Here is a 144,179-nt window from a genome sequence, read left to right as displayed (position 1 = left end):
TAGATGATTTGTGGGTCCTTGTGACCGATTTTTGGTTTGGGGGGAGGGGGTTGGTTGTAACATTTTGTAACTATATTGTAAAGACTAGTTAGATTCCAAGTAATAAGCTTACATAGGGTATTTATTTGATATGTAGTGGGTGTTAGGGTGTTCGGGGATCACGACTAGCCAAGAAATAAATAAACAATGTGTTTGGCAAAAATTTAGTGTCCCGGGTAATGTCCGGTTGTTTGGTTAAATACCGGTTCGTTAAGTGTTAAATTGCACCGTTTTGCGTCTTTCTTGTACCCTTTTGCACCCCTTTCAATTCCCGACACTTAGGGAAATATTCTGGACGATAGAACGTAAATTCTGCATAATATTTATATGTTTAAAAGCTGGTCATAGCTGAATTTAATAAAATTCTGCACTTAAAGTGCGTTTCGGGTGCTTTTTAGTGTGTATTATAGCTTTCGAAGCGTCTAAATGTTAACCCTTGTATGTACTCTTGGGTTTTAATGCATTCTTGTCGTTGGACCTATACCTAGGCCTCAGTTCTAATGTCTGACTGCTTTCTGCAGAGTTGTTGACATATTGTGTTTTACCGGTGAGTTTACTAGTATTTTTGACGCAACGCTCTCGTAATGCAGAAAGCATTATTTTGTAGTATAAAACGTGCATGAATTCACTTGTGTAGTATGCTATCAGATAATGCTGACATTAAAGCACGTAATTATAGTCATTAAATAATAATTAAGGTGTACGGAAATTACCGATTTGGTGTCAGTTGTCACAAAAAGACCAGATGCAAAACCTGTAGGAAATACCACCTCGGGAAATGCAGATTTGAATCTCAGCCTCTACCCTGTGGAATCTGCAAGTCCAAGGAGCATAAGACCTTGGATTGCAAGAAGTTGGGAGACGCAACCTGCTATGGTTGCAATGAAAAAGGGCACATCAAAACAAATTGCCCAAATAAAACCAAAAAGCCTGGAGAGGCTAAGAAGGCCAAAGCTGGAAACTCTCAAATGAATGCTCAAGAGGCCGTTCAGGATGATAATGCCACAACAGGTACTTTCTTTATCAATAACGCTCATGATAGAGTATTACTAAATTCAGGTTCAGATAAGTCTTTCGTAGACAATGGATCTTGTAAATCTTTAAATCTGCCTGTTCAAACTCTAAGCGTTAAGTATAAAGTAGGATTGGCCAATGGTACCTCAGAGACTGATTCAGCAATATTAGATGATTGTTTTATATCTATTAGGAACCATTCTCTTCCATTGTCCTTGTTTCCATTGAAATAGAGGGACTCGATATAGTAATAGGAATGGATTGGTCATCTTGTAACCAAGCCCATATTGTGGGTGATAAGAAGCAAGAAGTTATCAAGACTCATCATGGTGAGCCTTTGGCAATTCAAGGAGACATATGGTATGGATTGCCTATGTATCTGCTGAATTTGGTATTTAATATCAAAGCTTCGAGTATGGAAAACTCTGAAAAGACAAATATCAGTCGCGATGCTAGAAAGGCGACAAATGTTAATGGTGCATCAAATGTGAATCTCAATGTTAATGGAATTAACCTCCAAAACTATAATTAACACAGCCATTAGAAAGGCTGGGAGAAAAGCCATGAAAAGGATTAAGAAGCTGAATGTTGTTTGCTCTAAAACACATGCCACTGCTCATGAGAAGAGCTTCATTCATACTTCAAATGCGAAGAATAAACCCAACAAAGGAATATATGACAAGGAGCCCATTATTTTTGGATGTACTTAAAAGTACTTCGTCTCTGGGAAGTCAAGAGACTTCAATAGTAAAAAGGGGCCATCGATTGCAGGAAATTATTGGATGAAGTAGAAACCATTAGGTATATCAGTGGTTACGCTGAAAAGAACACTGTAAGGTATGCATCACAGCCATTCGATGGTAATACCCTTAATTAGTGAGGACATTAATGAAGTCCACAAGAAAGATTCTCTTATACACTATGGGATGGACCAAGTGTTAAGGACCTTATTAGAAAGACCTATTATTCGCATCGAAATGGAAAAAGATGGAATAAGAATTTTCTGACTCTCACCATAAAAGTTCAAAACTGTCGACAGTATGTCGCAAATTTTAATTCATTGGCTGAGATAGTACCCTATTCCAATTACCTAAAACCTAAGCTTAGTGCAATAATTATTGGTGGTTAGTATCGGCAATAAGAGGGCACATTAAGGTTTCAAAGCATGCTCATTATAAATCCATTATGGATCTACCTCGGTTCCTCATGTTTTATAGATTAAGAAATAACCAGTCAAGGCTGAGACTGTTCTAAAAATTTGTCAAAGATTTAGTAGCTAAGTTTAAAAGGATTAAGAATGGAGGCGTTTAACCCTTCTGATAAATGATTAGAGGCAGTGCACATTAATAATGATACGAGATAAATCCCTTATTGTGATTTTATTGCTAAGAATTACGTTTGGTTTCAGGTGCTGCTAAATCTCTCATAAGACCATAAGTTTAGCAAACTTTTAGAAACTCTCCCGTAAGAACCCCAGATATTAAGTGTAAGGTAAAACTTACAGGTGAAATCGTAAGAACCATTTCTTCTGTTCCTATCAGAAATTTCCAATTATGAGAATTCTAGAAGTATCCTCTCTCTAGAAGATGTGTGGCAGCACATAGTTGATATCTCTTCGATCTCTATCGATTGCAAATACCAGACAGTATGATAAAAGCGCCATATGAGGATTTGTTTATCTTAATATGTCCCATAGATTGCTTTTATGCCTAATCAGTAAGTATGGAGGTTTAATGCATGGGACCACAAAGATATCCCGATGGTCATATGGTACTAAAGACAACTAATGGTATTCAAAGAAGATATCCATAATGGGATTGTCCAAGTAAATGTTCCCGATTAAGGAATCTGTGGACTTGTAACATAAACGTGTCACTTATTTGACACAAGAAATGATGGATGAACTGGAGCCTGAGATTTGAAAAATCTCTGTAACCTCCTTGTATCTTGATCATCTTCTCCTAAGATTACCCTGTTTACCTCTTGTGAGGCAAGTAGAGTTAAGATTTAGATCCCATTTAGGGCTGTATAAGTATGAAATCTCTAAGACGGCTAGTACCATCTTTGGAAGAATCGAATCCCTGATTAAGTAAGTCTTAAAATAAAGGATTCATATAGCCTAACTCATTATTCTGAGAATTCGGTATAGTTAATTAAGAAAGACGGTTCATTTTGCTTATGCATTGATTACCGCAACCCTAATTAGGCAACAATTGAGAATTTGCCATCAGCTACCCAGGATCATCGATTTGTTCGACTAATGGCAAGGATTAGCTATTCCTTAAGATTAGTTTTAAGCAATGGTTGGAATAACCATCTCACCTTAAGATAAGCTTTTCTATAATAGTTGATATAAGTATCAAGGCTGCTCCTTTGGAGACCTTGTATAGATGGAATGTTAAACATCTATTAGTAGACAGAAGATTCGCAAGTCCAATCATCAGGATCTGAAAGTTGCCTTGGAAACAACGAATAAGATCAGACAAATCCATAATCATCTGTAAGTTGCCATTATTTGGCAGAAAATCAAGGATTAATGAATGTAGCAACCCTCCTAAGATCTTGTTATGGAATATGGTTCAACAAAAGATATCACCCTGGAAGGGTGTGCCAATTTGTTAATTATCAGGCGAGTTAAGCTCTGAATATATAGAATCATTCGAAGGAATCGAATGTACCAAAAATCAAATAGCTTATGAGCTAAAATTCATTTAAGGAGCTTGGTGGAACTCGCAATGTGACCCACACTAATGGTTTAAGGATATGTTTCCCTGATAGCTCAAGAAGCATTATCGCCTAATGACATACAGAATAATGAAGATTTTTGGTTTGATGAGAAACCCGAATCAATTAAAGATCGGCAAGTTAAGAAGCCCCAAAAGGATACATGTACCTATTATAGAGGTCAACTTGTGTAGGATCGGATTCGGACCCAATTGAGTCTATCAGAAGAACTTTTCCTGATTTGAATGGCGGAAACAGACAAAACAGGTTTAATTCAGCGAAAATTCACTTTCAACTGTTGATTCTATTGATTTCAATGACGTTTACAATCGACTCAACACTTCGGCAGCACTTCGTGGCAACCGGAATGACAATCACCTATGCAACTATGTGATTTCGCTCATCATGACACTCATATATATACACGTTCTGATTTCGCTCCAACGTGACTCAGACAATACGAGCGGAATCACCAATGATGATTACGAGCGAAATCATGACCTAGACAATTTTAGTCGGAATCAGTTTTAATAAGGTTTCGCTCCAAATGACAATATGTCATTTGGAGCGGAATCACTTTCAAATACATATTCTTGGATTCCGTGCCATGAACTAGCCTATTCTATGCAAGACTCGATACAAGACGTAGACGACAGACGGATGCACCAACAAACTCCCCCTCGGATGTTGACGGAGTCTTCAGTGTCGAGTCTTCGCATCTTCAGTCTTTGTTCGTCTCCGAAGTATTTGACGCTGTAAGCATCCTCAATCTCTATCTTTCTCAATCTCTATTGCAATTCTTCCCTCAGATGTTGACATCTTCAATCTTCATCAGTAAAATCAATCTCAGGATCAGAAACTGGCTCTTTGCAACTCAGACTCCCCCTCTCAATCAGCTGGGATCGCAGTCTGGCAATCACCAATTCAGAATCTTTTCCTAGCTCTTATCCTGCAAAACTCTACCCAACACATAAGTTTCTTCAAAGATTTAAAATTTTAAACTTTAGAAACTTTTGCAAGAATCTTCAGTAATGATTTATACTCTGAAAACCAATTGTAATCGTAACTTTTCACATACTCTCTCCCAGACCTATTCTTCATGTTTAGCACGTGGAATTTCGAAAATCAGCTTTCAACACCAGTTGTCGAAAATCTTTTTGGATTTTACAAAATTTATGCTAAAACACACTAAAATCTTTTTGTGACTTTTGAAAGAAGGTAAATGAAATAAAGAAACTATTTACAGACAATATTTTTGTGAGTTCGTGCAAGAGGATCATATCAGTTTTTGAGACAGATCACTAACATCGTTAAGCTTGATTTCATTTTAAGTTCTAAACAATTCACCTAGATTGTCAGTATACTGGTCCTCTTAAATTTTCACACAAAGTTCAACTGTTCCGAGATATGCAATTAATGTCTTAAGAACTTAAACTTATTCACGTGTCCCACCACTTGTATATACTCCCGTATCCAGATCTCAATATTCAGTCTTACAGGTGAGTATACCACAGAAGATATCTGTAAAGGGGTTAAATGCGAGGGCCGTGAGAGCTCAGGTCGATACTTCCGTATACGCAGAGAGATGACGGCTTCGACTTTTCGGTGTGTCCCCTTTAGTGGATCTTTTGTTTCAACAGCAGTGATTATCAATTTTATTGTTTCATCAACTTGCTGAGGGCGAGGCTTATGCAAGCATTTTGCAGAAAGTATTATTCGGGGACTAGGTCAGTATTTCCATACAGCAGAAGTCCCGGAAATGTTGGTCCGGTTTTGACTCCGAAACGATTGCGTAACGACACATTCGACGTGCGGAATCCGTGAACGTGCGTGACCGAACACACGAGATGTACAATTTAACGTGATTCTTATTGATCAGTTTGACAGATACAAGCTCCGGGAATCATGATTGAGAACTCTCTCTCTCTAGTTTCTCTCTCTAAGCACCAAGCTCCAAGTTCTCAAATGGCCAAAAGTCCTAAATCTAAACCCTAAGGCTCCTATTTATAGGCCAAGGCTTATAAGAGATTCCCTCTTATTTACAATAATGCCACCTTGCCTTTTCTCTACTAATTACAACATAAAGCCTAGAATTAAACAGTTTTCAGCTACGGACTGGATTGACGGAGGCGATAGACATAAATGCACTAACAGACTCCCCCTTGGATGTTGCCGCAGTCAATCCCGTAGTCAAACTCGTAGCGACTTGTCTTTCTCTCTCTCTCTCTGAGTCTTCTTGAAGATTTGATGGTTTCAGCAACCATAGACTCCTTCTTTCTCAAACAGAATCCTCGTGGATCTGTCTTCGGGCTTCCGTTGCTCCCCCTCTCGCTTAGACTCTTTTTCTTCAGGCTCCCCCTTTCGTCAAGCTTCCGTGCTTTTGGGATCGACACCTGGATTCCCGAATACAAGCTCCTACAGGATAGATATCTGGCTCTTTGAATCCATGCTTCCTCTTGCGTTGAGCTCGTCTTCAGACTCCCCCTTAGACTCAGCTGTCGGGATCGTAGTCTGGCTTTCACAGGTTCACAAGTTCAGAATCAATTCCTGGCTTTATTCTGCATCTACTCAGGATTCGAAACCTGTCTAACCTGCACATCCTATACCTCAACATAAGTTTCACAAATTTTATAACACTTAGTTTTAAGAAACTTACTGGTAGAAATCATTCATTCATCAATCTGTATAGTTACATCAAGTTCAAGTAAATGACCTTGATTAACTAATCATACAATCTTTCAAATCATTTATATAACATTCAAAGTTTACAACACTTCCCAAACCTGTTCATCATGTTTAGCACTCGAATTTTGAGAATCAACTCTTCAACATCAGTTGTCTAAAATCTTTTTATATTTTCAAAAAAAATTATGCTAAAACACTCCAAAAATCTTTTTGGATTTTTGTTTTTGAAGGAAATGTAATAAAGAAATATATACAATCTAGGTGTATATTGTCTGTATATATTTTTGTGAGTTTGTGTAAGAGGATCATATCAGTTTATGAGACAAATCACAAGCACCGTTAAGCTTTAATCATTTTAAGATCTAAACAATTCCGGTAGATTGACGATATAGTTGTCCTCTTAAGCTCAATCTAAAAACTTTCGAAATGCTTACCGATACGTTAAGGTATATTAATTTTGCACTAAATTCTTATGGACCCCACGATCTCAGCATATCCCCTCATCATGCAATACACTAACTCAAGTAATGCCTTTAAACTTTTATCAACTGTGATATGTGCAAAAACAAAGCAGAATGTTTAAACATTAACAATCAGGTCGATACTTCCGTATACGCAGAGAAAGTCCAATGTTTAAACAAAATAAGAAAATAAAACAAATTGAAGTTGTTTAGGCTTTAACCACCAGGTCGATACTCCCGTATACGCAGAGGTGATCCAAAGCTTAAACGAAACACCAAAGAAAATAAAGTAGAACGTTTAGGCAATAACATCCAGGTCGATACTCACGTATACGCAGAGGATGTCCAATGCTTAAACAAAATAAAGAAATAAAAAAAGTTTAAATCTTTGCAAAATGAAATGCACAATCACAGCGACTTTTTCAGCAAGTTGTGAAAGTTCACAAACTTAACCGGTTTTATGTCCTAAGACAATCAGCGATTACTGAGTAGGTACACAATCACGAAGGACAAAACTAAGTACTATGCTTTCAACCATGTTTCCCACTAGAACTAGGCTTTTTCATTTAGTTTGTATCGTTATCGCAAATCTACTAGTCTAGCTGAGCCTATCGTCACATCAGTAGTGAGATCGTTTATCACATTTGACATTTCATTTCTTTAGCATGCTGTGATAGTCCACTGATGTACTATCATTTCCTCTTTTCTCAACAAAACTCATTTTTGATTTTTCAATGTTTTTGGCATTTTCTGGTTTTATCATGTTTTTGTATTTTTCAAATTTTCAAAATTTCTAAAAATTTTCTTACTCCCCCTAAAATCAAAATATATTTCAATTTTGATTTTCCGGGAAAATTTGAAAACAATAGACTGTACAATAACATGACAAACTGATGAGAATTGCCTCAATTCGCCATCCACTTGGCATAAACAATCAGAACTCCCCCTGACGACAAACTATTTTCCCATTATGATCTCAAAAACACTTAAGTTTGTTTTAATCAAAATGGTTTTTCCAGAAAATTAGTTTTGTTTGTCTTTTCACAAATTCGGGGTTCTTTCATCACATTGTTTTCCTTTAAACACTTGTCGGAAAGAGAAATCAAGTACAAATTAATGTCCTTGATTAGTCTTTTGTAATTCGAAATATCACAGTTACCAACCTGTGAATTTCTCAAGAAAGATGTCGATTCCTACTCCACACTTACCAACCTGGGAGTTCCAGCAAGTCAGGTTTTTCATTTAAACAGATTCACCCAAGCCTGACCAGCCTTGGGTTTGACAGTTTTTACCTCAACAGATGGCTCATCTGACTTTAATGAATCAGATTCATTGCCAAAACGTGACTCCTTTGTTTCCGAAGAAACAAATTCCTTGCCAGAAGATGGCTCTTTTGTTTTCTCAGAAACAAATTCATTGCCATTTTCTATTGGAACCCAATGTTTACAACTTTTAAGATTTCCAAATTTGTCAACTTGTGACATGCATAATCTTGCACAATCTTTGTTATATTTGAAAACTGTGATAAAGGCTTTATCTGAAAAATTAACTTTCTTTGATTTTTCATTGGTTTGATTAGTTAATTTTTCTTTCTTTAACACCCCTTTTGTCCTCAGATTTGCATCTGATGAATTCGTTTTGCTTGCTTTTGCAGTTGAGGAAAGCAATTCATCAGAACTTTTTCTTGGATTACCAGTTGTATCCGAGGACAAAATCCTTTCCAGATACTCTCTTGCCTTCTTCCTTTTCTTCCTCAGTTTGTCTTTCTGCCCTTGTGAAAGCTTTACTTTCTGTTCGTGAACTTTAGGTTCTTGAACTTTCTGTGCTTTGGGCTTGACATTGACTGGTTTCTTTGCCAATTTCTGAGAAACAGCCCTTGATCTTTCCTTTGATCTCACTGGGCAATCTCTTGCAATATGGCCTTTGATTTGACATTCATAGCACCTTCTTGTTTCGAATCTTTGACTTTGGCAATTAACGGCAATGTGTCCTTTATAGCCACAAGTGTAACACACTCTGTTATCATATCTTTCCTCACTTTCATACCACACACTTAGATCATAACATTGAGTTGCCTTATGGTACTCATGTTTCTTCTTGTATCCTTGATTTGGCATTTGAGCACTGTGGTCAAACATGCACCACTGATTAACAACTTTTTGTGAGTTTTGATTTTTAAGTTTTTGTGATTTTTCATAATGATTGGATGACTGATCTGATGAGCTTTTATTTTCATTTTTAAAATTTTTCAAATTTTTAACTTTTTGTTTATGTTCTACACTCTTCTTAACAGGTTTTTGCTTTGAGCATTCACCTATTTCAGTAGATTGCAAAACAGTATTTTTAAATTTTTCTTTTAATTCCAAAAATATTTTTCTTTTTTCTTCTTTTTGTTTTTCATCATCAGATTTATCATCACAATCTTCAATTTTGAATTTGTCAAAATTTGTGACACTGTCACTTATTGGAACTGAATTGATTGGTTTTGGACATAAATGATCAAACTTTGCTGAAGTGGTCACAAAACCTTTCAATTTCTTTTCAAAATCATCAATTTTATTTCTAGCATTCTCAACTTCTTTTTCAAGTTGAGAAATTTTCTCAAGATGAGAATTTATTGCCTTTTCATTTTCAATTTTCTTCTCTTCAAAAACTGATTTTTCATTTTCTAACATTTTTATTTGATTTTGAAAATCTGTTTCTTTTTCTTTTAACACTTTATTTTCTAATTTTATCCAAGAAGCATCATTATTTTCAATTTTAATCTTTTCAAAATCTTTTTCAATTTTCAAATTTTCATTTTCTAAAAATGTTATCTTATTTTGAAATTCCTTTTCTTTTTCTTTTAAAATTTTGTTTTCCAATGTCAAACTCTCCACATCCTTCAAGAGTTTGACATTGTCTGCTTCGAATTTTTCGCATTTTGAGCATACAAGTTCACATTTTGAAGTTTCATCCTTCTATTTTTCTTTTTTATCAGTTTCTACTTTTTCTATTTCTCCACCCCACCACAATCTTTGATTTGCTTCTTCTTGTTCAGCAAATTGTTGGATGAAAAGATCAACAATAAAGGAATCTAGATCAACTGCAATGTTTCCATTTGGATCAAGGTAACATTTTCTATCAGCATCCCATCTCATCGCCTGCTTAGCTTCTTTGAATGTATGAGAGATTCTGATCAACCTGGTTTGAGCTTTCATTTTTCTGTTGATGAATTTTTCTTCTTCTGTTCTGGTGTCTTTGAAAGGAACAATTTTTTTCCATGATTTTATATCCTTGAATCACCTGCAAGCAAACAATCAAACAATCAGTTTAAAAATATCAATCAACTAAATTGGACGGGAGGTTGATCGATCGGACAGTATGCTGGTTGAACGGACGGGATACTATTCGATCGGTTGGTGTTTTGTCTAGAATAGAGTGAGTTGTCCGATCGGTCGGGAACGTTATTCGATCAGCTGACGCTTCGATCAGGTGAGTCAACAAAAGTCAACTTTTTGTTCGATCGGTTGGGATAGCCGATCGGTTAGGCTAGCCGTATGAAAACACTTCACAACAATTAACTTGAATCGGTTGTCAATTCAAAATTGTTCAATCCGTTAGGCTAGCCGAACAGTTAGGTAGCGTTCGTTTCATGGAATGGAATGGAATGGAATTAGGAAGTTTTTCTTTGTAAAATTGATCTCGGTTGGGGGAGAGAGGAATTTGAAATCCCATGAATTTCTTTAATCAATGAAATTTGTGACTATTTCAACATTCCATTCCATTCCTTCATTAGAGTGAAGGATTTCTAAGGAATGTTGAAATAGTCACAAATTTCATTGATTAAAGAAATTCATGGGATTTCAAATTCCTCCCTCCCCCAACCAAGATCAATTTTACAAAGAAAAACTTCCTAATTCCATTCCATTCCATTCCATGAAACGAACGCTACCTTAGGGTATTGAGTAGATTCACAAAACGACAAGCTGTTCGATCGGCTTACACTTCTACCAAAAGCACTAAAAGACAAATCTTGACCGATCGGTTGGCCAATTGTATTATCACACACAATTATTTAATGATCACAAACAATTTACCTTCTCAATACACTAAGATGACAACAGTGAACTGAAATAAAATGTGATTGGGCCGGTTATATCAAGAAGTGATTTTAACTTGACCAAATATCAAAAGTAGCCGACATATTTTTATCATTCAATTGTGATTGGACCGATTCACTATAGTGAACAATTACTTATGACTTTTTATTTAATGAGCCGACAAATTCAGATAACAAAATTCTCCTATTCAGCCTTTAATTGACAATGCATGAAATCTGATTTGGCCTTATTTATCTTCAATATGATTGGGCCGTGTAGATGAATCACATCATGGGTTGCTGACAATTGACATTAATCAAAATATTATATGGCCGGCACTCTTATGACTTGTTTGTATCCTATAGGACCTTTAATCTTTTGATCAGAATACTATTAAAGTGGCCGACACAATTTATTCAAAACTCATTTCTATAGGGCCACTACAATGATTTTCACGTGGTGTTGAATCAAGATGGCCTCCTATTTGACCGAATATATCACATAAACTGATGAGCCAATGAACAATAATCTTGATATTACATGTAAAGGTTTTCGTGAATTTAACAATGCACCATCAAAGTCACAGATATCACATGGAATTTATTAAAATTTTCAACAACCTTTACACACAAAAACTTTTAATTGGACCTTTTGATTTTGTGGAAAGAAAAGATTCACATGCACAACAGATTATTGACTGACAAAAACTGAGCACGTTGACATAAATGATAAGTATTGTTAACCGATTGGATGGATATGACGGTTGATCGGACAGGGATGCTGGCCGTTCGGCTAGGGTGCTAGCCGATCGGCTAGGTCAACAGGTCAATGACGTAAGTGAATGTCAGTGATGCAGAGAAACGGACAGGTTGTCCGATCGGTCAGGGTCAACAAAGTCAAATCTTTAAATGAATGGCAGTGCAATGAATCGGTTAGCCAAGCCGATTGAGTGGGTAGTTCGATCGAACAGAAATTGCTAGCCGATCGAGTAGGTAGTTCGATCGAACAGATCTGATGAACTGGTGACGAACAGTTTCAGCAATGTCGAACACAAAAACGCAGATTTCTCTCAAACGGCTTGGAATTTTGACCTGAAAATTTGTAGGATTGTAGATCAGCTAATTTCGCACAACATATCAAAAAATCAGCTAATTTGGACCGTAAAAACCCTGTCAAATTTGCAAAATTCATAGAAAAACGTGAAGAACAAGAAAAATAAGAGAAATTTGACAAATCTGGATGTTTTTGGCTCTAAATCTGATCAAATCTTGTACGAATCTGTGCGTTTTATCTTCGCAACCGAGCACCTGCTCTGATACCACTTGTTAGTCCGGTTTTGACTCTGAAACGATTACGTAACGACACGTTCGACGTGCGGAATCCGTGAACGTGCATGACCGAACACACGAGATGTACAATTTAATGTGATTCTTATTGATCAGTTTGACAGATACAAGCTCTGGGAATCACGATTGAGAACTCTCTCTCTAGTTTCTCTCTCTAAGCACCAAGCTCCAAGTTCTCAAATGGCCAAAAGTCAAAAATCTAAACCCTAAGACTCCTATTTATAGGCCAAGGCTTATAAGAGATTCTCTCTTATTTACAATAATGCCACCTTGCCTTTTCTCTACTAATTACAACATAAAGCCTAGAATTAAACAGTTTTCAGCTACGGACTGGATTGACGGAGGCGATAGACATAAATGCACTAACAGGAATAATACCCCAGATATCACTGAGCATAAAGACCTAGTATCTCAGAATAAGGGACCTTTAAACAAGATTTCGGGGGTTACCCATATATCTAAAAAGTTGTTCCCCACGAGATAAGCAAGTTTTAAATTTAGGTTTATATCTCGTCACAATCTACTAAATGTGCAAAAACCTACTGGCATATCATTAGTGAGATTATTTATCACATTTTTTACTTTCCATTTCTTTAGCGTGTTGTGACAGTCCACTGATGTACTATCATTTCCTCTTTTTCACAACAAAACTCATTTTTCATTTTAGCATGTTTTTGGCTTTTTCAATTTTCTAATGTTTTTGGATTTTCTGAAAATCTACTCCCCCTAAAATGCAAACACATTAAAGAAAAATTGAAAACAAACTGTACAGAAACATGACAACCGATATCAAATCGCATCAATTCGCCATTCACTTGGCATAAACAACCAGAACTCCCCCTATCAACAAACTATTTTCCCATTTAGATTTCAAAACACTTAAGTTTGTTTTAATCAAAATGGTTTTTCCAGAAAATAAGTTTAGTTGATTTTATCACTTGTAGGGATACCATTAGTAAGTTCGGAGATGTGGCTCATCATCTTGTCTTTCAACCACTTGTAGGAAAATGCAAGTACAAATTAATGTCCTTGATTTACCATATTCAAGTATGCACAATCAAATCTCCTACCACTTGTAAAACAAGCACAAACAAACCTCTTTACCGTTTGTATGATTGACACTACCGTAGTAAATTCCTCAAGAAAGATGCCGATACCTGCTCCTCGCTTACCAACCTGGGAGCTCCGACAAGTCAGGTTTTTCTAATCAAAGAAAATATCCACCCAAGCCTCACCAGCCTTGGGTGTCACCAAGTCATCAACACTCGGTTTCTTACCTCCTTTTTTCTTCTTGTAGAATTCTTTAACCCCTTTGACTTTTTGGTCAACCATCTTACCAAAGATATGCTTTACCTTGGGGTTAAAGGCCTTCTCCACATCAAAAACCTGATTATCATTATAAAATTGGTTAGAAATTTTAACCTTACCAATTTTCTTTTTATAATTTTCATCCCGAAGTGATGGAAAATTCTCATCATCCACAATCGGCACTGACTTCTCAGTTTTCAACATAGCTTCACATTTTGAAACAACATGTGGCTCAATTGACTTTATGGAGTCAGTTTCATCGCCAGAAGATAGCTCCTCTGATTTTGACCTATCAGAATCATCGCTAGTGCTATCAACACTCCTTTTAACAACCCATTTCTGGTTGTCAGATTTAGCTTTCTTCTTATAAAAACTGTTTGAACATTCACCAATTTCAAATTTTGAATTTTTAAACAATTTAGTTCTGTCAATTGGTGGTTCAAACTCAACAACTTTTTCTTTTAGTTTACGATATACTCCCTATTTTGATTGTATTGCCTTTAAACACTCCCTGGCAATATGTCCAACTTTGTTGCATTGGAAACAAGTTGTCGTATCCTTCTTCTGCACAGTCATCTTCTTCATTTCATCTTGCTTCTTTGCAAGGAACTCACTGTTTGACTGCCTCCAGAATTCTTTCTTTTCTTCTTCCTCTGAGCTAGTTCCTAAAACAAATGTCATCTTTGATTTAAAATCTCGAACATATTTTTCATTTTTCTGTTGGAATAAAACCCAATCCTTTCTTTTTGAAATTACAGTTATGTTTTGGTTTCTTTTGAAAACCTGAACCATAACTATAACCTTTTTTCTTGTTCAACCTTTGTTGAACTCTTGAGATGTAAGGTTTAGGTTTACCATTGAGATTTAAATCTTTTATTTCAGAAATATTAATTTCTGTAAGTTTGAAAACCTTTTTAATCAATTCAGTTTTGACACCTCTTATTGGAAATTCCTCATCAGAATATAATTTGTCAGAATTATTCAAAGTGTAAGCAACTTTGAACGGTTCATCATCCAAATTAGATTTTGATAACAGGAATTCTTTGTCAGAAACTATTTTGCCCTGTTTTTCTGTTTGACTCGGAATGCTGGTCTCAGACTTTGACTCTGAACTAGACTCCGACTTTGACTCCTCTGTCTCATCATTATCTAACACATGATCCACAACTTTCTTCATCAATTGAGACTGTTGATCAGTGTCAGACGATGTATAAACGACATCAATGTTTTCTAGCAAATTGACTGATGATTCCGACTCCCACTGCAAATTTGTTGCCTTTTTGACTCTTTCATCATTTGGATTTCTAGCCAAATATCCTTTTTGACACCTTGTTTCTTACCAGAATTCTTCTTATCAGTCTTTTTCTTTATGTCACTCTTCTTTTCAACTTTCTTCTCAGGAGCCTTCTCTGGAATCTTTCCTTCAGAAACTTTTTCATCATTCTTTTCTTCTGAAACTTTCTTTTCTTCAGTTACTTCATTGTCCTCGAATGCCTTTAAGCTTTCAGCCGTCGGATAAATCCCGTCAATGACATAAGACGAACATGAGTAACTTTTCAACAAACGATTTACTCTTTCAGTTTCAATCCTTTGAAGTTCCAGTTTCTGTTCAAGAGCATCACACTTCTCGATATAATTGTTCACAACTTTTTGCTTGACCATGAACGCTCCTTGAAGTGTCTTCATCGTTGTTGCTTGCTCTTCGCTTGTGTCATTATACATGTTCATTGCTTTGTTCAATACATCATATACTCTTTCAATCTGTTCAAGTTGTTAAGCATTTCACTGTTTTTCTTTTTCATAATCACACAAGTTTCACAGTTCACTTTCATTTCTCTAGCATCAACTTTTTCATCAACTATGAACTTTGGAAATTCTTTTACTTTTCTTCTCACTACCGATACATCTTCATCATCACTGCTGACCGGTGTCTATATCTTTTTCTTTTTCTGCTTTACTTTTTCATCCTCGCTATCACTTTCTGCCAACATCTTCAAATGATCTCTCATTTGTTTAGCATAATACTCAGTTCCATCATCATCACTATCTTCTTCAATTCTTGCCACAAAAGCTGTGTGAGCTGTAGCGTGATCAGGAACATAATCATCCCATGTGAAATTTTCCTAGCTAAGCCCTTCAGGCATTCTCTCATCATCTTGATCTATTATCAAGGCACTACCATCAGTTTTTTTTTTAAAGAATCTTGATTAACCGCACAAGCTCTCTTTCCAGAGTCTTCAATCACATTTCTTCCATGTGCAGTTTGAGCTTGATGTTGATGTTGTTGAGATGATTGTTGAGCAAGTTGATGGTAGATGGCTTTTCGGTAGTAATCATTGTTGTTGTTGAAAGGATTCTGAGCTCCACTTGCTTCGCGGTTGGTACACTCCCTCTTGAAGTGACCTTTCTCCCTGCAACGAAAACAAGTGACTTTAGATTTATCAAAACCCAAAGTAGAAACATTAGCCTCACGAAGTTCATCTCTCCCCATCATCTGCTTGAATTTCTCAGCTCTTCTTAACACACTGGCCAAACACCATTTTATGTCCATCAGCTCCATCTCTTCAGCATCTATCTGGTTGTAATCCTCCTTTGTTAGCATTGGATTCCCAATACGACCTGCAACAAAACTACTGTAAGATTCCAAAACCATTCCTAACAAAGGCATGTGATTTTTAGCAACTTCCTCAGAATAATCTTGATCATTCTCAAGATTTAATACTATGTTGCACTGAAGTTTTCTTCCATTCTTTGTTGCAGAAATGTTTGGATCGAATGATGGAAATGATGAGAAACTTGTACTGCTGCTTGATCCTTTAGAAGAGCTTCCTGATGAACCTTTAGCATTGAAAGCAGTTTCAACTTTTGGAGATAAGTTGGTTGTTTTCTCATTCAACCCTGCTTTGTAGTACAACCCGATATCTTGTTCACCATCGAAATCTTTCATTCGAACAATCTTTCTTTGCTCCATCTCTTGAGCCTCCAATTTCTCAATAAATTTGCTCAAAGTTAACGTACTAAATCCCTTTTTGTTCCTGAGCATCATCAAATATGTTCCCCAAGTCTCATGAGGTAATGCATCTGCAAGCTTCTCTATTAGTTCTTCATTGTCTTTGCTGATACCGACTCTCCTCATATTCACCAACAGATTGCAGTATCTTTCGATAATCTGCTTTGTGCTCTCATTCTTCAAACCTCTAAATAAATCAAACTCTTACTTTAAAAGTGACTTCTTGTTTTTGATCATTTCCTGGCTACCAACAAACTTTGATCTAAGAGCTTTCTAGATAGAATAAGAACTTCCGTTATGCTGCAATAATACCATAATATCCTCTTTTACAGCTTGTTGTAGCAGACTTAACATCATTTTCTCATTTTTGTATTTCCTTTTGTCATCTGCACTCATATCCTTGATCGCAGCTTCCTCTTCATCGTCATTTAACGGTCTCACATACTTTGTCTCAACACACTCCCAAGCGTCTAGGTAATTAGTTATACCCAGTTTTTAAAACGACCTTCCCAACCCTTATATTCTTCAATGTTCATGAGTTTGGGCGGTTTCTGCATAGTACCCGTTTCGTTTTCCAACATTGTGTTCTGCACCAAACTAATTGGGGTAACCGGAATAGCAAATGCGTTATAGAATTCTTCGTCCATTTTCAGATTTCAAAAATTTTCACAACAGTCCTTTTGAGCGAAATCAGCAATTTAAGTCGGATCACTGTTTGGAGCGGAATCACCAGATAACCAGAAGAGGAATCACCAGGCAATCAGGAGCGAAACCACTAGATAACCAGAAGCGGAATCACCAGATAACCAGAAGCGGAATCACCAGGCAATCAGGAACGAAATCACAATTGATCAGGAGCAGAATCACAAGTGATCAGGAGTGGAATCAATCACTATCCTGGAGCGGAATCAAAATTCTGAGCGAAATCAAATCACAATTTCGAGCGAAATCACTGTGACGTCATCATTTCTCGAACTCGTTTCAAGCGAAATCACAATTTTGTCAATTTTTACTTCGAATTAGCTGCTGAAACTTTCACGGCTTTGTTATCTTATAATTCCGAGCACATTGTGCAAAAATCAGATCAATTCGACAATTTTTCCTTGGTCAATTTGTAAAAGACAGTTTAGAAGGTGTAGAAAAACAGGAATTTCGGCTGAATTGGCAAGAGCTCTTCCGCCTTAGCTCTGATACCACTTGTAGGATCGGATTCGGACCCAATTGAGTCTATCAGAAGAACTTTTCCTGATTTGAACGGCGGAAACAGACAAAACAGGTTCAATTCAGCGAATATTCACTTTCAACTGTTGATTCTATTGATTTGAATGACGTTTACAATCTACTCAACACTTCGGCAGCACTTCGTGGCAACCGGAATGACAATCACCTATGCAACTATGTGATTTCGCTCATAATGACACTCATATATATACACGTTCTGATTTCGCTCCAACGTGACTCAGACAATACGAGCTGAATCATCAATGATGATTACGAGCAAAATCATGACCTAGACAATTTCAGGCGGAATAAGTTTTAATAAGGTTTCGCTCCAAATGACAATATGTCATTTGGAGTGGAATCACTTTCAAATACATATTCTTGGATTCCGTGCCCTGAACTAGCCTATTCTATGCAAGACTCGATACAAGACGTAGACGACAGACGGATGCACCAACAACTTGGGAGCTTGGAGAAGCTCCACATATGCTATAGAAATTAAGTCCATTATGCGACAAAAAGAACTTCCAGCATTTTAGGAAATCTCGATGTCGATATTTATTTTAAGGGGGTGAGGATGTAACACCTCGTAAAATAACGTCCAATGATGTATTGACACGTGTAATAAAACCTAATAAAGTCAAACATTGAAATTTAAGGGACTAATTTTTCGAAAAATCAAAATCTTTGATTATGAAAGGACTGGAAGTGTTAACATACCTACAATAAGTTTCTTACGATGTTTATATTCGCAAATGTGCCACCTGATGATTAAGTATAGCCGTTTGCGTAATTAATTGAAAGTTTGCGCAATAAAGGGTTAAAAGCATCAACATGTTAATCCGTACCTCTGAGTGACCTTTTAACAAACCGGGAGCTTCATAATATTTAATTATACTCTCGGGAATGCCAAATAATGGCCGTCTAAGGTTTTTATGCCTATAAGTAAAGTTACGCGTGGCTTTGCAAGTTAGAGGGGCTAAAAGTGTCAATGTGTTTAATTATACCTCTGAATGACCTTTTAGCAAACCCGAAGCATCGTAATGTTTAATAATACATTCAAGAATGTCTAATATGGAATAGATGAGGCTTCAATGCTATTAAATGATGAGATGCGCAAGTTTGCGCAATAGAGGGACCTAAAGCGTCAACTTTTGAATCTACGCCTTTCGGTGATCATCTAAGCGAACGAGAGCATAGTAATATTTAAGTATATGCTTGGGAATGATCAATATGAGCCATTGAAGGCTTGGATATCATTAAACGGCATTTCGCGCTACTTTGCGCCATTAAGGGACTAATTGTGTCAAACTGCAAAAGTATGTCAATTCGTAGGATATCGGACCTTCTGGAATATGGTCATGAGTTAAACATACACTATTTATTATTTATATAGCTTAGATATAGGCTTGGAGGTGTTTGGTGCGCAAAAATAAACTTTTATGTCATGCAGGGACTAAAAGTGTCAAAAAGTGCACAAGTTTGCACTTTCGCGCATATCTCGCATTCTGAATATCCCCGGACACCCAAAAATTTATGTAAGCACTAAAATATTTTATTTTAGTGTTTGGATTGATAAAATCCCATTCGTCGCGTAAATTGGATCCTTTTTTGCGTCTGTTCGTGTTTCGTCGTAATTAGACAAACAACGTGACCGTACGACCAAACGAACCGACATCCGGCATATCTTTGAGCATGTTTCATATTCCTCATGTTTAGGCTTCATTGTAGAGACTTTAATATAGCTTAACGGGCCTTAAACGTGTCAAACGTGACCTTAAAAGCTAACATGGACCAAATCTGCCATTTCTGAAACTTGGTTTGCTGATCAGACCTTCAGGCAGGGTGCGTAAGACCTCTTAGGATCTTACGCGGGGCGCGTGAACCTGCCAGACCAGCAAAAATGTTGTTTACAGCTTGTTCTAGCTGGTTCCAGGGTTTGCAAGTGGTTTTAACAAGTCTATGGGCTTGTTTAAGGGTGCCCATAGTATTCTAAATCAGGGGGTGCACTTGTACGACTTAGATTTAATCATGGTTTACGAGAAACGATCCTAACGGTTCTAAAAAACCTATAAATACCCCACTTGATTTTGCTCTCATTCACGCCTTGATCTAAATTGTTCTAAGTTGGGGCCGTTGTGCTTCATACCTGAACATCCAAGATCAATTCCTTCCTTGCTTGGACCCTTTGTAAGTGTCCTTCGTGCTTAGTTTAATTATTTAGTGTTTTAAACCAAAAAGTCAAGCGTTTTCGATAAACGCTTTGACTTTTAAACGGTTGAGCCATGGTTCGCAACGAACGTGGCTACGTGACCGTAATTAGGTAGGTGATTAACCCTCAAAAGGGCGCCTCCTAATTACCACGTTTACTTAGTTTAATTGTCGGGTCAAATAAAAGTCAAACGGGTTAGTTTTAAATAAAATACATAACTATTAATATAAAAATCATAAAATCAGTTTTCTCACTTTAATAACTTGGTAAATATTAGTTGAACATGTCTAAGCATGTTCAATCCGACAATTCTAAGTATAGGCTCGGTTCGGAACCGAAAGTCGCGAAAGTTGACTTTTTGACTTTCAGTTCTAACCCGATTTAGCTTAGTTTAGATATGCCTTAGGATTCCATTAGGACCATATTATAGGTTAGTATAACCCTCCGAGGTTATACAACTTGGTTCCATATAAATCCTAGTTCATGCATGTTTCCGTTAAATGCCTAAATGTTGACCGTTATGCCCTTTAGACCCTAAAACATGAATTTTGAAAATGTGAGAGGACAATAATCTTTATTATTGATTTATAAACTTGTCCCTAAAATTTGACATCAGTTTGAGGTCTAGATTAGAAGTTATGCTCAATAACGTAAATGGAAAACTTTTTGTTAATTAAACGACATAATTAGCATATATCTTATCTAAACCCAATTTTTGAAACCAAACTTTTTACCTACTGATATAAAATAATATTTTGGGATTTTTAGAGATTTTTATTTATTTTTAGGCTGAGCATAACATAGGGTTCTAGCTTAAATTCGGTAATTATCGGTTTTGCCCTTTTGGCCTATAAAATAAGTTTTACATAATATTTTGATACCAAACTTTTTGCTACTGATTTTATATTATAAATAAGATATTTTAAACTTTATAAACTGATCAAAAACTCATATTTCCTATTTAAACCCGAAAATCGCTTAAAACCGACTTTTACGCGTATGAGTTAAAACTATTTTTGGCATATGAAACTTAATACCTACTGATGTTTTAAGTAAATTTATATATTTTAATAGTAAAGAAAAGTTTTAAACTAAGAATTCTGATTTTGGCCTTTAAAGCTTATGTGAAATTACCAAAATGCCCTTTGGTGCAAAATTTGGTTATAATTAATAAATTTCACATATATATATAATACCCTACTATTATAACTTATTAAATTAAGTATAATTACTGATTAAATCAGACCTGTAACTCAGAATAATATTTAATCCCTTTTATAACCTTTAAAATGACCAAAATACCCCTACGGGGCATAAATTGATCTTAAACTCGTTTTGGGCATAATGGAAGGTATCTTACTGATATCACAACATATTTAAGGCATATTAACTTAGGAAACTTATTCATGACTCTTTTGGTTACCCGTTACGCACTTTTCGCGTTCGGATCAGCTTATTTAGCTAGTTTGCATAAATTAGCCGAAACGGGACAAACCTTATCATTTTTATCTCAAAATCCAGAATGTGTTTAGTTTACCCTTATTACACAAGTATGCAAGCTTGTCGGGTCTAAATCACATTCTAAATACGGTCTTCGCTTAATCATGCGTCTTGAACCGTATCCTCCTTTAAAAACTAACCGGTCTAAGCTTAGGCTTAATTAAAGACCCATTAGGAATCTAATAGGTTATTAAAAACTTTTGCTCCAGATTTAGGAGCCCAGTAAAAGCTATCTGTACTTGCTTGTTGGTATACGGATGGGATAAATTGTATAAATTTGCTCAGGTAAAAACTTTTAACTTATTTTCCCTATACGGGCTTGGGGTACGGTATATTCAAATACCGCTTGGTCGGGCATTGAATCTTTAATTGTATGAAGGTTAAATCATTGAAATGACCTGTTTAAATTGTTTTGTTTGCTTAAAGCCTTTGGGGGGGGGGGTTAATGACCATGTCCCGGATATCCTCGGCGTCATTTTACGAAATGGCCACGACCTAAGCATGCGGGTGTAGGCGTACACCCGTTGTGCATAAATAAATATTAAGGTATAACCGCCGGTTTTGGGTTAAACCGTTGCGGGATTATATCAAGTGGTGTGTCTATTGATCCTTAACCCGGTGTAGACCCGGGCTACTGGACGCATAAGAAACATGTAAATCTTTTACAAGTATTATATTCAAATAATTATCCCAAGTTATAAAAAGTTTTGTGCCATTTGCACTCAAATCAATTTTCTAAAACATTTTCAAAATGAGTCAGTTAAATTGTATTTACCAGTGAAAACTGACGTATTTTCCCAAAAAGACTAAGTGCAGGTACTACGCGTAATAGGCTGGTCTCTCCTAGCATCAAATAGAAGTCTCGCAAGCTTAGATGCCTGAAGTCTGTTGAAAAAGTTTTCTCTTTATTTTGATCCGCCTGTGGATCCTTTACATTCCGTTTGTAATACCTTGATATTACATTATATCGGATTGTAACATATTTATCTTTTGCTTCCGCTGTGCATTTAAATTGTGTTGTTTAACTATGATGATATCAACTACGTCACGATACTCCCCCACCGGGCCCACCGGTGATACGTGGAAATATCGGGGTGTGACATCATGCAACGTAATTAGCCGATTATCATCATGTAATCATCTAGCAGGTATTTGGGCCTCACACGAATTTACTTTGCAACTTCATGTCTCAAATAAACAATTAACAGTCCAACACGTAATTCCTATAGTGTGCGGCCCATTAGTTCAGGCCCAATGAAGTGTATGGCCGCAGTCGGGTGTACGGCCCAATACATGAATAATTTCAGGCGGCCCAATACCTAAATAGTTTTCATGCAGCCCAATACACAAACAGTTACAACTTCGATTATTATGAATCTTGATCATTCAATATAATTCTAATAAATCATCATTCAATAGTTTTATCACATGAATCCTAATTTAACCAGGCAGCCACTAATTCTTTCATAATCATCAGTTTCCTTTATCAAGAAATTAACCCCATAAACCCATCCAAATCCGAGTTGATCTATTGGGCCAAGACACCATCGAATTATTAACATTGTGCACCCAAACTTATCGATTAACAATTGTTAGCATCAAGTACACTAGTCATTCAATCTAATCAATTAATTATCATAACATATTCATCACAACCGCACTACCATGCATTCCTAACCATTTACATCATTCATATTGTCGCATAGAATTCATGCTCATAGACACAATCAATATTCATATCATCACATATAACCGAGAGTGACTCATGGTAATCAATATGGGTATACACGAACTAACCGAGAGATTGTAGAGAGTGTGCGAGCGATGTATAATGTGCCCCCACAGAGAAGAAGACTTCGGCCGGAGAGGGGCTGCTGTCGATCCAAGGGGAGGAGGAAAGGAGTGTTAGGGTTTGTTACTTTTCCAAAAACCACGTAAACCTCTACCCGCCCTTCATGTATACGGATAACACATGTACTGGGCTTCGGGCCTGACCTAACGTGTGGGCCGAGATGAAAGGGGCCCGTTGGCCAGGAGGTGTGTGTGTGTCTCAAATAAGTTCGCGGCCCAGTTTAGTTAGTAACAGATTCCTAAAATAACTAACCGACCCATATAAACATTTAACGATTTCATGTATAATTAACCAACATACACACATAAACATTTAGTGGTGCACGAGTGTAACCAAATAAGCCTCGTATGGTCGCAATATGTAGGCAATTAAACGTAAAGACACATGCCAAAGGTTGTGGAATTTAAGTAGTGCTAACCTTAAATAGTCGGGTTGTCACATCATTCCCAACTTGAAAGGAAATTCGTCCCGAAATTTGATAAGTAAATCCAGAGAGGTGAAGTGATACATCAAAATTACTGCGGGTTTTCCTCAGGTGCCACATCATCCCTAACTTGAAGTGGAATTTCGTCCTAAAATTCACCAGTTGCACCAGAATTTGATTGGTCAGTAGGGAAGAGTTGAGGATATTTGAGCTTCATTTGATCCTCACGCTCCCACGTGAACTCTGGTCCACGTCTTGAGTTCCAACGAACCCTCACGACCGAGATTCGACTATTCTTACGAACCTTGACATCCCGATCCATAATTTTGATAGGTTCTTCGACAAACAGCAACTTGTCGTCAATCTTGAGCTCTTGAAACGGCACCACCAGTGTTTCATCAGACAAACACTTCTTCAGTTGGGAAACATGGAATACATCGTGAACATTACCCAACTCAGCATGTAGCTCGAGCTTGTAAGCCACCTTACCGATTCGCTCCAGAATTTTGAATGGCCCAATATAACGCGGATTAAGCTTGTCGCGCTTCCCAAAGCATACTACACCCTTCCACGGCGAGACTTTCAACATAACATGATCGCCCACGGCGAACTCCAAAGGTTTCCTACGCTTGTCAGCGTGGCTTTTCTGACGGTCGCGCGCTGCCGCCATACGGTTTCTGCTCTGGACAATCTACTCTGAAGTTTCAAGTACAAGTTCCGGACCTGTGATCTGGCTGTCACCTATCTCAGCCCAACAGAGAGGGGAGCGACATTTTCGCCCATACAATGCTCCGAACAGAGCTGCCTGAATACTGGTATGGTAGCTGTTGTTGTATGAGAACTCTATCAGTGGCAAATGTTTCTCCCATCCCTTTCTAAAATCAATCACACATGCCCGCAGCATGTCTTCAAGCGTTTGGATGGTTCGCTCGCTTTAACTATCCATCTGTGGGTGATAAGCAGTACTCATATCGAGACGTGAACCGAATGACTTATGCATCGACTGCCATAAATCGGATATGAAGCACGAATCTCAATCTGAGATAATAGAGGTTGGCACCCCGTGCCTAGAAACCACTTCCCTAAGATAAACAACTACAAGTTGTGAGAACTTATCCGTTTCCTTGATTGCTAGAAAATGTGCTGACTTCGTGAGACAGTCAACGATCACCTAAATGGTATCGTTTCCGCCTTGAGTCCTTGGTAAACCGGTGACGAAATCCATAGCAATCTGCTCCCATTTCCACATGGGTATCTCTGATTGTTGAAGCAAGCCTGAGGGTTTCTGGTACTCCACCTTGACTTTAGCACAAGTCAAACACTTACTCACATATGTCTCTATGTGAGCTTTCATCTTCGGCCACCAATACATGACTTTGAGATCCTGATACATTCTATCTGAACCCGGGTGAACTGAATACCGAGACTTATGCGCTTCGTCCATCACAAGCTCTCTAAGATTACCATACAAAGGAACCCATACCCGTTCCATAAAATAATGAATGCCGTTAGATCTCTCCACAAGTCGTTTTTCCATGCCCCGCAAGTATTCAGCTTCAAGATTTTCTTCTTTCAATGCTTCGGTCTGAGCGGAACGAATTTGATCAGGTAAGTTAGAGTGGATAGTGAGCTGCAGAGCTCGAACACGCTTAGGCTTCATCTCCTTTCGACTAAGGGCATCACCTATGACGTTAGCTTTGCCTGGTTGATATTTGATGGCACAGTCGTAGTTGTTCAGAAGTTCTACCCAATGGTGCTGCCGCATGTTCAACTCTTTCTAATCGAAAATATGTTGGAGGCTCATGTGATCGGTATAGATTGTGCATTTGGTACCATACAGATAATGCCTCTAGATCTTTAGCGCGAAAATCACGGCCCCTAACTCCAATTCGTGAGTCGTGTAGTTATTCTCATGAACCTTCAGCTGTCGAGAAGCGTAAACCATTACCTTCTGGCGTTGCATTAGCACGCAACCGAGACCCTGAATAGAAGCATCACAATATACCACAAAATCCTCGGTACCTTCAGGTAAAGACAAGATCGGTGCACTGCAGAGTTTCTGTTTCAAGAGTTGGATAGCGTCTTCTTGCTTCGTTCCCCAAGAGTAAACAACGCCCTTCTGTGTCAATGAGGTAAGAGGTTGAGCGATCCTTGAGAAATCTTTAATAAACCGGCGATAGTACCCAGCGAGACCAAGAAATTGTCGCACCTCCGAAGGATTCTTCGGTGCCGCCCAATTTCTAATAGCATCAATCTTAGCAGGATCCACGTGTATCCCCTTTTCGTTAACAATGTGGCCAAGAAAGTGTACTTCTCGAATCCATAAATCACACTTAGAGAACTTCGCATAGAGTTGCTCCTTCCTCAGGAGCTCCAAGATAAGACGTAAGTGTCGCTCATGGTCTTCCTTACTCTTGGAGTAGATCAAGATGTCGTCGATGAACACAATAACAAAATCGTCGAGATACGGTTCATGAGATCCATGAAAACCGCTAGTGCGTTAGTTAGCCCAAATGGCATAACCAAAAACTCATAGTGGCCATACCGCGTTCGAAAAGCCGTTCTTGGAACATCCTCCTCTCAGACTCGCACCTGATGGTAGCCCGATCTTAAGTCGATCTTTGAGTAGAAACTTGACCCTTGCAACTGGTCAAACAGATCGTCCATACATGGTAAAGGATAACGGTTCTTGACGGTCACCTTGTTGAGTTCACGGTAATCTATACACATTTGAAAGGACCCGTCTTTCTTTTTCACAAAAAGAACAGGGCCTCCCTAGGGCGAAGAACTGGGTCAGATAAAACCTCTATCCAACGGTTCTTTGAGTTGATTTGACAGTTCTTGCAACTCTCCTGGTGCAAGACGATAAAGAGCACGAGCAATCAGAGCTGCTCCTGGTGTAAGGTCAATATGAAATTCCACCTGACGGTGTGATGGTAAACCAGGAAGCTCTTCAGGAAACACATCAGAAAACTCACGAACAACTGGAAGGTCTTCGATCCTTTTCTCCTTCGGTTGAGAATCGGTAACAAGAGCTAGAATAGCAGGGTAGCCCTTTCGCAGGCACTTCTGGGCTAAGATCAAAACCCTTAATTGGTATATTTGCAAAATCTATGTAGAGGAATCGACAGACCAACGTATCCCAGAAGCTGTAATTTTTTTGACACGTTGGTTCCATAAAACAAACATGTTTGTAAAGTTTAAGGTGCGAGTATATCACTTGTGACCGTTACATGTGGTGTATACTCTTAAGACCTTTTATGGGCTACCTAAACTGGTCAGCTGTTAGGAAAGTGGTTCGGTTAATAGTATAAACAGTTGGTTATTAATGTGGATAAATTAAGTATGTTCCAGATAATAATGTTTTTCCAAATAAAAAAGTGCTAAGCTGCAAACTCTTAAGTTGAGCATATTGGTGCTAAGTGTCCTGGTGCAAGAATATATTGATAGGGCATGTTTGCACGAAGAAGCCACTCCATACCAAAGTTTAGTTAACATTCAATGGAATTAGCTAATATACGCTATCATTTTATCCGTGACATAAATTCACCCTTAGAATTACTAACAAGTGTTGTGTTTTCCGTTGCATCGCGAATTTGGTTTTGGTTATGGCTCAAAGCCGAACCGCCCGTACATAGCCCTAAACTCACCAACATAAGTGATATGTTTCCCGCCGCATCGCACGGGTAAAGGACTAGTGTGTGTGTGTGTATATATATATATATACTACTTTAATAAGCATATAGGAAGGGCAAGAATGGTCATTTTCCATTATACAACCATTTTAAGCACATTATACAACCTTTAAAGCATAAAGGTGTTAAAAAATCCTTTAACACGCGGTGTAGATGGTATGGATCCTAACCGGATCTCTTTGACCCGTTTTCCCTCTTATGGATCCAATATAAAGTTTCTTTCCATCCTTTCTAAACCCTAAATTCATTTCATCCACAGCCGCTCCTCCTTTCTCTCTCTGGCGATTTTCAATTTAGGGTTTCACGAGATCTATGGTATGAGCAAGATCTCACCAGATCCCCAATGGTGTGGTCTGTAAAAGTGGTCGAGACAAGATCTACGCTTCAAGATCAGTCGATTCAACCCGAGGTAAACCCGAGGTTTCTCCAGCCGATTCTATGGTTTCTTTATCAGTCGCTTCAAGATCTACGCTTCCTCAGTGATGAATCTCTTTAGATCCGACACCAGATCGACTGGTTTGACCGCTCGGTACCTTTCTTTTTACCATATCTTTTTTTTGTTATTTGAATTGGATCTGTGTAATATTTCAGATTACCTGGTGGTTGTGGGTGGAAGATGGTGGCGATGACACAGATCTACCGTTTGGTGGCCAGATCTACCGTTTGAAGTTGAAGGTACTGGCTGTGGTATGTTTCTTTTCTTTCGTTCTCATTCATTGAAACTTGATTATGTGTGAGCTAATGAAGCTATTTCCTGTTCTTGTAGTTGGTGGAGGAAACAGGCACAGATCCAGAGTTTTCTGTACCAGTTGTTGAAAGGTGTGGCTCATTGTCATGGCCATGGTGTGCTTCACCGAGATCTAAAGCCGCAGAACTTGTTGGTTGATAAGGAAAAGGGGATTTTGAAGATTGCGGATCTTGGGTTGGGTCGGGCGTTTACAGTTCCGCTTAAAAGCTATACTCATGAGGTTATCATCTTTTTCCTTTTGTTGTTACTTATTAACAGTGATGTTGATAGTTTAAATTTTGGAATCTGATTGGTGTTTTGGTTTGGTTTGTAGATTGTTACGCTTTGGTATAGGGCTCCGGAGGTTCTATTGGGACCGGCTCATTACTCGACTGGAGTTGATATGCGGTCTGTCGGTTGTATTTTCGGTATGTAATTCCAAATCCATGTCTCTTTGCTTTTGTTATTGATTATATTGGTTATGATCTGTGTTTTATTATGAGTAATCAACCGATTTAATAATTCATTAACTTAGAAGATATAATTTTGACTGTTAATGAAATATTATGGTTACACTTGAAGATTTGTGGAAATTGTATGAGTTTGGAGGGACATTTATTGCTGTTTGATTGATTATTTTCTTGATGATTTTACTTCAGGAACAGTAAAAAGGTATAAGAAATGAGTACGCTAGATGTTGCGAGAACGGAACTTGCTCTAGCTGTTTTGTATTTGAACAAAGCTGAAGCCCAAGACAAGATATGCAGAGCAATACAATATGGTTCAAAGTTTGTAAGTAATGGTGAGCCAGGCACTGCCCAAAATGTTGACAAGTCAACTAGCTTGGCTACGAAAGTTTTCCGTCTTTTTAAGGTATCGTTTTTGTCAAAATAATCAAATTCTATGCATATAATGAATCTGATTTTTGTAAAAATTATCAAATTTTATGCAGTTTGTCAATGATTTGCATGCTCTTATCAGTCCAACTGCTTCAGGAATTCCGCTTCCACTTGTTTTACTGGGGAAGGTAATTGTTTCTTCGATTAGTAAGTCAATTTTAGTTTTTCATTTTGACATTTTCTGATCAACAATGCTTTGTTTCAGTCGAAAAATGCTTTGTCAACTTTCTTGTTCCTTGACCAAATTGTTTGGCTCCATAGATCAGGCATCTACAAGGTGTGTGCATCATTTCTACCTGCATTTCACTAAATCACCTACAGTACGTAAAATGGTTTAACGCTTTGTATGTGTATCTTGAACATGTTTGTTTTGTTAGAACAAAGAGCGTGCAGAAATAATTGGCTGGGTATCGCTCTTCTGCTGGATGGGCTGTTCATTATGCACTACTTTAGTTGAGGTACATAATCGATGGCTCTTGTGTTCAACATGTACACACTGTCGTTTATTGTCTTTTCTAATGGTTGATTATGTGATTTGTGTTGTTCAGATAGGAGAGCTTGGAAGGCTTTCAAAATCGGTAAAGAAATTGGATAAGGAGCTCAAGGGTACCGATACATACAAGGTTTGTGTGCATCATCAACCCCTCATGTTACAGGAGCTTTTGGATTAACCACCTCACTCATATCTTGTTATCAGGTACTTTCTATTCCCACTGTGTTATTCTTTTTCTTCGTTAATCACTTAGATTCAGCAAGGAGGATAGTGTAATGATATTTTATTTGGTTTTTGCAGCTGCTTCCCCAGCACCCAAGTCTAAAACACCTTGAAGCAAATGATGCCGGTTGCTACACAATCTAGCTTTCGATGTCGTTAAATAAGCATCCAGATATATTGAAGTGCCGGCGGCTCGGACGCAAGTACGAAGTGCCTGGACTTTCACTGGATGAACTGAAAGAAAAAACCGAGAACTTTGGATCAAAAGCATTGATCGGTGAAGGTTCATATGGAAGAGTTTATTTCGCAAATTTAAATGATGGTAAAAGTGTGGCTGTCAAAAGGCTTGATGTTTCTACCAAGGCTGAATCAGATAACGAGTTTTTGACTCAGGTAAGTCAATGTTTTTGGAAGTAAATAACCATCGAGGTTATACATTTTTTATTTCTTTATAATGTTTGTTTTCCTGTTTAAGGTTGCGATGGTCTCAACATTGAAGCACGAGAATCTTGTTGAGCTATGTGGTTATTGTGTGGAAGGAAATACACGTGTCTTGGCTTATGAATTCGCAACCATTGGATCTCTACATGACATATTGCACAAGAACGTTTGTTTTATACTTCGATTTTCATGTTTAACTAGATTTCGTGGCTGCAACACCATGTTTATAATATCATTACATGCAATACGTTAATGACTTTAACGTGTGGTCTCCACTTGTGATGTGACACGTTTTTTACTTTGTTTAACACATTACGTTAGTGTCAAGTCAAAAGCCTGTTAAGAGTCGTACCCTTGTTTGAAAAGCTAGCTGATCTTAAGGCTGCACATGCTGTCATGGCTCGCCTTTTTTCCACAAGTATTTGGACTCTTAAAAAATATGTGTTTTTTAAGTATTTGAAAACTCTTAAAAAATATGTTTTTTTTAAAAGAATTTTAAACTCAGAAAATTGTAAGTATTTGGACGTTGGCTTTATTATTTGGACGATGTGTTGAAAAGAGCTGGTTTTTTAGAGGAAGGGGTGACTCAGGTTTTGATGCGAGTTCAGAGCGTAGTGAGAGCACCGCTAGAGATATTTTGATACTCTTTTACAAGTTGGATTTGGCAACGCGAGTACAGGTTTTCACATGCTTTATTCATTGTATATGTGGCAGTTAGGGTGGGTCAGCAGTTTGGGTAATGGGTCAAATTTACAGGTTGTGTATCGGGTCTCTCTCTCTCTCTTTGAATGATGAAAATCATACCTCTATTGATACGGAAACACAACTAACACAAAAAGATGGTAGCCAGGAGTTACCAGATTGGGCGATCAATATAACGAGCATGTTATGAGTTCCAGTTCGTGCCATTAATGATGTATTAGAAAGAGGAACATCTGTAGGTTTTTATTTATTGATGACATATTTGACGTTATGCATTTTGTGTTAACATTTAAAAACTATGATTACTGAAGGTAATCTTTTTTTTTTTTTTTTTCTTACCTTCAATACTACTCATCTGCAAAGAAATTGATTTTTTTTCTTTATTATACAGAGCAAGCTAAAGCGATGAATCCCAATTCTATGATTACTGAACACCACCAAACAGATTTAAAAACATATTTTCCAACACTTGGATTTATACATTTAGAAAACACACCCGGACCCGTTTCAACCGGAACCGACCCGGACCCGCTTCATTATACAATGAATATTTTAGAGGTTTATGCATTTAGGGATTACACTTTAAGTGACTTTCAAGTTCAACTCATTTGATCATTTCCCTTTTAACTATTATTTTAGTTTATCTGAGTGAATTCAGATTCAACAAACATAGTGAGTGTCCACAATTGTTTCCTATTGGAATTTGTACTTTTATGATGGGTGACCAATTTGAATGGTATCACTTAGACATAATGTTGGCCATTTGAAAACAAAAACCAAACTGTCTTTAAAGCATACAAACAACTTGATTTGTAAAGGGGTGTCATCAAGGTTGATTAATTGGCAACTAAAAACAACAATTTGTTTCATATCACAAATTATATTAGTCATTTATCTATATAACTATACTACTATATAATACATATAGAAGGGTAAGGTCTTTTCTTTAAAAAAAAAAAAAAAACTCTCCCATTTAAGAGTTTTACAACTCTTAAAGCTAGAGATAAAATACACAAATATTTAATATTACATGTAATTATATATGTTGCAAACAAACTAGGTTACGATGCAACCTTTTATTTATTAACATTCAATGTTCTTTTTCTTATAGACGATTAGTAAATATCCAACCGTGAAATCAAATCAGAATCAACCCAGACCGTTGGTAAGGGTTATGTTTGGTTTGGTATTAGATTTCATAAGTTTGGTTTTGTTTTATAAAAAAAACCGTTTTCAATTGTTGGACCTAAAAACCGAAAAAAAAAAACGGACCCCATAAGCATCCTAATAAAATATATCACAAGAGAGATTGACAAACCAACAGAAAACGAGTACCGCATTGTACGAATAAGATTACTAACTTAAGTACTATACAATATATCACGAGAGGACTTATAAACTAACGGTAAATGAGCATCCTATTGTAAATTGCCACTCCCGCCGCATCTCGCAGATGTCAGTGTTTTCTTTTTTTAAATGTTATTTACATAGTTACCCCCCCCCCCCCCCGGTCGAAAACGTCAAGCTTCGCCACTGCCGAAGGCCTCATTGTAACTGATGATATGATTCATCATTCAAAACCGTTGATTTACCCACATCTTTAAAACCCCTCATAACATAACTAGAATCACACATTTTTTTTTGTTTTCTCTTGAAGCTAGTAACCGGCCGTTACACAATAACCACCAAACGCCATCACGAAACCACCAATCACTACACACCGCTGATTCTCCGTCGCTGTAGAAGGCGGCAACCGACCCTCACGTTCTGCTACACTGCCACCATCGTCGCCGCATGCCATATCAGAAACTACATCCCCGTACATAACCCTAAACTCACCAACCTAAGTGATATGTTTCCCGCCGCATCGCGCGCGTAAACGACTAGTATGTATGTATGTATGTATATATATATACACACACACACACACATAGAGTAGGGTTCCTAAGGAAAGTGTGTTTTTCCTAGAAAGTCTAGGAAGCGATCTTGTCCATCCGATTGGTGTGTTTAAGGGTTGAGATTAAATCAATGGCAATCTTGTAATAATTAACTATATTTAATAGATTGCTTTAAATGAGTAGGGACTGTCACACCCCCAAATAACCACCTAGGGCATGTCCCTATTGGAGGTGCAACGATCCAACAAAGAGCCACCAATCATATCAAACACCAATTATAATGTATTGATACCCAATTGAAAGAAATGTATCGTTTGAAAAGTTAAACCAAAACCAAAGTATTGAGCGGAAGCATAAATGTATAAGTGTGTAAATGTATCGAAACCAAATCAATGTAATTGTTTATCATGACCACAACCACTCCAGCAGCATCAGACGGCAAGCTCCCAAGTTCCTTCAATAATTACCTACAAGTGTGTCAGACTACGCTGGTGAGTTCAAGGTTTTGTTAACAAGTTATGTTACCATATGTATGTTAATGCGATTTAACGCTGCGATACAATGTTGCTCATGCTAGATACCCTAGGGAATGTGCCCATATGTATCCGGGGAGTGGGTACCCCTTAACGACAGATTGCTATGTTGCCTTCGTTAGATACCCTAGGGAGAGTGCCCATATGTATCCGAGGAGTGTGCCTCTAACAACCATAGCCATACCCAGATAATTAGTTCACGCCCGTCCTTACGGCCCGGTGTGAGGTTTCCCACCTAATAGCGCTATCAACTAATTACCCCCATTGCCCTCCAGGCAATAACCAAAACCGATTAAGTTGTTTACCCAATGTTTCCCTTCCAAATGTTTACCAGTTGTCCCAAACCACCGGGACGCATGCTTGAGAAAATGCAATGAACTCACCTTTGGTTTGCTCGGTTGGACTAAAAGATCGTGTTACAGTTGATTAACCAAGTCCTATCGTGGTTAAAAGAGTCAGTCAATTTTATGAATTCACCATTCACGTAACGAGTTACACATAATATTCAAGCTAAAGTTAATCAAGCACGTTTCATCACGTATGTCGTAGTAAGCATCTGAGTTATAATACATTCACGTCAACAGTTCACAAAACAATTTCCATGAAATTTATGCATATATCACCAGACCCAATTACTTGCCACGATTTCATGTTGCCTAATATTAGTAGTTTACGTTTATTGCATGCAATTCGCCCAATAGTCCAGCCGGCCCAACACACCCCTATATGTTGGTACGGCCCAACAGAAACATCCAAGATCAGCGCATCAATGGTGTTTCCCAGCCTACACATACCCCAACCGAGTTGTTTGATCCACGAGGCCCTTAGGCTGTTTGTTTATCGTATTAAGTATCCTTAACTGAGTTCATTGATGTGTGCGGCCCAACTGGATTCCAGGCCCAGATAACATGTGCAATCGATCAAGACTTCCAGCCCAGATTAGCATATATATTTTACCCACTATGCGGCCCCAAGTATTCAACATATTATCCTTAAATATTCAACATGGTTTAACTAGGAATCAAGGAAATAATTGGACAGTTTCATGATTTAACTAATTCCCTTTATGGGTCTCGGCCCACTATCATGCACAGCAAATAACAAGATTGCACAATGAACAATATGAATAATCATCACAAAGAATTACTAGCATAACAGTTTATCCACTCATCTTCCACAACAATGATCCTAGGTCGCACATATACTTACTAATCTGTTGATCATGCGAACACATAGACAAGGATAAGCCATGAATATCCTAGCACCCTGAAACAATTGGCAGCCCACTGCTCAACGTGCATAACATACAATTACTGTCCAACCCAGACCTGCGGCCCACTTACACCAGCCCAACATGTTAACTGACCATTAGCGACCCAATTAACCTCCCAGCCCACACGTATGTTCACGTGACCTGAATAGCATGTTGATCATTCCCTATCCCTATTCTTTTAAGTCACATTATTATACAGTACAAGCATCAAGCCATCAAACAGAAATCAATGTTACATGATTCGGTTACAATCAGCACATATATGAACGAAAGTTTGCATGCATTACATTGACCACTACACATAATAATTACTAACTAGTTACAAGATCGCACACATCGGTAACTAGAACAATTAACAGGAAAAGAATCTACTAACCCGAACAAAGACTGATGTTCTCGAACTATGGAATCACCAAGATGAGAAGGGGGGTTCTGTTGCCGATCGTAGATTTGAGAAAGAGATAGGGTAGGGTTTGTTATGGTTTTAAACTAATTAGAGTTTGATTACGAGTACAATACATACGCATGAATCCCTACGGATAGGGTGTTGGGCCGATTATCTTTCTTAAACAACCAGTTGGGCCTACATCTCTAAGCTTGGGCCGAAGGTTTGTATTAGCAATTTAAGCACTAATCATATTCATATATGTGACACAAGTTTAGGGCTATCATAATTAAATCACATGGCCGAACACCAGTTTACTTCGGGTTGGGCTTAGGAGTTCCATTTGGGCCGATAGGGTGAGTTATTTGCAAAGTATAGTTATCAGGCCCAACATGTACGCGACCCAACCATTTCAAATAAATTATCTAATCGGGTCATCAAACGTTTAAGTTTAATGAGTTTAAGATCACTAGATTACACGTCACTAACCTTCCTCGAAAGTTCGGGTTGTCACATCATCCCCAACTTGAAGGAAATTTCGTCCCGAAATTGGCAAGCGCCAAGTGTGAGAGAAACGAAGTGGGAAATCAGGATTGTTGCAGGTTCTGCTCAGTTGTGACATCATCCCCAACTTGAAAAGGAATCTCGTCCCGAGATTCACCAGTTTTGCTTGACTCTGCCTTGTCTTTGGGAAATAGGTGGGGGTACTTTAGCTTCATCTGGTCCTCACGCTCCCACGTGAACTCTGGTCCACGCCTTGTGTTCCAACGAACTCGAACAAGAGGCATTGCATCAACCAATAGGCACCGGGTAGTACAAAGGCCAGCGAGAGGTTTACCATAATTAAGGTAACTGTCGTAGAGTCAAAGATGTGACTCTTGTGGTGCAAGGGTAAAAAGAGGTAAGGTGACGACTCAGTACAAGAAATATCCTTTAAACGATAAAATAAGAAACCCATTCAAATTAAACCATATAAGTCACTACATCGAATATTCGCAAAAGTTTTAATCACCATGATTGTTTATACGAAAACAACTGAAAGAAAAATAACTAGATAAACGATTGAAAGACGAGTCAGTCGTCCACGTCACCATCCCCGAGGTCACTACCATCATCATCGTCTCCGTCATTATCCGAGACCTCCTCTGGCTCTTCTTCCTCCTCTTCCGACTCTTCCTCCTCCTCTTCGGGCTCTTCATCAGACTCTTCCGCCTCTGGTTCGGGAGGTGCCGGGACTGGGGCTGGCTCGGGTTCAGGTGCGAAGCGGGCTTCCTCCAACTGATGGACCCTCCAATCCATCATACCTATCCTTTCGGCATGCGAGTTAAGCCTTTCATGATCCACTCGAGCGTCTCTCAGTATCAGACCTTGTACCTCACGCCCTTTTAGGGCTTCTGCCTTCAAGTCAGTAGTTCTCCTATTAAGTTCCTGTATCTGCTTCTCTTGAGCTTCCACTCGCCCTCCTAGGGTATCAACCTTTCTTAGCAATTTCTGATTTTGCTCCATTAAGACTTGGTTTTGTCCTATTAGAATCTGGTTATAATCTCGGAGGGCCTTACTCACAGCCGACTCGGCCTGAGCGCTGAGGGAGTTAACTGGTAGTGCATGCGTAGGTCGGGAGGACGACTCCCCGCCCTGTGCGAGTCTTTTCCTATAAGCAGCACGCGTCTCCATCTGACGCGGGGGTGAGTGAGTAGCAGCGGGTGCCTTCCCTGGCGCCCGGGATTGGTCGAAAGATGCGGACGGTGCAGACATGCCTGTCGAGTTGATGACGTAACGCAAGTTAAACGAAAGAATGCACACTCACAACGTACCAAAAGAGGGTATTAACGCAGAAAGGAAAAAAATGACAGAAAGAGTAAGCACACAAGGTTTCAATCAACAGTTGCTACGTCCGTTTCCTCGTCCACTCATGTTTCTATATATGGAAATGAACTAATTTAGGAGTCGAAAACGAGGGAAGTGTTCAGGATTATCACATTAAGAACGATTAACTACCATATTCATACACAAACAGGGAAGAACCCCTCTTACACTCGTTAAGCCTCATTGGGATTTGCATGCACCACGCGTTATTATTATGTGTGCACCCATGATAATAAGGCGGTTTGCATGCTCCTCTCGATGCTTCTTAACTTATGTTTGAAGTTTCTCCCACCCCAATCAACACAAAATATGCACTACCAACAAGATTTGGATTTACTAGATGCAAGCGTTATGTTACACTATCAATGTGTCATGATGTCTACCATGTCGTATCGTGTATGCTATAAATATAGTTACGTTTACTAGGCATATAATGTGTAAACTAATGAGGAACGAACCTTGCAATCTGAAGCTGAGTGTCATGGTCATCGTTTGGATCAATTCGGTTATAGTCTGGTTTTATGAAAACATTTTAAAACCGAGTTCTCTATAACCAGTGGCTCTGATACCAAACTGTCACACCCCCAAATAACCACCTAGGGCATGTCCCTATTGGAGGTGCAACGATCCAACAAAGAGCCACCAATCATATCAAACACCAATTATAATGTATTGAAATACCCAATTGAAAGAAATGTATCGTTTGAAAAGTTAAACCAAAACCAAAGTATTGAGCGGAAGCATAAATGTATAAGTGTGTAAATGTATCGAAACCAAATCAATGTAATTGTTTATCATGACCACAACCACTCCAGCAGCATCAGACGGCAAGCTCCAAAGTTCCTTCAATAATTACCTACAAGCATGTAAACAAGTGTGTCAGACTACGCTGGTGAGTTCAAGGTTTTGTTAACAAGTTATGTTACCATATGTATGTTAATGCGATTTAACGCTGCGATACAATGTTGCTCATGCTAGATACCCTAGGGAATGTGCCCATATGTATCCGGGGAGTGGGTACCCCTTAACGACAGATTGCTATGTTGCCTTCGTTAGATACCCTAGGGAGAGTGCCCATATGTATCCGAGGAGTGTGCCTCTAACAACCATAGCCATACCCAGATAATTAGTTCACGCCCGTCCTTACGGCCCGATGTGAGGTTTCCCACCTAATAGCGCTATCAACTAATTACCCCCATTGCCCTCCAGGCAATAACCAAAACCGATTAAGTTGTTTACCCAATGTTTCCCTTCCAAATGTTTACCAGTTGTCCCAAACCACCGGGACGCATGCTTGAGAAAATGCAATGAACTCACCTTTGGTTTGCTCGGTTGGACTAAAAGATCGTGTTACAGTTGATTAACCAAGTCCTATCGTGGTTAAAAGAGTCAGTCAATTTTATGAATTCACCATTCACGTAACGAGTTACACATAATATTCAAGCTAAAGTTAATCAAGCACGTTTCATCACGTATGTCGTAGTAAGCATCTGAGTTATAATACATTCACGTCAACAGTTCACAAAACAATTTCCATGAAATTTATGCATATATCACCAGACCCAATTACTTGCCACGATTTCATGTTGCCTAATATTAGTAGTTTACGTTTATTGCATGCAATTCGCCCAATAGTCCAGCCGGCCCAACACACCCCTATATGTTGGTACGGCCCAACAGAAACATCCAAGATCAGCGCATCAATGGTGTTTCCCAGCCTACACATACCCCAACCGAGTTGTTTGATCCACGAGGCCCTTAGGCTGTTTGTTTATCGTATTAAGTATCCTTAACTGAGTTCATTGATGTGTGTGGCCCAACTGGATTCCAGGCCCAGATAACATGTGCAATCGATCAAGACTTCCAGCCCAGATTAGCATATATATTTTACCCACTATGCGGCCCCAAGTATTCAACATATTATCCTTAAATATTCAACATGGTTTAACTAGGAATCAAGGAAATAATTGGACAGTTTCATGATTTAACTAATTCCCTTTATGGGTCTCGGCCCACTATCATGCACAGCAAATAACAAGATTGCACAATGAACAATATGAATAATCATCACAAAGAATTACTAGCATAACAGTTTATCCACTCATCTTCCACAACAATGATCCTAGGTCGCACATATACTTACTAATCTGTTGATCATGCGAACACATAGACAAGGATAAGCCATGAATATCCTAGCACCCTGAAACAATTGGCAGCCCACTGCTCAACGTGCATAACATACAATTACTGTCCAACCCAGACCTGCGGCCCACTTACACCAGCCCAACATGTTAACTGACCATTAGCGACCCAATTAACCTCCCAGCCCACACGTATGTTCACGTGACCTGAATAGCATGTTGATCATTCCCTATCCCTATTCTTTTAAGTCACATTATTATACAGTACAAGCATCAAGCCATCAAACAGAAATCAATGTTACATGATTCGGTTACAATCAGCACATATATGAACGAAAGTTTGCATGCATTACATTGACCACTACACATAATAATTACTAACTACTTACAAGATCGCACACATCGGTAACTAGAACAATTAACAGGAAAAGAATCTACTAACCCGAACAAAGACTGATGTTCTCGAACTATGGAATCACCAAGATGAGAAGGGGGGGTTCTGTTGCCGATCGTAGATTTGAGAAAGAGATAGGGTAGGGTTTGTTATGGTTTTAAACTAATCAGAGTTTGATTACGAGTACAATACATACGCATGAATCCCTACGGATAGGGTGTTGGGCCGATTATCTTTCTTAAACAACCAGTTGGGCCTACATCTCTAAGCTTGGGCCGAAGGTTTGTATTAGCAATTTAAGCACTAATCATATTCATATATGTGACACAAGTTTAGGGCTATCATAATTAAATCACATGGCCGAACACCAGTTTACTTCGGGTTGGGCTTAGGAGTTCCATTTGGGCCGATAGGGTGAGTTATTTGCAAAGTATAGTTATCAGGCCCAACATGTACGCGACCCAACCATTTCAAATAAATTATCTAATCGGGTCATCAAACGTTTAAGTTTAATGAGTTTAAGATCACTAGATTACACGTCACTAACCTTCCTCGAAAGTTCGGGTTGTCACAGGGACAATTTCGTCCTTATGTGTGTTTTAAACCAATCAAAAATAACCGTCAGAGATATCACATCTCCTTAATACACGCCAATTTCCCTCTCTCTCTCTTTCTCTCTCTAAACTCAAATTCGGAAACCCCCAAAATCATACCAAAAATACCTAAAATCATGGATGAAGATAAGAGATTTTCCTTGTTCCATATACGTAAGATCAAGCTTTCATTGTACTTCGTGTTTTACAAAGCAATTACGGGTGATTCTAGTTTGCAATTGACGGTACTTTGCTGGTTGCAGGGAAGAGATTCAAAAAGCAGGAAACTTTGGAAAGGATAGATACCAGCGGAACAGTTACCGGAAGCCGATCGAAAGCTGGGGCGAAATCTGCTGATGTAAAACACATTTGTATGAATCTGCTTGCTGTTAAAACACACCTGTATGAATCTGAATTGCTGTTAAAACACAGCTGTATGAATCTGAATTGCTGTTAAAACACAGCTGTATGAATCTGAATGATAAAACACATTTGTATGAATCTGCTTGCTGTTAAAACACAGCTGTATGAATCTGAATAATAAAACACATTTGTATGAATCTACTTGCTGTTAAAACACAGTTGTATGAATCTGAATGCTAAAACACCACTGTATGAATCTGCTTGCTGTTAAAACACAACTGTATGAATCTGCTTGCTGTTAAAACACACCTGTATGAATCTGAATGCTAAAACACAACTGTATGAATCTGCTTGCTGTTAAAACACAACTGTATGAATCTGAATGCTAAAACACAACTATATGCATCTGCTTGCTGTTAAAATACAACTGTTTGAATCTGAATGCTAAAACACAACTGTATGAATCTGCTTGCTGTTAAAACACAGCTGTATGAATCTTAATGCTAAAACATAACTGTATGAATCTGCTTGCTGTTAAAACACAACTGTATGAATCTGAATAATAAAACACAGCTGTATGAATCTGCTTGCTGTTAAAACACATCACCAAGAACAAACTGTTAAAACACAGTACCAAGAACATGCTGTGATATTACGTGAGATCAGAAATCGAAAACAAAAAATTTCGAAATTTATGTATAGTTAGTTATTGAAGATAATTTCCTAAAATAAAAATAGATTGTGAAAGTACATAAACGCCCTTTTAGATAAAATCCTTCAATGCCACATGTCGCGTTCTTATTGTTTCCTAGACTATCTTGGAAAAACACACTTTCCACCCAACTCCTACTCTATATATATATATATATATATATATATATATATATATATAGGATTAGGTTCAAGAGTGAACACTAGTGTAGCTTGCGAACTGAGTGAACTAATCCTGGACATACACGTGTGTAGATCAATGGCCAGGATTTGATGTTGAAATACACTAGTGTATTTTACGATTTGATTATGAGATCCTGACCATACACTCAATGGCCAGGATTTGTTCACTCAGTTCGCAAATATACTAGTGTTCACTCTAAAACCTCACCCTCAATATATATATATATATATATATATATATATATATATATATATGGCTTGTTTTAAAAGAGAACCACCACGAGTTGTGAGAACCGTGAGAACTTTTTGCTCCTGCACGAGTTGGGCCAAATTATTTTTACACAAATGTAGATGAAAACATTATAAACACATCTGTAAAAAAAGTAAAAAAAAAATTGTTGAGTCGGTAGTTTTGACTAATACAAGTTTTTTTTACGCGCTGATGTAATTTTTGTACGAAGATAAATATTTTTTTACGCCTCATGTAAATGTGGGTATGCGGCATTTTTTTAATTGCTTTTACTAAAACAAATGATTTTTTATGACTTTTGAGAAAAAAAAATTCAGAAAAACCTTTTGAATGACCTAGTTCTCACGATTCTCACAACTCAAGGTCCATCCCTATATATATACATACGTTCATACATAGAGCAACTTTTGTTTAATATAATATATATTTAGTGCATAATAAATATTGTTATACATAGAATTGTGAATTGTGGTACGATTAATTTAATGCTATATGTTTTTTTTTCCAAATTAATGTATGTAATGCATGATCACCTCTCCTATCCATAATTTTTGGGATCATGTTAACTACGTGATGTTATTCATTTAGTATGCATGTTAAACTATCGTAATACTAAACGCTTAATATTTATGCAATCCTCTATAAATAACAACAAAAGATAACGATCTTAAACAGGTTAAAATGAGGATGCCGATGAAAAGTTCACTTTCATTACATTTTTTGTGTATAAAATTGATTATGATCGTTGCCATCATCACTTCTGGTGTCTATCTTAATTCTCTTTGTAGTTTTTCTAAAAGAAATTTCAATATTTTCTACATCTTTTTGTTGAAATTTTTAATATTTTCTACATCACTTTACTTTGTATGTTTGATAGTGAATTGTGATATTAATTAGTGTTGGTTTCTAATTTGCAGTGATGACAAAAAGCAGTAGTATTGGTGAACACTCAATTGCCCCTCCAAAATGTACCAAACATGATTGGAAAAGTACGAAATTCAGCGGGGATTGCGATGTACGTTACCTTCAAAAGAATTAAAATGTTTTTATACCTGTAGAGATGAAGGTGCAAAAACAGGAAGATGTACGGCTTACTCATGGTGTATGTGTATCTGCGAATATTAACATATTAACGGGTTAAACAATATTAGATATTTTAAAATACAAGTTTTACATGTGGTATAATATGAGATTATATTCTTATCTAGATGTGAACCAACTACCACAAATCATAAGTTGTTATATAATCTTGGATAATTACTATGCATGATAACAAACATTATATATTTTTGTGGGGCTCTTGGCATATAAATAAATAGACAGCTGCAACCAAACTACTTGCTTCTCATTTATGCTCTATTCCCCATTCATCACCACCTTCTTTTTCTCAACAAAATTCTGAGAATCTTTCTTTAAATTCACTCATTTATTTTGCATATTCTATATCCTTACAATTTCAAAGGAGTTATACAGTAATTTATTATTATATTTAAAATGTTTTTAAAATCATAAATCTATACATTAGTTATAATAAGATTTTAATAAAAATGGTTTTATCTTTTTCCAAATGAATTTTGAAATTCACACTAGCTCGGTTTATTATGATTTGTGTTCGATTCCTGCTAGCTAGACAATTTTTTTCCATTTTTTATGTTTTTGTCTGATGTAATGTTTGAGCTTAAATAAATAATTCGTTCTATATAATTATATTATATCCATATATTAATCCTTCTATATTTCTTTTATTATTCCTTATATTCCATTTAATCTATTTATACTTATATTTTAAGTTGTAATTACAAATATCATTTTTTTACGTTTTTATAGTTTTTTGCGCAACTTTCATTGAAAATGAAGTAGTATACGCAATAGAGTATATTTTTTATATTGTAAGATATTGCCAATGTTAGCATTGTACCAGTACCGTGACGAACGAAACTGATTCCTTACCAAGAATATCGATACCACGTGGATTTCGACTAAACAATATTGATGTTCTTGTCGGTACTATTAGAACCGTTACTGGTACATAGATTGCGATGTGCTTATTTTTATTTATTTAAGTATATGTCTCATTGATAGTGAAGTTTTATTCACAACAAAGTGTTTTTGGGATCGTAAGTTATAGCGAGTGTGGGTATGGTACAGAAACCGTGACCAACCAAACTAATACTGTCTCAACAATATCGGTATCACGGCGATTCCACTCGAACAACATCAGTATCGGTATCAATACAATGTGAGTTGTTAGTAATATTCGTTTTTACAATTTTCATCAATGTAAAACACGTATCGTCATCCTTTGGGTATATAATGACTCTTTCTATTGCTATACTGAGTGGGTACCGTATCAGTATCGTAAGGAATTAAACCGATATAGACTGAATTCCCGCTGCAACGTGCGGGGACTCTTCCTAGTTTGTTACAATAAATTCATATTCTTGAAGTGCGACAATAACCCATCAAGCATGAGGGAAAATGAAGCTCAGAAGCTCAATTTCATGGTCATTTTCTCACTTCTACTGATTTTCTGTAAGTTTTACCAAATACCCGTCTTAATTTGTCACTCTATTTGCTTGATTTCATGGTTTTTCTCGGTTGGGTATTTATAAAACCTAAAAAGTTTGGATCTTTTCTTCAGGGTTTAGCTATTTGTTGATTCTGTGTGTTGGATTGATGGGTTTAAAACTGGGTTTCTTTGTTTATGTAACATGGGTTTGAGAATGTGATTTATATTGTTTTTGTAGGAGAATGTGTTTGAGTTGTTAATGATGTTTGGTAGTTGATTGGATGCTTTAAGATTTAAGGGGTTTGCTTAGATTTGTTTGTTGTTGAAGCTTATTTGATTTTAGGGTTTTGAGTGCATTTTTGACTTTTTTATAGTCAAACCTAGTGAGTGTCAACTACAGAGTTTAAGAATGAAACTTGTTACAAATGTAACATATCGAAATGTTACAGAATCCCAATTATGTATGTCAGTTGAATGCACAAAAAAAATCAATAATGAAGTCACTGGAAAAAAAAAGATGTTGCCTTTTGGAATGCGGCCGGAGTGTTCGTAAACCGTTGAAACTTACCAAATTGCCATGCCGAAGTAAGTCGGCTGCTTAGAGATTTATGTGATTAGGGTTTTATTAGTTTTTCGTGCCTTGGCGGTTTACTGGTGGTTTGGAACATGGAACTGAAACTGTCGGTTAATCTTTTTATTTTATCTATTTTTTTTTTGGAATATTTAGTTATGCATACGTGTGCGCATATAATGTATATATGTGTGGGCGCTCGGGGGCGAAAGTGAAATGACACTAATTTTAACGTTATTTTACTAATTTCGTGAAAATAACGTTAAAAAAAGAGGGGGATGGTTAATCATGTATCATGTGGTGGCGTTGATAGCCGAAAGACAAGAGAGTACATGCACTAATCGTCCTTTGTCTTAATTGCTGAGTGCTATGTGCCTTATGTCCAAGGCTTGATGCAAAACTACTATCGAGCCAGGGATGTCATTGGAAGTAGCCTCTCTCTTCCTAACGGGTAGAGGTAAGGTTGTCTACATCTTACCCTCCTTAGACCCTACCTTAGCTTTGCTATTGGTGGGATTTACTGAGTATGATGATGATGAGTTATGCATATGTATATTATATAAATGAATCGTAGTTAGTTATTTGACCTACAATATTTGTCCAAACCGACCGAACTGGACCATGAACATCCCTAGCTAAAGAAGCAATTTGTTTCAAATTTTTGACATACAATCACTTGCACTTATTGAATCTATTTGTTTTCTTGGGTTGTAACCTACTATTCACATGGTTTAGGTGGGCTAACACTTGTTGGGAATTTGGAATAATGTTGTCAAGTACAAATCCTTATTCATTGTTCTAGTTTTGATGGTTGATTATCATAATTATATACTTGATTCCATTAAACATAAAAAAATACCAACCGAATTTGCAGACGTTGGTAATCCAGTTGCAACTATATGTATATATTGTATGTTGTAGACCCAGGTCGTTGTTTTAGTTTAGATGCTATGATGATCCGCTTACAAAGTCCACATAGAGATAATATGGGTTGTGATCGCAGCCCATGTAAATGCAACATGCTATGGTTGATGTCCTAACCGAAGTGGTGAATATGTAGCGCGAGGCGTTCCGAAGCGTTTTGGTTCCAAAAACTTTAAGCGAAACTTCAAGCGTGAAGCGAGAGCTTCACGTATACGAAGCGCTCAAAATAAAAAAAATATTGTACACATCAATATGACCTATTCTACTTGTTAATCAATAATAAACACAAAAACATGAATAAAAAACACACTTAACACATAAATAACATAGTTAAAACATAAATTAAAGTCGAAACACACTTAAAACATAAACCAAAAAATAGTCTTTAATCAATAATCATCATAATCAAGTAAAGATAGCGGCTGATTATTAGGGTAAAGAAGTTGGGCCTCATTTAAAGACTATTGGGCCTAAAAACGCTTCACATGTTGTGTCACAAATCATGGTCGCCTCAAAACGCTTCACGTGTTGTGTCACAAATCTCACTTTAGGCATCATTGAGTATGTCATACGACTCAATTTGCCAACTCCCTCGAGTTACAAGTCATCTTCAGGACATGGATTTTCTGTTATGCCACAATCCGTCTTCGATATGCCATTTTTGGGCTCCACGATGTAATACTCGTATCACTTATGAAAGGCTATCTCACGCACTATCATTAACACACTTCACCCCTACAACTCTTGCATCAAAAAGCGATTCTTCTACCAGGGTATTCAACCCTTACCAAGAACGCTACCGCATCAATCAAGATCTAAACCTTACTTTCATTTAGTTGAGCATACCTTCCATATCTTTAAGACTCGTGTTTAACACTTATTACCTAACGTTCCTAAGTAACAATCTGTTCTTGAGATTTGTGTTCCTTGTGATATTACTAACGTATATCACTTAAACCTATGAAATAAACCCTACATACCATCCTACTCGAGTGGTTTCCTCCTAATTTCGTGAAGAAATTCTCAAAAGTAGGGGAGATTGTAACATCCGCCAAAATGGACCCGTTTTGAAAATTCGGTACCAAACTGAAACGTAATAATAAGAATTTGACCCTAGTTAGATTTTGTATGAAACTTAGGTCATAAGATAGAGAAAAACAAGCTCGACTTAATAGTATTTTCGTAATTCTATAAAACGTTTTTTCGAGCTATACCAGAAAAATGAGTTAAGCAGCAAAATTAATTTAATTATATATATAAAACACATATAATAATAAAACCATTTTGTTTAAAAAACCAAACGATAACGCCCATCGTTTGAAAACCTCGTTCAAACGACAACAAAAACTCCTTCTAAACGATGCACGTTGTCCACCTTGTTAGTATTATAATTTACCCCAATCAAGTCTATACCCTGATACACACTCTAAAACGTCCAAGTACACCTTATAACTTCCTAATTAGCATCTAATTCAAATCTCCATTAAAATCAAGAAGATGCCCAATTTCTATATCATAAAATTTGTTTATTATAACACTTCCCATTAATCCTAAACGACCGCTCCACTTCTAAAACACAAACCCTAACTCTTAAATCGTTCAATACTCTTTGTGATTCATGAGTTCAAGGTAGAACATATCCTAGGGCTTGGAACTTCATCTTTTTATATCTCGTTCAATTCTTATCAAACGAGGTATTTCTTGTGTCTATTTCACTCAATTTTTTTTGAGATCTACAAAACCCCTCTATCAATTTTCGTGATAGAAAGCATCCAAAATCCAAATTAAATTCCTTGTATTTTAGTGTTCTTGAATCTTGAATTTCTAGGTTTTTGATTTTAATTTTGTGTTTTGCGCAATTGGAAGTTGTTCACTATTCATAAACATATTAGATTAGATCTCCTAATTTTTGAGAATTTTTTGTTATCTTTTGAATTTATTTCATGTTTTAATCATGTTATAATTTATAAAAATAATATAAAAAATATGGAAATCATGAAAATAAAAGTTTATAAATATTAACCTGATTTTTTAGAGAAATATACTAGTTATTAAATGTTTATAATAATTTTCATGTATCTCCATTTAAGTATTCGTAATAAAAAAGACTAATTAATTTATTGAACTAATAATAATTGATAAGTTACTTTTACAAAAATTATTTGCAAAGGTATATAGTCGAGAAAACTCCTAACCTTCCAAGAGGTGACGATCTCCGATCTCATCCAGGTCTTTTGGGATCTACGAAACCATGGTGAAACAAGACGTACCTTGTGAATAATATAATTAAATAATTGATAAATATATTTCTCATAGAAAAATCATCAAAACATATGAATTAAATTATATAGTTATTTACATGTTGGTTGTTGGTATTTTTCGTTATTATATATATTTAGGGCACACTCTTATCTCGAAGTTCTCTTTCTCGTGTTGTATTTTTCGCAGATCAAAGCTAACACAAACAGTGAGTAGATCTAAAGGTGAACAAGTTTGATGAGATAAGGATGAGGACATATAGGACGTGCCATAATTGATTAAACGAGATTTATTTATATTTTTATGCCGTTGGACTTTGTTTGAAGTTGTATGGATTATTTGGATTATGTGACATCTTTTATTTTTGATAAAAATAATATTTAAAGATTTAATATGTGTCATGAGCTATGGACAATTATAATGCCACGATTGATAATTCGTCACAGGTCGGCGTGTGATGATCAGCACTCCACCGTCATAATACCATGGAAGGCCTCCTTCTTGTTATCATTGCCACCTTCAAACTCTACCATGCTCAACAGGTCTCTGATTGAAAAAGCCACAAACGAGCCAGTTTTGCACCAAGAAGCCACTTGCTACCAAACACAACAGGAATGAAGCAACTCGAAAGAAGGTGTTCCGTTGACTCCTCCACTTGATCATAAAACAAACACCTTTGGTTCTCCACAACAATGTTACACTTAGGCAAAGCATCACTGGTAGGAATCCGGTTGAACTCGGCCCTCCACATACACTTTTTTAAAACCTGCTTACACCACTTCAAATGGTACTATTTTACACACATGATATCATTAAACCAAAGACCTGTTAGCTAAAAAAAATATCTATCTTTCTTTTCTTGTTTATCCTTAAAAGAATCATTTTTAAGTTTCTCATTTTACCCGTAATCGTATTCGATCACTACACAACAACCGTTTAAAAACACATCTATTAAACATTCATAATATTTTCTTTTTTTCTAGTGAAGAAAATTGTGACAACCCTCACCAAACCAGGTATCCGTACGAATTAATTACTATTTAATTTCTGCTTAATTACTGTGCTTGCTTACAATTATGGATAAACTGCTACTTGAATACTGATACATGTACTTACTTGCATCATACTTTATCAACTGTCACTCCTTTATTTACATACAGAACTCTAGTGACAACCTTGACGCACAAAAGCACAGTAGCACAATGAACGAATAACCCATTAAACATGCTGATATAACCAGCATCAGGTAGACACTGCCTCTAAGGCCTGTATGAGCCAGAGATAGTTTACTACACTAGTAGAGAGTGTAGGGAAATGAGGGTTGTAGAACTGCGTCACTAGGTGATAGCTATAGTGACCGGATGTGCCTAAAACGTACTTTAAGTATAAAATCCTGCACTTTATCACAAAAATTCAGTTTTTAATATAACTAGTAAAGCGCAAAAACGCGGAAAACTAATACTAGACCCTTTCCAAAGTGTCGGGAACTCTTTGTGTCACTAAAAATAATAATAAAGACACTTTAAAGCTTTAATAAGCACTTTAACGGATCAGTATCCAACCGAACAACCGGACTTAATCCAGGACATAAAAATATTGACATCAACATTATTTCTCTTTTTCTGAGCCAGTTAGGGCCCCCGAATACCCTAACACCCGCTATAACTTACAACACACTAGTAACTAAATTAACCTCCTAACTAACTAATACTAACCTATTTAGTTGAAAAGCAACCATGGGACCCCCATAACCGAACTCGGTTACAATGAGGGGACACCCCACTAAATGTTTGAATAATATAATCTTGGATGCCTACAATTTAGTTGACACTAAATCCTTTGGACAAAAATGTTGAATGGATTATAAAAAGAACTCATGGTTCCCTAAACACTTCACACACCACACTTAAACAAAATTGTTCTATCTCTCCTTTTCTTGACTTACGGCCGAACACCAAGTCCCATTCACCACCATTTTTCAATTTAAACCTTACCATTCCAAGTGCACTCAAGTGTGAAGGTTCGCATACGAGGGAGCCCGGTGCTTGCGGATTGCCAAGGACCTCTCTACGGTGCCTTTAACCACCTATTTTTCGACTAGTTTCTTTCCTAGCCTCGAGCTAGTAGTAAGTGACTCTAAACACCGTATTGTTCTATTCTAAAGTGGTTAATAAAAGATTTAACGGGCAAAAATCATAAACACTAGAGATCATGTTTAAAGTCTACAAAAAAAAAAAAAAAACAAAGTGGTTAATAAGTAAATAATAGTGAAAACTTATAAATCTAGTTTTATTATGATTATTTATGGTTGTTGATTGCTAGTTTGGGAATGGATCGTTATCAAACCCCGCTAGATCATGTTCACAAAACAAGAACTAGCCTTATGTTTAGTCGTAAAGTTTCTAGATGACGAACCCTTTCCAACATAAACATGAACTTGTGTAAAAACAATATTTCTTATGAAATGGAGTTCTAAACTAGTAGATCTACGGATCTACAAGTGGTATTTTCAAAGGACCAAGTGTCAAAAGAAATCATACTTTTAAAGCCGGATCTTTCCTAAACAAAGGTGATTTTTGCGAACACACAAGTGTGTAGACACTTGTGTAACAAAAAGTTTTAACAACAAAAATTATTTTTGAAATTTTGACTAGAAGATGTACAAACGCATTTTCTGTGAAAATAAGATTTTCAAGAAACCGATTTTATTTATAAAAGTAGAAAGATCTATTAAAAATAATGGGAAGTTACTACACACTTTTATACAACCCACAAGTTCATGTGTTAGTGATATTTTTGAACTAGTTTAATGTTGAAATATTGTTTGTTAATGTTGGGAACATTGTTGATGTGAATTTTAAAAGAAAATGATACGCTTGAAAGCGTGGCCACCTCCAGTTATAGGGGAAACTCTGGCGAAATTTTTCAAAAAATCTAACACTTGGAAATATTTTTATCACAAGTGTTATAAATATATTTTTAACTTGTTTTCAAAAATGTAAATTTCGCCATGATTTTTATTACAAAATTTCTAAGTGTCGGAGGTGGGATTTTCACAAAATAAAACTTGATAAATATATATTTAGTATATATTTTTCATAACAACACTTGTGGGATTTTATGATTATTTTGTGAACTATCTAAATATTATTTTTAGGGTAAAAATAATATTACTAAATGCTAACGACTCCAAAATAATACGAACGCCTTCACAATAAATATTAAGTTACAACGGTATTATTAATACCACCCGATCTTTAACCGTAACTTACGCATTTTCGGAAAAATACTAGTGAACGCGTATTTTGAAAAAGGTATTATTTTGGGAAAATTATATGTAATAAAATATAATATTTGTGGGAAAAATATTTATATTTTGGAGAAAGAATTAAAATATATTTTAAGCAAGACTTGATAATATATTAAGAAAATTCACAAACGCACATGTATTAAAGCCCCCATCCTTGGGAAGGAATATATTTACCAAATAATTACTAAGTCTACATACGAAATAGTTGTCTAACTATTTCCCAAAGGCATTAAACCTTAAGCTAAGGCACGGCCGTCCGTCTAATAGAAGTTAGTACGTGTAGGTCGTCGCACAACAGATTGAACAGGAGATTTTCTTGTTAGAGACGCACCACTGTGAGTTCATGTCCCCCTTTTCCTCTAACTGATTTCAGTTTTACAACTTCGGGGGTGAAATACATGTTACATACTGTTTACAAACGCTTTTATACATGGTATGATTAGCTAAGGAATCTACTGCTAGATCACGTGAATGGATAGGCTATTACTGTAAGACCATTAATCCTTGTATAAGGACCGAGAGGCATGAGTGATAAAATCTATCGGGTGTTGCGAGCCCCACACATGAGCCAGCGTGTGGCTGCATGTGGTGACTATGCCGTTCCGCCGGAAGGACCGGTATGAAATACGCGTTACAGGTTTGAGTGCTTCCTAGGCCATTTCACTTATTAATGTATTAGCTACACATTAATTGATCTCTTTTTCCTTATTTGCTATATACCAAGATTTTTATACATACAAAGGTTTTACTTACTCACTACACATGAACTCACTCAACATTATTGTTGATTTTTCCAACTTACATGTATTTCTGGGAACTAAGGATTCTGGCACGGTATGCTACGTTTTCCCGCTGCATAAGAGTTATGAGGTCATCCAAATTTAGGGGATGTGACTTTTACCTGGACGAGTCACAGTCCTTAAACTGTGTTTATTTCATGTTGGTGTTTGTGTCTACTAAACAATGTTTTTATGTTATCAGGTTGTAGTTTCCGTTGCATGAGTCAACGCCTTAAGACAATGTTATGTTACTTTTGTTTTAAAACTTAAATCAATGGATGATCTGCATGGTTTTACTTTCATATAGCTTTGTTATGATTAAGCTATGGTATTAAGAAGTCACACCAAAATAAACCACGCTTCCGCAAAGCCAGGGTGTGACAGCTTGGTATCAGAGCTCTGATCATAGCGAACTAGGATTCTTTCTCGAGTCTAGACTATGATCACTAGGGCTCTCACGAAAACATTTTTACCCTGCATACCACTTAAGTCCAGATCCAAAACATTTTTACAAACAAATGTTGAGCACATTTTATTTATAAGTTATAGGCTCAGTCTGGGAGGCTGAGGCTCGGTCTGGGAGGCCGAGGTAGTTGTCTAGTGGGACTAGGGAGTCAGTCTGAGAGGCTGGGAGAATTGGCTAGTGGGACTAGGAAGAGCAGTCTGGGAGGCTGGGAGGCTAGTGGGACTAGGAAGAGCAGTCTGGGAGGCTGGGAGGCTAGTGGGACAAGTTCAGTCTGGGAGGCTGGGAGGCTAGTGGGACTAGGAGAACTATTTGATTGCTTAATTGGTGACTAATATGTTTATCTGACTATATGACTGATTATTTGTGCCTATATGTGTTTGTGTTACAAACGTCATGCCTTCATCATGTACTAGAAAGATGGACACTACGAATCCCATGGCCATAGTATCAGACGACATAGTTTCATCGGAGCACGAGGTGTACATTTCCGATACTGCTGGCACAGACGATGATGACTTTCAGCCCTTTGCGCTGCCTGATGTCGTAGCAGAGCCTACTGATGACCATCTTGTTGGGAATTTGCCACTCGCGGTGATCCCTGCTCCTGTGCCCTTGCCGCTTATGCCATTGTTGATATGCCCCCCCGACGTGGCCTCTGACAACGATAACGATCTATTAGAGGAGGACCCATTTGAGGGCGAGGCCCTCTTGCTGATGGGGATAGCCTGCTGCTTGCTGACGCTCCTGCAAGAAGGGGCTCATTCCCGTTCACCTGTCCCAGACCCATTTGAGTCTGTGGCGTCCGCATCTTTGCATACACAGGGAGTGCAACATCACTCACATGACGCCGACCTTGATATGGCGTCATCAGCTGCACCAGTTCCCGCGCGCAGCTTTGAGTTTGATCACGATATTGAGAATGATCCCGTTTTTCCACCTGGTTTTGATCCAGACCATGACATGGAGTTCATACACTTAGACCAGCCCTTGGAGGATCCTGTAGTCCCTATCGACCCTATGTTTGTTGATCCAGCTGATTTTGAGATGGAGTTTGTTGATCTGGAGCCGGTTGTGGCCCCTGAGCCAGGCGTTGCTCCCGACCCCGCATTGGAGCATGACCCTGTTCATGCCGACGCACCTGCTGTTGCTCCTTGATTGATCATCTGCTTGGACGAGAGAAAATTGGGGTAACTGTGCAAGACAATTCATTATTACGGGGGCCCACGTAATAGCGGCTTGTAGTGCACAGAAATCCTGGTGGACTCTGCGGGTCAGGCTAATGAAAACCAATGTAGCAGGAAATAACTAAAACACGAATGACCAAGGCGATGTAGCCTCGAGTTCATTCTATTACAAGCAATAAGCCAAATTGGCAAGCCTATGTGAAGGCTCAGAAATTTATTTCCCCACCCATACATTGAGTATATTTACGTGTAAAATTGGGTGATTACATGATGGCTTATGGTGCTATGTATCTCATAGACAATTGAAATGTTGTCTAGCCCGCTTCATACCACTTCGACAGAAGAGAATGCCACCCAGACGTGTCTCAGACACCAGTACACTGCCAAGGACAGAAGCCGAGCTGCAAGAACGCATCTCACCGGCAAATGCACGACATGAAGCCCTCCGCTCTAAGCACAACGATGGCATTACTGGAAATAACCCTCCAACTGGTTGCACCTATAAGCAGTTCCTGAACTACAAGCCTTTGAACTTTGATGGAACAGGAGGTGCTGTTGCATTTGTTCGTTGGTCCAACAAGATTGACTCCATTCTAAGAATAAGTAACGGTTCACCCCAACATAGTGTTCCCTATACATCGGGGTTATTACTAGATGACACACTCTCATGATGGAACCTTCAGGTTCAGACCCTTGGCACAGATGCTGCTTATGCACTGAGCTGGGACGAGCTCAAAGGAATGATGGAGAAGAAATAGAATTCTAGGGCTGGAATCCAGAAGCTTGAGGTGGAGTTTTGGAATTGAAAATGGACGGACCAGAGATTCCTGAATACGTCCAGCAAACTCACGACTTGTCTAGGGTCGTCCCCTACTTAGTCAAACCGGAGTTCAAAAGGATTGAACGATTCATTTGGGGACTTGCACCCCAGATCAGGGGCATGGTTACTACCTCGAAGCCCTCAACCATTAAAGAGGCTATCGATATGGGTGATTATTTATAACATGAGATGATATTGTTGTATACTTACGTACACTCTACTTACTATGACCTGACCAACGTGAACCATCTTTTAGAAGATGCCACCAAGACATGAGACGCGTATGCCTACCAACGAGGCAGAACTTCAAGGAATCATTGCTGCCGCCATAGCGCAGTATGCAGTCTCAAACGGAGGAACGAGCGGGAGCCATTCAAGTAACAACGGCAACAACAACCCGACTCATAGGTGCACGTACAAGCAGTTCCTAGACTGCAAGCCTGTGAACTTCGACGGCACCGGAGGTGCTATTGCTTTTGTAAGATGGGCCGAAAAGACGGAGTCTGTTCTCCGACTGAGCAAGTGCGCTCCAGACCAGCAAGTTACCTACATTTCTAGGCTATTCTTGGACGGAGCCCTGTCTTGGTGAACTTACAAATGCAAACTCTTGGTGAAGCCGCTGCTTACGCATTAACCTGGGCTGAGTTAAAGGAGTTGATGAGAAAGAAGTATTGTTCTCGTGCTGAGATACAAAGGTTGCAGACTGAGTTTTGGCATTTGAGGATGGACGGTCCCAAAATCGCGGAGTACGTTCAGAGATTCCACGACCTACCTCATGTGGTACCTTATATGGTAACACCGGAATTCAAGCGAAGTGAGCGCTTCATTTGGGGTTTAGCTCCTCAAATCATAAGTATGGTGACCTCTTCAAAGGAAGAAGGAGACTCACGTAGAGTCGTCCGGGGGTAATAAAAGAAAATTCTCGAACTTCAAACAAGACACAAGCAGTGATGGCAGAAAAGGAGAACCAAGCGCACCGGTTCAAGCTACAACCGGTGGCGGAAAGAAAGGAAAAGGGTATATGGGTACCCATCCCAAGTGCAACACCTGCCAGCGTCACCACTCAGGCCGATGTGGTTTAAAAGTATGTGAAGCATGTGGGAAAACTGGTCACTCGAAGGATTCTTGTTGGGCTACTGTTGGCCGGGGAGGCCAAGGAGGATTTGGAAATAGAAACAATAACCGGGGTGGAAATGGAAATCGCCCATAAGGAAACAATGGAGGAAATGGGAATCGAGGCAACAATGTGAATCAAGCTGGAAATGGTGGAGGAAACGGACAAAGACCCGGTTGCTTTAACTGTGGTGACATTGGGCACTATAAGAGGAACTGCCCAGAATTGAACCAAGCCCATGGAAGAGTGTTTAATATCGAAGCAAGGGAAGCGCGCTAGGATCCCAATGTCGTTACTGGTACATTCCCTGTAAACCAACGCTTTGCATCCGTTTTATTTGATACTGGTGCCGATTATAGCTTCGTATCGTTAGAGTTTAAGAATATGCTTGGGTTAGCCGCTAGTAAGTTAGATATTCCCTACTCAATCGAATTGGCTAATGGAAAGTTAGTAGAAGCCAATGAAGTGGTCAGAGGTTGTGTAATCGAATTAGGAGAGCGTGAGTTTGCTTTAGAACTACTACCAGTCCAACTGGGAAGCTTCGACGTGGTAGTAGGGATGGATTGGTTATCGAGCAACAAGGCTGAGATTGTCTATCACGAAAAAGTCGTTCGCATCCCAACCGAAGATGGTGAAACAATTGTGGTTCATGGAGAGAAGCGAGATACGCCTTTGAGAATTATCAGCTGACTGAAAGCGCGAAAGTGTTTACAAAAGGGATGTGCTGCCTTCCTGGCACACATTGTAGATAAGAAAGCTGCTGAACCAAAAATCTAAGACATCCCTGTCATGAGGGAGTATCCGGAAGTCTTCCCAGAAGACTTGCCAGGATTGCCGCCCCAGAGGCAAGTGGAGTTCCGCATCGACTTAGTTCCAGGCGTCGCGCCCGTGGCTAAGGCACCATACCGATTTGCCCCGTCAGAGATGCAGGAATTGTCGACACAACTTGAAGAGTTGTTAGACAAGGGATTCATCAGACCAAGCTTCTCACCTTGGGGAGCTCCGGTCCTGTTTGTCAAAAAGAAGGACGGTAGTTTCCGTATGTGCATTGACTACCGGGAGTTAAATAAGTTGACGATCAAGAATATATACCCTCTGCCAAGGATCGATGATTTATTCGATCAGCTGTAAGGTTCAAGCTTTTACTCGAAGATCGATCTGCGATCGGGTTACCATCAGTTAAGGATACAAGAGGAAAGTATCCCGAAGACAGCCTTCAGAACTCGTTATGGACACTACGAGTTCCTAGTTATGCCGTTTGGGTTGCCAAACGCGCTGCAGTTTTCATGGATCTAATGAACAGAGTTTGCAAGCCATATCTCGATAAGTTCGTGATTGTGTTTATCGACGACATTTTGATTTATTCAAAGACAAAGGCTGAGCACGAACAGCATCTAAGAGCAATTCTGGAACTGCTGAAAAAGGAACAGTTGTATGCCAAGTTCTCTAAGTGCGAGTTTTGGCTACGTGAAGTCCAATTCCTTGGACATGTAGTGAATGGGGATGGAATTCATGTGGACCCCACCAAGATCGAAGCGATCAAGAATTGGGAAACCCCAAAGACGCCAACCGAGATTCGACAATTCTTGGGTTTGGCTGGCTGCTATCGAAGGTTCATTGAGGATTTTTCAAGATCGCTCAACCATTGACGCTCCTCACACAAAAGGATAAGAAGTTTGATTGGGGAATCAAACAGGAGGAAGCGTTTCAGTTGTTAAAGGATAAGCTCTGCAATGCGCCAATCTTAGCACTACCGGAAGGTACTGACGATTTTGTGGTATACTGTGACGCCTCGCGCCAAGGATTGGGTTGCATGTTGATGCAACGCCAGAAAGTTATAGCTTACGCATCGCGCCAATTGAAGGTACATGAAAAGAACTACACCACACATGATTTGGAACTCGGCGCAGTGGTATTTGCTTTAAAGATCGGGAGACACTACCTATATGGTACGAAATGTACAATTTTTACAGATCATAAGAGCCTACAACACATATTCGACCAGAAGAAGTTGAATACGAGACAAAGACGATGGGTCGAATTGTTGAACGATTACGACTGCGAGATCAAGTACCATCCAGGGAAGGCGAATGTGGTCGCCGATGCCCTAAGTCGAAAAGAAAGGATCAAGCCCATAAGGGTTAGGGCTTTGGAAATGATTATCCAAACAGACCTTTCCTTGCGCATTCGCGCCGCGCAGAAAGAAGCTCTTAAGGAAAGAAACATTGAAGCAGAATATCTCCGTGGGATGGAGAAGCAATTAGAACCAAACGGGGAAGGAACGCTATGTTTTATGAAAAGGACTTGGGTTCCTCTGTTTGGTGGATTGAGGAAAGTTATTTTTGATGAGGCACACAAATCACGATACTCTATCCATCCAGGAGCGGATAAGATGTACCAAGACCTTAAAGATTATTACTGGTGGCCTAGAATGAAAGGCGACGTTGCTGTTTACGTGAGCAAGTGTTTAACGTGTGCTAAAGTTAAAGCTGAATACCAGAAGCCTTCAGGACTTCTGCAACAACCTGAAATTCCCAAATGGAAGTGGGAACAAATTTCAATGGATTTTATTACAAAGTTGCCTAGAACGCCAAGAGGTCATGACACTATTTGGGTAATAGTGGACCGATTAACGAAGTCTGCACACTTCTTACCTATCAGGGAGAAGGATAATACGAGCAAGTTGGCTAAAATTTACATGAGAGAAATCGTTACGCGCCATGGAGTACCTCTCTCGATCATCTCTGATAGAGACGGAAGGTTCGTATCAAGGATTTGGCAATCCTTCCAAGAAGCTTTTGGCTCACAATTGAATCTGAGCACTGCATTTCACCCACAGACCGACGGACAAAGCGAACGAACGATACAAACATTGGAAGATATGCTGAGAGCATGTGTGATGGATTTGGGCGGTAGCTGGGATAAACATTTACCATTGGTCGAATTTTCATACAACAATAGCTTCCACACCAGTATTGGTGCCACGCCATTTGAAGCTCTATATGGCCGCAAGTGCAGATCACCGCTTTGTTGGTCTGATGCAGGTGACAGACAATTGGTTGGTCCTGATGTGGTACAGGAAACCACAGACAAAATTGCACAGATCCGGGATCGCATCAAGGCGGCTCGTGATCGTCAGAAATGTTATGCGGATCGAAGAAGGAAACCTCTAGAATTTGAGGTAGGTGATATGGTTTTGTTGAAAGTATCACCCTGGAAGGGTGTGGCACGCTTCGGGGAGCGTGGAAAGTTGAATCCGCGGTATATTGGTCCGTTCAGAATTTTGGAAAGAATTGGGTTAGTAGCGTACAACTTGGATTTACCTGCTGAACTGAATGGTGTTCACGATACATTTCATGTATCAAATTTGAAGAAAAGTCCAACTCAAGATACCGTTGTCATTCCCACAGACGAGATCCATATCGACGACACGCTCCACTTTGTCGAAGAACCGGTTGGGTTACGGATTGGAAAGTGAACAAAACCCGCCGGAGCAGTGTCAAGCTCGTCAAGGTTCGTTGGAATGCCAGACATGGTCCTGAATACACCTGGGAGCGTGAGGACCGGATGAAAGAGAAATACCGCCACTTATTTCCCAAGAACCCTGCATCTAGAAGCAGAACTTAAAATTTCGGGACGAAAATTTTCTAACGGGGGGAGAATGTGACAACCCTCACCAAACCAGGTATCCGTACGAATTAGTTACTATTTAATTACTGGTTAATTACTGTGCTTGCTTACAATTATGGATAAACTGCTACTTGAATACTGATACGTGTACTTACTTGCATCATACTTTATCAACTGTCACTCCTTTATTTACATACAGAACTCTAGTGACAACCTTGACGCACAAAAGCACAGTAGCACAATGAACGAATAACCCATTAAACATGCTGATATAACCAGCATCAGGCAGATAAAGCCTCTAAGGCCTGTATGAGCCAGAGATAGTTTACTACACTAGTAGAGAGTGTAGGGAAATGAGGGTTGTAGAACTGCGTCACTAGGTGATAGCTATAGTGACCGGATGTGCCTAAAACGTACTTTAAGTACAAAATCCTACACTTTATCACAAAAATTCAGTTTTTAATATAACTAGTAAAGCGCAAAAACGCGGAAAACTAATACTAGACCCTTTCCAAAGTGCCGGGAACTCTTTGTGTCACTAAAAATAATAATAAAGACACTTTAAAGCTTTAATAAGCACTTTAACGGATCAGTATCCAACCGAACAACCGGACTTAACCCGGGACATAAAAATATTGACATCAACATTATTTCTCTTTTTCTGAGCCAGTTAGGGCCCCCGAATACCCTAACACCCGCTATAACTTACAACACACTAGTAACTAAATTAACCTCCTAACTAACTAACTAATACTAACCTATTTAGTTGAAAAGCAACCATGGGACCCCCCATAACCGAACTCGGTTACAATGAGGGGACACCCCACTAAATGTTTGAATAATATAATCTTGGATGCCTACAATTTAGTTGACACTAAATCCTTTAGACAAAAATGTTGAATGGATTATAAAAAGAACTCATGGTTCCCTAAACACTTCAGACACCACACTTAAACAAAATTGTTCTATCTCTCATTTTTACGGCCGAACACCAAGTCCCATTGACCACCATTTTTCAATTTAAACCTTACCATTCCAAGTGCACTCAAGTGTGAAGGTTCGCATACGAGGGAGCCCGGTGCTTGCGGATTGCCAAGGACCTCTCTACGGTGCTTTTAACCACCTATTTTTCGACTAGTTTCTTCCCGAGCCTCGAGCTAGTAGTAAGTGACTCTAAACACCGTATTGTTCTATTCTAAAGTGGTTAATAAAAGATTTAACGGGCAAAAATCATAAACACTAGAGATCAAGTTTAAAGTCTACAAAAAAAAAAAAAAGTGGTTAATAAGTAAATAATAGTGTAAAACTTATAAATCTAGTTTTATTATGATTATTTATGGTTGTTGATTGCTAGTTTGGGAATGGATCGTTATCAAACCCCGCTAGATCATGTTCACAAAACAAGAACTAGCCTTATGTTTAGTCGTAAAGTTTCTAGATGATGAGCCCTTTCCAACATAAACATGAACTTGTGTAAAAACAATATTTCTTATGAAATGGAGTTCTAAACTAGTAGATCTACGGATCTACAAGTGGTATTTTCAAAGAACCAAGTGTCAAAAGAAATCATACTTTTAAAGCCGGATCTTTCCTAAACAAAGGTGATTTTTGCGAACACACAAGTGTGTAGACACTTGTGTAACAAAAAGTTTTAACAAAAAAAATTATTTTTGAAATTTTGACTAGAAGATGTACAAATGCATTTTCTGTGAAAATAAGATTTTCAAGAAACCGATTTTATTTATAAAAGTAGAAAGATCTATTAAAAATAATGGGAAGTTACTACACACTTTTATACAACCCACAAGTTCATGTGTTGGTGATATTTTTGAACTAGTTTAATGTTGAAATATTATTTGTTAATGTTGGGAACATTGTTGATGTGAATTTTAAAAGAAAATGATACGCTTGAAAGCATGGCCACCTCCAGTTACAGGGGAAACTCTGGCGAAATTTTTCCAAAAATCTAACACTTGGAAATATTTTTATCACAAGTGTTATAAATATATTTTTAATTTGTTTTCAAAAATGTAAATTTCGCCATGATTTTTATTACAAAATTTCTAAGTGTCGGAGGTGGGATTTTCACAAAATAAAACTTGATAAATATATATTTAGTATATATTTTTCATAACAACACTTGTGAGATTTTATGATTATTTTGTGAACTATCTAAATATTATTTTTAGGGTAAAAATAATATTACTAAATGCTAACGACTCCAAAATAATACGAACGCCTTCACAATAAATATTAAGTTACAACGGTATTATTAATACCACCCGATCTTTAACCGTAACTTACGCATTTTCGGAAAAATACTAGTGAACGCGTATTTTGACAAAGGTATTATTTTGGGAAAATTATATGTAATAAAATATAATATTTTTGGGAAAAATATTTATATTTCTGAGAAAGAATTAAAATATATGTTAAGCGAGACTTGATAATATATTACGAAAATTCACAAACGCACATGTATTAAAGCCCCCATCCTTGGAAGGAATATATTTACCAAATAATTACCAAGTGTATATACGAAATAGTTGTCTAACTATTTCCCAAAGACATTAAGCCTTAAGCTAAGGCACGGCCATCCGTCTAATAGAAGTTAGTACGTGTAGGTCGTCGCACAACAGATTGACCAGGAGATTTTCTTGTTAGAGACGCACCACTGTGAGTTCATGTCCCCCTTTTCCTCTAACTGATTTCAGTTTTACAACTTCGGGGGTGAAATACATGTTACATACTGTTTACAAACGCTTTTATACATGGTATGATTAGCTAAGGAATCTACTACTAGATCACGTGAATGGATAGGCTATTATCGTAAGACCATTAATCCTTGTATAAGGACCGAGAGGCATGAGTGATAGATCTATCAGGTGTTGCGAGCCCCACACATGAGCCAGCGTGTGGCTGCATGTGGTGACTATGTCGTTCCGCCGGAAGGACCGGTATGAAATACGCGTTACAGGTTTGAGTGCTTCCTAGGCCATTTCACTTATTAATGTATTAGCTACACATTAATTGATCTCTTTTTCCTTATTTGCTACATACCAAGATTTTTATACATACAAAGGTTTTACTTACTCACTACACATGAACTCGCTCAACATTATTGTTGATTTTTCCAACTTACATGTATTTCAGGGAACTAAGGATTCTGGCACGGTATGCTACGTTTTCCCGCTGCATAAGAGTTATGAGGTCATCCAAATTTAGGGGATGTGACTTTTACCTGGACGAGTCACAGTCCTTAAACTGTGTTTATTTCATGTTGGTGTTTGTGTCTACTGAACAATGTTTTTATGTTATCAGGTTGTAGTTTCCGTTGCATGAGTCAACGCCTTAAGACAATGTTATGTTACTTTTGTTTTAAAACTTAAATCAATGGATGATCTGCATGGTTTTACTTTCATATAGCTTTGTTATGATTAAGCTATGGTATTAAGAAGTCACACCAAAATAAACCATGCTTCCGCAAAGCCAAGGTGTGACAAAAATAACAAGGGAAAATCACGAATTTACCCAAGACTTGGTCAAAATTTCAAAAATAGCCCGTTGACACCCCATAAAATGTCGTTTCACGAATTACAACCCGGCTCAAGACCTAAGCTAAAAACTTTCCTCAAAGACCAGTCACCTTTGGCCATGTGTTAACTGTCAAAACATCTCCCATCACCTGTCACTTTTTTCTCTCCTCTTTCTCTCTCTCTCTCTCTCATCTCCCTATTTCTTCTTCACCACTCCCACTCTACTCCCGGTCTTCATCTTCTTCACCAAGCACCACCACCACCCTCACCTCCCACCACCACCTTGCAACCTCCCACCACCCTCCCGAGCACTACCACCGTGCAACCAACCACCACTCTCACCGAGCACCACCACCACCACCCTCCACCCATCACAACCCTCACCTCCTTGAAGCATATGTGCAGATCGAAGTTCAAGTCTTTATCGTCGTTCAGCAACTCAATCAACTCAACAAACTCATTATCAACCACCGGTTTCACAATAAAAAACTCAACAAACTCCGCCGCATCTATAGTAATCTGGGTAGTGGTTATGGTGGGTGGAGGGTGGTGGTGCTCGGTGAGGGTGGTGGTGATTTACGGTGGTGCTCAAGCATAGCCGTTTCCGGCAAGTGCTCAAGCCGTCACAGGCACTGTTCGAGATGTCTGAGGTGATCCAAGCCGGTTCATCTGATTGGAGCCGTTTCAGTATATCAAGCCGTTTCAGCACATCAAGCCGTTTCAAAAGTTTGTCGGACACGTGTCGTGTTCCAATTGGTTTGCGTTGAAAGAACTCCTTAAGCCGTGTCAGTGAACGGTACCAGCTCGTGGAGAGGTGTCAGTCGGCTAGTATTGAAATAACGGCGTGGTCATGGCTATTTTGGTGATTTTCCAAAATAACAAACATATATTTCATCTAAATACTATATATTTTTGTGGGGGCTCTTGGCATATAAATAAATAGACAGCTGCAACCAAACTACTTGGTTGCTCTATATATTCCCCATTCATCACCGCCTTCTTTTTCTCAACAAAATTCTGACAATCTTTCTTTAAATTCACTCATTTATTATTTTGCAAATTTGTTACAATAAATTCATATTTCTTGAAGTGCGACAATAACCCATCAAGCATGAGGGAAAGTGAAGCTCAGAAGCTCAATTTCATGCTCATTTTCTCACTTCTGCTGATTTTCTGTAAGTTTTAACAAAAAACCGATCTTAATTTGTCACTCTATTTGCTTGATTTCATGGTTTTTCTCAGTTGGGTATTTATAAAAACCAAAAAGTTTGGATCTTTTCTTCAGGGTTTAGCTATTTGTTGATTCTGTGTGTTGGATTGATGGGTTTAAAACTGGGTTTCTTTGTTTATGTAACATGGGTTTGAGAATGTGATTTGTATTGTTTTTGTAGGATAATGTGTTTGATCTGTTAATGATGTTTGGTAGTTGATTGGATGCTTTAAGATTTAAGGGGTTTGCTTAGATTTGTTTGTTGTTGAAGCTTATTTGATTTTAGGGTTTTGAGTGCATTTTGACTTTTTTATAGTCAAACCTAGTGAGTGTCAACTACAGAGGTTAAGAATGAAAATTGTTACAAATGTAACATATCGAAATGTTACAGAAATCCCAGTTATGTATGTCAGTTATTGAACCTATTCACATGGTTTATGTTGTAGACGTGGGTCGTCGTTTTAGTTTAGATGCCATGATGATCCGCTTACAAAGTCCACATAGAGATAATATGGGTTGTGATCGCAGCCCATGTAAATGCAACATGCTATGGTTGATGTCCTAACCGAAGTGGTAAATATGTACTTACTTATCAGTTCTTTTTTTTTCATTATCTTCCCTAGATTGATTATACATCATCAGATGGTGCATCACCAAATGGGTCAATTTGGTTATGTTTTATATGGAATGGTATGGATCTTCAATAACAATTTGAGTTTCATTTAACTTTGACGCCAATATGATATATGAATTTTGAAGTTTTGTTTTATTTTGTTGTTATTGAAGGTTATACATGAATTACTACTCACAGCGTGATTGGATAACAATAATAAGAATTATAAGGTAAATGGCAAGTCGTTGCCTGGTTTATGATGCTAAGAATCACGTTCAAATATATATCTTGCTGTAGGTAGGTAATTTACAATTGGCAGTTGTTAGATATTTTGTTTAAAAGTCAGGGGGTGTTTTGTTTGGAGTTTGCTTACCGATGATTAATAATTATGAAGTTTGATTTTGCTTATTTAAAAAGGCAATAACAAGAGGAGGGTAGAAGGTAACTGAACGTTTGTTTGTTTGTTTGTTTTTTAAAATTATTGTACTGTGATGGTATTATTATTATTATGTCCAACTAGGTTTATTACCATCGCCGTGTTGCGGCGAACTTCTTTTATTATTTAGTCTGTGTTTACATGTGTTTTAAAATCACTACGAGCGTGTTGCGCACGTAACCGTTGACAAGATAAAAAGAAAATGTAGAAAAAATACTAAAAGATAACTGAAAGAAAATCAATAAATAAGTTGTATGGTAATGATATTTTTCGTATGAAATCTGTGGTCAAAAATAAGTAAACGGTACTGGGTACCGGTACCGAATTTCCCGAACCGAAAGATGTTAAGTACCAATTCGGTACCGACTTTTGGCGTTCCTAGTACCAATTTTTACCTTCATATACCGGTACCGTAACCGGTATTTTCGGTACCAGTATCGATTTGGTATCGGTTAGCACCGAGCTCATCCCTACCCTTGGATGAGCAAATGGTACCGGGTAGCAGTACCGAAATTCCTGAACTAAAAGATTTTCAATATCAATTCAGTACCAATTTTTGACGTTTTCTATACCTGACTGATACTGGTTTTTACCTTCTTGTACCGATACCGAACAAAATCGTAGATGTATTTTATTATAATATTAAAAGTATATTCATTAATAATAATAATAATAATAATAATAATAATAATAATAATAATAATAAAGGAACTATTCATTCAGTTCCTTTATTATCATATATGAATGTGCCCAAAAGAAAGAAAGAAAGAGAGGAACTTTGACTTTTAATGGTAATAATTAAACAATAAATACTATGTTATGTTTATATAAATCTCATTTCAAATATAAAAATGAAAACGTCTCTCAAATATTTACACACTTTTATAAAGCTTTAAATTTCAAAATTTTCCATGTCCAAGAACGTTTGGTTGTGACTGACTGACTATGTGACATTTAAAACTAATAAGACCGTGGGGTATGGTGGGGTGGGGGTTGGGCTATGTATTAAACTGTAGATACAAAGATTTCCTTTTGGTAAATAATAAGTACCATTTCCTCCTACTGATTGATATTTGGCAGTGGCTAGCTGAAGAGTAAAATGAACAGAAATTAAGGATGATTGCCATTTGCACACAACTAAGAAAGGTACAAGTCATTTTTTTTTTTTGAAAAGCTAACTTCATTAACACAAACCGAACCCGAAAACCGGGACGGACAAAAAAATTACAACACAAACTACATAAATACAAATTTACACCAATCCAACCAAACTATCTCCCCGAACTTAGATCTTTGTTTAAACCATAAAAAACTAGTAGATCTAACCTCGCTGAAAATGTCATCAACACAACACCTTTTGCCGGAAAAACGATGATTGTTCCTGGCTACCCAAAGGAACCAGCAAGCAATAACCACAATCCCCTGCAAAGCCGCTTTTTCCGTCGCTCCCTTGTTGCAGTAATTCGACATCTCCAATAAATCCCTGACCGAGAAGGCGAAAAAATTTTGAACACGACACCAAAAGGAGATTTTTTCCCAAAGCCCCAACGCCAACTCGCAGCCAACTAGGAGATGATCAACTGAATCGGGACCGGACCTGCAGTGGAAGCACATGTCATCGGAAATCAACACTCCCCTTTTAGCTAGAGCCTCCACGGTGGCGATCCTGTCCATCTCGGCCCGCCAAACAAAGATGTTGCATTTAAGAGGCACCCAATTACACCAATCCATGACATACCGGTTACTGAAATCTTTGTTTGAAAGTAATAAGTTCTTAACTGCCGCAACACTGAACGAGGGCGAGCCATTACCAATCCATTTCCAGCCATCCTTTCTATCAGCGAGAACCACCACTTCGAGAGCCTGAGATAACTCCTGCCATTCAAGATGCTCAGAAACGGTACTAGGGTCAAACCTCCAGAGCCACAAACCGCCCCCTTCGAGCCGATCCCGAACACTACACGTTTTCACGATTTCAAGCTTGAAGAGGTTGGGGAACCTGCACTTTAAGGGCACTTCAAACAGCCTAGGATCGAGCCAAAATAAAATCTCATCCCCTCTACCGACCACCCCTCTAAAGAAATTCAACCTAACCTAACCTAACCTGTTATTGTTTAATGCTAAAAGACTCTTTTGCCCTTGGGGGAGCAACACTCAAAGAAGGGTGTGATTGATGAATTTTATTATGGGCTGGACTACTAACTACAATTTCGAGAGACACAATCAGTTTAGCGATTAAACTTGCTACTGGATTGGTCAAAGAGTTGGTGATTCTTGGTTTACTACACCTACTATAGTTTTAGCTAGTGTAGGATGTGGTCCTTAGTATAACAACTATCAATTGTATTGTTCGTAAAAGTAATGTTGTTGGCCATTCTTTAAAATTTCGTCTACAGTTTATGTGTCATTGCAGTATGATTTGATGGATTTGGCATTCAAATTCCATTAAAAGTAGAAGAGGCACATTATTTGTATAATATCATGAAGGTTACAACTTTGACCCATTTAGAATATAAATAATATCTTGGTAGATTGATTTCCTTTTTTAATTTTGTGTACTTGTGCAAATGATTTACTTACCATGTTACCTATTTTCAGGTTTCTTGTGCCAGCTAAGATCAAAACCTTTAATTGGTATATTTGCAAAATCTATGTAGAGGAATCGACAGACCAACGTATCCCAGAAGCTGTAATTTTTTATTTGACACGGTGGTTCCATAAAAACAAACATGTTTGTAAAGTTTAAGGTGCGAGTATATCACTTGTGACCGTTACATGTGGTGTATACTCTTAAGACCTTTTATGGGCTACCTAAACTGGTCAGTTGTTAGGAAAGTGGTTCGGTTAATAATATAAACAGTTGGTTATTAATGTGGATAAATTAAGTATGTTCCAGAGTATATCACTTGTGACCGTTACATGTGGTGTATACTCTTAAGACCTTTTATGGGCTACCTAAACTGGTCAGTTGTTAGGAAAGTGGTTTGCTTAATAATATAAACAGTTGGTTATTAATGTGGATAAATTAAGTATGTTCCAGATAATAGTGTTTTTCCAAATAAAAAAGTGATAAGCTGCAAACTCTTAAGTTGCTAAGTGTCCTGGTGCAAGAATATATTGATAGGGCATGTTTGCACCAAGAAGCCACTCCATACCAAAGTTTAGTTAACATTCAATGGAATTAGCTAATATACGCTATCATTTTATCCGTGACATAAATTCACCCTTAGAATTACTAACAAGTGTTGTGTTTTCCGTTGCATCGTGAATTTGGTTTTGGTTATGGCTCAAAGCCAAACCGCCCGTACATAGCCCTAAACTCACCAACCTAAGTGATATGTTTCCCGCCGCATCGCGCGGGTAAAAGACTAGTATATATATATATATATATATATATATATATATATATATATATATATATATATATATATATAGAGAGAGAGAGAGAGAGAGAGAGAGAGAGGGGCCGGTTAACGTACAATACCTCTTATCATACATTATGTACGCGATGCCCTCAGCCGTACGATCTTCAATCGATCAAACGCGAGCGAAACTAATTTAAATGATTAAATTAATAATTTTAATATATCTAAATCATACCAGGAAGGTTAGACGTCATTGCGAGGTCATAAATCTCTGTAATTGACCTATGATAGTTCAAAATCAAACCCTAAATCAAATTCAAAAACCTGAAAATCTTCTTCCCCAACCTCCCTTCGTTCCTTTTAGTGCGATATCGATAATAAAAACTGCTAATTTGGGAGTTGTAAGGGCCAAACGGAAGAAGACTGACAATGATCGACCAACAATCGAAGAAGATGAACAGTAACACACACAGATTTTTCACATGCGATATTCAATTTTCCGCATGCGATTCTACACACCCCATGCCATTTTTCACATTACCCCATGCTAGCCATTTTTTCACATGCGATATTCAATTTTCGACATGCGATTCTACACACCCCATGCCATTTTCACATTACCCCATGCCATTTTTTCACATGCGATATTCAATTTTCCACATGCGATTCTACACACCCCATGCCATTTTTCACATTACCCCATACCATTTTTTCACATGCGATATTCAATTTTCCACATGCGATTCTACACACCCCATGCTATTTTTCACATTACCCCATGCTAGCCATTTTTTCACATGTGATATTCAATCTTCCACATGCGATTCTACACACCCCATGCCATTTTTCACATTACCCCATGCCATTTTTTCACATGCGATATTCAAATCTTCCACATGCGATTTTGTCCATCTACACACCCCATGCCATTTTTCACATTACCCCATGCTAACCATTTTTTCACTTGCGATATGTATTGAATTCGCACCAGATCTGCACCTGATCGAACGGCTTGGATGATCGCGTACGTATCGTACGATAAGCGCATTTGTATTTTACTCTTTACCTATATATATATATATATATATATATATATATATATATATATATATATATATGATTAGGTTCAAGAGTGAACACTAGTGTAGCTTGCGAACTGAGTGAACTAATCCTGGACATACACGTGTGTAGATCAATGGCCAGGATTTGATGTTGAAATACACTAGTGTATTTTACGATTTGATTATGAGATCCTGACCATATACTCAATGGCCAGGATTTGTTCACTCAATTTTGAAATACACTAGTGTTCACTCTAAAACCCAACCCTATATATATATATATATATATATATATATATATACATATATATATATATATATGGCTCGTTTTAAAAGAGAACCACCACGAGTTGTGAGAACCGTGAGAACTTTTTGTTCCTGCGCGAGTTGGGCCAAATTATTTTTACACAAACGTAGATGAAAACATTATAAACACATATGTAAAAAAAGTAAAAAAAAAATTGTTGAGTTGATAGTTTTTACTGATACAAGTTTTTTTTACGCGCTGATATAATTTTTGTACGAAGATAAATATTCTTTTTTACGCCTCATCTAAATGTGGGTATGCGGCATTTTTTTTAATTGTTTTTACTAAAACAAATGATTTTTTATGACCTTTGAGAAAAAAATTCAGAAAAACCTTTTTGATGACCTAGTTGTCACGATTCTCACAACTCAAGGTCCATCCCTATATATATATACATACGTTCATACATAGAGCAACTTTTGTTTAATATAATATATATTTAGTGCATAATAAATATTGTTATACATAGAATTGTGAATTGTGATACGATTAACTTAATGCTATATGTTTTTTTTCCAAATTAATGTATGTAATGCATGATCACCTCTCCTATCCATAATTTTAGGGATCATGTTAACTGCATGATGTTATTCATTTAGTATGCATGTTTAACTATCGTAATACTAAACGCTTAATATTTATGCAATCCTCTATAAATAACAACAAAAGAAAACGATCTTAAACAGGTTAAAATGAGGATGCCGATGAAACGTTCACTTTCATTACATTTTTTGTGTATAAAATTGATTATGATCGTTGCCATCATCACTTCTGGTGTCTATCTTAATTCTCTTTGTAATTTTTCTAAAAGAAATTTCAATATTTTCTACATCACTTTACTTTGTATGTTTGGTAGTGAATTGTGATATTAATTAGTGTTGGTTTCTAATTTGCAGTGATGACAAAAAGCAATAGTGTTGGCGAACACTCAATTGCCCCTCCAAAATGTACCAAACAACATTGGAAAAGTAAGAAATTCAGCGGGGATTGCGATACACGTTCACCTTCAATTGGATTAAAATGTTATGATACCTGTAGAAGTGAAGGTGCAGAAACAGGAAGATGTTTGGTTGCCGGATGGTGTAATTGTTACTACACATATTAACATATTAACGGGTTAAACAATATTAGATATTTTACTTATGATTTGAATAAGTTGTTAACATATTAACGGGTTAAACAATATTAGATATTTTAAAATACAAGTTTTACATGTGGTATAATATGAGATTATATTCTTATCTAGATATGAACCAACTACCATAAATCATAAGTTGTTATATAATCTTGGATAATTACTGTGCATGATAACAACACATATCCTTTAGACAAAGTATAACACAAATCAAATGAGTATCAATGGTGATTTATCAAATTTATATAATGTTAATTTATAATATTTCTATGTATTGTCGGTTGTACTTTGTTCGTTTTACTTGCTTTAGGTGTTTGTTTTTTGTTGCTTTCTGGGTTGCACTTCTTGGGTCGATTGGGGGGGGGGGGTTATGCAAGATCTGATGATGATGAAAGCCAAAACCTAAAGGAACCCTGGTTCCTTGCCTGATGGAATAAGGTTGAAGCACAAATCATGCTCGAAGACAAGTACAATGTGCTGAAAAAACAAGGTGCTTGTCACACCCTGGCCCGTAGCGGATAGGTACGGGGCATGATGATTGCCCATAGCTTATGACAATATTATAAGTTTGAATATTTCAAGCATCCAAATTAACTTTGTCACACATAATCATAGAAATATCCAACAAGGTTCAAATAATATTCAAAAGATAAAAGTCATAAACAATAATCCATTTAATTTAATTACTATGTATGTGTCTTCAACCTTTAGTCCACTCATATTTGTGTAGTTGTATTAAGCGCAAAAAGATTTTGGGTCAACAATAAGTTGGTGAATAGATGTCACACCCCCAAAATACCACCTAGGGAATGTCCATGTTAGGCATGTGACGTACCAACAACGAGCCACTAATTACATTGAACACGTACAAGTTTCAAAATAAAATCCTTAATTATTAATGAAAGATACCATCAACGAATTTAAATGAAAATCAACATGTTCAGCGGAAGCTAGTAGTAAATCAATGTTAAACTGTTTAAAAAAAACCAATGTATGATATCAATAGTCCAATCACATGAATCCCTCCAGTCGACCCATGACCACTCCAGCTACTCCAGACAGCAAGTTCCCAAATTCAAGATATCTAACGACATGCGAGCATGCAACAAGTGTATCAGACAACGCTGGTGAGTTCATAGTTTTACGAAAACGTTGGTTACCAAGTGTTTAGTTAATCCATTGAATTTAATTCCGAAAGTAATGTTGATAATATCTCGATAATGAACAAGACGGCTCCTGATGTATGTTTTGCCCTTTCCCCAGTGCTCCTATCAAAGCACTGGGCCCGACTGGGTAATTAGTTCACAACCGTCCTCCCCGGTACAGCGTGAGGGTGCCAAACCTAAGTAGCGCCACCAACTAATACCCCGCTACCACCCGCGATAGCAAAAGATGGGACTTAAGAGATAGAGAGTGAGAATATTATCCAACATTCCAGTTTTTCCCAAAAGATTCATCCCTCCCCGGGATACCCACTGACTGTCCCAAGCCACCGGGACACATGCTCAAAAGTAATGAACTCACCTTTGGTTTGCTCGGTAAGATAAGCTACTCATTCAACAAAAGTGGTCAACCAAGTCCTATGATGGTTACACATAACAATTAGTTCGCATACAAGCCCAACACGTATCAATCCACACTTATTCAATAAGTAATGCACAAGAATACAAGTATTAGCATTCATCACCCCATACACTAGCCTTAACAGTTAAGCACGTTGTATAACAATTCATTAACCATGTACAGCCCAATAAAACATAAGGCCCAAACAAGTGTGCGGTCCAATTGGCTCGGGGCCCGGTGAAAGTGTACGACCGCCCAAGCTACTAAATGTGTGTGTGTGGCCCAACAATATGGCCGGACCAAGTGAAATACGCAGCCCGGTTGATTGTGTAGTCCAAATGTAACAGGCCCAAACTAGACAAGGCTCGTGCGATTATAACTGGGCCCGAGGTCCAAATAGAACTCATGTCCAGCCGAGTGCGTGACCCGGTTTGTACGATCCAAACAATTACGAGGCCCAACGTTAATAAAGCCCACTTTACTTGCCTTGTGAGACTACAGACATGTGTAACAAAAATTATAGTTGTGTGTTTCATTTAAATCGGTTACACCAAATTAAAACAGCTTTCCATAACATTAATTTACCACATGCACCCCTCCAATTCAGCCAATCAGTTACGAAATTTAGTCCACAACCACCGCTATATCTTATAGTTTCATGATCCCCATTCATGACCAATTATATCAATTTACCATACAATTACAAGACGTGCTCAATCATCATTCACCCAAACATATCAAGCATTCCATTTATTAAATTCATATGGACCCTACAACTAATTAAATCATCCATTGCAATTGCTCATATAATCATCATGTGAATCCGAATCAATGGCTCAAAGATATCATGGCATACTAAACTCCTACACTATCCGATTTATTCATACAAATTATGACCAACCCGTGATCCACTCCCTAATACCCACACCAACATGTGCAACTAACATTACCAGTTAGTTTTTCATGCAAACTCTTCACATAGTCAACAGATTGCAAAGTCATAACCATTATCACATAATACCCATTGTTCATTTAGGCCACATAGAATTGTATATCACGGACATATAAAACAATTAATAACTTAACAGCCCATTATAACCCTCATATTAGTATGCGGCCCAATTGGTGCCAGGCCCACCGACGAGTGCATTCAGCCGCGCGGCCCGGTGCCTTCAGGGAGTGTGTGCGGCCCAAAACCAGTGGCCCACTAACCCGATGTGCAGCCCACTCGAACCTGGCCCACTCTCGTAACAACTCCTACCTATTCAGCCCATCCGTTTCTCATTCATGATGTTACCAGATCGATTTAGTTATTCACGAACTCACATTAATTCTAATCATCCTCTATATCATCAACAATAACTACTAGTTTACTCACACAACCAATACTTATCATATTATTCATCATACCAAATCATATTATTTATCACACCAACATATGTGTGACAACAGTTCTACAACATAAATCCAAGACACATTAGTTTATGTATAGATCCCTAACTTTCATACTGTTACAACATATCATACAACACATACAGTTAGTTCATGATCATCAATCTATGCGAACAATTAAAGTATCACATCTTACCATTACTAGTCTATCGATATTCATCAAGCATGTTCCAAGTTCGTGACAATGATTTAACATCGATCCACCAGTTATTCATATCATGCATACAATTAGATACAAGTAATAACATAATAATCACAATAAGGAATCTTGATCACAAGGATGTAACTGACCGAGGAGTGATGAAGGTACAATGCGGCTGGAACGAGAGGGAGACAGTGTCGTGCCGCGTCGACGTCGAAGGGGGCTGCCATCAAACTCGGGAGAGAAGGCTGGGGTCGTCGTCCATTGTAGAGGGGATTTAGGGTTTGCTAAAGATGGGGAAGAAGTTGTATTGTATTTACATAACATGAAGAGAAAGAGAGGATGGGCCGAACTTGTTTAATGATTGTAGCGGCCCAATGACATTTGTGACCGGCCCAAAGTTGTTTTGCAACAGAAATAATATAACATTTGTTAACTATTGTTTGTCAAGAGTAAATTGCCAATCCCCTGATGTGTTTCGAATATATTGGCCACCTCCAATATAACATTTGTTCACAATTCTTATTTTCATGTCATCCATAAGTCAACTTAGTGACACCTAAGTATGAATTGAAACAAAATAATTAATCTCATTTAATTGCACTCTTACAACAATTTGCAAAAACCGGATTGCGAAACAAGTGATTTGTAGAGAAAGGGCCTTGAAATCTCGGGTTGTCACATCATCCCCAACTTGAAAGAAATTTCGTCCCGAAATTTGATATGTTCTCCCAAAACGGCAAGATGTTAAATCAGGATGATTGTGGGTTTTTCCGCAGGTACCACATCATCCCCAACTTGAAAGGGAATTTCGTCCCGAAATTCGCTAGTGACATCAGGAGTTTCTTCAACCGTTTGAACAATCGGGGATACTAGAGCCTTCTATGATCATTGCGTTCCCACGTGAACTCCGGTCCACGTCTTGAGTTCCAACGAGTTCTCACGATTGGAATTCGACTATGCTAATGAACCTTATTTCCTCGTCTATATCTTCGATTGGCTCCTCGGCAACTACAACTTGTCTAATAAAGGTATCACAAATGTTTCATCAAACACTGCCTTAGATTCGAGACACAAATGACATTGTGTGCGTTACCCAATTCATTGGGTAGCTCGAGTTTGTGAGCTATGTCACTGATTCTTTCGAGAACTAAGCTTGCCACGCTCCCCAAAGAGTAGCGCACCCTCCCAGGGTGAGACTCCCAATATGACACGTTCGCCTGCAGCGAACTCCCAGTGTTTCCTAAGTTATCAGGTTTCCGGACGATCACGCGCTTTCGCTACACGATTTCTAATCTAGATAATCTTCCCAAGGGTTTCGAGTCCCGGACCAGCAATTAAGTTGTCAACCATCTCAGTCTAACCAGAAGGTCGGCATTATCGTCTATGTAATGCCTCAACAGAGCTGTCTGGTTACCAAAATGATAACTGCCGCAATAGTACTCAACCATAGATAAGAGTCCTTCAAATTTGCACCCAAGCCCGTCACACACATGCTCGCAGCATGTCTTCGAGTGCCAGGAGAGTTCGTTTACTCTGACCGTTTGTCCAACGGCGATAAGCAATGCTCTGGTTCTGACGTGAGCCAAGGGTGTTGTGTATTGCCTGACATAAATCATGCATAGATCAAATTCAGAGATAACAGAAGTTAGCACCTCGTGCCCAAAAGCCGCCTCTCTCAGAGGAACATTCACAACTGTGAAGACTCGTCAGTTTTCTTGATTGCAAGAAAGTGTGTTGGTAACTTGAGTCCATCAACGATCACCCAGGTGATAATGTTTCCATTTTGAGTTGTAAGTAAGCTAGCAACAAAATCCATGGCAGTCTGTTCTCATTTCCATATATGTGTTCTGATTGCTAATATCCCACCTTGAATTTCCCACATGTCAAACATCGTTCCCATGCGTGGCTATGTGGGCCTTCAGGCCCGGTCACCCACACATGGTCTTCAGGTTTTATTACATCCTATCAAAACTCTGACGAATAGGATATTGAGATCCGTGTGCTTCTCCTGCACCAGTTTCCCAAGGTTGATGTATAGTGAGGTTCATATTCGTTCCATGAAGTAGCAAATATCGTCCGACCTGCCAGAGGTTGCTTCCCCATGCCCCTTATAGGTTAATCTTGAGAACTCTCTTCCTTCGGTTCTTCAGTTTGAGCAACACGAGTCTGATCAAGTATGTTAGAGTCGATAGCAGGCTGCAAAGCTCGTGCACATCCAGGTTTCACGGTCGTATTCATTCAAAGTTCCTTCCAGTAGTTCCATCACATGTTTAGCTCACACGGGAGGCCCTTGTGATCGGTCTAGGTAGTGCATTTGGTAGCGTCCAAGTAATGCCTCCAACTTAAATCTAAAGACCAGGGCTTCCACCGAAGGTCGTGACTCGTGCAGTTCTTCCTGTAAGTCCATCACGTAAGTAATCACTTTCTCATGTTGCGTCGGTGAGTAAACATTGCAGAGTTGGGATTCGAAAGCTGAAAAGACGTCCCCCTGTTTTGTCTTTCATGAACACAGCACCCTACTGTGCTAAAGAGATTTAAGCTACGCGATCTTCGAAAATCCTGTGGTGTATCTGCGATAGAGTCTAGTGTGACCAAGAAATTGCTGCATCTTCGAAGGGATCTTTGGTGCCGAACAATATCTAATGAAATGGGTCTTTAGCGAGATCCACGTGTATTCCCACTTCGTTGACCATATGACCAAAAAGGTATCTCTCGAATCCAGAAGTTACCTTTAACAAGACTTCGCGCGGAGTGGCTTCTCCCTCAGGAGCTGAAAAAAATAACACACAAATGCCGCCCATGATGTTCCTTCCCCTTGGAAATGATCCAGAACGTCATCCATAAATACGGTCGATTCATGTGGTCCATAAAGCTGCAGGTGTGTTGATTAACTCAATGGTCATGGTGTACAAAGTCGCAATGGTCCTATTGCGTTCGATATGCCGTTTCAGGAACATTCTCCTCTTGGTCTTCCGTCAATACATGGTCGAGGCAAACAGTTCTCTATTGTCACCTTGCTGAGTTCTGGATAATCAGTACACATACGAAAAGGCTTTATCTTCCCGAATATAGCTGGGGCTCCCCAAAGCGAACAAAAACTATGTCCAATAAAACTCCTGTCCAACAGTTCCTGTAGATAGTCCTTGCAACCCTCCTGGTGAAAGACGGTATGTAGCACGAGTAATCAGGGATGCCCCTGTCGTGAGATCAAACTGAGATTCTGCCTAACAGTGGTGGAAGTAAATCTGAAGCTCCTTGGGTAGTACCCTAAGAGGAATCACGAACAATTGGTGGATCCTCGATCCTCTTTTCCTTAGCCTCAACATCAGTAACAGTTGCTAACGTAGCGGGGTGATCCCTCCGTAGACACTTCTGGGCCTGTATAGTTGATATGGCGCTAACCTTTGCACCATTCTGTTGCTTTAGAACAAATAACGATTCTCCACACAAAATTTTCTCCTCTCAAGGTATGTCTGCGCGATTTCTGAATAATCAATACACACTAACTACTGCATTGTAACCATTGGGGGTAGTAGAAGGAAGGTTGATGCTGAACACTTGTCCCACACGGTCGAGTTTGCATCCCAACGAACATATGAGGTTTTAATTGACTTGCCATCAGTCGATTCCACAACAGGTTGGTTTCAAGAAGCATCAGGGTTAAACAGAACAGAGTCGAAGCGAATAGCTACCCATCCAAGCTATCGTGTTGCTATTACGCCTGGTATAGCCTATGTACTAAATGTCCTTCCATGAGCTTCATTTCCAGTGTTGTTTTCGTCACGAGAATTTCCAGTATTGCCGTCGTTCCCTTGGTTGTCGTCACCTTGACTTAACACAGTCAATCCTTGTCGAGGTCACCTTCGTTTCCATACTGTAAGCTACGATCACGAGTACCTTGATGTTGCCAAGACTGCTGCCTCTAATATTGTTGCCTGTAACGGTGTCCTGCGTCCTTTCACCAACAAGGTCCATCTTTTCACATTCTATGCCACGTCCTAAGGCACTACTCATGGTACGGGCAGTTACACAATCCGCTCTACAGTCAGTCGTCATCGATTTTGTCCCGATTGGTTCGTTAGAGTCGACTCCCATGAGTCGCTGGCTGGGGTTAAGGATTCGATTGGAGTCAAATCGTTGTTGTTCGTTGCCGGTAACTGGGGTCGTTCAAATGCTGAAGTCGGTAAGGTACTACGTTTACCCTTTTGTCCATCGTTCTTGCAAGTTGACTGAGTAATACACGGTATGTCGCGAGAGTGTTGCAAAAGTGATCGCACTTCGAGATCTAAGGCGTCAACACGCTAAGTTCCGGCAAACAAAGATAAGTGAGGAAAGTATAGTCCAATCATTTGACGCTAAGCCATCCAACTTACGGACGTTCGCACCAGCACCTAACATTCTACACAGTTCGCTAGGCGTTCAGATGTGTGATCAGGTGATACTCGATAGCATCGAGATTAGTAAGGATTCAGAAAGCGGTGAAAAGATCATGTTCGAGTAGGAGACAATCACTGCTATGACTCCTATAGACTGCTGAGTTCTAACATAACATCAATTAACAGAGCGGAACCCCTCTCACACTCGTTAAGCCTCACTGGGACTCACATGCATCCCACATTATTATTATGTGTGCACCCATAATTATAAGGCAATTTGCATGCTTATCTCAGTGCCTCTTAACTCGCGCTAAAAGGTTCCCCGAATTCAAGCGATAAGACAGATGACACCACAATATAGATCATGAAAGTTCAAGAAGAGTCACACTCTTAAAACATGTAACATGGGTTGGTAACATAGAAACTCATACTATAGTGCCAAGTGTGCATTCATATGTAATGTCATACATAAGTGTACACTAGATATACTATGCAATAGTAAATGAGGAACGAACCTTGCATTCTGGAGCTGAGTGTCATGGTCGATTTCAGATCTGTTCCATTATAGTCTGGTTTTATAAAAAACGTTCTAAAACCAAGTTCACTATAACCAGTGGTTCTGATACCAAACTGTCACACCCCCAAAATACCACCTAGGGAATGTCCCTGTTAGGCGTGTGACGTACCAACAACGAGCCACTAATTACATTGAACACGTACAAGTTTCAAAATAAAATCCTTAATTATTAATGAAAGATACCATCAACGAATTTAAATGAAAATCAACATGTTCAGCGGAAGCTAGTAGTAAATCAATGTTAAACTGTTTCAAAAAAAAAAATCAATGTATGATATCAATAGTCCAATCACATGAATCCCTCCAGTCGACCCATGACCACTCCAGCTACTCCAGACAGCAAGTTCCCAAATCCAAGATATCTAACGACCTGTGAGCATGCAACAAGTGTATCAGAAAACGCTGGTGAGTTCATAGTTTTACGAAAACGTTGGTTACCAAGTGTTTAGTTAATCCATTGAATTTAATTCCGAAAGTAATATTGATAATATCTCGATACTGAACAAGACGGCTCCTGATGTATGTTTTGCCCTTTCCCCAGTGCTCCTATCAAAGCACTGGCCCCGACTGGGTAATTAGTTCACAACCGTCCTCCCCGGTACGGCATGAGGGTGCCAAACCTAAGTAACACTACCAACTAATACCCCGCTACCACCCACGATAGCAAAAGATGGGACTTAAGAGATAGAGAGTGAGAATATTATCCAACATTCCAGTTTTTTCCAAAAGATTCATCCCTCCCCGGGATACCCACTGACTGTCCCAAACCACCGGGACACATGCTCAAAAGTAATGAACTCAACTTTGGTTTGCTCGATAAGATAAGCTACTCATTCAACAAAAGTGGTCAACCAAGTCCTATGATGGTTACATGTAACACCCTTGCTATTATTTTAATGTTTTAGTATAATTTACGAAAATAAACATGTAATTATGATTACATATCAATTAAGAATACAAGTCAATTAAAACTTTTCTAAATTTTATAACGTTACATCATGATTGGTAAAAATTTGCCGTTTAGAAATAACGACTAAACTATGTGCGGAAGCTTGTAACTGCATTGTGTTCGGTGCTTCAAGGAGCTTGATCTTTATCCGTAAGCTTACTAAAGTTTACATGTAATCAAAACCAACACCAATGTTAGTTTTGATACTAAGATAACTAGTTTTATCAAGTCCCATTATCAACAAATGAAAATAAAATAAATTTTTGCAATTCATGCCTCCCGTGACACGCGGGAGGAGTCCCTTGTTCTGTCGCGTGTCGCGACAATCGCCGCGTGTTACGCCCCAATTACCGGATCCTGACGCGTGACGCGGGGGAAACTAATTTCCAGCAGGTCCGTTTCTGGACCTGCATTTTCTGCCCAGCTCAAGTTTTTTTTAACAAAAATTAAACTTCAAATGGCCATAACTTTTAATCCATATGTCCGTTTTACACGATTCTTTTTCCTACGCGTCCGTAATTAAATTGCGGACCCGTTTATCACTTTGGTTTGCATAAAAATATGATTTATCCAATGTTGGCTCATAAGTCCTTTAGGTGATTATTCGACCCGTTTGTCATTATTATTTCACTAAATGCTCTAAAAAGAAAATAGTTAATTCCTATCATTTTACCAATCCCGGGCTTGTCAAACCTTAACTTTTTCGCTCCCATCCTAGAGTTTACGTAGGTGTTTACATTCACCGATTCATTTGTATCTATCTAAGCATTAACCACAATTTATTTCTTAGTCTAGTTTGACCCGCAAACGTTTTTGCTTAAACTTTTTATATGTATCTAAGGGTTTCAAAATCAATAAACAAGTTTCTAAACAAACTCTAACGGTCGTTTACCCGATTTACCCATCAAGGGCTTTTTGGTCAATTCTAGTCTCTTATTTTAAGACGAAGTCTCTCACTAATTATTTGACCAAAAATAACACTTTTAACCACAACATAATTATGCGTACCTAGCTCGGATCAACATATTGACCCATTTTAATACCTTGTCTTCATTTATTTGCTATTTCATAGCTTCGCTAATTCCCAAGCCGTTCATCCTGCGAGCATGAGACTCGACATACACTTATTAGTTGTTAATTGTCAAACACTATCAATATTACCATTTGATCCGTTTTACCCTTTTTATTAGTTTAGGCTTACATATAAAGTAGCCGTCAAAAACTCATTTTTATCTTAGTCCTTTCGTGACTAACTTACCGTTCCACCCCGTTTCACCATTAACTATGGTTTTTAACATTTGTTTTTGGTTCCGACCCGTATAATTTTGCGTCGAAAACCTTATTTCGAATATTTTCTCTATTGTATTTATAACTTATAGAGTAGAAACATATTCTACAAAAGGTGTAAGTTTCACTTACCTTGCATCCATGCCACACTTTTCTTTCCGTACTTGCTCCGTTTGACTCGCTTCATCCACAAGCTTCCATCTAGCTCGTTAGGCGTCAAACTATCATCATATTTTGTAAGGTGGTTAGATTAGTCATAATCATTTACGACTATCCCATCCTACGGGTTTTATGTCGAATTTATCATTCGTTCATATCAAAATTATCCTCCGATCTAATCAATGGTCGGTTTGACTTTTTAAAAGTCAATTGACTTATCAACATATTCAAATGCACATTTGGTTCAATGAACTCACTTAGGCATATTTCATCTGAACACTTAACGAAATTCAATTTTACATACTAACTAGTAGGCCGCGATTTCATTTAGGCGTTTCATATCACTGAAAATGGGTTGTTTTTGGTGACTTGTTTAACCTGTTTACAAGCCTTCAAAAATTATGATTTTTTTGTGTGGCGTATCTCTCGGAGGGTTAGACCTTGTGTTAAAATTTCAAGATCTAACTCTTTACCAAAAATTCGTAAAAATTCATTTACTAACCTATAATCAGATTCGTCACTTCTGACTGCAGCTTACGGAAAAATTCATTTAAAATTCCTCGTTTATCCGATTGACGAAATTCCAATTGGAGATTCTTCTAATCACTAGAACTATCTACAGTAAGAATTTGAGATCATAACTCAATTCCTAAATTGAGTTATGACATTCGTAATGGGCTGCAAATTCTGCCAGAAAACGCAGCTTGAACCTTTGATACGGAAAAATTCATAAAACGCTCAATTTTCGTCGAAAAAATGCGATTCCAGTGAGGTTTTAAAGATATTTCCTGGAATTACATTCTAGGCTTAAGAAACACATGTTTTTATCATGTTTTGTCCAGGGTACAACCAATACAAGTCGGCTGTAAATTCTGATCAAGATCCGTTTGAATTCAACTTTCAATTTAAGCATGTTCTTGACATCATAACACTATTTTAGCAATCAAAAACCCTAACAACAATCACCTTCAATGGTGTTCATGGATTTTTACTAGAATTAGGCACGATTTCAACATATCTTGTCTAGGGTTTACTCCTAAACACTACAATGTTCCTATTTCATCCATATAACAAGCATGCATCAACAAATTTCGAATTCCCTAAATTCATGAGAATTTCAAGTAGAGAAATTTTATCAAATTTTACATACCTTATGATCTCCTTGCAACGGGGATCACTAATCTATGCTCGATTTTCGTTTTGGACTTGATTTGATCCTTCAATTTAGAGGTTTTGACAAGAACTAGGGTTTTGGGGAGCTTGGGATCGCCCCCTACTTCTGATCGACTTCCACAACAAAACACAAGTGTATTTTGTTTTTAATAAACTGATGTTATTATAATTAATTTCCAATTAGACACTTTTAGCCCCTCTAATTTCTTTTAGTTCATATTTAGGTGCTTTTAACTCACTTTTGAGTTAACACAAGTCTTACAACTAACTAGGTTATTTTGTCCTAGTTAGTTTGTCCTTGTTTATTTAAAACTTTATAATTTTAATATAAAGTTTTGTATTTTCCTAATTATAAGATTTTAACCCACTAGTATGTCACTACAAGACTTCTATTCTAACTAGGTTATTATTATTCCTAGTTAACTTATTGAATTCCGGGAGTTATAAGCCGTCTTATTTAAGTTCCGTTAACTTAGGCCTTTTATCCCTTTTATTCCTTGAAAGTTCTTATTCGCCTTTTAATTAATATTAGGATTATTGATTTAAATTCTAATATTTATCGGGTTGCTTTTGCCGCTAACAATACTTTACCCGTCTTTTAGTATTAACGGGGTTTGATTTCCAAACCCGTTTTCGGGGTGTCACAAGTCTACCCCCCTTAAAGAGGTTTCGTCCTCGAAACCTTATTTACGTATTTCTTTTAATTTAGACTAAACGAACTTAGTTTCGTTTTAAAGACATTCATTCGCTCCTTCAATCTAACGTTTTCATTTATATTGACGTGTATGTCTTTCATGTGTAAGGCCTCGCGGGTCGTTACCTTCAGCTCGTATTCGTTATCTTTATTGATTATCTATTTTGGCGGTTAGACTTGTTAGTCACCGGTTACTTTATACCCCATTGCTCAGGTATATATCCATATCGCCATCTCCGACCTTATGTGCGTTTATGGTTTTCTAAACTTCCTCATACCACTTATGTTTATTAAAACGTTGCTTTCGACTAAAAAAAGCTAAATTTTTAGGTTACGTTTTCTCTTTGTCTTATGTCTTTCTCTCATATATAGGAATATTGCTTCCAAAGATTTGTTACTTTCCATTATCTTTTAATGCGGGGAATTTCAACTAGTTCCCACGCTTAACCCAAATAACCCGTAGGTTCTTTCGCTTCGTCTCGTAGACTATTTCTTTAGATTTCCACCTTTTTAAGGTGATACTCAACAATTCATTTCTTTCTATTTCCGACCCAAGAGTCTTCTTGGTCCCGTAGACCTTAGCACTATCTTTAATCCCGTAGGTTATGATGATCCCGTAGATCATCTTTTATTCGTGTCTTTATTCAATGTATATATATTTATATATGTGTATGGCGTCAAGGCACCCTTTTATGTTCAGAATTCGTTCTTTTTCATTTTTAATTCTATGGACCTTGACCGTAGTCCAAGGCTACACCCGTTACCATTTTAAACTAACCTTCCAACTCTATGACTTCTTTCGTCATTTACGCGTCGGTTTGTTTTCCACTTGTTGTTATCCGATTTATTCCTATATTTGTTTACAACTCATTACCCGGGTTCTTTTGTCTTAATATTTCGCGCTTTTATTAATTCGATTTGCGCTTACTTACGTTAGCAAGCGTCATCCATTATTAAATTTGTTTGACTTGTGTGTGTGAGAATTCATCACTTATGAATGTCAAATTCTTTGTTCGACCCGTTTAACTTTAAAATAGTTGAACGTAGTTATCAAAATTTCTGTTTGCAAATTCTCATTGTCTTTTAGTCGTGACTCTTAATCCGAGTCCTTTGACTTTCTATTTCGCGTACCCATCTCTTGGTTTACGCTTGCTTTCAAAATCCTACCCATCTATCGGGTATCTTTACTGAAGTTATCATCAAGTAACCATTCTTATATGGTTTTAGACATCATCTTAATTTATTTGGTCGTCTTAGCGAAATCCATCGCTTTTATTCAATTAAGTCCTTTATTCTTTTATTCTACCCCTTTGACTTGTCTGTGTGAATTTCATCACTTTTGACAGTCAAACTTTATCCCCTGTGCCTTAGCATTCACATTAGTTGGTTTGTGTTCTTCATTTACCTTAATCTTTGTCCCTTCTCTCGGGTTCGTTATTCTAACGTAATACGCTTTCGTCATCTTGCGTTTACATTTGCCATCAAACATTTACTTATTTGACTCATTTGGGTAGCTTTTTAATTCGCCCCATTCGCCCTTACTACATAGGACATAAATACGTCCACTACAAGAAGTTCATGGTATCATATGCCACTACTTACTTGGCCAGAGTAAGCGATTAACACATGACACACATGACCTTTTTAGAGTTTTCACATCACACCCTATGTAAGTAACGCCTCTATTTAGTTTTCTTGGAAATAATATCCTGGATAGGTATTCTATTCAGGTTTTCCAAGTTTTTAATTTACATATGCAACAATCATTCTCTACATGTTTATTGCATATTGCTATTTGTGCGATTATATTTAAAAGCGTGCACCCGGTAATGCTTGCCCCGACGGGCGTTCCTTGCCGTTATTCTTATTTGCGATTGTTACGCGGTTTGGTCCTTGGTGAGCATGCTCCTCTTGTCATACCTCAGACCGTTCCTCCGTCATATCCGTAATTTATTCAATTCTCGTCATCTTCATATGCGAGTGTCCTTCAATCAAAACATTCACAAAGGTTACTAATGTTGACATCAATAATCTCCCGTATTATAATACGAGGCTTTCTGCTATACGTGTCAACGCACGTAATTTCATTAACTGTATCAATCATTTTAATTGGGGTAGCGTGTATTACACGATAATCCTATGTGTTGTTCACAACACTTCAATCATACTAAACCATTAACATACTTGTACTTACCGGATTTGCGATCAAGCCTCGAACCGAACACACTTTATTCTTTAACCGTGAGCTCTGATTACCAACTTGTAACACCCTTGCTATTATTTTAATGTTTTAGTATAATTTACGAAAATAAACATGTAATTATGATTACATATCAATTAAGAATACAAGTCAATTAAAACTTTTCTAAATTTTATAACGTTACATCATGATTGGTAAAAATTTGTCGTTTAGAAATAACGACTAAACTATGTGCGGAAGCTTGTAACTGCATTGTGTTCGGTCCTTCAAGAAGCTTGATCTTCATCCGTAAGCTTACTACAGTTTACCTGTAATCAAAACCAACACCAATGTTAGTTTTGATACTAAGATAACTAGTTTTATCAAGTCCCTTTATTAACAAATGAAAATAAAATAAATTTTAACAATTCATGCCTCCCGCGACACGCGGGAGGAGTCCCTTGTTCTGTCGCGACAATCGCCGCGTGTCGCGCCCCAATTACCGGGTCCCGTCGCGTGGCGCGGGGGAAACTAATTTCCAGCAGGTCCGTTTCTGGACCCGCATTTTCTGCCCAGCTCAAGTTTTTTTTTTAACAAAAATTAAACTTCAAATGGCCATAACTTTTAATCCATATGTCCGTTTTACACGATTCTTTTTCCTACGCGTCCGTAATTAAATTGCGGACCCGTTTATCACTTTGGTTTGCATAAAATATGATTTATCCAATGTTGGCTCATAAGTCCTTTAGGTGATTATTCGACCTTTGGCATTATTATTTCACTACATGCTCTAAAAAGAAAATAGTTTATTCCTATCATTTTACCCATCCCGGGCTTGTCAAACCTTAACTTTTTCGCTCCCATCCTAGAGTTTACGTAGGTGTTTACATTCACCGATTCATTTGTATCTATCTAAGCATTTAGCCACAATTTATTTCTTAGTCTACTTTGACCCACAAACGTTTTTGCCTATACTTTTTATATGTATCTAAGGGTTTCAAAATCAATAAACAAGTTTCTAAACAAACTCTAATGGTCGTTTACCCGATTTACCCATCAAGGGCTTTTTGGTCAATTCCAGTCTCTTATTTTAAGACGAAGTCTCTCACTAATTATTTGACCAAAAATAACACTTTAAACCACAACATAATTATGTGTACCTGGCTCGGATCAACATATTGACCCATTTTAATACCTTGTCTTCATTTATTTGCTATTTCATAGCTTCGCTAATTCCCGAGCCGTTCATCCTGCGAGCATGAGACTCGGCATACACTTATTAGTCGTTAATTGTCAAACAGTATCAATATTACCATTTGACCCGTTTTACCATTTTTATTAGTTTAGGCTTACTTATAAAGTAGCCGTCAAAAACTCATTTTTATCTTAGTCCTTTCGTGACTAATTTACCGTTCCACCCCGTTTCACCATTAACTATGGTTTTTAACATTTGTTTTTGGTTCCGACCCGTATCATTTTGCGTCGAAAACCTTATTTCGAATATTTTCTCTATTGTATTTATAACTTATAGAGTAGACACATATTCTACAAAAGGTGTAAGTTTCACTTACCTTGCATCCATGCCACACTTTTCTTTCCGTACTTGCTCCGTTTGACCCGCTTCATCCACAAGCTTCCATCTAGCTCGTTAGGCGTCAAACTATCATCATATTTCGTAAGGTGGTTAGATTAGTCATAATCATTTACGACTATTCCATCCTACGGGTTTTATATCGAATTTATCATTCGTTCATATCAAAATTATCCTTCGATCTAATCATTGGTCGGTTTGACTTTTTAAAAGTCAATTGACTTATCAACAAATTCAAATGCACATTTGGTTCAATGAACTCACTTAGGCATATTTCATCCGAACTCTTAACGAAATCAAATTTTACATACTAAATAGTAGGCCGCGATTTCATTTAGGCGTTTCATATCACTGAAAATGGGCTGTTTTTGGTGACTTGTTTAACCTGTTTACAAGCCTTCAAAAATTATGATATTTTTGTGTGGCGTACCTCTCGGAGGGTTAGACCTTGTGTTAAAATTTCAAGATCTAACTTTTTATCAAAAATTCGTAAAAATTCATTTACTAAGCTGCAATCAGATTCGTCACTTCTGACTGCAGCTTACGGAAAAATTCATTTAAAATTCCTCGTTTATCCTTGACGAAATTCCAATTGGTGATTCTTCTAATCACCTAAAACTATCTACAGTAAGAATTTGAGATCATAACTCAATTCCTAAATTGAGTTATGACATTCGTAATGGGCTGCAAATTCTGCCAGAAAACGCAGCTTGAACCTTTGATACGGAAAAATTCATAAAACGCTCAATTTTCGTCGAAAAAATGCGATTCCAGTGGGGTTTTAAAGATATTTCCTGGAATTACATTCTAGGCTCAAGAAACACATGTTTTTATCACATTTTGTCCAGGTTACAACCTATACAAGTCGGCTGTAAATTCTGATCAAGAGCCGTTTGAATTCAGCTTTCAATTTAAGCATGTTCTTGACATCATAACACTATTTTAGCAATCAAAAACCCTAAAAACAATCACCTTCAATGGTGTTCATGGATTTTTACTAGAATTAGGCACGATTTCAACATATCTTGTCTAGGGTTTACTCCTAAACACTACAATGTTCCTATTTCATCCATATAACAAGCATGCATCAACAAATTTCGAATTCCCTAAATTCATGAGAATTTCAAGTAGAGAATTTTTATCAAATTTTACATACCTTATGATCTCCTTGCAATGGGGATCACTAATCTATGCTCTATTTTTGTTTTGCACTTGATTTGATCCTTCAATTTAGAGGTTTTGACAAGAACTAGGGTTTTGGGGAGCTTGGGATCGCCCCCTGCTTCAGATGGACTTCCACAACAAAACACAAGTGTGTTTTGTTTTTAATAAACTGATTTTATTATAATTAATTTCCAATTAGACACTTTTAGCCCCTCTAATTTCTTTTAGTTCATATTTAGGTGCTTTTAACTCACTTTTGAGTTAACACAAGTCTTACAACTAACTGGGTTACTTTGTCCTAGTTAGTTTGTCCTTGTTTATTTAAAACTTTATAATTTTAATATAAAGTTTTATATTTTCCTAATTATAAGGTTTTAACCCACTAGTATGTCACTACAAGACTTCTCTTCTAACTAGGTTATTATTATTCCTAGTTAACTTATTGGATTCCGGGAGTTATAAGCCGTCTTATTTAAGTTCCGTTAACCTAGGCCTTTTATCCCTTTTATTCCTTGAAAGTTCTTATCCGCCTTTTAATTAATATTAGGATTATTTATTTAAATTCTAATATTTATCGGGTTGCTTTTGCCGCGAACGATACTTTACCAGTCTTTTAGTATTAACGGGGTTTGATTTCCAAACCCGTTTTTTGGGGTGTTACATTACACATAACAATTAGTTCGCATACAAGCCCAACACGTATGAATCCACACTTATTCAATAAGTAATGCACAAGAATACAAGTATTAGCATTCATCACCCCATACACTAGCCTTGACAGTTAAGCAGGTTGTATAACAATTCATTAACCATGTACGGCCTAATAAAACATAAGGCCCAAACAAGTGTGCGATCCAATTGGCTCGGGGCCCGGTGAAAGTGTACGACCGCCCAAGCTACTAAATGTGTGTGTGTGTGGCCCAACAATATGGCCGGACCAAGTGAAATACGCAGCCCGGTTGATTGTGTAGTCCAAATGTAACAGGCCCAAAATAGAGAAGGCTAGTGCGATTATAACTGGGCCCGAGGTCCAAATAGAACTCATGTCCAGCCGAGTGCGTGACCCGGTTTGTACGATCCAAACAATTACGAGGCCCAACGTTAATAAAGCCCACTTTACTTGCCTTGTGAGACTACAAACATGTGTAACAAAAATTATAGTTATGTGTTTCATTTAAATCGGTTACACCAAATTAAAATAGCTTTCCATAACATTAATTTACCACATGCACCCCTCCAATTCAGCCAATCAGTTACGAAATTTAGTCCATAACCACCGCTATATCTTATAGTTTCATGATCCCCCATTCATGACCAATATATCAATTTACCATACAATTACAAGACGTGCTCAATCATCATTCACCCAAACATATCAAGCATTCCATTTATTTAATTCATATGGACCCTACAACTAATTAAATCATCCATTGCAATTGCTCATATAATCATCATGTGAATCTGAATCAATGGCTCAAAGATATCATGGCACACTAAACCCCTACACTATCCGATTTATTCATACAAATTATGACCAACCCGTGATCCACTCCCTAATACCCACACCAACATGTGCAACTAACATTACCAGTTAGTTTTTCATGCAAACTCTTCACATAGTCAACAGATTGCAAAGTCATAACCATTATCACATAATACCCATTATTCATTTAGGCCACATAGAATTGTATATCACGGACATATAAAACAATTAATAACTTAACAGCCCATTATAACCCTCATATTAGTATGCGGCCCAATTGGTGCCAGGCCCACCGACGAGTGCGTTCAGCCGCGCGGCCCAGTGCCTTCAGGGAGTGTGCGCGGCCCAAAACCAGTGGCCCACTAACCCGATGTGCAGCCCACTCGAACCTGGCCCACTCTCGTAACAACTCCTACCTATTCAGCCCATCCGTTTCTCATTCATGATGTTACCAGATCGATTTAGTTATTCACGAACTCACATTAATTCTAATCATCCTCTATATCATCAACAGTAACTACTAGTTTGCTCACACAACCAATACTTATCATATTATTCATCATACCAAATCATATTATTTATCACACCAACATATGTGTGACAACAGTTCTACAACATAAATCCAAGACACGTTAGTTTATGTATAGATCTCTAACTTTCATACCGTTACAACATATCATACAACACATACAGTTAGTTCATGATCATCAATCTATGCTGTCACAGCCCCCGATCCCTAGTTCCCGGGAACGGGCGGCCGTGAGCCAGTCTCGGTGGTATCACGTTTATTTATTCAATTTGGCAGCGGAAATTTTCATCAGGACCGTAGTTAGGAAATGTTAAATCAGAGTAAACCACCTCGTTTAATAATATTAAACATATGGGTAAGATCCAAGTTTTCAGTACACACGTTTCATAGGAATAAATCCTATTTATTTGTTAAAAACATCTCTTTTTATTCTTAGGTAACTTTATTGCCACTTTTCCAAGCCTTTAGTGCTGTCCAGCTGGCTTCTATTTGGCTTTCACATATTGTTACCTGAAACGCGTTTTAAAAACATTTTGTCAGTGGGAAATACTGGTGAGTGAATCCCAGTTTAATCAAGTTTAAGTAAAAACCAATTTGCAGTATTGAGGGCACATCCGCAATTACATTTGTATCCAAGAGATCACAATTAACATCAGTGGTATGGTCATACTCAACTTATGGGATGTTACCACGCAAGTAACCAATTTTGTATACAAAACCCCAACATACCCACTATAATTGTATTCTTTACAAATACTCAATAACTGCTTTGTATATATTTAATTAAGTGAGGTTTTGTAAAAACAGTAAACAAAAAGGTTTACAAAAAGTGAATCAACTCACATTGTTGTTTTAGGTTTTTCGTAAGGGTTTCCTGGAGATAATCTATAAATTACACAAATGCACGTGTGTTAGTATAATAACCCATTTTAACATTAGTAATACTCTCCCCGAGACGGCATTCCAACGACTACGTCGGGTAGAACCACGACAGCTGTTACGGAACCCTAGATCAATCGGGCAGCGTATGTAATACGTTTCCAGGGGTTATAATACTTACATTGTAGCAGAACCTCGCTATTTTAGGGGGTATAATGCCGGGTATAGTAACGCCACTACAGAAAACTTAGAAAGAAAGAAAGAATTTGAGCGATCGGACTGAAGACCCGATGCGTGCTATTTATAGCGCCTGGTCCTATCTTTCTCGCGGCCCGCGTGACATGAGCATAAGGCCTACGCGGCCCGCGTTGACTCCAGTCAACTGCGTAGCTTAGCTGAGTCGTTCACTAGCTTGTCCGGGTGTTGGGCCACGTGGCTTCTGTCACACCCCGACCACGTAGAACATACAAAACGTGGCGGAATCGTCGGGGAGTGTTGTAACAGAATCAATTGTTTCAAATCCATGGCAAATGAAGTTTCGTTTTATAAATCAAACATGAAAGTTTACATTGTCTAAACAAGAATCAAAGCGTACATAACATAAATTAACTAGTTCTTGTCTCGTTTTAAGTCACTAAGGCACAGGTCCGCCTAAGTATGTCTTGATAAGTCCTATGCATCATCTCCTGAAAACACATGTGAAAATAGGTACGTCAGCATAAAAATGCATGTGAGATACATTGGTTTTTGTGAAAACGGAATTCATGACTTATGTTTGAGAAAATGTTTAGTCATGAACCTCGTATTTTGCTTCGTCTTGTAAATCATTTGAAAAACGGTAAGATCAAATGATATGTATTAATAAGAGAACACTGTATGGTTAAACGGAAAACCATGTAAAATGAGCTTGTATAAGATAAGTCGTTTGTAAAACAATGTCTCGTGAAAAGTGTGTTATTTGTATTAAATGTCATATGTCTCAAATTGAAATGATTCAAATAATGCTACGATATTTAATACCATACAAACACTTATATATAGGAAGTACCAGCGGCGTATCCACCATGCTTGTATCATATTACACACGCCTCGTTACTTAATCACTTACTCAAACCAAACCATCAAGATGAAATGTTTAACAGTTGTGGAAATGTTTATGTATAGTCAAATGTCTATTGTCAAATGTAAATCATGTCAACGGATACAACTGGTTTACACGGTTCAATGGCTAAAAACGGTTCATATAATCGAAGGGTTAAGATGGTTCACTTAGTCAAATGGCTACAACGGTTCGAAATGTAGTATAATGTGTTCATATGCTAGATGAGCATATGCAACAGAAACGCAATGTGAAACAATGTACTACGTATGCACACAATGGGCGTACGTAGCATGAAATGTATTGTAGAGTACAACGGTTCAAAATGTAGTATAATGTGTTCATATGCTGGATGAGCATATGCAACAGAAATGCAATGTGTAACAATGTACTACGTATGCACACAATGGGCATACATAGCCTAAAATGTAAAGCGATGTACTAAGTACGCACACAATGGGCATACATAGCATAAAATGTAAAGAAATCGTGTACTATATATGTACTATCGAACATAGCAAGTATATGATGTGAAAACATGGAAAGCATGAAAGTAACAAATAGGCACATGTGTTCCACCCCAAAACAGTTTGGAAAACAGTAAAAGAGGGGTTCAATGTACTCACCTGAGATTGCTTTGAGTTCTTGTATAATAACCAAACAAATGCTAGATCACGGAATATCAAACGGCACCTAATAGGTAGCTATGTTAATATACCGGACCAAATCGGAAGGATCGGATAGTATGCGGGTTCGTAAACCAAACGAGTGTGGAGACTCGTGTAATATGGTTTAACAAAGCCTACATACTAAAATGAAACCTAACCTAAGTGCTTGCGACCCATTACGACCCGTTTAGGTAGCTTATGCTACCCTAACGCGTCGTTCGCGTAGAACGCGTTCGGAACGCCTAACATCGTGACCACAAGGTATAACCTCGGAAGGTTATAGCTATGGTCACCTAATGTGTTTGGTCGGATCCTAAAGATCGACCAAATGGGTCGGGTTCGAAAGTATAAGCGATGGTTTAGATCGCTTACCTTACGACCCTATATAAGCACTAAACTAAAAGTGACGAGCCAAGCATGTTAGAACATGCTTAACTAAGTTTAGAAAACAGGTTTGACATCAAAACAAACGGCTTTGATGCTCACAAGTAGTTTGGTTACAAAATATGCAAGAATGCACATTTTGGCCGAAACTACGACCCGTCACTGAGCCTAGTTAACGTGGTGATCAGTAGGTATAGTCACTACGGACTATAACCATCGTGATCACGCTCACGTTATGAAGTTCCATGAACTTCGCATCGACCATAAGCTGGTCAATGCAGAAAGTCAACAAAACGTTGACTTTCGGACTCGAAAAGCGATAAAAGAGCGAAAGAAGACTTATGGAAGGTCCCCGAGTGCTAATCTAGATCAAATAGCTCAGGTATGGAACAATGGTTCCAACTTAGAGCCTTAAGATCAGATTTTGTGGGTTTTTGGAACAAAGGGGGGGGGGTATTTATAGGAAAAGTGGAACCGTTAGGATCGTTTATCGAATATCGTGCCACGATCTCGAGCGTACACTTGTCAAATTCTTGTGGTAAGTCAGAAATTGCCCCTTGGCTCTTGATTGGGTGAAAGGGCATTGCCCCTTGGCTCTTGGTTTGGCCGTACGATTGCGATGTTCGCTTAATTACGACGGAATGCGCATAAGCGCGAAAGACGATCCAAATGACGCGACGAATGGATTTTTCTCATGCCCAACACTAAGGCATAATATAAGGATGCTTACATAAATTTTTGGATGTCCAGATGTATTCAGAACGTAAGTTATGCGCGAAAGTGCAAACTTGTGCACTTTTTGACACTTTTAGTCCCTGAATGATCCAAAAGTTTGTTTTAGCATACCAAACACCTTAAAGCCTATTTCTAAGCTATGTAGAGGATATTTAGGGTATGTTTAACTTATGAACATGTTCCGGAATGTTCGTTACAGTTCAAATTGGCATACTTTCGTAGTTTGTCAAGTTTAGTCCCTGTAAGCGAATTAACTTGTTTTTGCTATACCCAAGCCTTCAAAACTTCTTTCTAAGTTATGTAAAGGTTATTTAAGGTATGTTGAGTATATGTTGATGTTCCGGAGTATTTGTCGCATTAAACTAAGTACGTTTACGCACCAGTTTGCGTATAATGCTCAAGAAAGCAATGTAGAGTTTGAAATTGAACAATAATTGATATGTGCAAAACATACACATATTTATACAAGATCCCAAGTATGAAATACAATATTTCATCGGCTTGGTAACTGTTTGATGGTCGCGGTGACACAGGTGTCACAGCGGCCCAGGGCTGCGCCACAATTTAGGAACCTCGCGGCCCGCATGGACTTAAGCAATCTTGTACGTGGCCCGCATCAACTAATGGTTTAAACGGAGTCCAGTTACATCCTAATGCGGCCCGCATGAGCTTGAGGTGAGGTCCTACGCGGCCCGCCTCAACTTACTTTTTAATGTTTTTGATTTATTTTATGTGTTATTTTGTATTTTGGGTTCGGTTTTCACATACGGGGCACATACAAAAACATATTGAGACATTTTTAAATATATTAGGGTGTCAGAAATATTATGAGGGTGTCGGTTTTACCGAGGGTTGTTATATCCTCCCCACCTTGTCTCAGAGCTCGTCCTCGAGATCTACTGGAACAAGTGTGGATATTTCTTTTGCATTTCTGATTCAAGCTCCCATGTGTATTCAGGTCCTCTTTTGGAGTCCCACTTCACTTTGACCAGAACTAATCTCTTATGTTTGAGATTCTTAATTTTCCTATCTTCAATCTGTAGAGGCCTCTCTACAAATTTGAGTTGTTCATTAACCTCTATATCTTTGAGAGGTACTACGAGTGATTCGTCAGCTAGACATTTTTTGAGATTAGATACATGAAATACATCATGTATTCCTGCCATTTCCTCTGGCAGTTGTAGCTGATAGGCTACAGGTCCTACTCTTTTAAGAATCTTGAAAGGTCCAATATACCTGGGACTAAGCTTTCCTCTTTTGATGAATCTTACCACTCCTTTCCAAGGAGAGACTTTTAATAATACTCTATCTCCTACTTGAAATTCTAATGGTTTGCGTCTGTTATCAGCGTAGCTCTTTTGTCGATCACGTGCTGCTTTCAGTCGTTCATTGACTTGAATGATTTTGTCAGTTGTTTCTTGTACTATCTCAGGTCCAGATAATTGTTTTTCCCCAATTTCTGCCCAACAGACTGGGGTTCTGCACTTTCGTCTATAAAGTGCTTCGAATGGTGCAGCATTGATACTTATGTGATAACTGTTATTATAAGAAAATTCTATTAAAGGTAAGTGTTCGTCCCAGTTACCTCCAAAATCAATTACACAAGCTCTAAGCATATCTTCCATTGTCTGAATGGTTCTTTCGCTTTGTCCGTCCATTTGAGGATGATAAGCTGTGCTTAGATTTAATCTGGTTCCCATTGCTTTTTGGAAACTTGACCAAAAATGAGAGGTAAATCGGCTATCTCTATCAGAAACCATTGATAAAGGAATTCCATGTAATGAAACAATTTCATTTACATATAATTTGGCTAATTGTTCCATACTAAAGGTTTCCTTCATTGGTAAGAAATGAGCTGACTTGTTAGCCTATCTACAATCACCCAGATTGTATCATTACCTTTTCTTGTTTTGGGTAATTTGGTAACAAAATCCATTGTTATCAATTCCCATTTCCAAACTGGCATTTCTAATTGTTATAATAAACCTGAGGGTCTCTGATGTTCAGCTTTAACTTGTGAGCAAGTTAAACATTTAGAAACATAGGCTGCTACATCCTTTTTCATTCCTATCCACCAGAAATTTTTCCTTAAATCCTGGTACATTTTATCACTTCCTGGATGCATCGTATATTTAGACTTATGAGCTTCTTCTAATATACGGTGACGAAAATTTCCTAATTTAGGTATCCACATTCTCTTTTTATGGAACCTCCAAATTCCATCTGTTCCTTGTTCTAATTCTTTAATCATTCCTTTTAATCTTTCAGTATCTTCCTTGATTACTGATTCTTGAACTTTCCTAATCTGATCATTTAAATCTACTTGAAGATTTAATTTAAGAGAACGTACCCTTTTTGGCTTTTCATGATACTTTCGACTTAAAGCATCTGCCACTACATTTGCTTTTCCTGCATGATACTGGATATCACAATCATAATCACTAAGTAATTCCATCCAGCGTCTCTGTCTCATATTCAACTCTTTTTGCCCGAAGACATATCTTAAACTTTTATGATCTGTAAAAACAGTAAACTTACTACCATAAAGATAATGTCTCCAAATCTTAAGGGCAAAAATTATAGCTCCTAGTTCCAAATCATGAGTTGAATAATTTTCTTCATGATTCTTAAGTTGTCTAGAGGCGTAAGCTATAACCTTTTGACGTTGCATTAATACACATCCATATCCTAATTTTGAAGCGTCACAAAAGACTACAAAGTCTTCAGTTCCTTCTGGTAACGCTAGTATAGGTGTATGGGTTAATCTTTGCTTAAGGATTCTAAAGGCTTCTTCTTGTTTTGGTCCCCATTCAAATTTAACAGATTTACAGGTTAACTTTGTTAAAGGAATGGCTATTCTAGAAAAATCTCGAATAAATCTTCTATAATAACCGGCCAATCCTAAGAAGCTTCTAACTTCAGTTGGTGATTCAGGGGTTTTCCATTTAGTAATTGCCTCGATCTTTGTTGGATCCACATGAATTCTTTCATGGTTAACTAAATGTCCGAGGAATTGCATCTGTTCTAACCAAAATTCACACTTTGAAAACTTAGCATAAAGCTTTTCTTTTCTCAATAAACTTAAAAGTAATTGCAAATGCTTTGCATGCTCCTCTTTACTTTTAGAGTAAATTAGAATATCATCTATGAAGACAATTATGAATTTATCCAAATATGGTTTACATATTCGGTTCATCATGTCCATAAATGCGGCTGGGGCATTGGTTAAACCAAATGGCATGACAGTAAATTCATAATGACCATACCTGGTTCTGAATGCAGTTTTAGGAATGTCCTCTTCCTGTACCTTTAATTGATGATATCCTGATCTTAAATCGATTTTAGAGAAAAATCGAGCTCCCTGAAGTTGATCAAACAAATCATCGATTCTTGGTAATGGATACCGATTCTTAATCGTGATTTTGTTCAATTCACGGTAGTCAATGCACATACGCATTGATCCGTCCTTCTTTTTAACGAATAAAATCGGTGCTCCCCATGGTGATGAGCTTGGCTGTATAAATCCCTTCTCCAACAATTCGTCTAATTGTTTCTTCAGTTCTTGCATTTCAGCGGGTGCCAAACGATAAGGTGCTTTGCCAATCGGTGCTGTCCCTGGTAACAGGTGAATTCTGAATTCAACTTCCCTATCTGGCGGTAGTCCTGGCAATTCTTCAGGAAAGACATCTGAAAACTGGGGTACTACTGGAATATCTTTTAACTCTTTTCCTTTAGTGTTAGTGATTATGGAAATCAAATACACTATAGATCCTTTCCTTATATAACTTGCAGTTTTCATCACAGAGATGAATTTAGTGGATCTAGATGGTTTATCTCCTTTAATTGTGATCTTTTCACCTTTGGTGATTTTATCTGTATTGACTTTTGATCACATAAGATATTTGCTTTATTGGCTATTAACCAATCCATTCCTAACATGACATCAAATCCTACTAGATTTTTTGGGTAAAGGTTTGCAATAAATTTTTGATTAAAAATTTCTATTCTTGCTCCTTGCAAGATTTCAGAAATCTTAACGGTTTCTCCATTTGCTGTCTCTACTAGACATTCTTGTGGTAGTTTAGTTAATGATTGATTTAGAAGTTTGCAAAGTGAAGTATTAATAAAACTTTGGTGTGCACCAGAGTCAAATAATACTTTAGCAAATATATCATTAACTAAAAATGTACCAGCAATGACGTCCGGAATTAGTCTAGCTTCGTCTGCAGTTAGAATGAATGCTCTAGCATTTTTAGGATTTTTGTTGTTTGCAGCTGGAGCCAATTTCGGACAGTTTGTCCTGATGTGACCTTTTTCTCCACAATTGAAGCAGAATCCATTACTGGATTTCTTCTTGCAATTCTCTTCCTTGTGTCCTGGTGCTTTGCAGAAATTGCAGTAAATAGAGCATCTTCCGGAATGCTTCTTTCTGCAGGCTTTGCAGTATGGTGCAGAGGTAGAACCTATATTTCTACGATTGGAATTCCCAGAACGGAATTCTTGAGTAAGTCTTTGGGTTAGGTTTCTCCTCTGATCTTCTTCTCTAGTTCTTACTAGTTCATCAGTCAAGGTATTGGCTAGTTCTACAGCTTCCTCTATGGTTTGGGGTCTAGCTGCCTTGACTACATGTCTAATCTCTCCAATTAATCCCCAGATGTAACGGGAGATTAACACTGGTTCAGGTGATGCAAGGGTAGGTACTATCCTAGCATATTCAAAGAATGTGGCAGTGTAACCCTTACTGTCTACCCCGACCATTCTAAGATTCAGAAATTTATTTGCTATTTGTTCCTTTTCATTAGGAGGGCAGAATTTCCTTTCTACCATATTTTTGAATTCCTCCCATTCCATGTTATAAATTCTATCACTTCCTCTTGACTGGAGGATAGTGTTCCACCATTCTAAGGCTGCGTTTTTAAACAGATTTGAAGCAAACATTATCTTATCTTCTTCAGCACATTTACTTATTTTCAGAACAGCCTCAGTTTTCTCTATCCAGCGTAGGGCTGCAATGGGTCCTTCATTGCCCGAGAATTCTATTGGCTTACAGGACCAGAATTCTTTGTAAGAACAACCATATGGCATGGTTCTTCTTCTTTTGGGAATGGGCGCTTAAAGTACGGGTCCATTGTTCACGCTGTTTTCCGGTTCACTTGGTCGTTTACTACTATGCTTACTTTTATTATTCGCTTCTTGAACTGTTTGAATAATAAATGGCATTGCATCTATAATCCCTTGTGCCACTATGTGTTGAACGGCACTATTATCCATTTGATTTCCATTGTTGTTTGGATTCTCATTAACCACGTTATTGTTACTCTGGTTATCGTTATTCAGATTATCCTGATTTTCTTCGTCGGCCATCTGAATTTTACACAATTACCAAATATTAATATCACAAATAATATTTGAATATAGCCAATCACATGACACGCACTTTTAACCAAAAACGTCGAGCATTGCGACTTTTACTCTATTTATATAGTATGCATCATTACACACTAGTACTGAAATTTAAATTACAATACCGACTGAAATGTAAAGCTACAATAGTAATAGTAGGCATCCGTTTTTTTTTTCTAACACATACACACATATACTATTTTATTATTATTATTATTATTATTATTATTATTATTATTATTATTATTATTATTATTATTATTATTATTACTACTACTATTACTACCGTTCCTGCCATCACCTTCACTGATATGGATTCATCCAAAAATCCATATTACGCTCATCGTATTTCCATACGAGGCGTTCTCCCACCTGTCGCATTCTCTCACTGCTTTCTAAAATTTCCTCCCCAAAAGTCCTAAGTTCTTGGACATTTTCTGCACTCATTGGGGTTGCAGGTTCTAGGACTAGGTTCGGAAACTGGGGTACGGGTTCCTGATACGGAGGCATAGGGGCCTGGTACGGGTATGGATTCTCTAAAATTTCCCTAACATATGCATCACTAATGTTGTAGGGATCTTGAGGATCTAACCCTGGGTAAGCTCCTAAGTTGGGCATTGGCATATTTTCCTGTATTGGGTTTTGTTGCACGTAGTCCCTAACATCGTCCCACCAGGGGTCGTAGTTGTTTGGGTCTAGGGGATCTGGTGCAGGTCCCTAGGTATCTCCTCCGGGTTGTAATCAGGCATTTCTATCTGGTTTTCTATTTCCATGGGTTGGTCAGGATTTTGTGGTTGTGGTGCTAGCATTTGTTCCAGGTTTGGGTCAGCAGCAGTGGTTGCTAAAATATGGATATTAGCGATACCCCTATTGAGCATATCCTGATTATAAGCATCAGTCTCTCTTTTTGCTGTGGCTAACACTCGCTGCTCCTGCAACTTTTTCATTCTTTTCCTACGCTCGTGCGCTCCCCTACTGAACCGTCCCCTCTTTTTCTGAGGAAATGGCTCTTCAGACTGAGCCTTAAACACAAAGATTCCTTCTTCTGTGTCAGCAGAATACCCTGAGAGGGCAGGCTGAGAAGAGGAGGTGCCTTCGCTCCTAGGCGAACCAGACAGTTGACGATAAGCGTCAGAAGGTCCTTGGTCGCTCATACTGTAAACTAACAAATAGTCAGATAACACATAGCAAGAAATACAATTATATACGTATTTCCATAATTTATTTCCTAACACTTTGAATTTTGATGTCAGCAGAACACTTTTGTGGCTGAATCAGTGGCATAGCTCTGATACCACCTTCTGTCACAGCCCCCGATCCCTAGTTCCCGGGAACGGGCGGCCGTGAGCCAGTCTCGGTGGTATCACGTTTATTTATTCAATTTGGCAGCGGAAATTTTCATCAGGACCGTAGTTAGGAAATGTTAAATCAGAGTAAACCACCTCGTTTAATAATATTAAACATATGGGTAAGATCCAAGTTTTCAATACACACGTTTCATAGGAATAAATCCTATTTATTTGTTAAAAACATCTCTTTTTATTCTTAGGTAACTTTATTGCCACTTTTCCAAGCCTTCAGTGCTGTCCAGCTGGCTTCTATTTGGCTGTCACATATTGTTACCTGAAACGCGTTTTAAAAACATTTTGTCAGTGGGAAATACTGGTGAGTGAATCCCAGTTTAATCAAGTTTAAGTAAAAACCAATGTGCAGTATTGAGGGCACATCCGCAATTACATTTGTATCCAAGACATCACAATTAACATCAGTGGTACGGTCATACTCAACTTATGGGATGTTACCACGCAAGTAACCAATTTTGTATACAAAACCCCAACATACCCACTATAATTGTATTCTTTAGAAATACTCAATAACTGCTTTGTATATATTTAATTAAGTGAGGTTTTGTAAAAACAGTAAACAAAAAGGTTTACAAAAAGTGAATCAACTCACATTGCTGTTTTAGGTTTTTCGTAAGGGTTTCCTGGAGATAATCTATAAATTACACAAATGCACGTGTGTTAGTATAATAACCCATTTTAACATTAGTAATACTCTCCCCGAGACGACATTCCAACAACTACGTCGCGCAGAACCACGACAGCCGTTACGGAACCCTAGATCAATCGGGCAGCGTATCTAATACGTCTCGAGGGGTTATAATACTTACATCGTAGCAGAACCTCGCTATTTTAGGGGGTATAATGCCCGGGTATAGTAACGCCACTACAGAAAACTTAGAAAGAAAGAAAGAATTTGAGCGATCGGACTGAAGACCCGATGCGTGCTATTTATAGGGCCTGATCCTATCTTTCTCGCGGCCCGCATGACATGAGCATAAGGCCTACGCGGCCCGCGTTGACTCTGGTCAACTGCGTAGCTTAGCTGAGTCGTTCACTAGCTTGTCCGGGTGTTGGGCCACGTGGCGGCCCAGGGCTGTGCCACAATTTAGGACACTCGCGGCCCGCATGGACTTAAGCGATCTTGTACGCGGGCCGCATCAACTAATGGTTTAAACGGAGTCCAGTTACATCCTAATGCGGCCCGCATGAGCTTGAGGTGAGGTCCTACGCGGCCCGCCTCAACTTACTTTTTAATGTTTTTGATTTATTTTATGTGTTATTTTGTATTTTGGGTTCGGTTTTCACATACGGGGCACATACAAAAACATATTGAGACATTTTTAAATATATTAGGGTGTCAGAAATATTATGAGGGTGTCGGTTTTACCGAGGGTTGTTATATATGCGAACAATTAAAGTATCACATCTTACCATTACTAGTCTATCGATATTCATCAAGCATGTTCCAAGTTCGTGACAATGATTTAACATCGATCCACCAGTTATTCATATCATGCATACAATTAGATACAAGTAATAACATAATAACCACAATAAGGAATCTTGATCACAAGGATGTAACTGACCGAGGAGTGATGAAGGTACAATGCGGCTGGAACGAGAGGGAGACAGTGTCGTGCCGCGTCGACATCGAAGGGGGCTGCCATCGAACTCGGGAGAGAAGGCTGGGGTCGTCGTCCATTGTAGAGGGGATTTAGGGTTTGCTAAAGATGGGGAAGAAGTTGTATTGTATTTACGTAACATGAAGAGAAAGAGAGGATGGGCCGAACTTGTTTAATGATTGTAGCGGCCCAATGACATTTGTGACAGGCCCAAAGTTGTTTTGCAACAGAAATAATATAACATTTGTTAACTATTGTTTGTCAAGAGTAAATTGCCAATCCCCTGACGTGTTTCGAATATATTGGCCACCTCCAATATAACATTTGTTCACAATTCTTATTTTCATGTCATCCATAAGTCAACTTAGTGACACCTAGGTATGAATTGAAACAAAATAATTAATGTATCATTTAAGTTCTCATTTAATTGCACTCTTACAACAATTTGCAAAAACTGGATTGCGAAACAAGTGATTTGTAGAGAAAGTGCCTTGAAATCTCGGGTTATCACATCATCCCCAACTTGAAAGAAATTTCGTCCCGAAATTTGATATGTTCTCCCAAAACGGCAAGATGTTAAATCAGGATGACTGTGGGTTTTTCCGCAGGTACCACAATAGATCTTAGTTTTTGAAAAACAAATGTTTTAGTTTATTAATTTATTAAAACAAGTAACATGCAACTTTAAGTGTTTATGTGATATTCATAATCATCCAACAAATCCAATAATACCACAATTTCCAACAGTTCACCATAACCACATGTGATAACGGAACATTACATAATGAAACAATGATAACGAAAAAATATGAGATTCAAGCCCCAAAGACCGAATCGAAGTTCAACCCATGGTCGTGGGAACCGGCTTGGTGGATCTACACGAAACAATATGACACAAAGCGAGTAACAAGTAGATACATTTATATGAAACAAGTTTATGAAATATAAGGCACAAATAACGTAACATATAATGACACTTTGAATTGCATGTTAATGTTAGGAACAAATGAAGCAAATGAAATAAGGACACATGATGCACCCCAAAAAATTTAAGTGATAAAACGGGGAAAAGTAAATATCTACTCACAGTTTGCTGTCCTTTTAATCCTTAAGTAAAAACCGCATGAGTGAAGTGTTCGAGGAAAGATTCATAAAACCAATAGTCACCCTAAAGAAATATAACACCAAAAATACTAAACAACCAAAATACCAAAACTAGATAAAATCAATATATTAGGGCTTTTGTCTAATGAAAAATTATAATTAATACTATTAGCAACCATTAAATCAATATATGTAACTAGATAGCCGTTTAGCAAATATATATTAATCCTACTAGTCACTAAAAATATTTACTAGGTCTACAAACAAAATATATATCTAACTTAGTCCAAAAGACAACACTTATATTTATAAATTACTATTTATGCAATCAAAATGTCATGACAAGAAAATACACGTTTTGTATTACTTCATAACAAATATCTTATTTAATAATTTAGTAAAAATAATCCCTTTCCAATATATATATATATATATATATATATATATATATAGGCAGAGGATCCTGTGAAAAGTGCTTAAAGTGTGAGAAGTGTATTATAACACTATATATAATACTATATAACACCATATAAACACCGTATAACAATATGTAACACCATGTAGTACCATATAACACTATGTAACACTATATATCATTATATAACAAATATAACACTATAGTTTGTCTGATAGCATGTCTATGATAGATGTATAGTGTTATATTTGTTATATAATGTTATATAGTGTTACATAGTGTTATATGGTATTATATGGTGTTACATATTGTTATACAGTGTTTGTATGGTGTTATATAGTATTATATATAGTGTTATAATACACTTCTCACACTTTAGGCCCTTTTTACACTATCCTTACCCTATATATATATATATATATATATATATATATATATATATATATATATATATATATATATATATATATATTGTAAAAATCATCTTTTCTTATATTTAGATTTAAACCATCATTTTTTCAATAAGGCTTCCATAGATCATTAAACCCAATATAAATTCTGTAATCTATTTATTTTGCGAAAAAAAAACGGAAAATAATGTTCATGAGTTTTTATATTTTGAGGAAACCAATTTATATATAGTTTTTCATAAGTAATAATATGATCAACAATACATAATAAATCTACATGATATCTAAAAATTTATAAAATTGATGCAAGCATATCTAATATGATGACAGGCAATTTCCGAAGTCCAGTTTGATCAAAACACAAATCCTAAGCCAAAAGCCCCATTTCTAAGACTAAGATCCCTAGAGAAAAATTCCGTATAGTAATTGCCCTCTATCATAGGTATGGATAGAGGGGTTTTATAGAGCTCAAAATTTTAAAGGAAATAGGCTTTGGAATTACCTGATTTGGTGAAGCAATGAGAAAAATATCACTTAACCAAATGTCAAGCCCTAGATGATAATTCTTGTCCAAATTGCGAATTAGCGAGGTAATTGGTAGAAATACAAAGTAGATGGTATATGATATTGTTTGGTCGAAGAGAAATGCTTTCAACTTTGGGTGAGATGGTTTGAGTTCTTAGAAAAAGCAAAGGATACTTTGTTTTGATTTTAAAGTGTCTAGTTATTAGTAGTTAATGGTCCATTTAGTATGCATTTAGTTTTGCCTTGAATACCCAATTAATTCGGACAGTAAGCAAGCTAAAAGGTTGAGGATGTGAGGATTTGAGGCTGTTTTGGATGGACAGGTCGAATACTACAGAAAATACGAAGTTGTAGGTCACTGTCGTTTACACGACTTGACCATCGTTTGGAAAATAACCACCTTCGTATGGACCTTCATTTGGTTATGATGGACCTTGTTTGGAACAATGGACCATCGTTTGGGATCATCACCATCGGTTGACGTGTGATGATATTAATTTAAATATTGTACTTAATATAATATTGCAAAAACAAGTAACAAAGTAATAAATAACAACTAAAAATCACAAGTAATAATAAAGGAATTCATACTTTAATTTATTACGGTTCGAGTCCGGGTTACAAAGGGTCAGGTTCTAAGATCTGGTTATGGCGGATGTTACAGTGTTGGTCAATAAGTCAAAGCTGAAGACCAAAGAGTAGTCAACAAGTCAACTTAGAAGACTGAAGTATTGGAAACCAAAACTAGTGGAATTGTTAGTACAATAAATGTCTAATTCCTGAGTCTTTTATACTTGTCAGTGTTTATAGGTACCACGTTCGTATAAGTTAATTTATGTTTGAATTTAAATGTAAAAGGACTCATACGTGCGTAGGAGTCCTACACACGTTTGAGTACTTCATTAGTGCATTGTGCATCATTGTTATTTGAATGCCGCACTTATAATGATGACGTAGATATGCATTGTGCATATTTCAAGTCTATTTGCACATAAAAAACTGTTCCTACAAGTGGTATCAAAGCTACGAAGAGGATATCTACTTGTGTACATGCTTAGAGTTGAAGATTTTGGGCAAAAAGCATTGTTTTTCATCATTTGAATAGATTCCACGGTCAAAAAGTTCTTAATTTCTTTATAGACCTTTCCATTTCATTTTTGAACAACATATCAGAAGATTACACCCAGATTCATCCACTTTCACATCCAAATCATCAAAATTCTTGCAAAAAATGGGTTTGTGTGCAGGAGTCGTGCTCATGTAGGAGTCCAAACGTAGGAGCTCATATGTGCGTAGGAGTGTGAGTGAAAGAGTCATACGCTTGGATCAGTCATACGTTTGAGGAAGTCATGCAAGAGAAGAGTTCTACGCACAGGGTCATACGCTTGGATTGATTCATACGCTTGGAAGTCATACATTTGGTTTGTGTGGAAATTGTTAAAGTTTTCATCATGGATTCAGGAGACATTAATGCTTTTGCAGCAGGGAGTTCAACACCTCTTGTTCAAAACCTGAACCTAGAGAACATGATGGGTACTACAAACAAACCCTCTGAAGTTGCTTTGTGGAAGATTATCCAGAATGGGTCGATCGGTTCAAGACGTATGTTTAAGCAAACCGGTTGGAAGCATGGATGGAAATAGAAGATGAATACAAGGTTCCGAGAAATGAATACAGTGAAAAGGTCAAAATCTCTCAGATTCCCACAAGTGATCGACCGTTTTATGAAAGAGAAAGAAAAATGTTTAACCTACTTCAACAATGTTTGAAAGATGACATTTTACATTTGTTACAGGAGTATGAAACTTTAATATCTCTATGGGTAGCATTGCAAATAAATGTTTAATTTTTTCCAGAAGAATCACAGGATGTTAAACCAAAGGTGGGCAAGTATTTGAGTTAATGGCTAAAAAAATACTTACTGATTACCCCCAAAGTTAGATGGTGGGTGGGGGGGATAGTGCACGGTCCTCCCAACCACCGGAGTGATCCCACTCCGGGAGCCGCTACCCGACCAAGCTAGCTCCGCGGTGAATTCTCCATGCCGAATTCTTACCCTGGACGACATATGTCACTCCCAAGACTCGAACCCGGTACCTCTGGGAAGAGGTGGGTGTTGGTGGCCAACTGGGCTACCCCAGTTGGTTCCCAAAGTTAGATGGTGTGCAACACAACCGGTAGAAATTAAATAAATACATTTACTTTTTGTTTTTATATAAAGATCTTTAAATGATGTTATAAAATCAACTTATTACCAAATTTTGTTTAAACCTTCAAAATTTACACTTAATTTCTTATAATGTGGCGTTTCATGAAGAGATTTCTATTCAAAATCCTGAGTTGTGACACAAATCGCAGTTTAGGCATCATAGAGTATGTCATACGACTCAATTTGCCAACTCCCTCGAGTTACAAGTCATCTTCGGGACAAGGATTTTCACTTATGCCAAAATCCATCTTCGATATGCCATTTTGGGCTCGACGATGTAATACTCGTATAACTTATGAAAGGCTATCTCACGCACTATCATTAACACACTTCACCCTTACATCTCTGGCATCAAAAAGCGATTCCTCTAGCAGGGTATTCAACCCTTACCAAGAACGCTACCACATCAATCAAGATCTAAACCTTACTTTCATTTAGTTGAGCATACCTTCCATATCTTTAAGACTCGTGTTTAACACTTATTACCTAACGTTCCTTAGGAATAATCTGTTCTTGAGATTTGTGTTCCTTGTGCTATTATTACATATATCACTTAAACCTATGAAAAAAACCCTACATACCATCCTACTCGAGTGGTTTCCTCTTAATTTCGTGAAGAAATTCTCAAAAGTAGGGGAGACTGTAACATCCGCCAAAAATGGACCTGTTTTGAAAATTCGGTACCGAACCGCAACGTAATAATAAGAATTTGACCCTAGTTAGATTTTTTATGAAACTTAGGTCATAAGATAGAGAAAAACAAGCTCGTCTTAATACTATTTTCGTAATTCTATAAAACATTTTTTCGAGTTATACGAGAAAAATGAGTTAAGCAGCTAAATTAATTATATATAAAACACATATAATAATAAAACCATTTTGTGTACAAAACCAAACGATAACGCCCATCGTTTGAAAACCTCATTCAAACAACAACAACTCCTTCCAAACGATGCACGTTGTCCACCTTATTAGTATTATAATTTACCCCAATTAAGTCTATACCCTAATACACACTCTAAAACGTCCAAGTACACCTTATAACTTCCTAATTAGCATCTAATTCAAATCTCCATTAAAATCAAGAAGATGTCCAATTTCTATATCATAAAATTCGTTTATTATAACACTTCCCATTAATCCTAAACGACCGCTCCACTGCTAAAACACAAACCCTAACTCTTAAATCGTTCAATACACTCTTTGTGATTCATAAATTCAAGGAAGAACACATCCTAGGGCTTGGAACTTCATCATTTTATATCTCCTTCAATTCTTATCAAACGAGGTAGTTCTTGTGTCTATTTCACTCAATTTTTCTTAGATCTATAAAACCCCTCTATCAATTATTGTGATAGAAAGCATCCGAAATCCGAATTAAATTTCTTGTATTTTAGTGTTCTTGAATCTTGAATTTCAGGGTTTTTGATTTTAATTTTATGTTTTGCGAAATTGAACTATTCATAAACATATTAGATTAGATCTCCTAATTTTTGAGAATTTTTGGTTATTTTTTGAATTTATTTCATGTTTTAATCATGTTATAATGTATAAAAATAATATAAAAAATATGGAAATCATGAAAATAAAAGTTTATAAATATTAACCTGATTTTTTAGAGAAATATACTAGTTATGAAATGTTTATAATAATTTTCATGTATCTCGATTTAATTGTTTGTAATAAAAAAGACTAATTAAATTATGGAATTAATAATAATCTATAAGTTACTTTTACAAAAAATTATTTGAAAAGTAATATAGTCGGGAAAACTCCTAACCTTTCAAGAGGTGACGATCTCCGATCTCATCCGGGTCTTTTGGAATCTACGAAACCATGGTAAAACAATATGTACCTTGCGAATAATAAAATTAAATAATTGATAAATATATTTCTCATACAAAAATCCTCAAAACATATGAAATAAATTGTATAGTTATTTACATGTTAGTTGTTTGTATTTCTCATTATTATATATATTTTAGGGCACACTCTTATCTCGAAGTTCTCTTTCTTCTGTTGTATTTTTCTCGGATCAAAGCTAACGCAAACAGTGAGTAGACCTAAAGGTGAACAAGTTTGATGAGATAAGGATGAGGACATATAGGACGTGCCTTAGTTGATTAAACGGGATTTGTTTATATTTTTATGTCGTTGGACTTTGTTTGAAGTTGTATGGATTATTTGGATTATTTGACATCTTTTAATTTTGATATAAATAATATTTAAACATTTAATATGTGTTATGAGCTATAGACAATTATAATGCCACGGTCGATAATTCGCCACAGGTCGGGGTATGGCCACCATCATAAGACCATGGAAGGCCTCCTTCTCGTTATCATTGCCACCTTCAAACTCTACCATGCTCAACAGGTCTCTGATTGAAAAAGCCACAAACGAGCTAGTTTTGCACCAAGAAGCCACTTGCTGCCAAACACAACAGGAATGAAGCAACCCGAAAGAAGGTGTTCCGTTGACTCCTCCGCTTGATCACAAAACAAACACCTTTGGTTCTCCACAACAATGTTACACTTAGGTAAAGCATCACTGGTAGGAATCTGGTTTAACTCGACCCTCCACATAAAAAAGTTACACTTTTTTAAAACCTACTTACACAACCTCAAATAGTACTATTTTACACACATGATACCATTAAACAAAAGGCCTATTAGTTATAAAAATTAATATCTATCTTTTTTTTCATCTTGTTTATCCTAAAAAGAATGTACGCTTTTAAACATCATTTTTTGGGTTGCGTTCGTTTCATGGATTGTAATGGAATTGGAATGAGAATTCACGCAGAAATTGAAATTTAATTTGTAATTCAGCTGTGTTTGTTTTAAAATGGAATGAAATTTGGATGAAATTGGAATGTAAAATCTCTTCCTTTTATGTTGTTCAATTCCAATTCATTTTCTTGTTGAAACCAACAAAATAAGGAGTAAAATCAACATTAAAGTTACTTCAAGATTTCATTTCATTCTTTAAAACAAACACTACCTAACTTTCTCATTTTATTTTTACCCCTAATCGTATTTGGTCACTAAACAACAACCGTTTAAAAGCACATCTATTTTTTTGAACGGCAAATCACTTTATATATATATATATATATATAGGGTAAAGATAGTGTAAAAGGGCCTAAAGTGTGAGAAGTGTTTATTATAAGACTATATATAATACTATATAACACCATATAAACACCGTATAACAATATGTAACACCATATAATACCATATAACACTATGTAACACTATATATCATTATATAAAAAATATAACACTATATCTATCATAGACATGCTATTAGACAAACTATAGTGTTATATTTGTTATATAATGATATATAGTGTTACATAGTGTTATATGGTATTATATGGTGTTACATATTGTTATATGGTGTTTATATGGTGTTATATAGTATTATATATAGTGTTATAATACACTTCTCTAACTTCTCACACTTTGAGCACTTTTTACATGATCCTCTACCTATATATATATATATATATATATATATATATATATATATATATATATATATATATATATATATATATATATATATATATAAAGAGCCATCTAGAAACTAGGAAACAAAACAGGAAAAAACAAAAAAAAACGACAGAAGCATAAAGACAATTACATCAACCCGACAAAATCAAGAATCAACCAATTCCATCCGGATCCTAAACCGACACCGAACCCCATTGAAATTGACTGGAATAAAATTCATTGATCCCGGTTAATCTCCATCTCCCTCCGGCTCCTGATTAAAATCAGGAATAATTAATTTTTGGGCATTTTTCTTAGGTTTTTTTCCGCGTTTGAGCCTGCATGTGATGTAACTGGGCCTAGTATTATTAGGACAGGGCCCATCTTGCTCAAGTCCCACCACATGCTTAAACCCAATATTGAAATCTAAACCACCTTTCGGAAAAAATCCACTCCCATTCTCACGAGCTCTTTCAACATGATCATTCACCTGCCTTGGGGTTCCACCACATGGGCGGCTCCCAATTGATCCCCATGCAGACTTTCATCTACAACCCGGGCCCCACCCCCATGATCATTTATCTCTGGACTTTGGACAACGTGAAGGAGGTTTACATCCCCAACATGCGACCTCATGCCTCCCCCATGCAAATTCATTGGGCACTCTTCTCCAGAATTAATATTATCATTAAAATCCAACTGTTGAGAAAAGGGTTGTGCTTGTTGGTTATCCGAGGTTCCACTGTTGAGATTTTCCAAGACCGAATCTCGAAAAATGTTCTCCTTCCCGGCGTTAAGATTCAATAATGAAAGTTGGCGTCCATGGCGAAGTGTCCTCAATGATGTCATTCTTGTACAAAAAATCCTTCCATTTATTTGTGATTTTCTCTTCGATCCTGTTACCGACTCTTGTAAGAATGCCAACCTTGTCGAACGTCAGGTTACCATCATGAATGGAAGCTTCTAAGTTTGCGACAATTCTCCCGAAAGCATTCCTGATCAAATCAAAGGTATCCGCTACCCATAAGTGAGCGGGGACACCCTTGACAATTAGCCAAGCAAGACACTCTTCTTGAACATAGTTACCGTCCCACATTAGCATGGTTTCAAACCAAATGTTCCACCGATCTTTGGCGTCTAAAAACGCTTTTGCCGATTCCGAGTTTGAGAAAGTAAGCATAACTGCCAAACCACCCAGATATCTGATGCTCACCTCCCTGTCAGTGATCGCTTCTCCTAGCTTCTTCAGATTGTTCAAATCAGCTACGTTCCTAGTCTCCCCAATTAAAGAGCGTAAACTCCATTTCTTTTCAGCTTCAGTGGTTTCTGGAGATAGAAAGATGGTTTTTGTGGCTGCCCTTTCAAGGTTGTTTTTGTTGAGAAGAGCATCCCTGAAGGACGAATGATGTGTGTGTGCCTGGCCAATGAAATATCCCACGTGAGGCCATTGGTCGGCCATAAAACTTCCGTTGTAGCTTCGTCGGGTTCCAACTGGGACTTTCCCGGCGGCGTGTAATGGCTTTTCGGTTGCCCATTTATCGTATTTAGCCGTATTAACCCCGATTTTGGCCCCATCAATGGAAACAGCGCTCATCATCTCCACCATCTCTTCTTTATCGACCACATTAGCAAAACGAAGAAAGCCAAACAAATTCTTATGTTTGTCTCTTTTGTTTGCAATGTACACATTCCTCAGGTATCCAAAAACTCCGAATTTTTTTGTGAGGGTACTCACTTGAATGCCCTCAGGCAGGTTCGAAATAAAGAAAGTCGTTGTCGGAACAATTGGTCTCCATTCAGTCTTCCCCCGTGCTTCTAATTTTCTTGTATGCTTTCCTTTGTAGACATTCCATCCTTTCTCCTCTTCTTTGCGCTTGTGAATATTCTTTTGTACTTCTTCCTTTCTTTTCCTGAGCTCCTCCGGCACCGGCTGAGGCCTTCCACATTCTTGCCTTTTGGTTTTCTTCGTCATCATCGACGAGGATTATGAAGATTTAGATATGTTATTCCGATTTCATGTCGAAATGAAAAAGAAGAAGACCGCTTCTAAAGATTTTAGAAGTGAAAAATAACCAAGTATATAAAAGCACATATATTAAACAGTTATAATATTTTCTTTTTTTCTAGTGAAGAAAATAACAAACATATATTCTATAACATCTTAAAGAAGAAAGTCGGTGCTACAGTGCACCGATAAAATTATAAAAATACCCTTCGTATATTGTGAAATGACCAGATTCAAATTGACTGCGAATTGACCAGTTTGCCCTTTCTCCCACAAAGCACTCTGGGACTCCATATGGTTTTCCGGTGAAGGTGGTTTCAACCCTAACAACCACGAGGGTTACTGCTTCATGAACTGACGATGTGTGGTGGTTGCGCTGCGGGACAGTCTAGGGTTACGACCAATCGTTGGATAACCGGTCTTCCAGCAATGCATGTACCAGATCTGAGATGGACTCGTCAGATCGACGGCGGCTAAGGTAGAGGTTGCGATTCCGGTACGGTACTTGTCGGCGGTGACACAAAAACACAACGGAATCTTGGCGGTCACGGATCACTAACGAACACGGGTCGGCAATCGAATCGGGATTACATGATTTAGGGTTTGATTGAACCACCAGACCGCTGTAAGCGGCAGTGGAGGCGAAATGGTGCGACGCCATCCAACTTTCTTGATGGGGGTGATTTGTCGGTTGCCTGGTGATCGCGAAATGGTTCGACGACGGGGGTGAATGTATTTGTTTCGGTGAGTGGTGGCGATGTGAATCTGAGAGATTTAGAGAGGGAAAGAAGGAGGGGTGGGGTTACATGATTTTGTGGTGTGGCCGGCTGGTTAGACCAGTGACCGGCGATCTAACCGGAGATTCTGTGGAGCCCGACCAGTGGCCGTTGTTTAAATCTTGACGTTCGCCGGAGGTTCTAGCCTTCACTGTGGTTACCGTAGCCGATTCTATCAATTGCACCACCGAATCATCTCTCATCCTTCTCTCTCACTCTACCTATATATCTCTCTCTCTCTCTTGATTGAAGTGGGGATTCAAAAAGGGTAGGTGGGTGGTTTTTTAAGAAACAGTAACATTGAGAGAAGGGTTTTCATGTTAGGAAAGTGTGCCCTTTACTTTTTCTTTTTGGTTGCAGGTCATGAGAGTCAAATACACATAATTGTTAAGGATAGAATTGTGGGATGAAAGATGGCCGTTAGATTGGATATATGAATAAAAGTATATAATTTAACTTTTAGAATTCAACTTATGAATAAATAATGTGTTTAATAAAAACATACATTGTTTAGGTGGCTCGTAACGTGTTTATACATTTTTATATTTAAATATTATTTAAGAAATTATTGGGTTTTAAATCCGGTTTGACCAGTGGACCGGTAAGAATACTGGTTCGACATTCGGTCCGGTCATGAAAACATTATCAGAATATGATGGAATTGGTTAAACGTTAAAAGTTTAAACTTTAATAGGAAGTCATCTTCCTCTTTTTTCTCACTGTGTTTTTAGCAATAAGAAAATAAAATCATTTAATTATTATTTACCTTAAAGAAATAAAAATCACATGATTGTATAACAAGCCTCTGAGGCGTCTCTAAAAATTTACGTACCCTGTTCGAGATTGAAAAAAGTGCTCTTTCGTTATTTTTTGTTATTATTTAAAAAAAATCAAATTAGCATTGGACTCAATAAACCTAATTTCAAGTTGGTTAAATTCTAAACCATAAAAATAATTTGTAAATGAGCCTATATTGGAAGTGTTATGTTTTTACTGTTTAAAAAAAAATAACATATATGTATTAAATTTTTTTTTAAATCGCATGCCACTCGAAATCGCGAGTCTTGTGCGGAGGTTCTCCCCACACACCATCAAAACCTCCCATGACAAGCCTTAAAACAAAAAGAAGTTGAGTTCTTTAAAAAACAAACGGTAACAAAGTCATAAAAAAATCTTATACACAAAAAATCTTATAAACTTTTTTTCTCCTTTTTCGTAATTTATAAAATGTTTTTTTCTTTTTCATTTTGTTTTTTCTTTTTTTTTTCCTGTTTTACTTTAACTCATATAAAAAGGTTTTTATTTTTTCCCAGGTTCGAACACAATCTAAATAAAGAACCATTTACTTTTTTTTAGCTTAACAATAAATAAAACAATGAATCAATTATAAATAAGTGTTGCGATACCAATTTGCACTATTTTACTGGAACCTTACCAGATCAAGCCGTTACCGACTAAGTCCCGCATGGTGGTAACCGACATTGTATTTACTTTAGGTAATTTAAAAATGTGAGATACATAAAAATTACCTTTGGTGCAAGTGGTAATTTTGCTAGAAACTCAAATCCTTGACAAGGGTTCCAAACTTATTACATTTTTCCTTCTTTGTTTCATTTTTTTTTTTATTTTAGCTATTATACTTTTTTTCTTTTGTTTTGAGGCCTCGCATTATACGTAAGTTTATTTAGTGAATTCGTAACACGTGGGTATTTTTTTTTGCGATTTCGTTTTTTTATATAAAGTTTTCAATATATTTCAATGCTCTCATAACAACGCGTTAGTTTAAGAATGGTTTTGATTTTTTTATACAAAGTTTCTAAAACTTTGATTGATTTTCCGGTTTAATAAGCCACAACATGACATGAACGTGCGATAACAGAGTTTTGTTATGCTGAAAGCGTGATACAAGTTGTAACGTGTGGGGAATTGACATACTTATTTTTTAAATGTTTTTACAGTTCAATGTCGTCGTCGCAACGTGCGGGTCTTCACACTTGCTCATCTTTGCTAACCCTTCACTTTGGCAAATGGCACTTTTAGCCTTTAGTCCATTTTACATGTTTTACAAACTAACCCTTTCTGTTTCTAATATTCTATCTTTAGCCATGTACCATACATAATATACGCTTTTATCCTTTTTAGTTTTTTACTAACTTAATTTTCCTTCGATAACTTTTGTTCGCTAATATCGTTTAAGAAAAAGCTAATTTGTCGCATTGCATATATATATATATGTTATATTGAATTCAATCAGATACATCTAAACGGTGCTTTCATATGATTAACGAATCACATAACGCTTAGATTAATCTATTCGATGTTTGTGATGTACCCGCGCTACAACGCGCGCGGGTTTCATTACTAGTTTCATCTAAACACTATATATTTTTGTGGGGCTCTTGGCATATAAATAAATAGACAGCTGCAACCAAACTACTTGCTTGCTCAACAAAATTCTGACAATCTTTCTTTAAATTCACTCATTTATTATTTTGCAAATTTGTTACAACTAGAATTACGACCCGCCGCAATGCGGCGGGAATTCTTTAGTTATAACTAAATCGATTTAGGATGCGCAGGTTATGTTGAACCTGTCAAACGGGAAAAAATAGACAATGTAAAAACGTTCACCCACACACGTACGTTGCGTCGTGTTAACTCGCAAAATTTAGAACGAAATGTAAAAACGTTAAACCAAAGACGCACGTTTGCGATGTGTTAAGTCACAAAATTTAGAACGAAGCACAAAGAGAAATTTTTGCAGAAAATGAAAACTATAAAGGACCAAAGTTGAAAGCAAAAAAAGTTGTGAGGATAGATTGCAAAAGATAAAAAGTTTTGTGTTAAAAGTAAAAAATAAATAGTTTTGGGTTAAAAGTAATTTGTGAAATACTTTTGTGTGAAAAGTAAAAAAATAAATTTTTTTATATAAAACCTCCAAAGCGAAGGTTACAACACATAAGTAAAAAAATGAAACTGGTTAAATCACAAAAGATGAAACTTTTGAATTAGAAGTGAAAAATCAAATTTATCAAAGGGGTTAAATTGTATAAGATGGAAACTTTTGAATAAGAAGTGAAAAATCAAATTAATTAAAGGGGTTAAAATACCAAAGATTAAAACTTTAAACTCAAATTGTCAAAGATTAAAACTTTAGGGTTAAAAAGGAAACAAATATTATCAAAGTTAAAACTTTAAACTCAAATTGTCAAAGATTAAAACTTTAGGGTTAAAAAGAAAACAAATATTAAAACTTTAAACTTAACTTGCCAAAGATTGAAAATTTAGGGTTAAAAAGAAAAAATCCAATTTTTTTTTTGAGAAACTCCCAAAGCCATTGTTACAACTATCATATGCATAAAGTATTTGCTTTTTAATAAGGTTTTAATAAATTCATATTTCTTGAAGTGCGACAATAACCCATCAAGCATGAGGGAAAGTGAAGCTCAGAAGCTCAATTTCATGCTCATTTTCTCACTTGTACTGATTTTCTGTAAGTTTTAGCAAATACCCGTCTTAATTTGTCACTCTATTTGCTTGATTTCATGGTTTTTCTCAGTTGGGTATTTATAAAACCTAAAAAGTTTGGATCTTTTCTTCAGGGCTTAGCTATTTGTTGATTCTGTGTGTTGGATTGATGGGTTTAAAACTGGGTTTCTTTGTTTATGTAACATGGGTTTGAGAATGTGATTTATATTGTTTTTGTAGGAGAATGTGTTTGATCTGTTAATGACGTTTGGTAGTTGATTGGATGCTTTAAGATTTAAGGGGTTTGCTTAGATTTGTTTGTTGTTGAAGCGGGTTTTGAGTGCATTTTGACTTTTTTATAGTCAAACCTAGTGAGTGTCAACTACAGAGTTTAAGAATGAAAATTGCTACAAATGTAACATATCGAAATGTTACAGAATCCCAGTTATGTATGTCAGTTATGATGTCGCCAAATTGTCCATGCCAAAGTAAGTCGGCTGCTTAGAGATTTATGTGATTTGGGTTTTATAAATCATTGTTCTAGTTTTTATGGTTGATTATCATAATTATATACTTGATTCCATTGAACATAAAAAAAAATACCAACTGAATTTGCAGACGTTGGTAATCCAGTTGCAACTATATGGGTTGTGATCCCAGACCATGTAAATGCAACATGCTGTGGTTGTCGTTTTAGTTTAGATGCTATGATGATCCGCTTACAAAGTCCAGATAGAGATAATATGGGTTGTGATCCCAGACCATGTAAATGCAACATGCTATGGTTGATGTCCTAACCAAAGTGGTGAATATGGTTGATTTGGTGATGTTTTCTGTATCCAAATTCCAAACTAGTCGTAGCCTATCCCGTTGCATTTGAACCGAAAACTACCAACAAGTTGTGTGGTCGCTGTTAACACTTATATCTATATCGTGTGGTGGATGCTATCCTAGAGAATGGATTAAAAAATAATGTCAACACATCCTCATGGTTCCTTTTGTTCTCATGAAATGCAAAGTGTTCGACGACTGACTATTAGTTAAACGTCTAAAATGATATACTTTAAAGTTGATAAGTAATACTCTTTAATATGTATAGTGGAAGCCCATTGTGCCACAAACACACGTCACTCTGTTTCGTAGAGTGTTTTGACTGACTATTAGTCAAATATCTAATATACCCACTGGCATATAAATATAGCTTGAAAACATGCCATGAACGGAAATTTTTTTGTAATTGTCAAGGGGAGACCGGAGTATTACTATTTAGTATGAATACATGCTATTTTCCATCACATGACAAACGTATTACAAATTTTGCTATATTTCCATTTCATGACAAACACATTACAAATTTTGGTATATTTTATTGACACACAAGCGTTTGGACAGGTTTCAATGGCTCCCAATGCAGCTCACTGCATAACTCCCTAATATCTGATCAAAGAGCGGATAGCTTGTTGCCCGAGATTTCTCCGACCGGAAATCCTGAACCCCTGTATCCTCTTCTTGGACCGTCTCCATCGTCTCCCTTCACAATCACAAATAACACCACCCCAAAGTTATCAGGTTCGTTTCTCTTCTTGGGCATGTTGGTGTACATAATATAAACCTTTTGTAAATAACTAATAGAGTTAATTGCCATTTTAGTCCCTGAGGTTTGGCCCAAAATGTCACTTTAGTCCAAATAGTTTTTTTTTTCTTCCCTGGTTCCCGACGTTTCCATTTTTGGTCATTTTCGTCCATTTCGTTAACTCCGTCAAAAATCTCAGTTAAGTCGGGGGTAATTTGGTCAGCTCACTAAAATAGTTTGGTACTTGCCATTTTCATCCAAAAATCTTTTTACCCCTTTATACATATAAATAACAAATAATTATACATATATAATGTTATTTTTTTAGAAAAAACATACACACACATGCACATATTTTTAAAAATCTATTTGGACTAAAATGGCAATTTACTCTAACTAATATGATTGTAAAAAGTATACTATCTCAACAATAACTGATTTTCAACTAAATGTAATCTATAAGGTTTTACGCATTATAATACAATTTGGGTGACTTTTGACCGTAATAAAACATGACCAGAAGCAAGCAACCCAGTTAAAAAAAATAATGAATATCATTTTGTTTAAATAAAAAGTATATTTTTTTAATCCAGGCCTCTGTACGCTAGACTTCGATGCAATAGATACCATGATGAGCATTACCGCAACAGATTGTTTCACGGTATTTGCACCGTACCTTGCCAATGTAGTATGCTGTCCACAACTTGAAGCAACTCTCGTGATACTCATTGGTCAATCCAGTAAAAAAACCAAAACACTTTCTCTAAACTCGACTCACGCTAAACACTGTCTTTCCGACTTTGACCAAATTCTCACGAGTCAAGGTGCGGATAACACTTTGCAGCAGATTTGTTCCATTGGTCCGTCAAACCTAACTGAAGCTTCTTGCCCAGTAAAAGATGTTGACGGGTTTGAAAAAATGGTCAACGCTTCTAAGATTCTTGATAGTTGTGGGAAGATTGATCTTGTTAATGAGTGTTGTCGGGAGACGTGTCAAAATGCTATATCGGAAGCTGCCAAGGATCTTGCGTCTGTTTCTAATGAATTTGATGCAATGGGTATGTCGGATATCTCGACTCGGGTGATTAACGATTGCAAAAGTATTGTTTTGAGATGGTTAGCAAGTAAACTTGAACCGTTACGTGCCAAAGAAGCCCTTAGAGGTTTAGCTAATTGCAATCTTAATAAAGGTGAGCCAATCATGCTTCATTTGATCTTTTAAATCATTTAAAGATTTGAGTGATTGCTTTGAAATAATACCCATTACTCTCTATATCTAAAAAGGAAACACCTTTGCCAGTATATTTCAAGGTTTCCCATTTTGCCCTTGCTTTCGTCGTGCATTCAATTTACACATTTTATATCGTTTACTATCTTTTTTGTGGAAATGTCATATGGAATATATATCCATTTGTTTCATAACAAAATAACCTTTATTTAATTGTTTTTGCAACTAAATGGAGATAGGGTTCAACAAATATTGGAAAGAGTTGGGGCAAAATGGGAACTTTAAGAAATATTTTGTATGTACAGTAGGGGGATTTATTGAGTGAAACTGTGATACCTTAGGCAAAATGGTAACTTTAAGTAATATTTTTAAAAAGCGAAAGGCGCACAAAAGCGACCGAGGCGTGAAGCGTAAAACGCAAAAGTGGTGGCCTTTTCATACCTGAGGCGCAAGGAGGAGATTATATAAATTCTTTTATGTATGCCATAGGATTTTAGCATCCCTTATCCAAAATATAGCTATAAATAAGGTTTATATATGATTTTAGCTACATGTACAAGCCCAAAAACCTATGGTACAACACTTTGATGAATAAAAACAACATAAAAACATCCAAAGTACACAAGGCGCACGCCTCAGACCCTAAAAAACCCAAAGTTTGCGCTGTTCCGGTGCTTTGTGGAAAACGCCCTACTCAGGTGACATGAGGCGCTGAGGCCTGCAGTGCGCCTCGCGCCTAGGCGCGCTTTTTAAAACCCAAACTGCCTTTACCTCAAATATCACAAACCAGTTTTCGGTGCATTGGCTGTGGGTAAGAGGAGAACTCTATAGTTAAGCATGCGTGGGTGGGAATAAATCTAGGATCGGAAAGGCTTCATTTAGGGAACTAAAAACAAGCTATGAGCTCCTAGTGGGCAAAGCGGATAATATTAGCTGGTAAGAGCGGTTGATGTTATAATAACTGTAGTTAATTACCTTTTTCGGCCCTGTGATTTGCTGAAAATAACTATTGCAGTCCAATAGTTTAAAAATTGCGAAAACAGTACCTGTGGTTTTTTTTAAAGGTCAAAAAAAATTAAATAAATAAATAATAAATAAATAAATAAATAAATAAATAAATAAATAAATAAATTGTTATGTTGATTTCAGTTTGCCCATTGGTTTTGCCAAATGTCCGACCTGTCGCACAAGGTTGTGGAGATGAGATTAGCAACCATACATCATGTTGTAATGCAATGGGAAGTTATGTATCTCACTTGCAAAAGCAAAGCTTTTTAACCAATTTGCAAGCGATAAATTGTGCGGCTTCACTTGGGCACAAGTTACAAAAAGAAAACATAACGAACAATGTCTATAATCTTTGTCATGTAAACCTCCAAGACTTCTCCCTCCAAGGTTTGTTTTTTGTTTCCGTTTATTTAACATGAATTTTTCGATCATGTTACTCGATGCTCATAGTTTATATCATTTCTTGGCATGTTGGAATCCACAACTCAATTGCAGCAAACGGAATGCAAGGTAATTTTAAAAAATCTCTCATTAGCAGTTATAATAATTAATATTTTTTATTTAATGATGCATTAAATGTGTTTGTATGGACGAAATAGGGTCGGGATGCCTTCTTCCTAGCTTGCCTTCAGATGCAACATTCGACAAATATTCACGAGTGAGCTTCATTTGCGATCTCAATGATCACATTCCCGCACCGTGGCCTTCCGTTTCACATCCTGCCCCTTCATCGTGCAACAAAAGTAAGTTTTTGCACCCGAAATCACCCTTGTTATAAACTTAATTATCTTTATATCCTTAGTTTTAAAAAGTGTGCCTCGTGCCTCTACTGTTGGGGCCTAAGCGTCTCGAGCGACTCACCATTTTTAAAACAAGCTTATATCAAGCTTATTTTGTGTACCTCTTTCTGATCATGCAGCTGTAAAGGTCCCTGCACTTCCTGCAGCAACTTCTGGACAAAGAGGTAAATTCGAATTCTTAACCTTTCCTTATACATATATTTTTGTATGTGTGTATGTATTTTTGTATTGAAAGGTTAGTATTGTAAAAAAAAAATATTTGTAGATCAACGAGGACAAAATGAAAATGCTACAAATGTAAAGTAACACTAATTACTCTAATGTTAGGATAATTACTCTAGTTATTTGTATGCATAGCATGTTCAATGTATTTATATTTGATCATAACACTATATTATACACACATATATTAATCTTTTTTTTTTTAATTTCCACAAAGATGCTTGGTTGATGGTGGTTTTTTTGGTTCTTGAGTAACTTTGTGTTTCTCACATGATTGTTCTCTCTGTGTGTATAGATATTTATTAATCCTCGCACCTAATGTAATATGTACTAACAGGTCTCTACGCCGATGCTGTTATGTTTCTTCTTGTTTACGCGATGACATTCATTCTTGCGACGCCTCGTTGACTTTCTAATGGATCAAGATCTTGCTTACTTATAGTTGAAAGGTCAGACTTTCTTAAAAACTAACCCTCCTGAGTGGCCCCGTTAAACTCCGAGACACAAGAATGTGAAAATGGTGAAGATATTTGGCGGGGAATTCGTTTAACTTGCAAATGTTAAAAGAAAAAAGTTTGTATTGAAGTTGAGCTGTTGTTTAAGCATTCTTGCATAGTGTTATGTAATAAGAATTCTGTAAAGAAAGTGAGTGCATGTAAATATTTTCAAGGCATACAATCTACAATCATTTAACTATAGTTTCATTGTTGCACATCTAATGGGATGTAATTTCTAGGTTGTTTTTTACACAGGCGATTGTTACAGGGACAACTTAGGGATGGTAGGTGGTTTAACCTATTCCGGTAGAGGTGCACATTTCAGGGTTTTGTCATACCTACTTCCGGTCAACAAAGTCTAAAACCGGGCGTTGCAAGAGGAAGGGGTCAGGTTTTTCCGATTCTGGTTTCGGGTTGACCGTGTAGGCTCGGGTATACTTGAGTTGGGCCCGGTCTTAAATCATAGGGTATGGACCCAGTAAATACCCGACAGGTAGCGTTGGATATCGAACCAGTTCTTGGAATATTTGGGTTTCTTTTAATATCCAATGCCGGGTTTTCTTTTGGGTAGGGTATAAGAGCATTCACATCCCATTCAACATTTTTAATTTTTTTTTATGTTAGTGGGTTCTGCATATTATAAAAAGTGATGTGAGTGGAGGAAAGAGAAATTGTTGCTGTTCGTCTATATATTTGGGGAACACTATTTAGCTTTATCAATTTTTAATATTTTCTTAAAGTTGTGAGTGGAGGACAGTAAAAAAGCTAATGATAAATGTATAAAAAATATTATTTAAGTGAAAAAGATAGAGAAAATTATTAGCACCCTATATATAATTAGGATATATATTGTTTTGTATGAGGTAATTCAATTCCATAAATAGTGCTAGAGTTTTTATTGTATTCTCCCATATATAAAGGGTTTATGTATTCTTATGTGATGATCAAGAATCAATACCATAAACCACTTTTATGGTATCAGAGCTTCGGTTCTGAAAAACCCTAATTTCTTCTCTTTGTCGTAGCCCTTCTACCCTTTCCTCTTTTCTTTTTTTTTTTTTTTCTGATCTCAATCATGCCTAACGAAGATAAATCTGAATCATCTTCCATCAAGGCCGCCCCATTCCACCTTGCATATTCTGTCACCAATATACAGACCAAAATACGCACCCTAAAATACGCACCCTCGATGGCATCAAAGTCATCTACTCATCCTGGATTAAGCTTTTTAATTGAACATGGTGGCCTTATAAGGTATCGAATCACATAGATGGTTCTCCACCACCTGCATCCACGGCTGAAAACTATGCGGATTGGAAAGAGCTCGATGTACTGGTTCTACAGTGGATCTACAGTACTATATCTGGTGATCTTCTTGTTCGTGTCCTCGCTTCTGACTCGACAACTAGGGATGGTTGGGTCAAATTGGAGAAAAACTTTCTTAGTAACAAGAAGGCCAGTGCTACCGCCTTGGAAACAAAAATTTGCATCCTCACCCTTGCTGCATGCTCGTCTCTAGACGACTACTTTCAACGGCTAAAGGACTTGGCTAATCAACTAACGGTCGTTGATCACCTTGTTACCGACCTATCGACTAGCCAATCAAGTATTTCCATATACCATCCCTACACCCATATCGACCTATCGGTTTCTTAAGGACCCCATACCTGATGTATTTACTTTCCAACATCCTCTTTGGCCCAAACCAATGGTTATCGTCCCTTATTCCCACTGTTATCAGCGTAGACCGAGACCACCAAAGCCGACCAATCCTGCACCGAACACCACCCAAACCATACCCCCCATTCCTAACGTGACCTGACTTACAACCTCAACCCTCATACACCTCCTCAAAACCTTACAGCCTCAAATACCTACCCTATGCGCGTCACACCCTGAAATATCAGAGCTGGCGTGACTGGACCGGTATCTTCATTGCACAGCGGAAGCAAATAAGCTAAGACTTCTAGAAAACGAACGCCCACTAAGTACTCGAATCTTCAATGGTTCTCCTATTCCAACCGTTCCGTAGTTTGAGAAATTTAACCTGAGAAAGAACATGCGAAAAAGTCAATATAAAGTTGAGCGAGTTCATAGTTTGTTTTGAAAAGATTTAAAATAAATCTTCTTGATAACCGGTTTTAAAGTTGTTGAGAAAATACAGTAAATTTATTTTCTTGGCATGATATATGAAAACTGTGAGTCTAGCCCATGAGAGTCTTTGTGTATTGCACGAGAGAGAATGGGCCGAGCCCAAACGAACCTTTGTAAGCATGATCAGCGCGTCCTCTTACTTAGGTATAATTTGAAAAGTGTTACTGAAGAAACACGTAACTAATTTTAGGGGTTGATTAGTTTGGTTTATGTTTCTACCATAAGGGTTAATCTTCTTAAGACTTTCTGAGCTCCTTAATGATCTGTTAATCCTGCAAAACACAACACCGTTACTCGTTAAGAGGGGAATATGGGGGTTTCCCTCTTAACCAGGCTCCGGCGAGAGAATAAGCGACTGTTTGGAGGAGGTAAGTAAATATTAAGAGTCAGAATAGAGGGAATGGTATATTTAACCTGTGAACTGAGGTCTCTATTTATAGCCGGAGAGGTGTAAGAGGATGTGGGCTGATTGGCCTTGGGTCGGAAGGCGGCAACGTAGCGGATATGCTCCTTGTCTCACTGGTGTCGACCGTTGGTGGCTTCTAGAGGTTTTCCGGCGCTGGCGCACTGTGATTGGAGCCACGTGTCACTGTTGTCGGCCTCGTTGTCCCTCTGCCATCAGCAGGTAAGTGGAGATCGTGGGGCAGGTGTCTCTGCCCTGTCATTGGTGCCACGTAGTCGTCCTTGAGTACTTTTTGTCTCCTGCACGTCAGGCGATCGTGGAGCACGATTGGGCAGAGCCTGGAGGATGCGGATTGGCTCTTTTCATCTGCCACTTGTATCTTTTGTACCTTCTGAAGTGGTCATGCGCTACAGGTCCTGCGCGACCTTTACTGAGCACGTAACTATCCCGCGCATGATTATGAATACATGCTATTTTCCATTTCATGACAAACGTTGGTTTCCAACAACTTATCTTTCATAATCCCAGTGTCTATTTTCGACCAACGACTAGGCGGGCGTAAATACCCGTTCATAGAGAAATATAAAGAACTGCAAGTAGTTGTGTACTTGATAGAGCTGTATTTTTTTTTTCGTTTAACTTTTTAAGAAGTCGTGGATTATTGTTCATGCGAATCTTTCAGTTGGTTTGAAGGTAACTAGCTCATGGGTTTTAATGAATTTTATTATGGGCTGGACTACTAACTACAATTTCGAGAGACACAATCAGTTTGGCGATTGAACTTGCTACTGGATTGCTCAAAGAGCTGGTGATTCTTGGTTTACTACACCTACTATAATTTTAGCTGGTGTAGGATGTGGTCCTTAGTATAACAACTATCAATTGTATTATTCGTAAAAGTAATGTTGTTGGCCATTCTTTAAAATTTTGGATTGAAATATTTCGGCTACAGTTTATGTGTCATTGCAGTATGATTTGGCATTCAAATTCCATTAAAAGTAGAAGAGGCACATTATTTGTATAGACTACTATCATCAAGGTTATAACTTTGACCCATTTAGAATATAAATAATATCTTGGTAGATTGATTTTTTTTTTAATTTTCTGTAGTTGTGCAAATGATTTACTTACCATGTTACCTATTTTCAGGTTTCTTGTGCCAGCTAAGATCAAAACCCTTAATTGGTATATTTGCAAAATCTATGTAGAGGAATCGACAGACCAACGTATCCCAGAAGCTGTAATTTTTTTGACACGTTGGTTCCATAAAAAACAAACATGTTTGTAAAGTTTAAGGTGCGAGTATATCACTTGTGACCGTTACATGTGGTGTATACTCTTAAGACCTTTTATGGGCTACCTAAACTGGTCAGTTGTTAGGAAAGTGGTTCGGTTAATAGTATAAACAGTTGGTTATTAATGTGGATAAATTAAGTATGTTCCAGATAATAATGTTTTTCCAAATAAAAAAGTGATAAGCTGCAAACTCTTAAGTTGCTAAGTGTCCTGTTGCAAGAATATATTGATAGGGCATGTTTACACCAAGAAGCCACCCCATACCAAAGTTTAGTTAACATTCAATGGAATTAGCTAATATACGTTGTCATTTTATCCGTGACATAAATTCACCCTTAGAATTACTAACAAGTTTTGTGTTTTCCGTTGCATCGCGAATTTGGTTTTGGTTATGGCTCAAAGCCGAACCGCCCATACATAGCCCTAAACTTACCAACCTAAGTGATATGTTTCCCGCCGCATCGCGCGGGTAAAATACTAGTGTATATATATATATATATATATATATATATATATATATATATATATATATATATATATGTTAGGATCATGTGAGAAGTACTAGGCTAATTGAGAAACTTGAGAAGCATTTTGGACCACACATTTTCTCAAAGCTTTTCGTAATATACATATATGTATAGTTTAAAATTGACTATATACATATGTGTATAAGTCAATATACATATATGTATATAGTCAAGTTTAAACTATACATATGCGTATATTACGAATAGCTTAGGGAAATGTGTGGTCCAGAATGCTTCTCAAGTTTCTCAAATAGGGTGGACTTCTCTTAGGATCCCTACCCATATATATATATATATATATATATATATCGCTCGTTTTAAAAGAGAACCACCACGAGTTGTGAGAACCATGAGAACTTTTTTTTCCTGCGCTAGTTGGGCCAAATTATTTTTACACAAACGTAGATGAAAACATTATAAACACATCTGTAAAAAAGGTAAAAAAAAATTGTTGAGTCGGTAGTTTTGACTGATACAAGTTTTTTTTACGCACTGGTGTAATTTTTGTACGAAGATAAATATTCTTTTTTATGCCTCATGTAAATGTGGGTATGCGGCATTTTTTTAATTGTTTTTACTAAAACAAATGATTTTTTGTGACTTTTGAGAAAAAAATTCAGAAAAACCTTTTGGATGACCTAGTTCTCACGATTCTCACAACTCAAGGTCCATCCCTATATATACATACGTTCATACATAGAGCAACTTTTGTTTAATATAATATATATTTAGTGCATAATAAATATTGTTATACATAGAATTGTGAATTGTGATACGATTAACTTAATGCTGTACGTTTTTTTTCCAAATTAATGTATGTAATGCATGATCACCTCTCCTATCCATAATTTTAGGGATCATGTTAACTACGTGATGTTATTCATTTAGTATGCATGTTTAACTATCGTAATACTAAACGCTTAATATTCATGCAATCATCTATAAATAACAACAAAAGATAACGATCTTAAACATGTTAAAATGAGGATGCCGATGAAACGTTCACTTTCATTACATTTTTTGTGTGTAAAATTGATTATGATCGTTGCCATCATCACTTCTGGTGTCTATCTTAATTCTCTTTGTAGTTTTTCTAAAAGAAATTTCAATATTTTCTACATGAAATTTTTAATATTTTCTACATCACTTTACTTTGTATGTTTGGTAGTGAATTGTGATATTAATTAGTGTTGGTTTCTAATTTGCAGTGATGACAAAAAGCAGTAGTATTGGCGAACACTCAATTGCCCCTCCAAAATGTACCAAGCAAGAATGGCAAAGTAAGAAATTCAGGGGGAATTGCGATACACATTCACCTTCAAATGAATTAAAATGTTTTTATACCTGTAGAGATGAAGGTGTAGAAACAGGAAGATGTATGCCTACCGGATGGTGTAACTGTTACTGCAAAAATCCAGACTCAGGCTTGCTGGGTGGCTGTCTGCGAGGTGGGATCACCTCGGCGGTTGGGAGGACCGTGGAATATCCCCACCCCCCATATTAACATATTAACGGGTTAAACAATATTAGATATTTTAAAATACAAGTTTTACATGTATAATGTGAGATTATATTCTTATCTAGATGTGAACCAACTACCACAAATCATAAGTTGTTATATAATCTTGGATAATTACTGTGCATGATAACAACGCATATCCTTTAGACAAAGTATAACACAAATCAAATGAGTATCAATGGTGATTTATCAAATGTATATAATGTTAATTTATAATATTTCTATGTATTGGGGGTTGTACTTTGTTCGTTTTACTTGCTTTAGGTGTTTGTTTTTTGTTGCTTTCTGGGTTGCACTTCTTGGGTCGGTTGAGGGGGGGGGGGGGTTATGCAAGATCTGGTGATGATGAAAGCCAAAACCCAAAGGAACCCTCTTCCTTGCCTGATGAAATAAGGTTGAAGCATAAATCATGCTTGAAGACAAGCACAATGTGCTGAAAAAACAAAATGTTTGTCACACCCTGGCCCGTAGCGGATAGGTATGGGGCATGATTCTTGCCCATAGCTTATGACACTATTATAAGTTTGAATATTACAAGCATCCAAATTAAGTTTGTCACACATAATCATAGAAATATCCAACAAGATTCAAATAATATTCAAAAGATAAAAGTCATAAACAATAATCCATTTAATTTAATTACTATGTATGTGTCTTCAACCTTTAGTCCACTCATACTTGTGTAGTTGTATCAAGCGCAAAAAGATTTTGGGTCAACAATGAGTTGGTGAATAGATCTTAGTTTTTGAAAAACAAATGTTTTAGTTTATTAATTTATTAAAACAAGTAACAAGCAACTTTAAGTGTTTATGTGATATTCATAATCATCCAACAAATCCAATAATACCACAATTTCCAATAGTTCACCACAACCACATGTGATAACGGAACATTACATAATGAAACAATGATAACGAAAAAAATATGAGATTCAAGCCCAAAAGACCGAATCGAAGTTCAACCCATGGTCGTGGGGAACCGGCTTGGTGGATCTACACGAAACAATATGACACAAAACGAGTAACAAGTAGATGCATTTATATGAAACAAGTTTATGAAATATAAGGGACAAATAACGTAACACATAATGACACTTTGAATTGCATGTTAATGTTAGGAACAAATGAAGCAAATGAAATAAGGACACATAATGCACCCCAAAAAACTTAAGTGATAAAACGGGGAAAAGTAAATATCTACTCACAGTTTCCTATCCTTTTTAACCTTAAGTAAAAACCGCACGAGTGAAGTGTTCGAGGAAAGATTCATAAAACCAATAGTCACCCTAAAGAAATATAACACCAAAAATACTAAACAACCAAAATACCAAAACTATATAAAATCAATATACATCATATACTTAGGGCTTTTGTCTAATTAAAAATTAGATTTAATACTATTATCAACCACTAAATCAATATATGTAACTAGATAGCCGTTTAGCAAATTATATATATTGTTGTTGAAGGAAGATAAATAGTAATTTTATTTTTAAAATAATATATAGTTTTTTTTAATATTTTTATTTTTTGTATTATACCTTATTATTATATTTACCATTAGCATATTTACTTTTTATTTTTCATAATTCTTTTTTTAAATCACATTACCTATACCAATTAATTTAATTTTTTTAATAACTATCTTTCGTTAATTAAAAAAATACTTAGGTACGCAGTTGTGTTTATTTTTCCTCCTGTAGATTCCGATATAAGTATTGTTAAAAATGAAGTTGCATTCAAACTGGAGTATTTATTTGGTATCGTTTTTACAGTATGATAATAAACTAAACCGATTCTAATGTTTGGCTTTCGAAACAATATGGTTCATTTTCAAATATCGTTTATTTAACATTATCATTTGCCTCGTTTCGCCGCAACGCGCGACACCGATAAAACCTAGTATATATTAATCCTACTAGTCACTAAAAATATTTACTAGGTCTACAAACAAAATATATATCTAACTTAGTCCAAAAGACAACACTTATATTCATAAATTACTATTTATGCAATCAAAATGTCATGACAAGAAAATACACGTTTTGTATTACTTCGTAACAAATATCTTATTTAATAATTAAGTAAAAATAATCTCTTTCCAATATATATATATATATATATATATATATATATATATATATATATATATATATATATATACTAGGTTATCACCCTGGACTGCTTCCTGGGTTGGAGAAAGTAATTTAGATAAATCATAAGGGTATAAATAAAATACAATACAAATAAAGTGTCATGTTACCCCAATTAGACACTTACCTTTTACGTGACAAAAGGAGTAAAAGAAATCCAAATAAATAAAAAAAGAAAGTGTATATCTTATCATAGGTTCATTATTTAGATGTTTTAGGCCCTTGTTTATATACTTCACAATAAAATATGAACTTCATCTAATAAGTTCAAATAGAAATATAGCCAATAGTTGGCTAAAAGGAAAACTTGCTTCAAACAGAGGGTCTTGTTCAGATAAGAATAAGCATAGCCTAAATGAAAGCTTACAAATATATATTCGCTGAAGCAATCTAACCGATTCTCATGAGAAGGTTTGTGAAGGTGCTAACAACATCCACAACTATTGCTTAAAACGATAACCTTAAGGAATATAAATCATATCAAATATGAGCTGACTATATTAGCAATATAATGACATGCCAAAACTACACAAGCAATCAACACGTATTCTTGTTGCAATACATACCAATGATAAAAAAACAGCCCATGCCCATTTTCATTCACTGAAGTGAAAAAATCCATTCCATTAGCAAAGAGGATGTCAGGGCTTTTGAAAGTCGAGGGGTTTTCAACACATAACCATCAATTTCCAATTGCTCTTCAGTATAGTTACGACGCAGGCATTTGAAACATACAATTGAGAATCTCACTGAGATCTATATCTATCAATGTACTTAACATATGAACACACATACAATTAATTAAAAAAATGTTATGAAATCAACAATTACCGGTATATAAGATGGTTTGTAGTAAAATGAATATTTGAATGTTGATGTAGTGTATACCATGTCTCCCCTGTAGTTGTAGTATGTAGAACAACCTATTAAATGACCAACATAATTCGTTAAAACAGAAACGGGTAAGGGATTGCCCCAAAAACCAGGTTTTTGATGCCATACAACCTTCTAGATCGTTGTTATTCAAAAATTTAACATATATTTTTAACAAATGTTTTGTAATCAAAATAGTCACATTAATTATTTGTAAAATAGACGAAAAGTGCCTGGGTCAACTTAACCAAACCCGACCCGTTTCAACCCAAACTTGTTATAACCAGTTACCCAATGCACTTAACCTCCCATTTTGCTACCTCTATCACTAAATAAAGGTTAAATCAGGTATACGATTCGTAAATACCTTAGGCTTTCCTGTGCTTCCACTCGTACAAAGAAGAAAAAATGGATCCTATGCAGATCCACATCACATTTTGAAACCTCCTGAAAATTTTTATTAAATCGAATAAATAGTAAAAATAATAAAAAAAAATGAAGTTGGTGTGGCAATTGATGTGGTTTCATGGCCTTAAGTGTCTCTTCCAGCACTTACTTTACCTCTATGATCCATAAAGATCAAGCGGGTCAAAAAATGAAAACAAAAGGTACCAAGAAACATCACCATTTTTTAACGATGATTAAGAGCCTGCAATTTGTGTCTTTCAACTTTATTCCTCCTCCATTCCTTCTTTCGCTGAAGTATAACCATGAAAAAAATATTTTTTTTTATTTTATCATTCAAATATACACCATTGCAAAGAATGTAGCATTTTTTCTTTCGACTAAGACCCTCTTTGGTGAATTAATGAAAATTTAACATATATTTTTTTTATTTTATCATTCAAATATACACCGCTGAAGTAGAAGCATTTTTTTATTTTTTTCATTCAAATATACAAACTATCTCGGCCTTGTTGCCTGATAACCAATCCATTCCTACTACCACGTCGAAGCTTCCCAACTGGACTGGACTGGTAGTAGATCTAGAGCGAACTCACGCTCTCCCAATTCGATTACGCAGCCTCGAATCACTTCGTTAGCTTCTACTAACTTCCCATTCGCCAGTTCGATTGAGTACGGAGCATCTAATTTACTAGCGGCTAAACCAAGCATGTTCTTAAATTCTAATGATACGAAGCTATAATCGGCGCCAGTATCAAATAAAACGGATGCATAGCGTTGGTTTACAGGGAACGTACCAGTGACAACATTGGGATCCTGGCGCGCTTCCCTTGCTTCTATGTTGAAAACCCTTCCGCGGGCTTGGTGTAATTCCGGGCAATTCCTCTTGTAGTGCCCAAGATCACCACAGTTGAAACATCCGGGTCTCTGCCCATTTCCACCACCGTTTCCCACTTGATTGTTTCTCTGGTTACGATTCATGGCGCCCGCTTGGTTAGCATTGTTGACTCAGTTTCCATCACCTCCATTGTTCCCTTGGGGGCGATTTCCATTTCCGCCCCGGTTGGTGTTTCTGTTTCCAAATCCTCTCTGGCCTCCCTGGCCATCAGTGGCCCAACAAGACTCCTTCAGGTGGCCAGTCTTTCCACATGCTTCACAAACCTTCAACCCACAACGGCCAGAATGATGGCGCTGGCAGTTATTACACTTGGGCTGGGTGCCCATGTATCCCTTTCCTTTCTTCCCATTACCAGTTGTAACCTGAGCTGACACACTTGATTCCCCTTTCTTAACCACCACCCCGGTGCCCTGCTTGAAGTTTGAAAACTTCCGCTTGTTTCCTCCTGATGACTCCACATGAGTCTCTTTCTTCTTAGGCTCAACTTCATCAAACTTGTTCAAACGAATTGCCTCCTCTGTGAGAGCCACGCTTAAATCAATGGCTTCAGTGATAGTCGCAGGTTTGGAGGAGGTCACCATGCTTATAATTTGAGGAGCTAATCCCCAAATGAAACGTTCAATTCTCTTGAACTCAGGAGTGACCATGTAGGGTACCACATGCGACAAGTCGTGGAACCTCTGAACATACTCTGCTATCTTTGGTCCTTCCATTTTCAAATGCCAGAACTCGGTCTCCAATCTCTGGATTTCAGCGCGGGAACAGTACTTTTTGTGCATGAGTTCCTTCAGTTCGGTCCAGGTCAGCGCGTAGGCAGCAGCTTCGCCAAGTGTCTGTACTTGCAAATTCCACCAGGATAGGGCTCCATCCAAAAATAGCCCAGAGATATAGGTGACTTGCTGATCCAGTGCGCATTTGCTCATGCGAAGAACAGATTCAGTTTTCTCAGCCCAGCGGACAAAGGCGACAGCACCTCCTGTGCCATCAAAGTTTACGGGCTTGCAGTCTAAGAACTGCTTGTAGGTGCACCCTGCACATACATTACAACATATGATTGGCATTAGCATTCTTGCTAAGGAAATCCATTTAGGTCATGGTATGTCTTAATGACTTAGGGTTACCATGAGGTGGGTTGTTGTTGTTGCCAGTGTTGCCAGAGTTGCTTCCACTAGTCCCTCCTTGAGAGGCGGCGTATTGTGCGATGGCAGCAGCAATGATCTGCTGGAGTTCTGCCTGAGTGGTAGGCATCTGCGGTTGTTGACGTCTCGGCGGCATCTTCTAAAGATGTGTTTACGTCGGTCAGGCCATAGTAAGGCGCACGTATATAGTAATAGTAATAGCACATAACATCTCATGTTATCAATACTTCACAAATACTAATCACACAACATCCCATGTCACAAATATTATACATACAACATCCCATGTCATAAAAATATAAATAAGCAATCAAGCGAAATCAAATATGATGAGAATACTGCGATTGCCATATATCGAGACCACGTAGTAAGTGTATCAGTACATCACTGTGTCATACAATCATCAATCAACTAGGGGCTACATCACCCCTATCCAAAAACTATATCAAGTCAGTGTCAAATACATCAAATATATGTCAACAAAAGTCAGAATCATCATGTAGTCTCCAAAAATGCTGTGCAGTCAAAAGCAATCGCGGTCCTCTCACCAACGTCTACCCAAACAGTACTGATGAGCTCTATACAGATGGCGGTGGAGGAGGGGGAAAGTGAGTGTAAAACAAACGACGTAACTGGAGCCAGTCCTCCTCCATGGCTCTCTGAGTACGGATGAATGAAGCAACCTACTGCTCTAAAGCAAAGAGACGTGCAGCATAATCTGGGGGTACAGGTCGAGAGGGCTGCAAGGGAGAGTGTGTCTGACCGTGACACGAACATGGTGGCAGCTGAGCTCTCTCAAGCTCCTGGATGCGCTGCGTGTGTGACTCATGCTGAAAAACGAAAGACATCAAAACGTCCTCAATAGTGTGTCCCACATGGAATGGATGGTAAGGATCAGTCGGTGGCATGACAGGTGGTGAGGACCAGAGTAAAGGCTCACGGGTGGGGTCAAAAGGTGCCACGTGAAACGGTGAAACAGATGGTAAAACAGGTGGAAACTGTGGCCTGAAAGGAACAGACATCGGCACATGCCCAAAAGGATGGGCCGAAGAACCCTCTCTAGGTCTCGCTGGAGGTACAAACTGAGGAACCTGAAAAGAGAAATCAATATGTCGTGTATCAGTGTGGTGTGGGGGAATAGGTGGAACATCCTCATCAGCAGGGATCCACCCGTGCTGTGCGTGCTCGTCTGGTGGATCCATGTGTGCCGCGAACAGTGCATGCTCGGGCTCTAGTGGAATGGGATCAGGTGGGGGAGCAACAAAAGGGTGAACGGGTGCAATGTGATCGACAGGATGGTCAACAGGTATATCAACAACAGGTGGGGGAACAACAGGGTCGGCAGCAATGACATGATCACCCTCCAGCAATGGAGCATCCACAAGGTGATCATCGATAGGTGGGTCAGCTATAACAGGCTCAATAGGGATGCCAACATGTACGGGGTCATGCTCAAACATAGGGTCTAGAGCGGCTGCCTGCTCAGGAGCCATGGCAGGCTCGGGATCATCAAAAGCCATCTCGAAGTCAAACTCGGGTTCGATAGGATCGACGGGGTCAGCTGGATCCTCCATGGGCTGATCCATCGGTATGAACTCTATATCATGATCCGGGTCGAATCCCGGAGGGAAGATAGGATCAGAATCCTCTATGTCATCATGGTCAAACGCAAAACTGGGAATAGGAGCAACAGAGGATGCCTGGTCAGGATCTGAGCCATGCGAAAAGTGCTGTGCGCTCAATGTGTGGGAAGGTGCGGATGCCACGGACTCAAAGGAGTCTGGGACCGGAGAGTGCGCGGGCGAATCCTCGGCGGGAGCATCAGCGATCATCAGAAGATCGCCAGCAGGAAGAAGGGCCTCGCCCTGGATCTCATCCTCGAGAAGATCATCATCCTCTATGGGCTCATCGTCATACAGATCAATATCGCCGTCAGCCTCGGCGACAAGAAGCAAATCATACGCAGGATAAACGGCTAAGGGTATAGGAGCCGGAATCTCTACTAACGGTAGGTACTCAACGGGAGGGCCATCTGCAGGCTCATCAGCACCCTCAGGTAGTGCGAAGGGCTGAAAATCGTCCTCGTCAGTGCTGGTATAGTCAGAAGTGTGCACCTCGTGCTCTGAGGATGTGAGGTCATCAGATACTACAGGTATGGGTCCAGTGGTGTCCGAATCGCCTGTACCGGGCGAGTCCATGAGTCTGTAACATAAACACAAATATGCACAAATAATCAGTCATACAATCAAGTAATCACATAAGTCACCAAGTAAGAAATCACATCATTCTCCTAGTCCCACTAGCCTCCTAGTCTCCTAGACTGACATTCCTAGTCCCACAAGCCAAATTCCTCCCAGTCTCTAAGAGTGCTCTATCATCCACCTCGACCTCCTAGATCGAGCCTCGGCCTCCATGACCGAGCCTCAGCCTTCATGATTGAGCCTACTCTTCCTGGTCTCACTAGCCATCTACCTCGATCTCTAAGATCGAGCCTCGGCCTCCAAGACCGAGCCTCAGCCTCCAAGACTGAGCCTGAAACATCCGGGTCTCTGCCCATTTCCACCACCGTTTCCCACTTGATTGTTTCTCTGGTTACGATTCATGGCGCCCGCTTGGTTAGCATTGTTGACTCAGTTTCCATCACCTCCATTGTTCCCTTGGGGGCGATTTCCATTTCCGCCCCGGTTGGTGTTTCTGTTTCCAAATCCTCTCTGGCCTCCCTGGCCATCAGTGGCCCAACAAGACTCCTTCAGGTGGCCAGTCTTTCCACATGCTTCACAAACCTTCAACCCACAACGGCCAGAATGATGGCGCTGGCAGTTATTACACTTGGGCTGGGTGCCCATGTATCCCTTTCCTTTCTTCCCATTACCAGTTGTAACCTGAGCTGACACACTTGATTCCCCTTTCTTAACCACCACCCCGGTGCCCTGCTTGAAGTTTGAAAACTTCCGCTTGTTTCCTCCTGATGACTCCACATGAGTCTCTTTCTTCTTAGGCTCAACTTCATCAAACTTGTTCAAACGAATTGCCTCCTCTGTGAGAGCCACGCTTAAATCAATGGCTTCAGTGATAGTCACAGGTTTGGAGGAGGTCACCATGCTTATAATTTGAGGAGCTAATCCCCAAATGAAACGTTCAATTCTCTTGAACTCAGGAGTGACCATGTAGGGTACCACATGCGACAAGTCGTGGAACCTCTGAACATACTCTGCTATCTTTGGTCCTTCCATTTTCAAATGCCAGAACTCGGTCTCCAATCTCTGGATTTCAGCGCGGGAACAGTACTTTTTGTGCATGAGTTCCTTCAGTTCGGTCCAGGTCAGCGCGTAGGCAGCAGCTTCGCCAAGTGTCTGTACTTGCAAATTCCACCAGGATAGGGCTCCATCCAAAAATAGCCCAGAGATATAGGTGACTTGCTGATCCAGTGCGCATTTGCTCATGCGAAGAACAGATTCAGTTTTCTCAGCCCAGCGGACAAAGGCGACAGCACCTCCTGTGCCATCAAAGTTTACGGGCTTGCAGTCTAAGAACTGCTTGTAGGTGCACCCTGCACATACATTACAACATATGATTGGCATTAGCATTCTTGCTAAGGAAATCCATTTAGGTCATGGTATGTCTTAATGACTTAGGGTTACCATGAGGTGGGTTGTTGTTGTTGCCAGTGTTGCCAGAGTTGCTTCCACTAGTCCCTCCTTGAGAGGCGGCGTATTGTGCGATGGCAGCAGCAATGATCTGCTGGAGTTCTGCCTGAGTGGTAGGCATCTGCGGTTGTTGACGTCTCGGCGGCATCTTCTAAAGATGTGTTTACGTCGGTCAGGCCATAGTAAGGCGCACGTATATAGTAATAGTAATAGCACATAACATCTCATGTTATCAATACTTCACAAATACTAATCACACAACATCCCATGTCACAAATATTATACATACAACATCCCATGTCATAAAAATATAAATAAGCAATCAAGCGAAATCAAATATGATGAGAATACTGCGATTGCCATATATCGAGACCACGTAGTAAGTGTATCAGTACATCACTGTGTCATACAATCATCAATCAACTAGGGGCTACATCACCCCTATCCAAAAACTATATCAAGTCAGTGTCAAATACATCAAATATATGTCAACAAAAGTCAGAATCATCATGTAGTCTCCAAAAATGCTGTGCAGTCAAAAGCAATCGCGGTCCTCTCACCAACGTCTACCCAAACAGTACTGATGAGCTCTATACAGATGGCGGTGGAGGAGGGGGAAAGTGAGTGTAAAACAAACGACGTAACTGGAGCCAGTCCTCCTCCATGGCTCTCTGAGTACGGATGAATGAAGCAACCTACTGCTCTAAAGCAAAGAGACGTGCAGCATAATCTGGGGGTACAGGTCGAGAGGGCTGCAAGGGAGAGTGTGTCTGACCGTGACACGAACATGGTGGCAGCTGAGCTCTCTCAAGCTCCTGGATGCGCTGCGTGTGTGACTCATGCTGAAAAACGAAAGACATCAAAACGTCCTCAATAGTGTGTCCCACATGGAATGGATGGTAAGGATCAGTCGGTGGCATGACAGGTGGTGAGGACCAGAGTAAAGGCTCACGGGTGGGGTCAAAAGGTGCCACGTGAAACGGTGAAACAGATGGTAAAACAGGTGGAAACTGTGGCCTGAAAGGAACAGACATCGGCACATGCCCAAAAGGATGGGCCGAAGAACCCTCTCTAGGTCTCGCTGGAGGTACAAACTGAGGAACCTGAAAAGAGAAATCAATATGTCGTGTATCAGTGTGGTGTGGGGGAATAGGTGGAACATCCTCATCAGCAGGGATCCACCCGTGCTGTGCGTGCTCGTCTGGTGGATCCATGTGTGCCGCGAACAGTGCATGCTCGGGCTCTAGTGGAATGGGATCAGGTGGGGGAGCAACAAAAGGGTGAACGGGTGCAATGTGATCGACAGGATGGTCAACAGGTATATCAACAACAGGTGGGGGAACAACAGGGTCGGCAGCAATGACATGATCACCCTCCAGCAATGGAGCATCCACAAGGTGATCATCGATAGGTGGGTCAGCTATAACAGGCTCAATAGGGATGCCAACATGTACGGGGTCATGCTCAAACATAGGGTCTAGAGCGGCTGCCTGCTCAGGAGCCATGGCAGGCTCGGGATCATCAAAAGCCATCTCGAAGTCAAACTCGGGTTCGATAGGATCGACGGGGTCAGCTGGATCCTCCATGGGCTGATCCATCGGTATGAACTCTATATCATGATCCGGGTCGAATCCCGGAGGGAAGATAGGATCAGAATCCTCTATGTCATCATGGTCAAACGCAAAACTGGGAATAGGAGCAACAGAGGATGCCTGGTCAGGATCTGAGCCATGCGAAAAGTGCTGTGCGCTCAATGTGTGGGAAGGTGCGGATGCCACGGACTCAAAGGAGTCTGGGACCGGAGAGTGCGCGGGCGAATCCTCGGCGGGAGCATCAGCGATCATCAGAAGATCGCCAGCAGGAAGAAGGGCCTCGCCCTGGATCTCATCCTCGAGAAGATCATCATCCTCTATGGGCTCATCGTCATACAGATCAATATCGCCGTCAGCCTCGGCGACAAGAAGCAAATCATACGCAGGATAAACGGCTAAGGGTATAGGAGCCGGAATCTCTACTAACGGTAGGTACTCAACGGGAGGGCCATCTGCAGGCTCATCAGCACCCTCAGGTAGTGCGAAGGGCTGAAAATCGTCCTCGTCAGTGCTGGTATAGTCAGAAGTGTGCACCTCGTGCTCTGAGGATGTGAGGTCATCAGATACTACAGGTATGGGTCCAGTGGTGTCCGAATCGCCTGTACCGGGCGAGTCCATGAGTCTGTAACATAAACACAAATATGCACAAATAATCAGTCATACAATCAAGTAATCACATAAGTCACCAAGTAAGAAATCACATCATTCTCCTAGTCCCACTAGCCTCCTAGTCTCCTAGACTGACATTCCTAGTCCCACAAGCCAAATTCCTCCCAGTCTCTAAGACTGCTCTATCATCCACCTCGACCTCCTAGATCGAGCCTCGACCTCCATGACCGAGCCTCAGCCTTCATGATTGAGCCTACTCTTCCTGGTCTCACTAGCCATCTACCTCGATCTCTAAGATCGAGCCTCGGCCTCCAAGACCGAGCCTCAGCCTCCAAGACTGAGCCTAAAACAATAACATCTACCTCGATCTCTAAGATCGAGCCTCGGCCTCCAAGACCGAGCCTCAGCCTCCAAGACTGAGCTTAAAAATAATAAATGAAATGTGCCCAACATTTGTTTATAAAAAGGTTTTGGATCTGGACTTAAGTGGTATGCAGTAAAAATGTTTTCGTGAGAGCCCTAGTGATCATAGTCTAGACTCGAGAAGGAATCCTAGTTCGCTATGATCAGAGCTCTGATACCAAGCTGTCACACCCTGGCTTTGCGGAAGCGTGGTTAATTTGGTGTGACTTCTTAATACCATAGCTTAACCGTAACAAGCTATATGAAGTAAAAACATGCAAGATCATCCATTAAGTATTAAATACCGAATACAATACCATTGTCTTAACGGGAAATACCCTAACAACCATAACATTGTTCAACAATACAAACAAAACATAAACATGGTTTAAGGACTGTGACTTGTCCAGGAAAGAGTCACATTCCCTAAACCCCGGATGACCTCGGAAACTAGTGCAGCGGGAAGACGTGCCATACCGTGCCAGATCCCTTTAATTCCCTGAAATACATGTAAGTTGAAAAATCAACAATAATGTTGAGCGAGTTCATGTGTAAGTGAGTAAATAAACCTTTGTTCGTATAAAAATCCTGGTATGTAGCAAATAAGGAAAAGAGATCACCAATGGTTTGCAAGGCCATTGATATGTGTGAAATGCAAGTAGGAAGGCTCAAACCTAGCAGATTTATGCGTCGGGTACAAAGTCATCCCGAGGTCCGTTTGTCACACCCCCAAAATCCACCTGCGGAGTATCACCGCTTGGGAGCGTGACTGACCAGGATCAAGCCACCAATCATATCGAACATGTAATTAATATCAAATATAATAAATGTAAACCAATCATTCAATACGATAGGTGTTCAAACATAATCATGGTTTCAAAGTATAGCGGAAGCATAAGTACGAAAACCCAAATGTGTAACATAAGTTCAATAAGTTTCAAAACATAATCCATGCTCCACAACGACCTGCTCCTCCCTGTGCAAGCTCCATAAGTATCTAACGACCTGCAAGGCATGTAACAGAGGATCAACAACTAGTTGAGCGAGTTCACAGTTAACAGTTCAGTAATAGTACAGTGTGAGTAGTAGTATGTTCGTTCGTTATGTCATATATCGTATTAGTTTCCATCGCGGCCTCCCAGGCAGGTATGCGAAGATATTAGGGGATGTTCATCCCGAGTATTCTAGACTAGGTTTATCTGTATCGCGGCCTACCAGGCAGGTGTGCGAAGATTAGTAAATTCCAGTTCGCGGCCTTCCAAAGGCAGGTGTGCGAAGTCAGTCATAATATCGCGGCCAACCCTTGGCAGGTGTGCGAAGATCAGTTCAATAAGTGTTACTAGTCTAGTCGTATTCTTATCGTTAGGTTCTATCAACTGAGTATGTACAATAAAGTAATCCAATCCCATTCCCACCCTGGGAACCCCATGCCTTGGCTGTGTGAACTCACCTTGGTTTGCTCGGTATGTTATCGCTTCTAGGGTTTATCAAATGTCTAAGTCCGTTACACACGACCTAGGATATATTGCACATGATACGATGTAAGTGTTTGCATCACGTTAGGGTTTGCAAGTCATTGATATTCAAGCAACTGTGTTTTGTGTGCTTACTGTGTACAGGATGACATCACATAGACCGATTCATGCATACAAGATCATGCAGTTTCATTCAGTATCATACGATCATATACAGAATCATACATCACGTAAACAGTTAATCGTATTCACATAATTCATGCGTCGCGTCTTTGATTGCACAGTTTAATCTAACGTGGATGCTAACCTAGTTGCCACTGATAACATACTTAACATATTATCATCGTTAATAAGCTTGACAGGTTTAGTAGAGTTTGCGACTAAAACAAGTGACATACACATCTTATCAGATTCAATCATTATTTATTACACTTTCATGGCCTCATATTAAACACACATCAGAATCAGACAGGGCCTTGCCCTTCATAAAAACTCAGACAAGTGTGGGGGGGGGGGTTTCCCCTGTTTAAAACTCAGATAGCACATGAGAAATAAATCACAAAACTAGGACAATAACATCAATACAAAAGTCGGGCAACTCATTTGTCTTGAAAGAAAACTCTGATAACATGTTGCCTTACAAAACTCGGGCCATGGGTAAGGGTTTTGGGCCAAGAACTCGGACCAAACAGGTGGTTAAAACTCGGATAGGGGTGTGGGATGCTAAAACTCGGACCAAGGGGGTTTGAAGGGTTGAAAGTCGGACATGGGGGCTTCCCTAGTTAAAAACTCGGACCACTTAACCCCTTTAAGGTCGGACCATGTGTTGATTTAAAAGTCGGGATACATGCTTTACAACAAAGTCGGACCAGAGCCCATCTCCAAAACTCGGACCTCTCTAACTTGTATAAAAGTTCGGACATTTAAACTCCTTGCAAAAAAATTCGGACAAGACTTTTAAAAGTCGGACCACATGAAAGTATAAAAGTCGGACCTTGTTTTGTTAAAGAACTCGGACTCCACACTATAATGAAACTCTGACAACAAACAATACGCGAATTCCATTCATTGCACAGGATCCAAATAATCAGAACAGTTACGTTTTTATGTTCATACAATCGTGAAAGCCCTAATTTCATTGTGTCAGTCTAGCATCAATCGAATTACTCAACTAATCATGCATTCCTTATTACCAGGCAATCGATTAAACAACTACTCAATATCATTATCATCATAATCAAATCCAGAATCGCAAAACGTTAAATGAAGAACTAGGGTTTTCATGAACACACAATCAAGACTCAAGAATGGATAATAATCAAGAAATCAATTAGGTTTACAAGTATTACAATAATCGATAAGCAATTACCTTGAATAATTCTAGAGAAAGAGGAATCAAGAGTGATGATTATCTTGTGCCAATGATGATGGTGGTGATGATTGCTAGGAGATTAGAGAATGAAGTACGTGCTTTTGGTTTTGTGAAAATGATTAGTGAACAAAGGATTAGGGTTAAGTATAGCTTAAGTTTCACTAATAGCTCTCTACACCCTTAATTAATATATTTCACAATAGTACACCATCTCAAATAGTTTCACAGTTTCACCACCAAGGTTTATGCCTTTAACAATTTTATCACAATTAACACATACCCATGCATAATCACACAATACATTTCATTGTATTAAAACGTATACAATTTCATAGCAATCAATTGTGCAAATAAACGACTAATAAATGCACGAACGTGCAATAAATGCGAAATAGAAATCTTGGAAATTCGAGTTGTCACATTATCCCCAACTTGAAAGAAATTTCGTCCCGAAATTTGGTACGCACTCACTGAGGAAGCTAGGTAAGCTGTATTGTTTACTGGTTTTCCTGGGGTGTCACATCATCCCCCCGTTGATTTGGAATTTCGTCCCGAAATTCAGTAGTAGTAGCTTCAGCCTCAGTAGTGGTTGCATTGGTTCCGAATAACTGGGGGTACTTTTCTGTCATCTGGTCTTCGCGTTCCCAGTTGTACTCTGGGCCACGTTTGGAGTTCCAACGAACTCGGACAAGAGGGATTCTCTTGTGCTTGAGGACCTTAACATCCCGGTCCGTGATTTCGACTGGTTCCTCGACGAACTGCAACCGCTCGTCGATAGTGAGTTCCTTAAAAGGAATTATGAGGGTCTCATCTGACAGGCACTTCTTCAGATTCGACACGTGGAATACGTTGTGAACTGCACCGAGTTCAGCTGGTAGGTTTAGTCTGTAGGCTACTTGGCCTATTCTTTCAGTGATTTCGAACGGTCCAACATACCGTGGATTGAGTTTGCCTCGTTTACCAAATCGAACCACACCCTTCCAGGGTGAGACTTTTAATAAAACCCGGTCCCCGACCTGAAATTCCAATGGCTTCTTACGCTTATCCGCGTATGCTTTCTGACGGTCGCGAGCTGCCGCCATGCGTTGTCGTATCTGTGCAATTCGTTCAGTAGCGTCAACTACCATTTCTGGGCCTGTAATCTAACTATTCCCCACCTCTGCCCAACCGAGAGGTGACCGGCATTTACGTCCGTACAATGCCTCGAATGGAGCGGCTTGAATGCTGGTGTGGTAACTCTTATTGTAAGAAAACTCCACCAAAGGGAGGTGCTTTTCCCAGCCGTTGCCGAAATCGATGACACATGCCCGAAGCATGTCTTCAAGAGTTTGAATCGTTCGCTCAGACTGCCCATCCGTCTGAGGATGATATGCTGTGCTCATGTCTAAACGTGAGCCAAACGATTTATGCATCGCTTGCCATAGCTCTGACGTGAATCGTGCATCCCGATCCGAAATGATGGAGGTGGGCACCCCGTGCCTTGAAACAACTTCTTTAAGGTAGATGTCTGCGAGAGTGGAGAACTTATCCGTTTCCTTTATAGCCAGGAAGTGTGCAGACTTGGTGAGTCGATCCACGATCACCCATATCGTATCGTTCCCACGCTGAGATCTAGGTAGGCCTGTAACAAAATCCATGGAAATCTC

General features: G+C 38.0%; 3 protein-coding genes, 4 long non-coding RNA genes and 1 pseudogene across 13 annotated transcripts; 7 read left to right on the top strand and 1 right to left on the bottom strand.

Annotated features, from left to right (window-relative positions):
- Positions 1-27,798: 27,798 nt before the first annotated feature.
- On the top strand, positions 27,799-30,617 carry LOC110920985 (annotated as a pseudogene).
- LOC110924649 (cyclin-dependent kinase B1-1-like) lies at positions 27,917-28,929 on the top strand. Its single transcript, XM_022168643.1, has 5 exons — positions 27,917-27,982; positions 28,165-28,260; positions 28,356-28,541; positions 28,635-28,728; positions 28,883-28,929. Exons 1-5 carry the CDS (start codon positions 27,917-27,919, stop codon positions 28,927-28,929), a joined length of 489 nt encoding a protein of 162 aa, XP_022024335.1.
- Positions 30,618-42,271: 11,654 nt separating the features above from the next.
- LOC110925895 lies at positions 42,272-48,497 on the top strand. 5 transcript variants are annotated; one of them, XR_004885939.1, is made up of 3 exons: positions 42,272-42,410; positions 42,565-44,179; positions 48,357-48,497. It is a non-coding gene; the product is annotated as an uncharacterized LOC110925895 (long non-coding RNA). The 5 variants fall into 5 exon arrangements; XR_002584851.2 differs by lacking the exon at positions 48,357-48,497 and adding an exon at positions 48,100-48,304; XR_004885937.1 differs by lacking the exon at positions 48,357-48,497 and adding an exon at positions 44,606-44,881.
- Positions 48,498-63,708: 15,211 nt separating this feature from the next.
- On the top strand, positions 63,709-122,271 carry LOC110926189 (uncharacterized GPI-anchored protein At1g61900). Of its 3 annotated transcripts, XM_035986561.1 has the most exons (9): positions 115,692-115,783; positions 116,663-116,767; positions 118,135-118,311; positions 118,909-119,505; positions 120,693-120,938; positions 121,047-121,061; positions 121,151-121,294; positions 121,471-121,515; positions 121,911-122,271. In XM_035986561.1, the coding sequence occupies exons 2-9, from the start codon at positions 116,704-116,706 to the stop codon at positions 121,979-121,981; spliced, it is 1,359 nt and encodes a 452-aa protein (XP_035842454.1). In that variant the 5' UTR covers positions 115,692-115,783; positions 116,663-116,703; the 3' UTR covers positions 121,982-122,271. The 3 variants fall into 3 exon arrangements, with proteins under 3 accessions (XP_022025637.1, XP_035842454.1, XP_022025636.1); XM_022169945.1 differs by lacking the exons at positions 115,692-115,783; positions 116,663-116,767 and adding an exon at positions 63,709-63,924; XM_022169944.2 differs by lacking the exon at positions 115,692-115,783 and having other exon boundaries at positions 116,662-116,767.
- Positions 70,384-70,986, top strand: LOC110926190. Its single transcript, XR_004885940.1, has 2 exons — positions 70,384-70,536; positions 70,638-70,986. It is a non-coding gene; the product is annotated as an uncharacterized LOC110926190 (long non-coding RNA).
- An 874-nt stretch (positions 122,272-123,145) lies between the features above and the next one.
- LOC110924650 lies at positions 123,146-123,726 on the top strand. Its single transcript, XM_022168644.1, has 2 exons — positions 123,146-123,211; positions 123,325-123,726. The coding sequence occupies exons 1-2, from the start codon at positions 123,146-123,148 to the stop codon at positions 123,724-123,726; spliced, it is 468 nt and encodes a 155-aa protein (XP_022024336.1).
- Positions 123,727-127,388: 3,662 nt separating this feature from the next.
- LOC110923598 lies at positions 127,389-128,033 on the top strand. Its single transcript, XR_002584179.2, has 2 exons — positions 127,389-127,513; positions 127,659-128,033. It is a non-coding gene; the product is annotated as an uncharacterized LOC110923598 (long non-coding RNA).
- Positions 128,034-130,510: 2,477 nt separating this feature from the next.
- On the bottom strand, positions 130,511-131,718 carry LOC110925773. The gene is made up of 3 exons (XR_002584721.2): positions 131,362-131,718; positions 130,953-131,044; positions 130,511-130,883 (listed from the first exon to the last, which is right to left on the bottom strand). It is a non-coding gene; the product is annotated as an uncharacterized LOC110925773 (long non-coding RNA).
- Between the last annotated feature and the right edge of the window lie 12,461 nt (positions 131,719-144,179).

Source organism: Helianthus annuus, chromosome 17 (genome assembly GCF_002127325.2).
Source record: "Helianthus annuus cultivar XRQ/B chromosome 17, HanXRQr2.0-SUNRISE, whole genome shotgun sequence".
NCBI classification, from domain to species: Eukaryota; Viridiplantae; Streptophyta; class Magnoliopsida; order Asterales; family Asteraceae; genus Helianthus; species Helianthus annuus.
This window is presented reverse-complemented; position numbering and strand designations above follow the sequence as displayed.

Bases quoted from the DNA above. Each gene is read 5' to 3' on its own strand.
- LOC110924649 (XM_022168643.1), top strand. From the start codon at position 27,917: ATGGTGTGGTCTGTAAAAGTGGTCGAGACAAGATCTACGCTTCAAGAT. The intron at 27,983-28,164 runs GTAAACCCGAGG...GTAATATTTCAG, and splicing joins ATCAGTCGATTCAACCCGAG to ATTACCTGGTGGTTGTGGGT. The intron at 28,261-28,355 runs GTATGTTTCTTT...TGGAGGAAACAG, and splicing joins AGTTGAAGGTACTGGCTGTG to GCACAGATCCAGAGTTTTCT.
- LOC110926189 (XM_022169945.1), top strand. From the start codon at position 63,861: ATGAGGGAAAGTGAAGCTCAGAAGCTCAATTTCATGCTCATTTTCTCA. The intron at 119,506-120,692 runs GTGAGCCAATCA...TGTTGATTTCAG, and splicing joins TAATTGCAATCTTAATAAAG to TTTGCCCATTGGTTTTGCCA. The intron at 121,295-121,470 runs GTAAGTTTTTGC...CTGATCATGCAG, and splicing joins CCCTTCATCGTGCAACAAAA to CTGTAAAGGTCCCTGCACTT.
- LOC110924650 (XM_022168644.1), top strand. From the start codon at position 123,146: ATGCCTAACGAAGATAAATCTGAATCATCTTCCATCAAGGCCGCCCCA. The intron at 123,212-123,324 runs GTCACCAATATA...TGGCCTTATAAG, and splicing joins CATTCCACCTTGCATATTCT to GTATCGAATCACATAGATGG.